The 122,597-nt window shown below is 33.8% G+C and overlaps 10 protein-coding genes and 2 pseudogenes across 14 annotated transcripts; 7 read left to right on the forward strand and 5 right to left on the reverse strand.

Annotated features, from left to right (window-relative positions):
• Nucleotides 1-1,437: 1,437 nt before the first annotated feature.
• Nucleotides 1,438-2,075, forward strand: LOC114714775 (uncharacterized). Its single transcript, XM_028899542.1, has one exon. It carries the CDS (start codon nucleotides 1,494-1,496, stop codon nucleotides 1,968-1,970), a length of 477 nt encoding a protein of 158 aa, XP_028755375.1. The 5' UTR covers nucleotides 1,438-1,493; the 3' UTR covers nucleotides 1,971-2,075.
• A 16,922-nt stretch (nucleotides 2,076-18,997) lies between these two features.
• On the reverse strand, nucleotides 18,998-24,022 carry LOC114714784 (probable phosphoribosylformylglycinamidine synthase, chloroplastic/mitochondrial; annotated as a pseudogene).
• A 2,013-nt stretch (nucleotides 24,023-26,035) lies between these two features.
• On the reverse strand, nucleotides 26,036-28,032 carry LOC114714779 (pentatricopeptide repeat-containing protein At3g14580, mitochondrial). The gene is made up of 2 exons (XM_028899548.1): nucleotides 27,664-28,032; nucleotides 26,036-27,332 (listed from the first exon to the last, which is right to left on the reverse strand). The coding sequence occupies exons 1-2, from the start codon at nucleotides 27,697-27,699 to the stop codon at nucleotides 26,106-26,108; spliced, it is 1,263 nt and encodes a 420-aa protein (XP_028755381.1). The 5' UTR covers nucleotides 27,700-28,032; the 3' UTR covers nucleotides 26,036-26,105.
• Nucleotides 28,033-36,675: 8,643 nt separating this feature from the next.
• Nucleotides 36,676-68,946, forward strand: LOC114714764 (persulfide dioxygenase ETHE1 homolog, mitochondrial). Its single transcript, XM_028899532.1, has 11 exons — nucleotides 36,676-36,694; nucleotides 43,046-43,052; nucleotides 65,364-65,616; nucleotides 65,803-65,931; nucleotides 66,083-66,190; nucleotides 67,099-67,233; nucleotides 67,420-67,461; nucleotides 67,588-67,647; nucleotides 67,732-67,785; nucleotides 68,537-68,561; nucleotides 68,665-68,946. Exons 3-11 carry the CDS (start codon nucleotides 65,380-65,382, stop codon nucleotides 68,745-68,747), a joined length of 873 nt encoding a protein of 290 aa, XP_028755365.1. The 5' UTR covers nucleotides 36,676-36,694; nucleotides 43,046-43,052; nucleotides 65,364-65,379; the 3' UTR covers nucleotides 68,748-68,946.
• On the forward strand, nucleotides 41,450-60,241 carry LOC114714763 (putative callose synthase 8). 3 transcript variants are annotated; one of them, XM_028899529.1, is made up of 41 exons: nucleotides 41,450-41,915; nucleotides 42,462-42,562; nucleotides 42,794-42,912; nucleotides 43,024-43,111; nucleotides 43,215-43,313; nucleotides 43,447-43,566; nucleotides 43,750-43,842; nucleotides 43,924-44,015; nucleotides 44,240-44,366; nucleotides 44,561-44,698; nucleotides 44,782-44,858; nucleotides 44,959-45,115; nucleotides 45,904-46,029; nucleotides 46,124-46,241; nucleotides 47,226-47,554; nucleotides 48,784-48,836; nucleotides 48,935-48,995; nucleotides 50,165-50,246; nucleotides 50,327-50,376; nucleotides 50,888-50,974; nucleotides 51,053-51,181; nucleotides 51,265-51,356; nucleotides 51,442-51,532; nucleotides 51,624-51,784; nucleotides 51,932-52,055; nucleotides 52,157-52,248; nucleotides 52,321-52,462; nucleotides 52,721-52,872; nucleotides 54,063-54,169; nucleotides 54,247-54,369; nucleotides 54,450-54,518; nucleotides 54,676-54,844; nucleotides 54,928-55,039; nucleotides 56,130-56,249; nucleotides 56,322-56,437; nucleotides 56,823-56,906; nucleotides 57,141-57,253; nucleotides 57,365-57,594; nucleotides 57,738-58,586; nucleotides 59,372-59,557; nucleotides 59,722-60,241. In XM_028899529.1, exons 1-41 carry the CDS (start codon nucleotides 41,642-41,644, stop codon nucleotides 59,956-59,958), a joined length of 5,889 nt encoding a protein of 1,962 aa, XP_028755362.1. In that variant the 5' UTR covers nucleotides 41,450-41,641; the 3' UTR covers nucleotides 59,959-60,241. The 3 variants fall into 3 exon arrangements, with proteins under 3 accessions (XP_028755362.1, XP_028755363.1, XP_028755364.1); XM_028899530.1 differs by lacking the exon at nucleotides 54,450-54,518; XM_028899531.1 differs by lacking the exons at nucleotides 41,450-41,915; nucleotides 42,462-42,562; nucleotides 42,794-42,912; ... (2 more) ...; nucleotides 43,447-43,566; nucleotides 43,750-43,842 and having other exon boundaries at nucleotides 43,970-44,015; nucleotides 44,290-44,366.
• A 3,651-nt stretch (nucleotides 68,947-72,597) lies between the features above and the next one.
• Nucleotides 72,598-77,976, forward strand: LOC114714781 (60S ribosomal protein L18a-like protein). The gene is made up of 4 exons (XM_028899552.1): nucleotides 72,598-72,970; nucleotides 74,599-74,674; nucleotides 76,585-76,702; nucleotides 77,618-77,976. Exons 1-4 carry the CDS (start codon nucleotides 72,730-72,732, stop codon nucleotides 77,678-77,680), a joined length of 498 nt encoding a protein of 165 aa, XP_028755385.1. The 5' UTR covers nucleotides 72,598-72,729; the 3' UTR covers nucleotides 77,681-77,976.
• Nucleotides 77,977-78,960: 984 nt separating this feature from the next.
• LOC114714780 (neuroguidin-A-like) lies at nucleotides 78,961-81,807 on the forward strand. 3 transcript variants are annotated; one of them, XM_028899550.1, is made up of 9 exons: nucleotides 78,966-79,167; nucleotides 79,243-79,329; nucleotides 79,514-79,601; nucleotides 79,803-79,982; nucleotides 80,072-80,251; nucleotides 80,344-80,517; nucleotides 80,603-80,754; nucleotides 80,870-80,996; nucleotides 81,416-81,807. In XM_028899550.1, the coding sequence occupies exons 2-9, from the start codon at nucleotides 79,283-79,285 to the stop codon at nucleotides 81,425-81,427; spliced, it is 960 nt and encodes a 319-aa protein (XP_028755383.1). In that variant the 5' UTR covers nucleotides 78,966-79,167; nucleotides 79,243-79,282; the 3' UTR covers nucleotides 81,428-81,807. The 3 variants fall into 3 exon arrangements, with proteins under 3 accessions (XP_028755382.1, XP_028755383.1, XP_028755384.1); XM_028899549.1 differs by lacking the exon at nucleotides 81,416-81,807 and having other exon boundaries at nucleotides 78,961-79,167; nucleotides 80,870-81,394; XM_028899551.1 differs by lacking the exon at nucleotides 81,416-81,807 and having other exon boundaries at nucleotides 79,026-79,167; nucleotides 79,251-79,329; nucleotides 80,870-81,396.
• Nucleotides 81,808-93,909: 12,102 nt separating this feature from the next.
• On the reverse strand, nucleotides 93,910-96,614 carry LOC114714750 (isoleucine N-monooxygenase 1-like; annotated as a pseudogene).
• A 2,447-nt stretch (nucleotides 96,615-99,061) lies between these two features.
• On the reverse strand, nucleotides 99,062-100,919 carry LOC114714751 (F-box protein At1g80960-like). The gene is made up of 3 exons (XM_028899517.1): nucleotides 99,822-100,919; nucleotides 99,537-99,680; nucleotides 99,062-99,427 (listed from the first exon to the last, which is right to left on the reverse strand). Exons 1-3 carry the CDS (start codon nucleotides 100,917-100,919, stop codon nucleotides 99,062-99,064), a joined length of 1,608 nt encoding a protein of 535 aa, XP_028755350.1.
• A 3,717-nt stretch (nucleotides 100,920-104,636) lies between these two features.
• LOC114714736 (major pollen allergen Ole e 10-like) lies at nucleotides 104,637-106,435 on the reverse strand. The gene is made up of 4 exons (XM_028899504.1): nucleotides 106,285-106,435; nucleotides 105,737-105,771; nucleotides 105,199-105,433; nucleotides 104,637-104,915 (listed from the first exon to the last, which is right to left on the reverse strand). Exons 1-4 carry the CDS (start codon nucleotides 106,334-106,336, stop codon nucleotides 104,890-104,892), a joined length of 348 nt encoding a protein of 115 aa, XP_028755337.1. The 5' UTR covers nucleotides 106,337-106,435; the 3' UTR covers nucleotides 104,637-104,889.
• A 1,241-nt stretch (nucleotides 106,436-107,676) lies between these two features.
• LOC114714752 (uncharacterized) lies at nucleotides 107,677-111,926 on the forward strand. The gene is made up of 8 exons (XM_028899518.1): nucleotides 107,677-107,791; nucleotides 108,282-108,365; nucleotides 108,462-108,750; nucleotides 108,850-109,164; nucleotides 109,350-110,020; nucleotides 110,091-110,178; nucleotides 110,264-110,402; nucleotides 110,535-111,926. The coding sequence occupies exons 1-8, from the start codon at nucleotides 107,677-107,679 to the stop codon at nucleotides 111,924-111,926; spliced, it is 3,093 nt and encodes a 1,030-aa protein (XP_028755351.1).
• Nucleotides 111,927-115,734: 3,808 nt separating this feature from the next.
• Nucleotides 115,735-118,004, forward strand: LOC114714753 (aspartic proteinase CDR1-like). Its single transcript, XM_028899519.1, has 3 exons — nucleotides 115,735-116,236; nucleotides 116,308-116,679; nucleotides 117,607-118,004. Exons 1-3 carry the CDS (start codon nucleotides 115,735-115,737, stop codon nucleotides 118,002-118,004), a joined length of 1,272 nt encoding a protein of 423 aa, XP_028755352.1.
• Nucleotides 118,005-122,597: the final 4,593 nt, after the last annotated feature.

Below are 122,597 nucleotides of genomic sequence, written 5' to 3' on the forward strand. Positions count from 1 at the left end.
TTTTTTTTTACGGATTTTCCCTTGTTATATAGCTTCAATCTTGCAGTCTCATATGTGTGTGTGTGTGTGACTCAATTAGTAAATAGTTATTTAATTACAATTCAGATTACGTGAAAATAATTGCATGCTTTTAAAACCAGACAATAAAACTTAATTTCTTAAACATTTTAAAGTTTGGCTTACCATCACCAACGTTATTGACTTCAATGTTCTTAGTTCTTACTTCTTCCTCCTATAGGGCTATCTTCTTGTTTCTCTTCTCTTTTGTTTTCTTTTGGCTATTTGGCTCCTTTTTCGCTGCCAACTAATTTGTTATGCAACATTTTACAGGACCTATCCACAAATGATTTAAAGTATTTTAATCAACTAGAGTATTTATTTGTTCATAACCTAATATCTAATTTAAAAAATAGATATATCTAAATATGACTCAATTTAGGGAATCTTCTACAGTTTAAACTTGCTTCAAAATGGAAGCTTTTATTTAAACCTAACTTTTATGCAACAAAAGAAACAGCCAAGAATTATCATTTCCTTGCACATTCGTGTTGTTGGAACATGACTCTTATAATCAGAGATTTGATGAGACATATACAATATATATAGTTGTCCACTCCACCAAACGAGACAACTGAATTATCACATCACATTGATATGTTATTTTTCAAAAACAAAAGTAATTTCACAATATTACTTAATTAATAATTAATATTGGTCATTAATTAGTTGTCACATTTGGTGTATGCCCCACTGTTTCCAACCATTATTGGATGCTTTGTTGCCCAACTTTCTACTATTTTATATTATGCACACATGCACTTGTGTCCCTTTGTTGCTTGCCAGTTCAACATCTATTGAACATATCTCTATATGTATCATTTTCTTTCTGAAATAATTAAACTCTTAACTCAGTGCATTATTAATTGACGAGACTATATATATGGTGATTGGTGAAGGTTGTGCCGCCGGAGAAAATTAAAAAGCAGATTATTTCCAACTAATAGAATTTTTTTTACTTTAGAATTTTATTTTTGGAGGAAAAAACATAATATATCTATAGAAAAAATTTAGTACCTATTAATTCAACGATCAAGACATTGTTTCATTCTCTACACACAAAAAGCAAAAACAAAAACCACTGTTTTAGTCTAAACAGTTGTAAACTAAATTGATAACAAATATATTTGACAACGAACAATAATTAACATATTGATTAATTTTTGGATCTGATGCAGTTAGTTAATTAAAATATCTACAAATCCCACCTCTTCATTGAGATATATATTAATTAATTAGAACCACATGACAAGTGGGTCTCTGACAGCCAATCTCAACATCATATATGTTTCAGTACCATGTGATTTGCCCATATAAAGAGTGAACTCTCTTCGCCTCTCAAAGCCATTCAGTGTCTTCTGCTTCAGTTCTTCCATTGCCTCTCTCTCTCTCTCTAGAATTTCCAGAAAGACAGATCAAAAGGTACAGTTCACCCCATGTCTGCAACATCATCATCATCTTCTTTTTCTTCAACAACTGAGAGTGTGTGTGAAGGACTTGAGTTCTCAGAGTCCAACAACATCCTTCTCATGGCTTTAATGGAAGAAACTCAGGAAGATCAGTATTATGCAGATGAAAGGCTCATGAGTATGATTCAATCATTGGAGGCGGAGCTCATTTCCACTACTAGCAGTGCTGCCGATCCATACCAGATCTATGAGATAGAGGTGGGACAGATGGACGATCAGGATTGCTCCACATCATCACTATCATTCAGTACTCATGATCATGGGGACGATATGGAAGTTATCTCTGCTAATTCTTCTTCTTCTTCACCATCATGTTCATTTGATGAAGAAATGATGAATGCATGGAACTTTTGTGCTGCTGGTGGGGATGATAATGGTGACTTCTGCTATGGAGTTCTGTTGGAGAATTGCTCTCCCCAGGAAACTAGTGATATAGTGTTCTGACATGTTCATAAGAAATTAGAGAAATTTGAATTTTAATCAATATGTACCAAAAAGAATATGTATTCTTTCTCCTTATATATGTAAATATATACACTTTGAAGCTAATTGGCCGTACAGATTAAACTTTTCACAATTACCCTGGACATGATTACCAACCTCTAAACGTTATTTTTCTCTCTCATAGCTTCAATAATGTTGTGAGTTATGGTCTCACATGAATGAACTGGGAAATAAATGTTTTAAACTATAATTTAGTGTTTGTTGCAATCAAAACTCCTAATTAGGACAAATTCATAATTACTTTTAACTACTAATGTTAGTAGAAATCTTATGTCAAATTAAATAAGGTTAAGTTGTACATAATCCCTTAAAGTTTTTGGCTGTGGAAATAATTTCTCTGCTTTTAAAACCAGACAACAAAACTTCATTAAACATTTTAAGTTTTTGAATGTCACCCACATTGACTTCATTGCTCATACTCCTCTTTGTGGGCTGTCTTCTTTTAATTTCTTTTTGTTCTACCTCCTTTGTTGTTAGTTTGTTATATAACATTTTCCATGACTTTCTACATATGATTTAAAGTTGCGATAAGGTGTTTTTTTTTTTTGGTCCGAAAGTATTCTTGAACAAGCTGTGGGTACTCTAAAAAATTGTGAAACAATATTGCTTATTATAATATTTTAAAACCTGCCCAATTTTGTCATTCTTAACAGTCAAAGTTAAGTCAACCTTGGTTAAAAATACAGAAACTTTTGTTAAAAGTATATTTTTAAAAATTTTATTGTCTAAAAAGATTTGAATCTGAGTAGGTGTAACTCTTCTTCAGCCATATACAATGTAAGTTTAGCTATGTGCACATAATTTTTGTTTTTGAAGATTTTGCATATAACACTCAAAATTTAGGCAGATTTTACGCAATTTAAACTCATTTTAAAATGGAAAGCTTCCAAACCTAATTTTTCCAACAAATAAACAACCACGAATGATCATAAACCATCCTTTGCACATGCACTGTGTTGATGGAACATGATCATGATTCTTACAATAAGATTTGAGACATAGTTGTCCACTACCCCACCAAATGAACAACTGAATTATCACATCGCATTAATATTATTTCCCAAACCACAGTAATTATATTGTCCCACTATTACTTAATCAATAATATTAATAATTATCGGATGCTGTGTGAGCCACCTGGAATTGTTCCCTTTTGTTGCAGCTCAATTCACCATCGATGGGACATATCTCTTATATATCATTTTCTTTATGAAATAATTAAGCTCATAATTTAGTACATTATTAATTAGTCATATTCAACTTTAGTTTTATATGTGTATTAATTAATATACAAAGAAATTGTTGTCTTGAAAAAGAGGCATCTCTTTGACAGAAATGAAAACGATCGTCAGATTCTGCAGTTGAACTGATGGTTATGGAGAATATAAACGAACAAATATTCTTTCCCACTAATAATTCCTTTCATTTAAAATTCTGTTTGTGAACTTACTTTTAGTGACAGAAACAAAACGTATCTACTAATTTAACTAAGGACTAATAATATATGACAGATATATTTGACAATGAAAAATAATTAACCAAATTGATTCGTTTTTAGATCTGTTGTACTTAATTATTAAACATATCTACACAAATCCCACTTCTTCGTTGAGATATATTATCTGGTTAATTAATTAAAGATCATATATATATATATATATATATATATATACATATATATCTGCTAATAATGAATTAGAAACACATGATAGGTGGGCCCATGGAGGCCACTCTAGTCTAATCATATGATACTACTGTATGTAATTTGCCTATATAAAGATTCATCCCCTTCGCCTCTCAAAGCCATTCTGTGCCTTGTTCAGTTCTTCCTTTGCTTTGATCTCTCTCTCTCTCTCTCTCACACTTCAGCTATTCCCCAGAGCAGAGAGAAAAACCAAGAAGGTACAGTTAACTGCTCCATGGCTGCTGCTTCTTCTTCTTCATCTCCTACAATGCCTGAGAGTGTGTGTGAAGGACTTGAGTTCTTTGAGGCCAACAACATCCTTATCAAAGCTTTACTGGAAGAAACACAGGAAGATCAGTACTGTGAAGAAGATAGGCTTATGAATATGATTCAATCACTGGAGGCAGAGATCAATTCTACGAGTAGCTCTGCTGCTCCTTACCAGAGCTACGATATTGAGGTGGGACAGGTGGAGGGTCAGGATTGCTCCACCTCATTGATATCTTCTTGGGAGGATATAGAAGTGGTCTCTGCTAGATCCCCATCATCATCATCAATAATATTCGATGAAGAGATGATGGATGCATGGAGCCTTTGTGCTGCTGAGGGGGATAATAGTGTCCATCATTGTTCATCAGATGAGTTCTATTATGGAGTCCTGTCGGAGAATTACTTGCCACTAGAAGCAAGTGATGTAGTGTTCTAAAATGTTCACACGAGAACCTACCTAATTTAATTATGATGTACGCTTTCATCGAACATGTACGTAATAACGTACTCGTACTCGTATGATCTTATTTATAAATTACTTTTAACATGTTTCATATAAATTAAGAAAAACCTTAAACTTTATTAATTCTTATTTAAAATTCAATAACTTTCTTATTTTATTCCTGTTTAATATACATTATACTTCATCTAAACAAAGTTAACACAATAATAAATGAAAAGAAAAATTGTACATTCATAAAAAAAATTTTCTCAACACCCTATAAATATGACAAAAAATATCTTCTTTCTGTTCTATAAATAGAACCAGAAGTGTATCAATTTAGGTTTTTGATTGCGTTTTTAATTTCCTGCTCTACTGTATGGTTAACAGCTGGATGAAAGAGAATGAATTTGATAAATTGGAAAAAAATTTCAGTTTCATATAAACTAAGTTATTTTCAGCACTGAGCGCATTCTTTAATATTTGTATTCTTACAGAACAATGCATCATTAATAAAAGAAAAAACTACACAGGAAAACAAGTCCAAAGGGAGTTAATACTCCTTCTGTGCTAAACGTAAAACCTATTTTGTAGTGTAAATTACACTATAGAATGTGTTTTATATTTAAGACAAACAAAGTAAATTATAACAGATTAATAATAATCTTAGCCATTCATTCCCTTAAAAACATAATTATCAACAGCTTGATTAAAAAAATCTAAGGTACAAAGTAAAACTACAAAACTCAACTTTTACGCTTAAGCATAGACGTTTTATATCTTTACAATTCATCTAAGAAGTGGACTTTTTTCTTTTTTTAACATCAGTTCCCAAAAATCAAACTAAATTAGTTGAATAGATTCTATAGTCCTTTGACATGCCTTACTTTATACGCCTGGATAATAATATTAGTTGAAATTGCCTCCCTTGTTTCTCTATGTGCCCTTCTCTCCTTACCAATTCTTCTGTTCTTCCTTTCGGCCATGTCCGTATTTTCTACCTTTTGAGTGTGCACTTGAAACTACGGTTGATGAGGTTCATAAATTAAAATTTGTATTTTGATCTTTGAATTAGTATTCTATTTTTTTTCATGGCACTTCAAAGACTTAAGGACTCCTGCTTAATTAGGATTAGTGGCCTATTTAATTCAAACTTATATTTTTGAGCTTTTAGAACCAAAACTCGGCATATAATGCTTACCCTTCCAGCTCTACATTACTTTTAGATCAACTTTAATCACAAATGATTTAGAAAGGTATACTTTTTATATCTTTTGTTTTTATATCAAAACAAGAACCGATTTGAAAAGTCCAAAAGAAAATAGTCTAAAAATATATATTTTCTTCACAGGTAAACAAGACTCAAAAAAATATATTTTCTTCACAGGTAAACAAGACTCAACTTGTACTCAAGTATGAGAAGACGAAATAGGTAAAGATTATAAACCTCTTTTATGTAATTATGAAATTCTACTAGACTGACCTACCCATTATTATTCAGTCCTCACTAGGCTCTTTTTAATGAAACATAACATAATTTAAGATTTCCAACATAGTTTTGGTCTTGAGAGAGAGAGAGAGAGAGAGAGAGAGAATCCACCTAGAAAATCCAACATCACATACTCAAAGTGTGTAAAATCAACAAGTTCTTTAAACAGTCACACTCCCACTCAATAGCAGTGCATATATATTCCTCATCAAATCAAAATCTTATCCAAATCTACTTTCACGAAAATATTAGTCCTTATTTCAGACAAAGTTATGTTCCGACAAGGAATCATAATTAACAAATGAACTCTAATGGAGAAAAGATATAATTTAATGTAAAAGTGCTAATAAACATGCATCTTACTACTATAAATTAATCAACATATTTGATCTGAGTGCTTTGAGGTCAGATGTCCAAAACCATATCGTTTCTTTTATTTTTTTCCCACAAACGACTTTGACTGTTTTAATGACAAGGAATCCAACTAGCAGAGTCTGATGGCATATAATAATATCTCCAAAGAAATAAAGTAGCGGTGCTTGATGTTCGACATATAAACACCACACAAGAGATCCCTCCTTATAATATCTACATAGTACACCCACAATCTATTATATATTTCGAATTTTCAAAACCAGATATATTTCAAATGAGAATATATATGAAGTTACTTGCAGAATATTTTGTGTGTGCGCGCGCACACACGAGAAATCAAATTTAAGAAATTCATAGTCATTTTTATTAATTAAATTTTATTGCGAGATTATTTCATTATTCTGCAAACTTCAAGAAAATTAGGTTAAATTATATTGCATGTAATCCTCTCTCTTTTTCCTTTTTTATCATCACCACAAAAAAAAAAGACTTTAAACGACGACTTTCGACGGCGACACCAAAAAGTCACCGCTGAAAGTATACCTTTGAGCAGAAGATGATGTAATCATTGGGTTCACTTTTAGCGGTGACATTCTATGGTCGCCACTAAAAGTATAATTTCAGCAGCGACTATTAATGTCATTGCTGAAGGTTTGACTTTCAGCGGCGACATTAAAATGTCGCCGCTGAAGGTACACCTTTGAGCGGAAGGTGATGTAATCACTGGGTTCACTTTCAGCGATGACATTTTATGGTCGCCGCTGAAGGTCTGACTTTCAGTGGTGACTTTAAAATGTCACTGCTGAAAGGGTAATATAATAATATATATTTTATTTTACAATAGTAATAAACAAATTCAATCTGGCTCAACGGCAAGAAGATTGGACACGAAAGGAGGTGGTCACGAGTTTGAACCTTGAAGAAGACACATTTAAGGTGAAAATATTTGGACGATGACGTGGCGGGGAGGAGTGATGTGCCAATGATGTGGAGGTCACTAGTGATGACATGGCACCTAGTCGATGATGAGGTAGAGGTGGCTAGTGATGACATGGCGGCCGGTGATGATGACGTGGTGGCCGGTGGTGATAACGTGGCATTAGTAAAACCAATTCTTCTTAGACATCACTTTCAACAACGACAGAAAAGTTGCTGCTAAACATCCCTTTTCGCAGTGACAAATTGTCACTGCTGAAAATTCTTTTAGCGACGACATTCATGTCACCGCTGAAACTTTTAAAAGTCACCACTGAAAGTGTCTTTCAACAGTGACCTTTTTAGTTGCTGCTGAAAGATTTCAGCCACGGCTGATACGACAATGACTTTTCAATAACGACTTTTATACTTTCAGCAACGACTTTTTGTTGCCGTTGAAAGTCAATTTTTTTGTAGTGCATGTGTGAATAATCTGCCTTTTGAGAAACATGTAATAAATTTTCTTAAACTTTGAAATTTGTAATATAACCTCCTTGTAATTAATTAATCTAATTTTTATTTAATCTAAAGTTTTGAGAGTTTATCACACATCTAAACTTTAAAAACAGGTACATGCATTAAAAATAAAATTTAAAAAACACGCCTTATTCTATTTGTGAAAATGTAGAAATAATTAACAGCATGGGATTATACAAATAGGCAATAATTTTTTCAACAAATGAACAATTGAATAATCAAATCATACTTGCCAATCTGTTGGTGGAGTATGATTACAATCAGATCTGAGACATAGTTGTCCTCCCCACCAAATTGTTTAATGAAGATATATATAGATTATAGAGGTGTCACTTCATTAGCATTTTCAGGAAAAAAAACATTATTTATTATTCTTAAATATAATTATTGGTCATTATCTCGCCACAATGGGTCTGTCCCACAATTCCCAACCATTATTGGATGCTGTGTTACCCAACTTTGCACTATTTTTATATTTTACTCGCCTGGACTTGTGCCCTTGTTGCCTCCCAGTTCAACATCAATGGGACACACACATATATTATTTATCCTATTTTCTCCGACATTTTCTTATGAAATAAATTATGGTTATGAAAATTTTAAGTCACATCACATTTATTATCTTATATAGATCTCCTATGCTTAAAAAGATATATATCTAGCTACAAACCCCACTTCTTCTTCGTTGAGAATAATACCGTAATTAAATTAGAACCACATGATTGACAGGTGTATGACAGCAACATGGACATCATGTTACTGTACGATATACATTTGCCTATATAAAGAATGTTCTCTCTGATCACCTTTCAAGCCCATTCTGTGTCTTCTTCTTCTTCAGCTTTTCCTTTCTCTCTCTCTCTAGAATTTCCAAGAACAAGAGAAAAGGGATCGTCTAGTTAAGTTAAACTCCATGGCTTCTACTATTATTTCGTCATCGTCAGTGCCTGAGACTGTGTTTGAAGGACTTGAATTCTCAGAGGCTAACAACATCCTTCTCATGGCTCTAATGGAGCAAACACCGGAAGAGGAGCAAGATCATGATCTGTACCATGCAGATGATGATAGGCTCATGAGTATGATTCAGTCATTGGAGGCAGAGATTAGTAGTAGCAACAGTCACATGCAGAGGTATGATGATGATGATATTGATCATCATCATGTGGGACAGGTGGACGGCCAGGATTTCTCCACGTCGTCAGTCTGTACTACTGATGATTGGATGGATCTGGAAGTGACCTCTGCTACTTACTCCACTTCTTCATTACCACCTTTTGATGAAGACATGATGATGATGAGTGCATGGAGCCCCTGTGCTGCGGGTGGGGACTATGGTAGTGATGTTTATTCAGGGCTCTCTTGTGGAGTTTTGTTGGACAATTATTCTTACTTGCCGCAAGAAACAAGTGATGTAGTGTTCTGATGAGTTGTTGATATAAGACGAGAAAGTAATTTACACTGAATAAAGAATATGTATGATTGATGAAATCATTTCGTTTGTGAAGAACTCCTTAATTATATATATAATTTTGCAAATCATTATGGACATTTAATAGCATCCTTTACCTTCTCATACAAATGATGAGTCTTGGTCCCATTAATTAGTTAATATAAATCTCTTTTAATTACCTCACATTTGTTGAGAAAAATTGTTAATTAGTTACATCCTTAAATTTAACAAAAGATTGCAATAATTTCTGACATTGCCCTTAATATCTCTTTCAGTTCTATGTCATATTGCCTTAAAATTTAAATTGTGATAGTAAATTTTCACTCAAAATTAGATCAACCAGAACTTGTCTATTTCACTAAGTCAAATTTAGGGCTTATTTGAAATAACTTATAACCAGTTTTTTAATTATAATTTACGACATATGAGGGAGGAGATTTTTGTGCAACTTACGTGAAAACGCTGATACAAACAAACCCTTAGTGTAAGACTAAATTAATAATACATAGCCCCTCTAAAGTTTGGATAGTATGCAGAAACTCTCTTAATTACTTTTAAAATTTTATAATAAATCTAGTAAACTTTCAGTACATTTATGAAATTAGCTCCTTTATCACTAATTTGTCTTCTATTTCAAAACAAAACTATAAAATGGCATGGCGCTTATTTGCATATGACATAGTTTAGTGGAGTTATCTGTACATTAATTTAGTGGAGTTATCTATACATAACTCTCAGTTTGAAAGGTTATCTACAGAAAAATATAAAGTGCGAAGAAATATCTGGTGAATGAATAACATATTATGCTACGTTAATGAAATAATTGAATAATTGACGGCAAGGGATTATATACACAAGTTTAAAAGTTTAAAAGGGGTGCTTTATCAAGTTTTAAAAATTAAGAGGGTCATGTACATTTGCACATAAGTCCAGTTTATTGGATATTTTATATAATTTAGCCTTGGTGTAATTAATAAAAATCGATCCTCTTAATTACAAACAAACAAACGAGCGCAAACATGTGGGGGGGGGGGGGGGAAGTAATTGATGCTTGAGGAATCTTGCAAATTTTATACTGCCTCCGCTCCACAGTGATAAATTTTACACTACGTTCATTCCTACATATAAGAGCTAGATAAATAATTATTTTTATCATAAACATAAAACCTCAATCCAAACACAGGTATCTTTTTATTAGAGATAATTTTATTCGAGGTATTGTTAGGCACTAAATGCGTGCATCTCTATCGACATGGATTTGAACCAAACCTCAATGCACTTTAGTTATACAACTCTTATAATAAGTAAGTATAATATAATTATATTCATAGGATTTTGAATTTAGTTTTTTAAAAAGTATTCCTAGTGATTATATATGGTAAAAGATTTTTCATTGAGAAATAGTTACAATGTACTACCTTTAGTCCTTATTGTAAGACCTCATTTGTAATCTAAAAAAAAGATCTTATAATTAGAACTAGAGGTAGTGTATGATTAAAAAAAAACTATAGGAAAACTAATATATATTTGTTACAAACAGCCAACTTAACTAATTTTCTTAAGGTTATAATATACATTTGATCTTTTAACTTTTCATAAGGTTTTAGTTTAGTCTTTTAACTTTAAAAAGTATACTTTTAGTCCTTTAACCCTAAAATTATTGGTTTTAAATAATGAGTTTTTGTAATAATCAAAGTTGTTTTAAAAATTAAACTTAATATGTTAGTATTTGATAATATTTAATTTCACCAATATTCAAAATCTCAATATCATCACTTTTTGCTAATCATTTTAGAGTTAAAAGACTAAAACATTTTTTTTTAAGTTAAGAAAAGCTTTTGTAAAGTGAAAGTGCCAAATATATATTTTATCCTTTTCTTGCTATATATCTATAAATTTAGTTATTTAATTCTTATACTAAATCTTTACTTCCTCCAATCCTATTTATAAGCTTCAAATTCGAAAAAATGAATGGTCTATTTTATAAACTTTAACTTAGGTTTGCCTTAACATTTAATACATTTTTTCACTTTAATTTTTTCCTTAATTATTTAATCTCTCTCTCTTTTGTTATAATCTCTTTAACTATATTTCTCCACACATTGTCTTTCAGCATTTTTCTCATTTATTACAGAGACATATTTAAAAATAAAAATGTATTTCTCACATATTTATTATTTTTAACTAATTTTAACTAATGGTTTGTTATTCACAAAGTAGTTATTTAAAGCTATAATTATATTCATGGGATTTAGAGTTTGGTTTTTGGCTTCTTTCCGTATTTGCGAGTTTTGTCCATCGAATTCCACACCTCCACAGTTCCATGCACTTATTTGAGGTATGGGCAAGTCTCCCGATAAGAAAATATCACACATGTTTATGGACATAGCAAATTATTTGTCTGCTAAGTTGTCCATGACTACATTATTAATAAAAAAGACCGGAAGTGTTAAATTTTTAAAAAAATTAATTCATTTTCTTTAATGGCTACATTATATTATTTGTACACACACTAATGCACCACTTTGTTACCTTGAACCAAAGAATAAAGTAAAATACTTTAGGCCTAAGATAAAAAGTGGAGATGATGGGGTCGGTTCATGAATTTTCTTTCCTTTTGCCGAGGGTTGAAATCATAAAGTCCAATCATAAGCAAAAAATATTTAAAAGAAAAATCGTTAACAAGAGCACCACCATCAATGGTGCAATATAATAAAATTAATGAAAAAACATTTCAAAGATAAGGATTATATATTGTACTATATGTAGTCAGCATAAGCACATTAATTGGTCTCTATTGATCCAAAGGAATAAAAAAATTAGTCAAAGATATCTTTCTTCTTTTTAATGTTAGGCACCATAAATCTTGTTATGATTTTATAATGTAAAGTCCTGTTCAAAGTTTTTTTTTTTGCCAGAAAAATCTTGTCAGGAGTGCTATTAGGCAAATGGGTGTTTGATTCAATTTACTCTGTTTACTTCTTAATAAGGTCATAATTAATTCCTTGCTTTTTTAAATTTTTTTTAAATATAGCTAACTTTTAAATAGTAATACCTTCGAGCCTATTCCTTCAAGAAATAAATTATCTCAATAATTAAGTATTTCTTATAAATAGATTCAAAGAAAGTATTTTTAATGTTAAAGACGAAAACATCTTTTTAATCAAATTAAATTTTAAATTGTTTACATATAAGTTTGAAAATATACAATAAATATTGGAAAAGTAAAACTTACTTGGATTCTGTGACAACTATGTTTAACTATAAGTGAAGTGTAAAGCTTTAATGAATTAAAGAAGAAGAATTCCTCACTTTTTGGGAAGTTTAAATAAATAAAATAAAATTCTGGCCAAAAAATAAATAAATAAATAAATAAAATAAAGTGACAAAAGTAAAACGTTCAACAAATGTGAGATTAAGTTAATGAGAAAAAAAAATTAAAGGATCCAATTAAAAACTTAAATAAAATTAAAAGACACTAGCAAAAACTAAAAAGTTGGCAAAAAAACAAAAACTAAGAAATATCAAGATTCAAAAATATATTTTATCTTTACAAATAGGCTAAAATATGTATAATCTCCCCTCAACTTTACACCAGTTGCAAGTAACTCCCCTCATCTTTAAAAGTCTAAAACTAACACCCATGAATCCCTAATTGGCAAAAGCAATCCAACTAGACAATAGATTCTGCTGAATATGCCATTTCATATCTAAATGCACAAAGCATCCTAATAATATAATATAATTAAAAAAACTAAAAATTAAATTTCAGTAGCTTTAAGGCAAAATGAATTTTTTTGGTCTCTCTCTATTTCAAGTCATCCTTTGCTCTCTCTCTCTCTCTCTCTCTATATATATATATATATATAATGAACGGACAGGATGCCATTGCCTATAAGAACCAATCGATTTTTATCACACGTTGTTGTTCGAATAATAAAGAATAATTTCGATGGTAATACTTCAATGTTGTCCTATGGGAAGAACCATATTTTTAAATTTAATTATTAAATTCTCATTTATGATAAAAGAACATTTAAATTACATTTTTCACAGAATATTTCAATTATAAAAATATAATAAAAACACACACAAAAACGCTGGCAAAAAACATGCAGAAAAGCACAACATAGGCGTTAGTACCTGGATAAAGTTATGACCATATCCTGGGAAAATGAATGGAGTAAAACTTTGATTTTGGCTGTACAAAGAAAATTAAAAGGAAAAATAATAGTGAGGGAAAAAAAAGTAAAGGAGGCGTATGCTTGCGAAATAGAAAAGAATAAGGAATCTCATCCCAAAAAAAAAAGACGGAAGAAAACAATAAGGAAGAACAAAAAAACAACTTTTGTCAGGTGCCCATTCTCACTCTTTCTTCTTTTTAGTCATTGAAAAGTTATTAATTATTTATTAAGAGGTCAATTAAAATATATTTAAGGCAATTTCGAATTTATCTACATGCAGATTGAGTCTGTGGAGAATAAAGTGAAAATATTTTTTGCACAAAGAAAAAATTAAAGGACTACTACTTCCGTTTCTTAATGTAAGAACTAATTTGATATTCGATTTGGTCTTAAATATAATATTCCACTCTACTTTACCTTTTATATTTATCTATTTTTTTAAGACAGTCCTTATAATAGTTGTACATGTTAAAAGTTTCATCAAATGGTAGTTCTAACTAATACATCTTATTAACATGGGTATTTTAGAAAATACAACATTTATTTAATACAAATGACTAACTTAACAAACTTACTTAATCTGCTTAAATTAGTTAACTAACTCCTATATTAAACATAAGAGTTATTACTTCTATTTAGGAATCCTTATTATTGTATCATAAAATTTGGCCGAGATTTTGAAAAGTCCTTTGGCTCCTTACTACAAGCACTTCATATTTCATAATATTATAATATATTTTATTTAAAAAATTAATTTTTTCACCTAATGTCGCTAACCAATAATAAAATGTTCTAATGATTCTAACTAATAACTTTTATTGATTGTAGTATTGATATTTTATAAAAATTAAATAATACTAACAAACTTCATTATTAATTCACATAAAGTTATTATTATGTGTTTATAATAAGGATCGGAGGGAGTAATTCAGAATCTATTTATTATTTCATTTTTATGTTAATTTGAACAACCAAAAATTGTTCCAAATTAATTTTTTAATTTCTAAGAAATAATAGTTCCAAACTATTCAAAATGAGCATGATTGGACAACCATTAAGATTGATCTAACATACGTTATGGAAACCCCCCCCCCCCAAAACAAAAAAGAAAAGAAAAGAACAGAGGGAGAATAATCACATGGATGTGTTGTTAGTTCATCCACCATTCATTTTAAAGTGATATACAATAATCAAAACTAAACCCCACAAACCTATAGTGGTGACATGGTGATTATCAAAATTGTGGGGCATGATAGCCACAACTTAAATATGTGTATTCGGTCAAAATACGTGTATCAATCAATGTCTTTTGTGTGTGGGTGACCAACATGTGAAAGATTATTGGCTTTGCTTGGTCATATAGGGAGACCCACTCAAGGAGGGAGAATTTCACTGTAGATATGCTTAGAGAAATCAATGGCTGTGTCACCCCATATGAGCTGGGTTTTTTTCTCTCTTCAAGATCCTATCATTTCTATTTTTCGGTCAGTTGATGGAGATTGTCCTCTTCCTAACTTGTTGAGTTATGAAATCATTCTTCATAAATACAAGAAGCATATGTCAGAGTATTATTTGCTTTCAAGGATCTTCGGTTCAAGCTTTCCTCTGAAGAAGTAAATATTATAAGGGTCAAATATTTCTCTGAATTTGTTTTCGGGCAGCACTTTTATGGCTGATGAGTTCTGGAACTTTGAAGGAAAATGAGCACAACTCTAACAATTAGTTGTGTCAATAGAAGCTTTATCAAAATACCTCCAAAGCTACCACCTACGGACAATCAAATTTGGAAGGATGGAAGGAGGTTTATTTCTGTTTATCTCGTTTTAAAGAATGTAATTCTAGGGTAATAGTGTCTATTTCTTCGTTTTTAAATTTCACTCAGGATAACTGTTGTTCAATCTGTTTTGAAACCCTGTGACGCTTTTTCATTTTAATGATATCTTGACTTTTTACCCAAAAAAATATAGGGAAACCCACTAAAAAGAGTTTTTAGTCACTTTCTGTGGAATTGACAGTATAATATATTAATGAAAGAGTGCAAGTCATATTGACATTGGCGCATGGTTAAAGTTAAATAGTGTTTGAGTAATGATTGAGTCCTAATATTCTCTATAATATTAAAAAGATCATATTAAGTGGACTAGGACGGTCTTCATTATATGAGTATTTTTAATTATTCCCCTACCATTTCAATAACGCGGACACCAATACTTTTCTTTTTTTACTTATCCACCATAATTATCTGTACTACTTCTGATTTTTAATATAAGAGCTAATTGACTAATTTGAGGAGATTAAAAAAATTAGTTAAGTTAGTTATTTGTAATAAATATGTGTTGTCTTTCCTAAAATACCTTTGCTAATACTACTTTCGGTTCTATTTATAAGAGCTAGTTGACTAATTTGAGAAGATTGAAGAAAGAAGTTAAGTTAGTTATTTGTAATAAATAATTGTTGTCTTTCCTAAAATATCCTTACTAATCAAGTATATTGATTAAAACTATTATTATTAAAAGCACTATCTTGAAAAAAATGCATAAATATGAAAGACAAAGTGGATTGGAGTCTTATATTTAAGATCAAAATAAAAATCAAACAAAGTCTTATATTTAGGACTGGAGGTAGTAATATGTATTAGAATTACCTTTTTCATGAAAACATTTAACATGTGCAATTACTATATAAAAACTACTTTGAAAAAATGTGGATAAATATAGAAGACAAAATGGATTAAAATCTTATATTTAAGATCAAATTGAATATTTAACTAGTTCTTATATTAAGATTTGGAGGTAACATTAAGTATTAATAAGTCATATTTTAGTATTATCAAGTTTAATAGGGATATCACCTTTTATCTTGTCAATAGGGATATCCACTTGACTGAATCGCCATTAGTCCAACATATATTGTTTTTTTTTTAATCTAATGTTGGTTAAAAGTCATAATAAATTTTAAAATCAAATTAAGCAATTTTTAAGAAAAATATTTATTTTGTAATTAACTTCTTATGGTTTAAATAAATTTTACATCCTCTGTGTATATTATTTTCAATGTTGTATCATATATGTACGTTGATTTTTATTTTATTATTTGTATTATTTTTATTATTCCTACCATCATAATTCACAAGTTATCCGGACTCGTCCTGGCCGAGAAGATAAAAAGTTCCTAATATAGTCATCAAGTTTCTAATACAGCGTGAAGATGCGTAGTTAAGGGAGTGAAAATGAAAAGAAGAGAAAAGTGGCGGAATATGATTTTCTCTCCTAGTTTCATATAAACAATAACAACTTTATTATTTTTAGTCAAATATTTATATATAATTAAAACTATTATTTTACCTTATTATTTATATAATTTTAACTATGTATTCCTAAATGAAATAAAAATGTAATTTTAATCTTAATCTTAATCTTAATTTGTAGTTATTTAATTTAATTTATTTGTTTATTTTTAAAATAGGTTGCCTCATCTAGATAAGAATAGAACAAAGTTTAGCATTTGCTATTGCTGGTGAACCCAACCAAGGAATATAACATACCATAATTTGATTTGACAATTGACAATATATTCTTGAAAACCAACAAAGATTAGATCTAATGAAAGCGGCTAATTCTTTACAACGTGAAAAACCTGTGTTCTAATCCTAATTGATAGAAGTACCCATATTTAGTATCTTCCGGTTTTTCCATCCTGTGTCTCGTAATAGGACAAGCACGTCCCATCTTTTTTTGTTTTTGTTATATTTTTTTTTTACTTTTTTAATTTGAAAACTAACTATAAATGAAGTATAAAAACTTATCATAAAAACTATTTGGAGAAAATAGATAAAAAGGAGGAGGCAATGCCAAAGAAAAAAATGTTTTTTTTTGTAATCTTGAGAGATAAAAAATACACAGACTTAAAATGTTCATTACAAAGAATATTAACCCATATAAAACAACTTATAAACAAATAAAAAAAAAGCAATTGATAAATATCATTACTAAAATATTATTACAACGATAAATAAAATAAATTTTTAAAATTAAAAATAAAGATAGGATATTAGGATGAGACCGGGACGGGACACTCCCATCCTATGTCCCTTCCATGTCCCTTTTGTCTTGTTCCGAAAACTCTGAGGATAAGACAGTCTCATCCCAAAATGACTAGGACAGGGACGAGACACTAGGACGGAACATAGTTGAATTGTCTCAAATAGAAAAATACCTATACATAGCCAAAAAAAATACAAGGTATTCTTGAATTGTCACTGCAATACAATATGTTGCAATCACTAAGCTTCAAGGAAAGAAAAACCAAACCAAATTGGACCGGCCGGTTCAACTGAAAAATTGGTGAACCGGTCTGCAATCTGGCCTAGTTTAATTGTTGGACCGGTGGTCTATTGAACCGGTAAAAAACCGGTTTAGCTGGAAAAAAACCGGTATTAAACTAGGTAACCCCAATTCGGTGGGTTATCCGGTTTATATTTTTTTTGCCTGCCAGAAATCTCAAAACAACACCATTTTTTTATTAAAAAAAAAACGCTCCTTCTCTTTTCCCATCAAGTTCCCTCATTTCCCTTCCCTCCCCTGATTCCCTCTAGCTCACACAGTGCCGGCTCCTTCCTCCCTCAAACCCAAGCCAAAATTGTTTCCTCTAAGATCCCTGCTCCCTGGCGTCATTGCCGGCAATGCTCCTTGTTTAGCCATTCCCCAACATCACAATCACATTTGCCTTCACCTTCGCCTCCTCTTGCTTTGCCTTTGTCACTCGCATTCGCAGAAGGCAGAGTTGCAGGTCTCCACCTCACAATCGCATCCCAAGTCTGAGGCTCTTAGCTCACAAGTCTCCCTCAACCTCACCACATCCTGCTTGGCCTTTACTATTGGCATTCACAGAAGGCAGAATTGAAACTCGAAAGTTGTAGGTCTCCCTCAAATCCCACTCAACGTTGTCATTTCGATGCATTGAGTTATGGGTAAGCTCAAAAATTTTTCCTTTCAATTAGGTTGTGTTTTTAGGATCAAAGAGCTACCTTTGTTTCCTCTTTCTCTTTGGCTGTCGAAAGGTTTGGGAAGGGAGGAGATGAAAATTTTCTATTTGATTTCTAAACACTTGAATTGAGGCAAGAGAGGAAATTAGTTGATGGTTTTTTTTTTTGCTGAAATAATATAAATTTTGTTTTCTTTGGAGATTGAATTAAATTGATTTTGGATATATAAAGTATAAACACTCTTAGCTTGAAACCGAAGAACCTCCAAATATGTCTGTTTCAACTTTCAAGTATTGATTAGTAATCTTCTGGTCAAGAAAAAAAATATTGACTAATAATCCATATGATATTTTTAATATTGTGAATTAAATTATATTATTTTAATAAGATCAGTCCCAATCCTTAACTCACTGTCTCGACCAATTTAATTCTCGGTTCGGTTTTTTGTTTCTCGCTAAGCTTACACACTCTAGATAAGTCCAAAAATGAAGAAATTAAAATATGCAGTTACGCACTCTGTACCCCAAAAAAAAAAAAGGATAAAAAAGAAGAAGAAGAAGAGGCTATTTCCCATACCTGCTCAGATATCATTTCGAAAACCCCAGAACTAGAAAAAGAAAAGAAACAAGGCAAGATGTTCTCTCAGATACTTCTGTGACTTGTATGATATTGGAAAACTGTAAAGTTAAATAGTTAAAACACGATTATAACATCATACTAAATATTATTTACCCTTTTTTCTTGTGAACAAAATATCATTTACCCTTGCCACTTGAACAAAACTGAAATATCCAATAATGAGTTGCATCATAAGTAGCAAGAGTCATGATTTCAACTAGTCTACAGTAGATTCTTCAAAACTGAGCAACTTCGATCTTACTTTTCTGCAGCTGAGCAATCTAGCAAAAAGATATTGAAGAGTAACAAGGATTAGTCAACAACAAAGGCAAGCAGAAAAACTGAAAAAACAAGAACCAACCATTTTGAGAACACCAGTCTCTAGCATTTTGGAACATGCGAGCCATGGACTAAGCCCCTTTTTGTCCACATTCCACTCCTTTGGATACCATGGGAACTGCCACATTAAGAAGCAACGGTCTGGATGAGGCATCATGGCAAGATGTCGTCCATCTGGAGAAAAAATAGCTGCAACCCCAAGAGGAGAGCCGTTTACATTGAAAGGATATTTCTCAGTTGGATTGCCACCATCACCACAGTATCTTAGAGTAGCTAACTCAGAATGAACAATACGATCCAGCAGACCTTCATCCGGAAAATATGCTTTTCCCTCACCGTGAGCAGCCCATACCCCAAGTGTACTACCCTCCATGCCTTTAAACATTATAGCCGGTGAGTCCTTTATTGTCACGCTTGTAAAGCGGCACTTGAAACGCCCAGACTCGTTGTGAATGAATCTTGGCCGTGATAGGTCCCCACCAGCACCAAGAACACCTCCAACCTGTAGACCTGGTGCCCATCCCAGCAAAGCTATTAATTGACACCCATTGCAGAGGCCAAGACTGAAGGTATCTGAACGGTTGTAAAATTCTTGAAAGTGCTAGAGGCTCATTAAATCTTATACAAGCAGACCATCCTTTAGCAGAATCGAGCACGTCCGCATAACTAAATCCACCAACAAAAGCAACCCCACGGAACTCCTGCAAAGAGATCACTCCATTACGAAGGTCTGACATTTGTAGCGACCCATGGTTCAAAATCAGCAGCATAAAATGCTGCAGCCATAGAAAGGCTGTCTTTCCCACCGTCAATAGCAATACAAAGTTCAATCATTGCTTCCAACAAAGATAGAGCAGCATCATACATGAAAGCTCCTTCCCCATCAAGCTTGGCAGCATACATCCAATTACCACTTGCCTTAACATCAGAAAGGGAAGTGACCTTTGCCCATACAAGATTTGTGAGTGCTTCTCCAACAGCTAACCTTGCCATTGCTTTAGAGTCTAACAAACCTTTGATTGGTTACTCCCCTATGGCAAATGCACCTCCAGTCATATCAGTAAAAGTCTGAGCAATAACTGCAACATCAGCAAGAGTAATCTGCAGAGGGCCAACAGTTTGCTGTTGTGCCACGAGACCATTAACATACCTATCAACTTTTGTTGTCAAGAAGCGTTTTGAACAAACAGATGCAAACGCAATGCCCTCTTCAAAGAATCCATTACTGTGACTGTTGGGCCTACATCAAATGGACCTTGCCCATAAAAAACCTGGGAAAAGTAAAACACGTCCATCGCCACTAATATTACCAATTACAGCCATTGATACCTTTTCCCTATTGCAGATTAATTGTAAGAGGTTACGACTTTCAGGATTCACCAAGATTGCATCTTGTTCTTGATATTCTGCACCCCAAATTTCTAGAACAGACATAGTATGATCACCAACCACAACTGCTCGGACATCTATTTCAGCACCCTTTGGGTATATAATTTCCTTTACAACATTGCAATTCCCACCAGCTCCCTGATCATGAATGCTACCAATTGGATTTTTCTCTCCCATCTCTGTGCAAGCACGGACAACACGATACAATTTTTGAGCCATCTCAGCATCCCCACGTTGAACAGCATTGAAATCAAGCTCTGCATCATTCTGACCACTAACCATGCTTGAGGCTGCCCCACCTCCCATACCAATACGATATGCAGGGCCTCCAATCTTAACAACTAACATTCCAATCTCAGGCTCTCCCTTGGGTATATGATTATGGTCAATCTGTCCAATGCCTCCACTAAACATTATTGGTTTCAACCACTCCCGCCTTTCCCATTAGGAAGTCTCATTCCAAAACTCCTATAGAACCCTTGAATCAAAGGCTCTCCAAATTTGTTGCCATCGTCAGATGCACCATTACTAGAATCCAAGAGGATTTGCAAAGGTGATGCTAGATCTGAAGGATAAGTAAAGGATGAGTCTTCCCATTGAGCATAAGACCCTAGCATGTTGAGATTTCCAACACAATAACCAGCTGTAGCTGCTTGTATAAAAGAACCCCTTCCTGTGGCATGAGTATCCCTAATGCGACCTCCTGCACCTGTCTCTGCACCAGGATAAGGAGCAACTGCACATGGAAAATTATGAGTCTCAGCTGTAAATAAGACATCTAGATCAACATGCTGTCAAGTTTAATGGACATGATGACCCAGGCTGAACTGGTTGCAACTGCTTCACTAGGAAACCTCTGATTGCACTGGAGTTATCCTTAAAACCAATAACTGAATTATCTGGATTTGCTTGGAAAGTTCTTTTCACAATCTGCATCAGCGACTTATCCATGACTTGCCCAACAATGAAAATTTTTCCAGTTAAAAACCAATGCCTGCTATGCTCACTGTTGGATTGTGCAATATCAAACAATTCAATATTAGTTGGATCGCACTTAATATCCTCTCTGAAAAGTTTACTATAGTATTGTATATCCTGGTCATCAAAAGCTAAGCCCGTTTCTTGATTAATTTCTTCTAATGTCTTTTGTCCCTTCTCCATGACTGGTATAGACTTTTTCAGGAATCACATTGGTCTCAAAGGATGTTAGCTTATGAACGTAAATACATTCAGTCATTCTATCATGCACCATTGCTGCAAATTCATTAATTTGAAGTCACCCTAGGTGTACAATAAGTACCTCCTCAAACATTCCAAACGTGTTACCTCTGTCAATCCACATGCACAGCAAATTGCAACAGCATTAGGAGACCAGGCTGGGGTAAATGATAGCTTAGGGCCAACGTCTATTATAATAGTGCTCAAACCCTCCTCACTTCTTCTCTCAAGAAAGCTCTCAGTTTGCAATGCAGAAGGCTCATATGTTTCTTGAAGAAGCCATTTAAGTACTGACAGTTTTTGTCTTGAAAGTTCTGTTTCAATCCCAATATTGAAACACTGCTCTGTTTGCAAAGCCACTATGTGATCAGAGATTTTGCTTTGAATCTCCTTAAGAAGTTCAGCAGCTGCACTTTCTTGGATCGATGGAACCCGATAAAAATGAAGAATTTTCAACACTGGCTTCACAACCAAGCTAGACTGATCATCTACTGAGCTACTGACAGCCCCAGCAACCACAACTTCGGGATTTGTTTGAGCTTGGCGCCTCAAAGATAATGCTTCTCTAGTCGAACCCCATACTTGACTTGTACTCCAAACTGTACCCCAAAGTAAATTACTCCTCTGCCATTGAGATTTCTTCACTAAAAATAGTCTTTGCCTACATTTACCCCAAAGCCATTGGCACATAAACCAGGGGGGGGGGGGGAGACACAGCAGCATTAAATTATCTAAAGATTAAAAGTATGGCAGAAACAAGACGCATAAAATTCTGTTCAATTCGTCAACCAAAAACACAAAGGAAACCGAAATTTACAACCCATCCACACCAACAATAAAATTTTATCACAACAATAAACTGTTTCAAACGTCCTAACAAAACAAAAATGTACATCATATGATGATATGGAATCCTAGGATTGTGAGAATTCAATTAAAGGAGCAAAAGCAAACCTGAAGGAACCCGGCAGCCCCCATTTCCCCAGCAGCAGCCATGTTCTTAAGAAGAGCAAACTAACAGGTAAAATGTAATTGTATTACTTCTTAGCATGCAGTAGAGAGTCTCCAAAAACTTCAAGAAGAAAAAATATACATTAAGAATTTCAAAACTCATCAAAATCAGATATAGCATATAATAAATATAAAATATATAGAAACTCAAGACCTTTACCTTCACGTCCAAACAAGATGTACAGGAGCAAAACCAATTAGAAAGGTTTAGCAGCGTATTTCAGCAAAATAGGAGAAAACAAACCTGAGATCGTGAGGAGCTACTTTGAACCACCGCCTTCTTCCGTGCGCCTTTTTGCTCTGCTTCAGATCTTCAGTCTTTCAATTGTAACTGGGAGAAGAGAGTCAGGCAAGATGAACAGAATGAAGACCACATGGACATGGTAAAATTTACATACGTCCCACCAATGAAAGATCATAAACAATACCAAGGTAATTTTCTTCAGAACTCAGCTGGAGGCACATTAAAAGTTTACCAGAACTTTTTAGCGAACAACTAAGCGATTAACACACTTTAACGGGGAAGCTTCGAGCTATGCTCTCCCCATTTATGCTACAAGCCTAATGGCTCAATTTTTTTTTCCTAGAATATACTGGGAAATCTTTGGCCAAAAAAAAAACAAAGAGAATATACTGGGAAATCCGGACTAATGTTTGATAGTCATGTTATAGTGTAATGGGAATCGTCAGTTGCAACAAAGGAAGAAGATTTACCTGCTGTTGGACTCGATGAACAGGTGGGCAAAGCATAGGCTTCAAGCAAAGACGTCTTTTACTCAAAAAGAAGGGAGCCCCAATTTGTCAGCGTATTAAACTTCGCAGGGAAAGGAATGAAGGGATAGAGACCGCCGCCGTTATAGCCCCCTCACGGCCTTACCTCCAACAGCAAATGGCGACGGAGAGTGGAGTCTGGAGACGCCTTCGTCATGCGTGGAGAAAGAGGAATGACTAGAGAAGCAACGAGAGCTGAATGCCTGAGCCTCAAGCCGAAAGTGGAAGGGCTGAAGTCAAAGTGAATGAATGCGGTTGAGACAGGGACAGCAGCGTCGCCGGGGAAAGGGAGAGTGAGGTGAGGACTGAGGCGTGACGGAGAGGGAGACGGCCAAACGGGGTCTTGTTTGATTCTGATTTTTTATTTTTATGTTTTAGACTAATTTTATAAAATTATTTTTAACAATTATTCTTTTTTATGAACTTTTTAGATAATTATTCTAAAACATTATATTTGAGAATATAAAATTTTATTTAAAATAGACGGTTTTAAAATCAACTTAAAAAAAAGAATTGTTTATTAACTTATTTTATATAACTCATATTTATATTATTTTTTATAATTACTTAATATCTTTGACTAGAATGACTAATAAATAATATATAAAAAATTTCACTTAGAAAAATAACATGGTCAAAATTTAAATGGAGATTGTCATAAATAGAGCCTTGAAAATAATATCTAATTATATTATATAATCTTTTTCGTTCAAAATATAAATATCAAATCTTTTGAAGATGTTTAGTTTTTTTATAAGCTATAATTTGAATTTTTCTGATCATTTCATATATTCTTTTTTTATTACTAATTAATTATATGTCTCTCTCATCTTTTTTTTTTCTCACTTGTTCTCCCTCTTCTCTTTTTCCCTCTATTCTCTTCCCCACTTACGCCCTTTATAAGTAACTGTGTTTTAAGAAAATAAGTTATATTTTCATATAATCTTCACCAACTTTTTAAGTTGCAAGATTTAATTATTTGATACTTATATTTTAAGTCAGAGGTAACTTCTAATTAGTAGGATTAAAATAAAACAACCACATCCAAACTGAAATTTGATAACAATGTGTTGGCATCTCTATTGCACTTTGATCAGATAATCTTAACAAATTGTTTAGATTATAACTTTATACATGTATAAATATATGTATAGTTATGAGGAAACTAACAATAACTAAGACATAAATATTAATAATTAAGACTTACCCCAAACCCAGAAAAACACATTGGGTTATTTCTGAACCTTATTGGCTCTTGTTTTACAAGCACTTTCTTAAAATTAATGTGAAACTGTTTCGGTAGAATGATGAAAATGATCTAAGCGGGTGTTTGAATGGAAACAAAACCATGATTTCAAAAATAATTTTACAATCTACGAGGTAAATATATGGAAGAGTTTATCTCGATTTATAAAAAAATACTTCTCAGGGTATCCAAACACCTCCTTAACACATAGGAACATTGCATAAATTGGAAGATCCATACGTATCTCTCGATACTCTTCAATTGGAAGATCATGTATTCGAAGAGCTTAACCTTGATCCATTAAGAAAAGCTCCTAACACGAGTTGGATCATCCATTACCCAGTGCCACACCATAATGCTGAAATTTAAAAAAATTATAATAATAAAGTTTAAATATCCAAACGGACTCATTAATCTCAGAACCTTGTGCTTAAATGGATGATTTTCATAGTGATAAATAGGATTCCTTTAACATCAGGTGTTGCTCTGATGTCCATTTTACCATCACAAGGCTCGCCCTAATTCTAAATCATTCTACAAAATAAGTTGCCTCGTGCGGATAGGAATAGCACAAAGTTTAACGTTTGCTATGTTCCATGTTGCTAGTGAACTCAATCCCACGATGCTTTTCTTACAAACTGTTACTTCTATAGCCATGGTTTTCACAAGATCAATATGCAAACAAATAAAGTCTTTGGCATGTCTTTGTCCCTCAGCCAACGGTGAAGAAAGAAATAGAGGTCAAGGCCATGTCAAAACAAATTTAATACATAATCATCACTAGACAGCTTAATTTTAAGTAGAAATTACTGAGTATAATAGCTTTTTGCAAACCAAAATAGAGAGGATTTTATGCTGTATTGGCCCCATACTCCTAGTGTCATCCTCAATAAACTAGATTGTAAGCCTGTACTTTGCACAGACTATGAAATAAACCACATCGTTCATGACTTATAAAGAATATGACTTCTTCTAAATTATATACTCTGTATGATTTGAAAATATAAATTATAAACAGACCTTGTACTTATGTGTTTATAAATATTGAAATTCCAATGCATTAAAAAATATAAATATTAATAATATATAAAATCAAAAATATAAAATTTTATAATGAGTTACAATAATTACAAGTAATAAATGTGATTTGGTTTTAATCTATGAGAAAACTTTCCAGCTGAAAAGGAGGACCTTGGGAAACCACAGCTCTTACAATCAGTTTCCACATCCCCATCTTAGGTACAAAACCTTGCTGCACCATTTGCTTCACAGCCCAATTGACATCACCCAGAAGATTCAACTTGCATAGCCCCTGAATCATCACTCTATATGACACGAAGCTTGGAGTTATGCCCATCAAAACCATGTGATTCATTAAATGTTTAGCCTCAGCAAACCTCTCAGCATCAAGCAATCCATACAAAACCTCTTGATAAGAACTTGCAGTAGGAGCACATCCTTTAAGTTGCATTCTCTCCAATAGCTCTTTCGCTTGTTCAACTCTCCCCTGTTTTCTCAACCCAGAAATCAGTATGTTGAATACTATCGTATCAGGCCAAATACCATCCATCTCCATTCTATCCAACAACAAAAATGCATCATCCAGCTTCCCTTGTTCACACAAAGCATGCATCAATGTAGAGAAAGTTCTCACATTGGGTTCACATTTTATCTTGGGGAATTCATCGAGCACTTGGAATGCAGCCTCCAGCTTCCCACAATTACACAAACCTTTGATGAGTATATTAAGGCAACAAGCATCTATCTCAACACCTAACTTAGGAGCCGACGTATAAACATCATAAGCAACATCGAGCAGCTTGGTAGACACAAGGAGGTTCAGGACGAAATTGAAGGTTTTCGTGCTGGGCCAGCAGGGGAACTTGGGCATGTCGTAGAGGGTCTCGATGGCTTTGTTTATACGACCAGCCATGTTGCCATACACCTTGATAACATTGTAGAAGAAGTCATCAGACAAGCGGCAGTTCCTCTCGAGTTTGATTCTGTGCATGAGGTTGTCAATGGCATCAAACATTTTGGCATGAGCTAACTTGAGGATGATTGAGAGGTAAAAGGGCTCATTGGGTTTGTAGTCCTTGCGCTTGGAATAGAGTTCCAAGACTATAATTGCTGAAGATGGGTCTGTGAGGGAGTTTATGAGAGTCAGCACCTCTTTGGGAGTTAACCAGTCTTTGTGATTTAGCCTTGTCAAAACGGTAGAATCTCTAGTAGATGCTAAAAATGAAGTAGAAGATGAAGAAGACGAAGAAGTGGCAGTGGAGTAAGCAAAAGCAACAGAGTTGAAAATCAAAGGCCGGGGGAACTTGCGAATTGGTGGATATGCTCTGGAAATCATGGCCGATAAACACTTTACAACGAACTGGAGGCACCACTCACATATTAGGAAACAGAGACCCAACAAGAATTTATCAGAACTTATTACCAAACAACCAAGTGACTAACACACTTCAAACGAGAAGTTTCGTGCTATCCCCAGCCTAGTTTATACTACAAGTCAAACAGTTCATTTCTTTCTGATTTGAGAGGAAACTGAACAAACAGACGAATTGCATAAAACTACAAAAGGAAACCCCAGAAAAGAAAAATGGTCCCTAACATACTAAATATAAGGTGCTGGGAAATTCGGAATGATTGATAATCATGCAATAGTGTAATGGGGATCGTCGATTGCAGCAAAGAAGAAGATTTACCTGTTGTCGAACTTGATGAAGAGGTACGCAATGCATAGGCTGAACTAAACACGACTTGTTTTAAAAGAAGGGAGCCCTAATTTGTCAGCGAATTAAACTTCGCAGGGACTGGAATCACGGCCTCTGCAACAACACATGGCAAGGGAGGGTGGAGACAGGAAACGCCATGGTTGTGCGTTGAGAAAGGAGAGAGGCCAGAGAGGCTGAGAATGAGAGCTGAATGCCTAAGCCAAGAGAGCTGAAGGGAAAGCGAATAATGGAGCTAAACCAGAGAAGAGAAGAAAGGGGAGCAACCGAGGCGGTCGCCGCCGCCGTCCATTAGCGAGGAGGAGACGCCGCCAGGGTGGGCCGTGGGCCGTGGGGTTAAAGGCGCCCAACCCGTTTTACCTTTCTCCGGTTATTTGGGGAATAAAAACAATCAACCAAACAATGTCCTGACCAAGATTATAAATTTTTTTCATCCCGAAGTGGAATAGGAAAGTAACAAATAAAATTAATTATAACTATTGGTTCATATATTCATAATTTGTCAATTGTTATTTTTTTTTATAAAAAGGCTATTTAATTTTTTTTGCTAAAGCATAAATATCCTTCTATTAGAGGTAATCATATTCGAGGCACTATCAGGCACTAGATGTGGACACTTCTCCTAGTAGGGATTCGAACCTTGATTCATTATACTGTGAAGGATTAGTCCCTTCTGTTAGACTCAATCCGTTGGTAAAAGACTATTTAATTTAATATAAGTAAAATAATTGCATAAAATGGCTGGCCTATTCGATCCATTTGAACAAAAGCCCAAATAAACTAAAAGGGAAAGTAGCTCTAGAACATCTAAAGCTTGAAAAAAACCGTACAAAACGATAAACAAAAAACAAAAAACTAACAATAGAAAAACAAAAAAACACTGTAGAGCCCAAAACCAGATCACCAATCTGAAAATCAACCAATTAGCTCCAACACCATCAAAACAGACACTTTTAAAGTCCCAAGAAAAGGATTGGATGCTACTCGGCAACATCAAAAGGATAAGGAACATTGGTAAATGTCACTACGAACCATCATCTCATATTGATGACCCACAATGAGCTTGTTTAGCAGGGCTCTTATGGGCTGAAAAGTAGCTTATTTTTGCTACAAGCTCGATTAGAAGATTGCTTGGTGTTTGTTTGGGTTTAGATCCAAAATGAGCTTATCTAATTTAAGGTGTGAAACGTACATTGTGGGAGAAGCTACATTATCTAGCTTATTGGATTATCGATTGGAGCTTATTTACTATTGTGATGTGTCAAGCTTTATTTTTCTCTGAGTTCGGCCATCCCTCATTTGATGTCTTCATTTTTTTTTTCACCTCAGAGCTCTCCACAACTGCAAGCTACCTCCCAACATCCTCCGTCGCGTCCTTGCCAGAACCACCGACACCTGGTTCGCCATGAGCTCCGTCACGTCTCCGTCGTAAGGTCATCGTGTTGGGTGTGGCGTTGAGTGACCGAGAGCCTGCTCCTTCTCGCGACTTCGACCTTCTCCGAGCTGCTGTCAGCGTCTCTAACCCAGGTCACTGCTGTCTACCGGTGCATGTGAGGTGTGCGTCAAGATCTTAGCCTCCCAATGGAACAGGGTGTCCGATCTACCTTTAGCAGGCTTCGGGTGGTCCGATTCGTGACAGGTTGCCCGATTCCTGTTTTTGTGTTGGTTTTTGGTGAATATGGTAGTGATATGTGATTGATCCAAGCATGTGGAGTTGTGTGTGTGTTGATCTGTGTGTGAGCTGATAGAGCATTTGTTTTCATCCCCTGTTGTTGCCTGAAACTGTCATCTTCACTATTGTCCATTAAGGCCACACCACCGTGTTGTCCTCTTTTTTTTTCCCCTTCTAGTTCAGTGCTCTGTTTCCTGAAATGGTCGTCGTCCCTGCTGTTAGTCAAGGCCACTCCCTTCGCAGGTAGAAGCAAGGAAATGTAGTAACCCAATTGACGGAAAATCATTCTCCTTCCTCCTAGAAATACTTCCTATGCAGCACCACCGTGTTGTCCTGTTATTTTTTTTGTCCCTTTTGGTTCAATGCTCCGTTTCAGTAAAATGGTAGTCGTCCCTAGTGTCAGTCAAGGCCACTCCCTTCGCCGTGGTCCCTACTGTAGTTTAATGCTCTGTTCCAGTGGTCTGTTTGTTGTGATTGATTATTTGATTGATTATTTGTGGTTGAATCATCTTCAGGCTTCTATGTACTTCTTTTATAATGTTTATAGAAATTTAATAGAAAGAATTGCTGAGTTCTGCGCTATATGAATTTTGGAGCTTCAGGTTAATGTTGTTGTTCGAATCATAGGGAGTATTTGCGTTTTATAAAGCATGATCTGTATTTAGTACAAAATAGCTATTTTAATAAATCCTGTTGATCATCTAATATGGAAATGGCTTTATTTATAACTTCTTTTTTCCAAATTCATAGTCATTTTAAATCATTTTAAATTTAAGATTAAATTCTATAAAGGCGTTAAAATTAAAATTCGTCATCTAACAAGATAACGAGTGGTTGATGGCAGTGACACGCTTAAACTTATAATTTATTGGCAGATTTTTAATAAGAAAGTGATGGTTCTAGTGATTATTAAGTTCAACAATCATTGAAGATAAGTAAGCCTAAAATCAAGTGACTAGGTGGTAAATATAAGGTTGGAAGAACTATAGGTGAGGAATCCTTTAGAAGAACTATAGGTGAGGGAACATTTGCAATAGAATGAAATAGGAATTATGAAATTCAATAGGAGAGATAGAGATTTTATATAATTTAAATAGATAAAAAGAATTTTAACAATCATAATCAATGTAAATCATCAATTGATATCAATATAAATTTATCAATATCATATATAAAATGAAAACGAAAGTTGATGTTGTATATTTACGGGTATCATTTATTCATTCCAAATTTTTCAATCAACTTTTTTTCACTGAAAAATCTCTTAAAAGGACATTTAAATAACTCAAATTTTTATTTCAATTATTAAATTTATCAAACTCCGACTTAGGTCACATAATTTAAAAAGAGATTTTTAAATTGTTTGAAATGACTTTAATGCTAGTTTCACTAGAAAATAAAATCAAATTTTAAATTCACACTTTTTTGTGTTGGGATTTCTTCTGAATTTTAGGTGAGAAGAATATGCAAATAACATATAGTTTTGTTTGGGTTGAACTTATTTCTTACATAACGTAGCATGAACTTGAACATTTTTGGTGCTTTGCTTGCTTTTGTTAGTCTTATCTCTATTATTTTCCACATAGAAATGGATAATGATAAAGGAAAAGCCACATGGGATCTGTACATGACGAAAATTCTAATCGATATTTGTACCGGACAAATAGTGCACAAGGAATGCCAAAGAACATAATTTACAAGGCTCGGTTGGAGGAAAATTGAAAAGAATTTTCAAGAAAGGAGCAGGAAAATGTATGACAGGAAGCAACTTAAGAACAGATTTGATATTTTGAGAAAAGATTGGAAGTTGTGAGAAAAACTTATGTCTAGGGAGATTGGCATTGGTTATGATGCAGTGACAAATTGGGTGTTAGCCTTCGATGAGTGGTGGTAATGAAAATTAATGGTAACTATTTGCGTTGGTTAAGTTTTAATTTTGAATATCAGTTCAGTCACTGCTTACACTTGCCTAATTACGCTAATATAGGTGGACCCCAATTTCAAGAAATTTAGACATCAGAGATTGATTTTGCATCAGATTTAATAAAAATATTCAAAGATGTTGTGGCTTCAGGAGAGTATATGTACACACCATCAACCTCATAGTGTCAGCCAGCATTTGTTTCACAGCCTGACATAGAAGAGGAGGAGGATGTTTATAGAGTCGGGCTGGACTGACAGGAAGGGTCGAGGGACAGTGAGGATGAAAATTTTGATGTTGACCCAACAGCAATGCAGGGGTCACAGATGACTTCGCCAGTTGCAACTTAAACAACCTCGCGAGTATTGGACCAAGTGGCTCAAGAAGCTATGGAAAGAGGAAGAAGGATGAGACATCTGATGCAAGGAAGAAGAAAAAAGTTGTTGCGTCTATTAAAATTTTTGATAGCCTTAATGTTACAGCAGCTGCTTCTAACACGCAAGCAGCAACAGCATTGGTTGAAGATCCCCAACTAGTTGACAAGATTTTGGCACATCTAGCTAGTCTTAAGGAGCTTAATGATGACAATCAACTATATTATGTATGTGCCAAGATGCTTACATGGTTGAGGTGGGCTAGGCGAACGTATTTGGGATTTATGCATGATAGATGCAAGTTATTAGGGTGGTTGATGCCGGCAGCACAAGACCCAGACACATGGAAGGGACCTGCAGATTAGGATTTAGTTTAGGACTTAGTTGTTTCACTATTGTTATTGCACTTGTTAACTTGAATTGATTGCTGTTTTAACCTGAACTGATATGGGTTGTTGTAGAAACTTTATTAATAACTATATAATATATTTGCGCTAATTTCAACTTATCATGTATGTGTTTGGTTTTTCTGTTTGCAGTATGAAAATTATTTACACGTTGTTTAGTTTAGTCCTTATAATGCTTACACTTTGTTGTCATTACAGTTATAGGGTTAATTCCAATCATGGCTAATTAGAATGATGATTCACCATGGAATGAAGATACTTTGCGGAATTAGAATAACAATTCATTGTGGAATGAAGATGACCATTCAATACGATTATCCATGATTAATGAAGAATTAACACAATATGAAGCAGTAGGTATATTGGTTGGTCATTATTATGAAATGTATATGTCTAAACAACCCTGCAGAACTAGTGAGCTGACAGGAAACTTATGGGAACAAGGCATTATGGAGGGGCATGATGATCGATGTCAAGAAATGTTTAGAGTGGGTAAACATGTTTTTCACCTCTTATGTACTAAATTGAAGGAACATGGTTTACGAAAGTCTAAATACATAGGAATTGAAAAATGGTCGTGATATTTTTAAACACAGTTGCACATGGACAATGCAATAGGATGATCCAAGAACGATTTTAATGTTCAGGGGAAACTGTAAGTAGACACTTTCACAATGTACTGCAAGCTTGCCTTAGCCTATCGAGTGAACTTATTTGACCTATAGATCCTACATTTCGTGGAACTCATAGAAAAATTGAGAACGATCCTTGTTATTATCCATTTTTTAAGGATGCAATCGGAGCAATTGATGGCACTCATATACAGTGTGTTGTCCCTGCTACAAAACGAGACAAATTTATTGGTAGAAAGGGAAATCCATCACAAAATGTCATGGTTGTATGTAATTGGGATATGTGTTTCACTTTTATCTTGGCACGATAGGAGGGATCTGCACATGATGATCGTATATTTGACAGCGCTATTGCAAATTCATCCCTCATCCACCTCCAGGTATATGTTTATATGTCCAATCGTGCATGTTTTTTTAATTATTTTATATTTTTATTTATTTCACAATCTCTCAAATTGTTTCATAAATCATTAGGGAAATATTACTTGGTTGATGCAGGATATCCAACACCAAATGGATATCTAGGTTCATACAGATCTGAGCGCTACCACTTTCTGGACTTCCAACAACAAGTAGGATTCTGAAATAGTAACAAAACCTTCAATTATTATCATTCCAGTTTAAGGTGCATAATAGAAAGAATATTCGGTGTTTGGAAGAATAGATTTCAAATCTTACGAAACATGTGTAGTTACGACTTCCAAATACAAGTGTACATGGTTTGTACAACAATGGCCATTCATTACCTTAAAAGGAGACATTCAAGCTCCAACTTTTTTTTTGAATAAGCTGAAAATGGTAATATAGTTAGCGAATATGATCAGACTAAAACTAGTCAACCATCGTCTTCAAATGTTACATCACAGTCTTCATCGCATATGAATCGCGTTCGTGATGCAATCAAAGACCAAATTATCCATAACTTATCAATTAATGAATTATGTAATATTATTTCGTTTCATTTTGTCGCAATACTGCCAATTGGAGTTCAAAACATTTTTATCCATTCAAATTATGTTTCGCTTTATATTTGCAATTTTTTTTTATTTCTCTGATGTTTTCAAATTTAATTCACTCAATCACTTTCACTTTTTCATATTAAATTAATTTAAATTTATTGTATTATGTCAATTCATTTTTTTTTATCATGTATCACTTTATATTTTAAATATTTCTTATGATTTCTCTAAAGTTTTCAATTTTCATTCACTCTATAAATTTCACTTCTTCATTATATTATCTCAATTCATTCTTTTCCATCTTTCACTTTATATTTAAAATATTTTTTTATGATTTCTTTAAAATTTTAAAATTTAATTCACTTATTAAATTTGACTTCTTCATATTAAATTATTTTAATTTCATTGTATTATGTGAAATGATTTTTTTTATCATGTTTCATTATTTATTAAAACTCATACCCATTTTGGTATTTTACAATTAAACTTACTATTACTCAATCATAATCCGAACAACTTTTTACTAATCTTATTTTTGCAAACTAGTTTTTCTGAATTCCAATCCAAATACCATTCAACTTATCCAATTTAGTTTTTATCCAACTTTACTTATTCGTAAGTTACTTTTTCAATAAGCTAGTTTTCCCATTACTAATCCAAACGGACCCAATATCTATAGTTGTCAAGCTATTAAAAAGGGTCTGAGCACTTGCTTGTTGAGAAGACGACAAACCACACACAAGAAAAATACCAAGAACCTTGGTAGGGCGATGCTGGAGAGAACTGATGGAAAATGCACTAAAAAAGAAACTAAACCTTAAACGTCAATTGTTAACTACTTGTTAGCATAATTTTAAATTTTATTTCTAAAAGAAACTATCTGTTTTTTAAAATATATAAATATATAAATTAATAAATATCCATCATGATAAATAGCATAACGCATTCTTAAGCAATAAGAAAGTAAGGTGTTGTTGATGCGCGCATGAGAAGGCCCCTTTACAGCGTCATTTTAATATTCTCAAATTCACCATGCTTAAGGGTGGAAATAGGCCAGGCGGCCTGTTAGGGACATGTGGCTTGGCCTGTAAATGGTCTGGCCTGGTCTGACCTAGCCTGGCCTATTTAGATATTAGACCAGGCTTAGGCCTATTTACTTTATCAGGCCAAGCTCAGGTCTAATAGTAAGCCTGTTAGGTCTGTTAGGCGGTCTGGACCTGTTATCTTTTTTTCTTTAAGGTCAAAATTGTAAATTGATAGGAGAGATCTACTATTTTGATTGGTTAATTTAGAAAACTCCATTCACATAAACGTGTTATCTAGAGCCTATTGCATGCTTCATTTCATTTCCATTCTCTATATTAAAAATAATTGATGTATGTATAATGACACATATTTGAACAGAAAAAAAAACATAAGTGCATTAAAAAAAAAGCATCATTCATTTATTTGATCCATGCTTTTCATATTAATCTTATATAGAATATATATAGAGAGAGAGAGAGAGAATTGACCTATTATGTTTTAGACTATATATATGTGTGCTCAATCTAATTCTTATTATAATAGTTACTTAATTAATTTAAATAAATAAATAAATTATAATAACTGTAACATTTTTTTTTAAAATAACCATGTGTAACAAGAGGATCAAATATCATTTTGTTAGTAAATTAGTTTGAATAAATGATAAATTTAAAATATAAAAGGGATTAAGGATGTTTCATATTTTAAACTAGATCTAGTCATCGACTAATTTTTATACTAGAGATGGGATGAAGTGATATTTTTATATCAGAGTGAAATTATGCTTTCTAATAATTTTTCATATTAGATTTTTTTTGGGCATAAGGGGACATGTTTTACAAATTGTGTTAATTTGGTAATTTCATATTTTTTATTTGTATTTTAGATCAATTACGTTGAATTATCATAATTTTGAATTGATTTATGTGTGCTTAAAATTTGTTAAAAAAAAGGTCTCTTAACAAGCCACAGGCTAAGCTCAGGCCGATTAAAAGGCCTTTCACAAGCTGCAGGCCAGGTTCAGGCCAACAGGCCTCACCACAGGCTAGGCCTGTTAAGGGTGAGGCCTGGCTTGGTCTGGCCTATTTCCATCCTTAACCATGCCCGCTATCCTCGTAAAGTCGTCCCTGACATATCAACAAACAACAAGTCTCTTATATGTTGGTAGAGCAATACTCTTTTAATTCTTAATATAGGATCTAATTGTTAAATTAATCTTAGTTCTAAATATAAAATCTATTTATTATATTTATTAATTTTTTTTAAAATTACCCATATAAATATTCTCTCAACCATAATCAAATAAGTGAGGGAGGGAGAATATTTATAAAAGTGATTATGATATTTTAGGAAAAACATGTCATATTTCTTATAATTAACTAATTTACCTAACTTTTTTAATCTAATCAAATTAGTTAAATAAGTCTTATATTAAGGATCAGAGGAGTAGTATTTTTCAAAAATAGCTTTTTAATAATACAAGTATGTGAGATGAGTTGTTTTTCGAATTATATGAATAAGTGTTTTTGGATGTCCAATTGTAATTTCAAACAAGCATATAATCGTATGACTCAATTGATATTTAGGACTACCTTCGGTATTGACTAATTTAAGTAAATTAAAAAAATTAGTTAAGTTAGTTATTTGTAATAAATATGTGTCGTATTTTCTAAAATATCTTTACTAATCAAGTGTATTATTGGCTAGAACCACTATTATTACAAGGATTATATTGGGAAGAAATGGATAAATGTAAGAAACAAAGTAGATTGAGATTTTATATTTAATATCAATATAAAAGTCAAACGAACTTTTATATTAAGGTAAGGAGGTAGTACTACCTCGATCTTTAATATAAGAGTTAGATGACTAATTTGAGTAGATTAAGAAAATTAGTTAAATTAGTTATTTGTAATAAATAAGTGTTGTCTTTTTTAAAATATCCTTGTGAATTAAGTGTATTAGTTAGAACAACCATTATTAGAAGAACTATTTTGGAAAAAAATAGATAAATATAAGAGATAAAGTGGATTGAGATTTTATATTTAAAATCAAAATAAAAGTCAAACTAATTTTTATATTAAAAATAAGAAGTTGTATCCCGCTCAGTTTTACTTAAATATGAAATTAAGCGTTTGACGGTTTGACCTTTTATAAATGTGAATCCTGTTTGGTTTGAGGGGAGGGGAGGGGGGAGGTTTCATCCTCACCTTGTTTGGTTTGATTAAAAAGGAGGGGAGGGGAGGGCATTTAATGATCCCTTGTTTGGTTCAAAGAGGGGAGGGGAGGGATAGTAATAATCAATTTACCATTTTACCCTTACATATTAGTTTATGTTTTTTATTGATATATTATATAAATTAATTTACATCTTAATTTAAATTATATAATTTAATAAAAATTCAGTCTTATCATGTTAATGTGTATTAAAAAATTGGTATAGTAATTTTTTATTCTAATTAATATAATAATATATTTAAAATAATCAAATTAACAAATTTTATATGCTATAAGAAAAATGAAATTTTATTTTCTTTAGGCTATCTTTTTTTCCAGCTTTAAAATATATTTAATAAATAATATACTTATAAAAAAAATTAATTTTATAATATTATAATTTTTTATTTAAATATTTTTTATAATATATTTTTAATTATAATAATGTATATATTTTTTATTTTTTACTTAGGATAATATATTTTTTATTTGAAATAAATATTATAATAATATATTTTATGGGTAGAAGTGAAATATTAAAAAAGCCATAAGAGCATAATGGTCCAAAATTTTGGCTCCCTTCCAAAAACCCCCAATTTGGAGTGGAGGGGACATTTTAGCTCCCCTCCCCTCCAAACTTTTTAACCAAATGAGGGGAGGGGCTCCCCTCCCCTCCCCTCCAACCAAACACACCTTAAGGGTCTGTTTGGTTTGAGGGGAGGGGAGGGAGGGGTAGGGGAGGGGAGGGGAGGTTTTATCCTCACCTTGTTTGGTTTGATTAAAAAGGAGGGGAGGGGAGGGTATTTAATGATCCCTTGTTTGGTTCAAGGAGGGGAGGGGAGGGATAGTAATAATCAATTTACCATTTTATCCTTACATATTAGTTTATGTTTTTTATTGATATATTATATAAATTAATTTATATCTTAATTTAAATTATATAATTTAATAAAAATTCAGTCTTATCATGTTAATATGTGTATTAAAAAATTGGTATAGTAATTTTTTATTCTAATTAATATAATAATATATTTAAAATAATCAAATTAACAAATTTTATATGCTCTAAGAAAAATGAAATTTTATTTTCTTTAGGCTATCTTTTTTTCCAACTTTAAAATATATTTAATAAATAATATATTTATAAAAAACAATTAATTTTATATATTATAATTTTTTATTTAAATAATTTTTTATTTTTAAATAATTTTTATAATATATTTTTAATTATAATAATGTATATATTTTTTATTTTTTACTTAGGATAATATATTTTTTATTTGAAATAAATATTATAATAATATATTTTATGGGTAGGAGTGGAATATTAAAAAAACCATAAGGGCATAATGGTCCAAAATTTTGGCTCCCCTCCAAAAACCCCCAATTTGGAGGGGAGCCAAAATGGGGAAGGGGAGGGGAGGGGAGGGGACATTTTAGCTCCCCTCCCCTTCAAAATTTTTAACCAAATGAGGAGAGGGGCTCATTTTCCCTCCCCTCCCCTCCAACTAAACACACCCTAAGGGTATGTTTGGCTCAATGAGAGGAAGGGGAGGGGAGGGATTTTAATGGAGGGAAGGGGAGGGGAGGGGAGTGGAAGGATTTTAATATCACCTTGTTTGGATTTATAAAAAAAGAGGGGAGGGGAGGGAAAAATATTTTAATATGGACAATTTTGCTCTTATTTTATTTAAGGCATGGGCATAATAGTCACAACATGACAAAATATAAACATAATGGTCACAACATGACAAAATATGAACATAATGGTCATAATATGACAAAATATTGCATTTTCCTTCCAAATCCTCCCAATTTTGGAGGGGAGGTTGAGGAGGGGAGGGGAGGGGAAATTTTAAAAAATTTTCCCTCCCCTCCTAAAATTTGTGTGTTGCCAAACAAGGAAAAATGATTAAAATCCCTCCCCTCCCCTCCCCTCCCTTCCAAATCCCTCATACCAAACACACCCTAAATGTGATCGATACACCAGTTCCTTCCACCGAAAGACGACAAAAATTATGGACACTGTGACTGCTTCAATCTCAAGCAACATGGAACTTGTCTTTTGACCCACGCATATACGAAGAAGCGCAACAAGAAGCAACCGTTTAAGGCATCCACATGATCGAACGCACAATATTTCACCACCAACATAGGATACATGCCGCTAAGCTATAACAAGGTAATCAAGTTATTAGAAGCTACAAGACTACGGACCCGTTTGGAACAGTTTATAAACTACTTTTCAATAGTGATTTACGGAATACGAAACAAATATGTGAGAGGAGTTTTGTCTTGACTTACATGAAATTAACTTATAGAGAATTTTAAAATCTCTGCCAAACGGGGCCATTATGTGCGCGTGCGTGATGAGCAAGCGCGTGTTGATATACTTATTTAATTTTTAATATGAAACCTAATTAACTAATTTGAGCATATTAAAAATATTAATTAAATTAATTAATATGATATATTTTTTAAAATATCTTAATTATTTTTTTTAATTTCCTTCCTCTTCCACTTAATAAATGTGGGAAAAAATTTCAATAGGATCAGTTTGGAAAAAAAAGTAAACACGTGAATAGGATATTACATATAGGACTAATATCAACTCTTAAATTATGTTGTAAGTTAAGGACAGGAGGAGCATAAGTTTTTTAAGGCAAATTAAGATCAATGCACCTAGAAAAGATAATTAAAAGATAACATCCTTAAACTAACAAAGCCAACAGCGTCACTTAATTGAGTCAACAAAAAATGTAAAAGAAAAAAGAGGGTTGTGGTTATCAAGATCAATTGAGGTATCTCTGGCCCTTCCTCTTTTATAAATTCTTGCTAAAGATAGGTGTAGTATAAATAATCGATTATTACCTCTTATTTTTAATATAAGAGTTTGTTTAATTTTTATTTTGATTCTAAATATAAGATCCTGATCCACTTTGTCTTTATGTTTATATATGTTTTTTCTAAATAGTCGTTGTAATAAAGATAGTTCTTACTAATACACTTGATTGGTAGGGATATTTTAAAAAATACAAAACCTATTTATTATAAATAACTAATTTAACTAATTTTTTTAATCTATTTAAATTAGTCACCTGTATCTTATATTAAGTGTTGGGGGTAATAATATGATAAGTGGAGGAGTTGCGTACGATGTAATGTCCAATTGTGTAATTTTAATTCATAAGTGGAACCCCACATCCACCTTTTTAATAATTAATGCTGATTCAAAGAATAATTATTCTTGTTTGCATATTCCAAGAAGCATGACTTTGTAAGGGAATAAAACTTAAAAGATACCATCATCAAAGTAATTCCATTTATTCTATTGATGGCACGTTTATAAACAGCTTTTCTTGTTAGGAAAATCTTTTAAAAAAATAACTATTGAATTTTAAAATTTTAAATCAAGAATTACTATAACAATGTGTTGTTATTTGCTTTTCAAACGTAGTCATTTTCTTTATGAGTATAATAATCAATATTGATTTAGAATTTTGAAATTCAACAATAATTTTTTTAGGATTTTTTCCTCAGAAAAAGAACATTTATTACAATGAAATTATATGAGTGTTTGTTGGAGAACTCAGCAATCACAAAAAACTACCATAACCAAATATCACACAATAATTAATTTTTTATATGATAACTAGACCAGATTTAAGTATTATTAGACCCAATTGAGAATAGTTTCCAAAGACATTTTTTTTATATTCATATAGATTTGACCTCAACTATTTGTTTGGGCAGTCAAAATTCCTTTTACGAGGACAGATGTGTGTTGATACAACACGATAATTATTTTTATAGTTATTAATAAATAACTCGTCTTAAAGGGGGCGTCCCCAGCAACAAATAACCCATGATCAAAGAATAAAGGTTCACATAAGAAAGTATCGAGAAAATTAGTTAAAAGTTCCTAATTAGAAAATTAGCTGTGCAAGAAATTTGTTTGAGAATCCGAAGACAACGTATATTCAAGGAAACTCCAATTTTACTGTGCAATTCACACTCAAAAAATTCATCTTGGAAACTGATATGGTGGTTTAACCCCAATTCATTCAATAATCATGTCAATTTTTTTTTTTTCCTTCTTTCACAGGTATGCATAAGAAAATCCTCACTTAAATTTTGCTTCTTCCAGCAAAAACAATTCTGGAACCCCAAGTTCATCATGAAGAAGAAAGAAGAAAAAGAAGGTGGAAAAGCAATAAAGATGGTGAAAGCAAAGACAAAGGGATCAATTATTGCGAGATCAAAAGAATTAGGTTTGATTAAAGAATGATTTCTCTCTCACGTAAACACAATTTTTTTTAATCACTAAAAAGACCGCCATTTGCTCTTTCAAAAGCAGAGCCTCACTCTCTTTCTTTCTGCTTTACCGTGTTCACACTAACACTTGCATTACGGAAACATTCACAGAAGAGAAGAGAGAGATAGAGAGAGTAGGAGAGAGTCGTCTCCCACTCTCTCTCTCTCTATTGGGAAAGAAAGCTAAAATGAAAACCAGATTCAATAAAGCAAAAGCAAAAGACCACATTGATTTGTCTAGCTTTCCAATCAGACGCAAAAAAAGTTGCACTGTGAGAAAGCACACCAAAGCAGACCTCATTAAGCAACAGCATTAGTAGAAAAAGAAATGGGGAAGAAGATCCCACACATATACTCTGCCCTCGTGTCGCCTTCTTCTTGCTGGTCGACGTCGTCGTCGTCGTCCCCTAGATTTTTGAGCTCGCAGCTATGTCAGAGATTGTTCCTGCTGAACCAATCGAGGATGGTGAAGCCCATTTTTATGATAGGCCCTTTTGTGGTAGAACCTATTATGAAGTAGGCGAGACGTCGTCCTCAAGGCCCGATGTCACGTTGGCAATCACCGATGCTCCCAGTCATAATAATGATGTTCCTGAGCCCTTCGACAGTGAAAGGTTGCCGACTGTTTTTGCTTCTGAAATTCAAAGGTTTCTTCGTGTTGCCAATTTGATTGAGAGGGAGGAACCTCGCGTTGCCTATCTTTGTAAGTAATATGTGTTTGTGTGTGTCCTGCTAATTTTGGGTCATGTTGTGAAGTTGTAACTTGATTGTGTCTGAAGAAAAAATTGCTGAGTATCCGTTAATTTCTGTTACTTTTCTAGCAAATATGAAAAGAAAGTTCAGTTTTACCAACTTACCTTAAAGTCTTAAATTCAATCCAACACTATGATTGTGAAAATATACGATCAGGATATAATTAGAAAGAAAAAAGGAAAAGGCGAATATAATTAATAGTAACAGAGTTCTGTTTTCACTATGGAAAAAAGAAAAGTTTTGTTTTTTCTGACAAGCAGGACACAGGAATTTAGTTGGTTGCTATTCGTTTCAGCTGAGATAGTGACGCTTGAATCGAAAGGGTTGGACGATTGATTTTATGACGTTGACAAGGATGGATACTTTCGCAAAATTTAAAACGACCTGTGTTACAGTGGAGTCAAACGTAGTTTCAACTTTGCTTAAATTATATTCGTGGTTGACTAGAATCAATAAATGGTGCGTTTTACAACGTGCTAGTGATTCCAATTTCCAGGCCGTTTTCATGCCTTTGTAATTGCACACAAAAAGGACAAAAATTCTACTGGAAGGGGAGTCAGACAATTCAAAACTGCACTTCTTCAGCGACTCGAACAGGTAAATGAGAATGTTTGGAGCTTTTTTTGTCGAGGACAGAGTCTAATTTAAGTACACTGTCTCCCTTACGTAATACTATTATAATCGAAATGGAATGGGTATACAATAAACATAATTTTAAAAAAGCTGTTTCTTTAATTGTTCCGCAGTTTGGAATTATCAATGTACACAAGGAAAATGAAGTATTATATGAAAAAAAAATATTACCTTCATCTGTGAAATGTGACGCAGGATGAGGAAGCTACCAGAAGAAGGAAGGAGAAGAGTGATAGTCGTGAACTTAAACGTGTTTATCATGCATACAGAGATTATTTTATCAAACACGATAAAACTTTTGATCTAGATCACAGGTAGGTAACTAAGCTTATAATCATTAATGCATCATTTTCCTTTTTAACTAAGAAATTTTAAACTCTTATGTAGCTTACTAAGCTAAATGTTGTGATGTTTTCCCTTAACAGTCACAGAGAAAAATTGATAAATGCACGTGATATAGCTTCTGTTCTGTTTGAGGTGTTAAAAACAGTTATAAATGCAGCTGGTCCTCAGGTTTTTATTTTTATTTTTTCTTTCCTTTCTTTTGTGTATATCTCCTTGACATGAGCATGTTCCTATGTTTTTCTCTTAGCGTTTCTCCTTTTGCTCAAATTAGGCGCTTATTGAAGGAAATGAACTGCACAAAAAATCTGAGTTCAATATTCTACCCCTTGAGCAAGGAGGCATTCGGCTTGCAATTATGCAGCAGCCTGAGGTCTGATGACTCATGCATGATCCCACATTTCCTTTCTTGTTCTCTCTTCTTCTTCCTTTCTGTATATTGTCCACATTTCACCCCATTGGGATTGTTTATAAAATAATGGACTGTGTTTTATAAATTGGTACAGATTAAGGCTGCAATTTCAGCTACTCGTAATACTCGTGGCTTACCCTCACCTCAAGATTTTAAGAAGAATTCACCCTTTGTAGATTTGTTTGATTTTCTTCAGCATTGCTTTGGATTCCAGGTTAGTTATTCTAGTTAACTTTAGATTCCGAGTCTTCCTTCTTGATGCTCAATTATAAGTTTGAGCTGATAACTCATTAAATGTTGTAATTGCGTGTCCAAATGGAAATAATATACTAGTGTGTAGGCAAGATTGCTCAAAGTAGTTGGTCTGGATTTTTGATTATATTGCGTCTACCATTAGATTGCGAATGTGGCCAACCAAAGGGAACATCTGATTCTACTCTTGGCCAACATGCAAACCCGGCAAGCACAAAAGCAGACGTCAATTTTGAAGGTGCATTGGTGATAGTGTCTGCATCTTCTTGCTTTACTTCAACAAATTTGACTCAGTAACAAGTCACTTTTCTCGTATCAGTTAGGTGAAGGATGTGTAGATGAATTGATGAGAAAGTTTTTCAAAAACTATACAAACTGGTGCAAATTTTTGGGGCGAAAAAGCAACATTCGGTATGTTAATTTATGTCGTGTTGCTTTCATATCATAGATTTTTTTTCTTTTCGTTTCCTTCTTTTCTTGGTTTGGCGGCTGGGGGTATCTCTTCTTGTTAACAAGGAAGAGTGGTATTCCTCTGTGTTTCTTCCACTACATTACTCCCTTGTTAGTTTTGTTTGAACTCTTATTCTTTTAACATTCCTTTCGATCCCATAGCAAGTCTGTTACTTGCCTTGCAGCTTGCCTTATGTGAAACAAGAAGCCCAACAGTATAAAATTTTGTATATAGGGCTTTACCTTCTCATTTGGGGGGAGGCTGCAAACCTGCGATTCATGCCGGAATGTCTCTGCTATATCTTTCACCAGGTATGTCAAAACTACCAACCTCTGTTAGATTATTTGATTAGCTTTTGTTTGTTTCTTTTGAGGGCTAGATTTTGTAATTTGTAGCATTTCACCACCTATAAATTTCTGAATTGTCCACATGGATTGAACTCGTTGAAGATCTATTCTATCTGAATCTTCTCTATCTTAATATCCTCCCTCTTCTTTCTTCAAAGATGGCATATGAATTGCATGGTATTTTGAGTGGTGCTATTAACTTGACAACATGGGAAAAGGTCATGCCTGCATATGGAGGAGAACCTGAATCTTTCCTTAAGAATGTTGTCACCCCCATATACCATCTTATTAAAGAGGTACAAGCTCATTTCATCCCTTTTATTCAGAAAACTATTTGAGCTTTTTTCTTCAATATAATTAACTCGCTTTCAAACCAAAGGAAGCTGCAAAAAGCAAGGGAGGGACAGCTGACCATTCTTTGTGGAGAAACTATGATGATTTGAATGAGTATTTCTGGTCATTTCATCCCGAAACTCTATGTTTTCCCCTTTTGCATTTATATGCAGAAGCAATTTTTTCATATCCCTGTGGTCTTACAGCTGTTTTATATTGACAGGTCTCCTGACTGTTTCAGTATTGGTTGGCCTATGCGTCTGGACCATGCTTTCTTCTGTGTACGGCCACCAAAAAAATCCAGCGTCAAGAATGCTATTGCATCACCGGATAAAATAAAAGAAAGGAAGAAGACAGACAATAAGGGTGAAGAATCAGAGGTGATTCTGCCTATAATATTATCACACGCAATTTACTTTAAACATTGCCTTGGTGATATTGAAACAAATTGAAATTAAATCATTGAAATGGCATAGTGACTTTCAACTTATTGTACTCATTGATATAGCATAGCTCTTCTTTCTTTTTATCATGGGCAATTAATTTCAGACATTGTCTCAGCGATATTAAAACAAATTGAAATTGCATAATGACTTTTAACTGATGGCATTCGTTGATATGGCATAGCTTTTCTCTCTTTCCTAGTCAGATCTCTCATTTCACCTAAAGCTATGGATTGGCATCCTCTGCTTAAGTTTGCTTTGCATAAGGTGATGAATATATTGAAGTCTGTATACATCCTATTGGAGTCTCCACGTCTTAAAGCATTATAGTTTGAAGCCTGAGTTCCTTGCGTGTTGAAGACGCCTTACCAAATGGTGTATTAAAACCTTTAATTTCTTTCCTGACACGACATGCATTTTATCAAGTAAACTTCACTATGTGACACTATAATGATTAGAATCTAAAACTATAGATATGATGTTGGGCATGTCCTACTAAATTGCAAGTTAGACCTTGGCGTGATGTCATCTCATTTGTCACTGAGTCATAACAATTTCACTTACAAATTACTAATTTAGGAGCGTCATGCAAATTTTTAAATAAATAAATGTGATGCATTAGCATTTTTTTTTTGTTTTCTTTTGAAGCATGTGTTTTAGGAGACTTCAGGCTTTATTAAGCATTCTTTAAACTAAAAGAATATTTCTATACCCTCCTTTTGCAGGACATATCAGATGAATGTCATGAACCACAATGGCTGGGGAAGACAAATTTTGTAGAGATTCGTTCGTTTTGGCAGATTTTTAGAAGCTTTGACAGAATGTGGAGTTTTTTTATTCTCTCCCTTCAGGCATGCTCTAATTCTAGTGCAGATGCTTTGCAATTTTCTGTTCTTTATGATGAATATCATTGACTTAATACATGTTTATTCTGTCATTTCCTAGGCTATAATAATAGTGGCTTGTCACGACTTGGGATCTCCGCTTCAGTTGTTTGATGCTACAGTATTTGAGGATGTGATCAGCATCTTTATCACATCTGCTTTTCTTAAGCTCATTCAAGGTATGTTTCTCATTATAGCCATTGCTATGTGTTATAGCTAATTTAATTTAATAAACAGCATCAGGGATATACTGAACTTAGTCTAATTCTCTTGAGAGTTTTTTTATTAATCCTTATCAAAAGAATTGAAATTTGTTTGTTTTACATTATATCTCTGCGTGTGCGCGCGCGCGTGTTGTGTTTTACTATTATAATCCTATTATCCTCCTACTTTTAGTAATCCATCAATCCTTTACATTGTGTTTGGATCAGTAGACGGAAGGGGAGGGGAGAGGAGGGATTTTACTGATTCCTTGTTTAGTTCAGGAGAGGAGAGAGAAGAGCTGATTATAAGTTGACTATTATACCCCTATGAGATATAAACTATTTTTTGGTTCATTTTATTTGAGGAAAAAATACATATACTACGGCTTATCAACTTTCACGTTATCTAATAAAATCTATTTTGAATCCATTATTGATAAAATAATATTTGTTCAATTATTTATGATGTAATGTTGGGGGTGGTGACGGTGGCGAGCTGGCTAGGAGAGGCAAGAAAGGCAAGATACACATGAGAAGTAGAGACGACTGAAGCAAGCAGTGAGAGGGATGAGGGCTGTGTGATATTTGAATATGGTAGAAAAGAAATGTCAAAATTTGGACAAGGCTACTTTTGTCAGCACAATTTTTTTTTTTTTTCCCAGCCTCTCCTCTTAAATCCCCCACTTTTGAGGGGAGGATAGGGAGGGGAGGGGTCCTTGAGAGTAACCAATTTCTTTTTTCCAATTTTTTGGGGGGCTAAATATGATCTCAATTTAAATATCCTTTTATGTAAGTTGAAGCAAAAGAGGAATAATTACCATTCTAATTTGAGATTCCATATGCTATTTACAAGTTTTCATACTCATTTTCTAAACATAAGTGATTGTTAGTATGCTCTCCCTCCTTTGTGTTTCAGAATTCAAATAATTCAGATAAAAAAAATTTGTGCCTTTTTTGCAGCAATTATGGACATCGTCTTTACATGGAAAGCCAGACAAACAATGGAACACTCTCAAAAAACGAAACTTCGGGCAAAACTGGTTCTTGCACTGATCTGGACTATTACTCTTCCTGTGTGCTATGCTAATTCCAGAGGAAAATATACTTGCTATTCAACACGATATGGGAGTTTGGTTGAAGAATGGTGTTTCACTTCTTACATGACTGCATCTGCCATCTACTTGATGACTAATGCGGTTGAAATTGTATTGTTTTTTGTCCCTGCTATTGCCAAGCACATTGAGATCTCTAATAATCAGATATGCAGATTTTTGTCTTGGTGGACACAGGTAACTTATCCGTAGTGTTTAGCATGCTTTCCATCAGCATATGAAACTTAGTAGACATTGTTGGATCTATTCCCTGACTGGATTATGATACAAACTTCTTTTATGCCATGAAAATAGGTTGTAATGATCATTAGAGATAATATTTTCCACTTGCAAGCTTTGTTTCTCTGCGAGTACACTTCTATAATTTCTTGGCACGACCATTCTTTTTAGAGGAAAAAAAGTAGCCAATTTGATCAATACGACTAAAGATGAAAGATTTTTCCATCACTTGGAAGTAACGAATTTAAATTATGATTGTTCTTTGGTTTTTGTAGATAATTACAAATTATTTTTAGTATGATGAGTATGATGCACTTTTGAGGGGAGTGCATTCGGGATAAAAAGGCAATAACAAAATATCCCTGATTACTGTTGAAATCAGCAGAAGACATAATGCATCTGGGGACGAACAGAAAAAATTGAATATGCCTAAGCAGGGTATTGGTATATGTTTGTCTTGTTTTGCTGTTCTGTCTCCTTAGACCTGCATTCTGAAGTTTTTTTGAAATGTAATTTAAAAATTTAATTCAACGACCAGTTTAGTCAACACTTGAAATTTGATGCTTTGTCAATCCTATCAAAATTATGAAGTATGTTTATATTTCATATCAATGTCTTATATTATAATGAAGGTGCTTTTATTTTGGTATAAATCATGCTTTGGTTTTTCCTGATTTGGGGCTGCATTCTATTTCTTGCACATTCCTTGTTTGTCAGAATCTATAAAGCATAGATGTTCCTAGATTTAAGCAGTACTTGTACGAGGCACGAGTACTCCATGTTGCCTACCATGCGGTGTTATTAAGAACAGTTATACGATTTAGGCTTAAAGGAAGCATAAGAAACATAAAACTAGCACACACGCTTGTACTACTCTTATAAGCATCTGTGAACTTTGAGATTATATTAAGATAGTTGGATTATTATTTTGGGTCATTATAACTATAGGATGTTCATAATTTAGTTTTATTGTTGTAAGAATTGTCTTATATTATAAAATATTCTTTATATATATATATTATACTCCATACCCATGTCCCTTACCAGTACAACATAGGTCAGCATTAGGGTTCACCAGTGCAATTGTTTTTCCTGTCAATTTATATGTGCCTGTGCCTATGTTACTGTGACATTCTTTCACTGGTTTAAGTGCAGTAACTTGACTGTTACATATAAACTTCTTGCAGCCCAGAATTTATGTTGGACGAGGGATGCAAGAAAACCAAGTTTCAGTGTTGAAGTATATCCTAACACCCTGTTAAGTTTCTAAAGTCTACATTTAACATATTCTTTTGTTAACATATGCTAATCGATATATTTATTTTTCTTCTGATATAGGTATATGTTATTCTGGATATTGGTGCTATCTACTAAGTTTCTGTTCAGCTACTGTTTTGAGGCAAGTACTAACTGGATGGTAATTATGGTGTTTTCCTCGGATAAACAAAAAGAATAATTGAATCCTTATTTATGTGGACAACTATCAGGGTTCACTAGCTCACAATCCATTGGCTTAGAATTAAAGCATATTGGTAAAATCTTTCTATACCAACTTGGTAGGTGAAGTTACTGGTTCTTTGATGAATTACTATATAACCTTGCTGGTCTTATAGCAGTTTGATAAAATTTCCTTCTGAGTTTAGTAGGTACTTTGCAATCACAAATAATTTCTTGTAACTTCTTCGGTTCTTCCATTTCAATCACTTAACTCATCCCATGCGCAGCGTCTCCATCAATTTCACCTCCTTTTGTAAAATCAATCCTAAATGTTTGAACTTTGATTCTTGTGGTATGATATGATCTCCAAATTTTACCACCAAATCATTTCTGACTTCCTCTTGCTAAATTTTTAGCGCATATATTTTGTCTTGCTCTTACTCAAGTGGAAACTCTTTTGACTCCACACTTAGGACTGTCATCTGTGAAGAGCATGCACCAAGGGTTTTCCTCTTGGATGTGCTCAATCAGAATGTCCAAAACTAGGTCTAAAAAATAAGAATAACAGATCATCTCTTATGTAGACCAATCCTTGTAAGTCTTTTTCTTCTTTTTTTTTTTTTTTTTTGGTTGAATGTGCTCAATCACAATTTCCAAAACTAGGTCTCCATACATATATGATATAGCTCTAATATAAGCAGCATGAGCACCTTTCTTTTGCGGAGCTCTTTATAGTACTTCTCTTGATATACAAACGTGTTTTTTTCTAGTCAGTAAAAACCATATGTAAGTCTTTTTTTTTTTTTTTAACATCAATACTTTTCCATCAACCCCTTTAGGAGATAAATAATCTTTGTTGCAGACTGTCCAGGCATAAATCCAAGCTGGTTCTTTGAAATATAAATCTCATGTAAGGAACATGTAATGGTTATGCTATGTTTTATGGCCTTGACGTTATTCATTCTATAAGAAAGGTACCTTAATTAGGCATACTAGTTCAAGAATAAGGAAATTCACGAATGAAATGACTGACTGATGCTTTTCTCCAAAATTCTGACTTCGCTTATAACATGAAACAAACACATGCATGGCAACTGAACTTACTCTTAAAGGCTGATGCAATATATGCAGATAAAACCACTCATAGCACCCACTAGAGAAATTATGAAGATTGGTGTTAGAAAGTATGATTGGCATGAACTTTTCCCAAAAGGTATGCTGAATATGTCAATGTTTTTGGATTGCTTTATAATTAATGATTTATCATCTCTGACAGTTTTTCTTATGCTACAGTCAAAAGTAATGCTGGCGCAATTGTGGCTGTCTGGACTCCTATAATAATTGTGAGTCTGAATCACATATTCAAAACATGCACCACTTTGATTTTAAATAAGATATATATATATTTTTCAAATGTAATTTGAAGTATTTTGTCGTATCTGTTATGAGTGCTAAATAATCACTGGAAATGATATGGTTCCATTTTCCAAGTATAGGTGCTTTATGTACTATAACTTAATGTCGGTATGTAGTTTATGTTGTTCTCTAGTTTATTTGGTTGGGATGGACTGCCTGTATTTTTAAGGTTGTGTCCTGTCTTTGGCCTTAGTTTTTGGAAAGGATTTCTTTTTGGCTATCTGTTTTCCTTTTGTTTATCCACTTAGGAGCATATTATATTCCCATCTCTCCGCCTCTCTTTTCAAAATTTCCTAGTTATAATAATTTGAAGTACCAATGGAAATATGCAATCATCTGTCGTTATAAATTAGATAAATTTCCCAGTGAAATTATTCTTTCTTCCAAACAAGCATTTTGATGGCCTATGTATGCTTATCTAGTCTATTTATATTACAGGTATATTTCGTGGACACACAGATTTGGTATTCTGTTTTCTGTACCATATTTGGTGGACTTTATGGCATCTTGCATCACCTTGGTGAGGTAAGCTATACCTTTCCTTTGCTCTTTCTTTCTCCAAATAAATGCAATAGTTGGCTCATCTCTTTCCATCAAAAACAGATAAGAACGCTTGGAATGCTGAGAAGTAGATTTTACTCCTTGCCTGCGGCATTTAATGTCTGTTTGATCCCACCATCAAGAACTGGTCGAAAGAAAAGAAAAGGCTTCTTAAGCAATATGTTTCAAAAGGTTTGTTCTAAACTAACCATGCTGCTATAAGATATTTCACGAATTTTACATCCTCTTCCATCGGCTATTTTGTTGTGCCGCAGGTGCCCCTTGAAAAGAATGCCATTCCTAAGTTTGTGGCAGTATGGAATCAAATTATAAGCCATCTTCGTCTGGAGGACTTGATTTGTAATAGGTGACGACTTGATTAGTAGTTGGTGATGTTAACATCTCTCTTTCATGGATATCTAATTAAAATCTGACAATGCTTTTTTCAACAGAGAGATGGATTTGATGATGATGCCTATGTCCTCGGAATTATTTTCTAAAAAAATTCGGATTCGCTGGCCAGTTTTTCTCTTAGCAAATAAGGTAATGTAAGCTTAACCTGAACAATATGAATTTCTATTGTAGTATTTATTGACTTCGATTCAATAATAAAATTCTTCTTGCCATGTTCTAGTTTCTTACAGCTTTGAGCCTTGCTAAAGATTTTGAGGGAAAGGATGAGGTTCTTCTTAGAAAGATTAAAAGAGACAAGTACATGTCTTATGCTGTTAGGGAGTGCTATGAGTTATTGAAATATGTCCTTGAAATTCTTGTTGTGGGAAACCTGGAGAAAAGGTAAAACATGTTATCAATAAATGCAGTTATTACACCCTTGATATCAACTACTATTTTATGCTGTAAAGTGCTGTTACTTACTAGATTGCCTTCAACCAACTAACTTTGACATTTGTGTTGATCTGGTGGTCATTTATTCATATTTAGGATCATATGCGGGATACTAAATGAAATTGAAGTAAATATTGATGCATCAACTCTTCTTAAAAACTTCAAGATGGAAATGCTTCCAGCTCTACAAGTAAAAATAGTTGAGCTAGCTGAACTTCTGGTAATTTTTTATCTGATGAAAAGGCTTTGAAATTTATGCTGACACATATTAATAAATGGTAAATTCAAGTTCTAACTACTTTTGATTTAAAACATTTTAAGATTGAGGGAGATAAAAGCCACCAGTGCAAAGCCGTGAAGGCTCTGCAAGATATGTTTGAGCTGGTAACCCATGACATGATGGTTGATTCCAGGTATTGGCGCTAAAGACTGATGTCTTTTCTCACACTACTAAGTTCAGTTTTTAAATTTTTCTATTTGCACAGCAAAATACTGGATATGCTAGATTGTCCTCTACCAAGTGAGAGCGATTTCATCACATTCTCTTTAGATGCTGAACCACTATTATTTGCCAATGAGAATTCTATCCATTTCCCTTTACCAGAAAGTGGTCCCTTAATTGAAAAGGTGAGAATGTTATCTTCTAATACTTGCTTCGTATTTTCCTTTCACTCTGAGATGGTTACAAGAATTTTTCATGGAAGCTAAAGTTAGCATTTCTGAGCATGAAAAACTTTCAGCATGTGTATAAATAGTCACTTGTGCGCCCCTTATTATAAATGAATAAACAGTGGATGTATCATGCATCCACAGGTACATTAAGTATCTAGAAGGTATATGGAATCTACTTGTGTTGAAATGATGTGATCAACTTGTCCATGGCAGATCAAGCGTTTTCATTTGTTGCTTACTGTCAAAGATACAGCAATGGACGTACCAGCAAACTTGGAGGCTCGTAGGCGTATATCATTCTTTGCTACTTCTCTGTTTGCAGACATGCCTGATGCTCCTAAAGTACGCAACATGCTGTCATTCAGGTCAATTATATGTCCATGAATGTTGCGTTTCTTTTTTGAAATCTCTGAAACTTCTTCCTTCATTCTGCCATCATGTTGCATGTATTAATTCTGTTAGTCTTCAACCACAAATGATACTAAAAATAAAAACTAGTTTTGAAAAAAAGAAAAAAAAGGGTTTTCCATTGTGGCAAAGTGATATTTCTGTTGTAGAACTTTGTAATGAAGTTTTACATATCTATGAAAAGAGAGAAACTGAAAATCTAGTAAAACTTCAATTCAACTTTTAATTGATTCTATTTCTTTTCTTTTTAGTGAAATTATATTTCCTTTCTTTATTATCCCTATATTTGAAACAATTCTTCCAATAATATTTTAGTTTTTTGGCAACGTCATTGCTGATGAATGCGTCTCATGAATGTAAAAAAGTGTTTCTGTACAGTATGCATTTAGAGATGGTAAACTTGTCAAAACAAGGTTAAATTATTGATATGCAGAAGAGTTTGAAATTAATATATGGTGCATCTTGTTAGGCACTAGATGAGGTTGCACCAATTGGGAATGAATGACCAAATCTTAAACCCACGTCACTAATAAGAAGGTATTGCAGCGACTGAAGCAGAAAAAAGAAAAACAGATGAAAAGTAAAAAAGTTTTATCCGTAGAAATTTGTTTGGGCTTGTCGGAAATGATTATTATGACCTGAACCACCTTAACCATCCCTATAGATGCTTGTTTGATATTCATATTCTGGCATAATGCACTGGTTGAAAAGTAAAAAACTTAAGAGGATTCTCTTGTAGATGTTTAGTTGCATGCTAATTCTTTTTTGATATTGAACTTTTAGTCTTGTTTCAAAATTATTATTTAGAATTTCAATTCTTGATTTTTTTCCCTTTCTTTCAACTATACGTTCATTCTACTGTCTACAATTATATTCTCTATCTTTAAAAAAAAAAAGAATTGAAATAGAGGGAGTATCAAATGCTAATTTCCTACAACAATATTCTTATTCATAGATCGTTCTCTGATACATAATTGGCACTTCTGGCATTGGTTGACAGAGATAGATACACCAAACTAAGATGGGCAACCTTTCGGATTTTAGAATCATATCAGGATGATTGATATTTAATGTATGAATAAATACATGATTGATATTATTGCAGCACAGTAATTTTATCTTAAACCATCTCAACTTTGGTTCCTAGTGTTATAACGCCTCACTGCATCGAGGATATTAATTTTTCCCTGGAGGAGCTTCATTCAAGTCAGGAAGAGGTCCCCATCATCTTTTACATGCAAAAGATATATCCAGGTTACTATAAAATATGAATTTAATTTTCATACATCGTATTTGTACCAAGCTCTTATCTTGTGCGCCCATTTGATTAGATGAGTGGAAAAACTTTCTGGAACGTATTCGTTGTGAAAATCTTGAAAGTTTAAATGATGATCAAAAGAAAGAGGAACTTAGACAGTGGGCTTCATTCCGGGGACAGACACTGAGTAGAACAGGTAAATATAATGCAATTTTAGTTATTAAATGTTCAGGTGTTGGGAGACATTATGTGATCATTCAATCATGCTTATAACAGCTAGAGGCATGATGTACTACAGAGAGGCCTTAAAATTACAAGCTTTTCTTGACATGGCTGAGGATGAAGGTTTGTAACTGATATCTGTAACATTATTCTATGTATTCGGTTATGGTGCAGTGAGATCCAGCATCTGAGTCTCTCTGCAACCGGTTGATTCCACTTTCACAGAAATGAGAAGATTATATAAAACCAGTTGATAATGCGGCTGATCATGTTAATGCAGATATTCTTGAGGGCTATGAAACTGCTGAAAAAAGTAACAGTGCATTATTTGCTCATCTAGAAGCAGTAGCAGACATGAAATACTCCTATGTCATTTCCTGTCAATCATTTGCATCACAAAGGGCTTATGCAGATCCCCATGCTCAAGATATAATCGACTTGATGATAAAGTAGGTTCTACAAGGAAAGAGATATTGATTAATCTTCTAAACGAATGAACAGTCAATAATCCCTTTGCATGTATTTGTTGCAGGTATCCATCTCTTCGTGTTGCTTATGTTGATGAAGAGGAGGAGATTTTTGAGGGAAGACCTCATAAAGTGTATTCATCGAAACTGGTTAAAGTTGTCAATGGTTATGAACAGGTAATGGATTGTTTCACAGCGTCAAATAGAATTACGAGCAAATCTTATTACCAAATAATCACGTCCGATGCAGCAGTATTTTTATTAAGAATTTTAAATAGTCTTAATCATAGCTTCATAAAATGTTTGAAGGGTCAAATCTTCTTTTTGGCAACATAAATGATTCATAAAGTCTTAAATCAGAAAATCAAAGGGAAAAAAGAGGCCCAAATCAATTTGTCAGGATGTGCCCTCCAAATAAATACTCTTCCTACACTTTTGGGGTACAGAACAAATTCACAAACACTATTCAGATCAAGTTAGGAAAGAAGGGAGCCAAAAATTACCAGAAACATGAAGGCTTAAATTTCTTCAGGGTGAAGGTGAAATTGATAGGGATGTTGCGCATAGAATACAAGATAGGCGGTTAAATTGGAGAAAGGCATTAAGAGTTATAAGTTATCGGAAGGTACCTAATAAGCTTAAAAGTTCTATTCTGCTACTACAAGATTGGTGATGCTATATGGTGATGAGTGTTGGGCATTGAAGGGGAAAACAAGAACAAAGACTTAGGGTAGTCAAGGTGAGGATGTTAAGGTGAATGTGTGGTCATACGAGGGGGAAAAAAGATTCAAAATGACCGTATATGTAGTTAAGCCAAGAACGGCGTATCTATCAAGAAGTTGGGAGAAAATCAAGGTGGTTTGGACACGTAAAAAGAAGGGTGGAGGAGGTGTTAGTAAAGAGGGTCAAACAAATGGCATAGATTCCTATGAAGAGAGGTGGGGGGAGACCCCAAAAAAAAAAAAAAAAGGCCAATGAAGTTATTGAATAGGACCTTTTGATAAATGGTATACCTAAAGAGTGGATTGTTGAGCCAACCCTACCGGGAACCAATTACCATATTGTCTGAGTTGCTAGGGGAAAAGTATTGATGATTTTCCTAATGTTTCAGAAGTCATAATTATGAACTTTAATTATGTATTGTCAAATCAAAAGCCTGATTTTAGCTTTAAGTGTTAATCGATTTTTACATTTCTTTTCACAGATATTATAAATTGGTCCTTAATTACATCATTAATGTTGATGAGCTATAGCATGTGTTTCACAGGTGATATATCGCATAAAGCTTCCTGGTCCACCAGATATTGGAGAAGGGAAGCCGGAAAACCAGAATCATGCCATAATATTCACTCGTGGTGAAGCCCTTCAAACAATTGATATGAACCAAGTAGGCTTCTTGTTTTATCAACGTACAGGTTAATCATTTCCTCCATATTCTTACAAGTATTTTTCTTTGCAGGATAATTACTTAGAAGAAGCACTGAAGATGAGAAATCTCCTCCAAGAGTTCCTTCGGTGCCAAGGGCGGCGCCCTCCTACAATACTTGGTTTAAGAGAACACATATTTACTGGAAGGTCACCCCTCTACGCCCTAGAAACTAAAAATAATCAGCTTATCCCACTTTATAGAGAAACTAAGTAAGGTCTATGCGATTAACAATTAACAATATTATTAGTAATTTAATGACTCAATTATGAGACCTTTAACCATGTTTCTTATGCAGAGTGCATTTGGATTAGCACTTGGTAAAATGCAGTTTATGAAATTGATTTATAAGCATAATTTTGGACAGAATTGATTTAATCAAAACAGGGTGTTTGGATAAATTTGTATGGAAGTACAATTGAAAAGGAAGTAATAGTAACTTACGAGATATACATGGTTCTGAGTTTATAATTGATTTTGGCATTATGCTATTTGGTAGTTTACGAGATTACCATGGTTTTTATTTTTGTGCAGTGTGTCTTCTTTGGCGTGGTTCATGTCATATCAAGAGACTAGCTTTGTTACTATTGGTCAAAGAATTCTGTCCACTCCTCTCAGGTAATAATATTGCATTGTTATTTATTTGGTAAAAAGGTGAATACAGGTCAGAATATTAATCTCTGGTAAATATGTCCACAGAAAGTTTGAAAACCCAAACAAACTGATTTCACACTTTAGTTTACTTGATTATTGATGATTCTTGTTAGTTCTAGAAACTCTATATTTTGTATTTGTTAATTACATATATCAAATGCTTATTTATCATTCCTTGTGTACTAATATCTTGTACAGGGTGAGGTTCCACTATGGCCATCCAGATGTATTTGATAGGATTTTCCATATCACCAGGGGTGGAGTTAGCAAAGCATCAAAGACAATTAACTTGAGTGAGGATGTTTTTGCCGGTAGGTTACATTGAAAACATATATTCTAAATTTCTAATGAAATAAGTGTGCTTAGCAAGTACACGTTTTTGTCCTTGTAAGAGAAAACTACACATTCCTTATTCCTTGCAGGTTTTAATTCTACTTTGCGAAGGGGATGTATTTCCTATCATGAATATTTGCAAGTTGGCAAAGGTCGCGATGTAGGCCTAAACCAGATTTCAAAATTTGAAGCCAAGGTGGCAAATGGAAACAGTGAGCAAACCATAAGCCGTGATGTATTCCGCCTTGGGCGTCAATTCGATTTCTTTCGCATGCTATCATATTATTTCACCACAATTGGGTTTTACTTCAGCAATCTGGTAATGTCATCTAACAATCATCTAGCGATTTGTAGCAAGTTGGTAGTTATTTGGATTTAAGAGGATTTCATCAACCTCTATTTTTTTTCCATTGAAAAAAAAATAAAAAGGTGAATTCACACTCCTGTTGGATTGGTCCACAGATTTCAGTGATAGGAATATACATATTTCTCTACGGGCAGCTATACCTGGTGCTTAGTGGGTTGGAAAGAGCACTTATCATTGAAGCTCGAATCAAGAATGTACAATCCTTGGAAACAGCTCTCGCCTCTCAGTCATTTATACAGCTTGGCCTTCTAACAGGATTACCCATGGTGATGGAAATAGGCCTTGAGAAAGGCTTCTTCACAGCCGCGAAAGATTTTGTCCTCATGCAGTTGCAGTTGGCTGCTGTTTTCTTCACTTTTTCCCTTGGAACAAAAACCCATCATTATGGCCGAGCAATCTTGCATGGGGGTGCAAAGTACAGGCCTACAGGGCGGAAAGTTGTCGTGTTCCATTCTAGCTTCACTGAAAATTATAGATTATATTCAAGAAGCCACTTTGTCAAGGCGTTTGAGTTATTGCTTCTGTTGATTGTTTATAACATGTTCAGGAGGTCTTACCAAAGCAGCATGGCTTATGTGCTGATAACTTATGCCATTTGGTTCATGTCACTGACTTGGTTGTGTGCACCATTTCTCTTTAACCCTGCTGGATTCAGCTGGACCAAGACAGTCGATGACTGGAAAGAATGGAATAAATGGATCAGGCAACAGGGTGGTATAGGAATACACCAGGATAAAAGTTGGCATTCTTGGTGGGATGATGAGCAAGCCCATCTTCGACGGTCCGGTATCCGTTCCCGGCTGATGGAAATACTACTTTCTCTTCGATTTTTCATCTATCAGTATGGCCTGGTCTATCACCTAGACATCTCTCAACATAGCAAGGACTTTCTGGTTTACGTCCTTTCATGGGTTGTAATTCTTGCAGTTTTCCTGTTAGTGAAGGTAATCTCTGTGTATGATTCTTCTGGAGTCATTTTATTATTATTCACCTATATTCAATTATTTTTGATAGGTTATGCGTTGTTGACAAAGGCTTGTCATGATCGGCAAGTTATATTTAATGCATCAGGTCCAATTACTGGGGGAAACATATTTTATGGCTGGCTTAATTATTAACTTATTTTTGTTTTGACCTATGCCAGTGAACTAAATCTTTGTTCGTGGCAATCATTCAATCTTTGATTCTATATCTTTTATGCATATGTTTTCGATGTACATTCATTTCCAACTTCAATTTCTTGTTACTCAGTTTCATCTTGGGTCCATTATTGCTATTAACCTCTTTTTTAATAGTTGAAACTTGAAGCCATAGAAGGTTCAGCCTGTTCTTTGAATGATATCATTGTTAACAAAGATCTACAAGGGCATTGCCTTTGATCAGTCAAGTTACAGTTCACTATAGTAATTCTTCTGGTGCAAAAGGGAAAGGATTGAAATTCAAACACTAGACTCATTCAATGAAACCAAACATTATGTAGCTTACGGTACAATATAGCACTATGACTGATGGATCACAATCTAGGCCGATTCTAACAGTTGCATCTTCTATTTTTGGAATGGAACTCTGTTAGATAATCTACCTTTAACTTTGTAAAATAAAAGTGAGTGCTTTTTAGCTAGGGACATTCTGCTTTTTGGAATAGGAACAAGACTTTGTTAAATAATTCGTTTATCTTATTGTAAGTGCTGTTTCATCACCTCTTAATCACATGTTACCATCTATGCAGGCTGTGAACATGGGAAGGCAACTATTCAGTGCTAATTATCAGCTTGGGTTCAGATTTTTCAAAGCATTCCTGTTCATCGGTGTTGTTTCCGTTATTATAACACTTTCCATTATATGTGAACTGTCTCTGACAGACTTATTCGTTTGCTGCTTGGCTTTCCTGCCAACTGCATGGGGCTTGATTCTGGTAATTTCTGAGTATCCTGACTAAAAATAAAACACTTGAGACGTAAAGTGACTACACTCCACAACCCAGTCTTTGAAGATTGTTACTTGTTCAAGTTTTATCCCTCAAAACTCAAATCAATGATATCATTTAACACAAATTAACTGATACTTTTGTTGGTTCAGATTGCCCAAGCTGTGAGGCCCAAGATTGAACACACAGGCATGTGGGACTTCACTCGTGCACTTGCTAGAGCTTATGATTATGGAATGGGTGTTGTTCTCTTCACTCCTATTGCCATTTTGGCATGGCTACCTATTATTAAAGCCTTCCATAATCGTATCCTTTTCAATGAAGCATTCAAAAGGCACTTGCAGATACAACCAATTCTTGCAGGGAGAAAGAAGCAATCCAAATCTTGAAAAATGATGGTAGCTCTCGTGCCGATCTTGTACAGTCAACTGATGCCCTTACATTTCTATAGGATAAGGAATATTTTGGGAACTAGATATACTATTCATATTGAATTCTTGTAAGTATAACGAAATGAAGGAAAACATGCTCACTGGTTTTGCATTACTTGGTTGAGTAAGTTGAAAGAAACTGGATTGTAAGGTCATTTTCACTTAATAATAACGGCGACACAGGTTACATTATAATGTCGAGGCTTGTCCATGAACGTCAATGACGCCCCTTCTGAGGGAAGATCTTGTCCATCTAGCTTGTACTTGGCTATTTGCTCGTCTTCATGTTACTAAACCATTCAGTTTTGCATGAAGATTAATGTGGGTCTCATGTATTGTATGGGATCTCAAAAATGAGCTATACTATAGTCTTCTAACCGACATAATTAAAAGTGGGTAGTTTAGAAAAACAAATACAAATTTGTTACAAATAACTAATTTAACTAATTTTTTTAATATTTATAAATTAGTTATCTAATTCTTATATTAAAAATATGATGTAGTATTATTTATGGCTCATGAATAGTGACTTATTAAATATTTGTTTATCATGTATGGATATATAAATGATAATACTATTTTCGGTCCGTAACATAAGACCAAGTTGACTAATTTGAGAAGATTAAGAAAATTAAGTTAGTTATTTGTAATAAATAAATATTGTCTTTTCTAAAATATTATTATTAATCATGTATGTTTGAATTACCCATTGATAGTAACTTTTAAAATATGCAAGTACCATAAGATTATTTGAAAACAAAATGAATAAATATAAACGACAAAGTGGATTAGGATTTTATATTTAAAATCAAATTAGAAGTTAAATTAATTTTTATATTAAGAATCAAATGCACGCTTGATTTGATGGCTTTCTATCCCTCAGTGAAATCTTGTAATTATAAAGCAGAAATCTTGAAATTGCCTTGCTATCTTTCTCCGATCTTGCAAGAAAATATGGATCTTGCATTTATCTCAATACAAAGTTAGAATCTTTTACTTCGATTCGAAAGCTCCCTCAGCCTTGGATTTTGCATGCTTCATTTCCCCCCTCGTCGTCATCTTCATCTTCATCTTCTATAAATATAGCGTCCAACAGAGATTCTAACACCAGCCTAAATATCAACTCCCAAGGAGGGGTCGATGTTTTGCTACATCGCCTCCATCTGACAAAATCTAATCTTTATAAAGTCTATGACATGCCTCTACCATGGCCGAGCTGGCCGGCCCACTCCAAGTGGAGAGTTGACTCATGGGAGCTGAGCGAAAGCTTGAGCCTCCTGGGTCCTCAACCAATTACTGACATGAAGCTATGTGTGGTCCAACATGATTTTGAAAGCCAGAGAGATATGACCCTTGATGCCAGAATGCATCATATGATAAAATTGGCTTGTTTGGCTTTTTTGAGTTCATGGCTCAGGTTCATAAAGTAAAACGGAAAATCAAATCCGTTATTTTCATGGAATCGGCTCTTCTCGCTGCATGATCACTGGACTCATTTTAGTTTATTGTTTAGCATTCTACAGTTGCTGCGAATGAAAGCTTTTGTCCAAGACTAGAATTGTACTGACTCTTTTCTCATGAGCCATCATCGTGTATATAAAATAGGAATGAAATTAAAAAATTCTTAAATGTTAAATAAGAGTTAATAAAATTTAAAATTTTTATAAAAACATGTCAAAAGCGATTGAGGAGGTATTTGGATAGAAACCAAATCATAATTTTAAAAGCATTTTTATAATATACGAAGTAAATATATGAAAGAGTTTGTCTCGTTTTACAGAAAAAACACTTTGCTAGCTTCTCAAACACCTCCTAATTCAAATGGACTCAAGGCTTCTGGTTTGAAATTGAGACAGTAGTATTTAAAAATAGGTTTTTAATTATAACTTCCGATACACAGAATAAATATACAAGTGCTCAAATGCAAACAAGCCTCAGTACAATTTATTTTAAGTACTTTTGCTCGTGTTGATACAATTTTTTTTTTGATACCAGAGAAATAAATAAAGCAAGATAACGGCCCCTAAGCAATATGACCAGTCGCGATCAGCTCTGAGAGGATGTCAGTTCTGTAAATTTGCAGACCCACTGGGCAGCAGAGAACCCGTGTGCTCAAGTTAACTTGTCTCTTATTAGATGGTCACCAAAGGGATCTAGGTCTAAGTATGTAAACAGGATCCTTAATTAAAATTTTCTTAGCTTTGAAGTTAACTTTTCATGGCCGAAAAAGAAATCTTGATCTAACTTTCAAATTATGATTTTAGATTCTTCATTCTCCTTATAAAAAAGATATTATACATTTATTTATTTTTTATATTTAGACACTTCTACCGGAGAAAATTTAAATCTTGATTAGTTATACTGTGAAAAATTATAGACTGAAATACTTATTTTTTCAGATTGAAATAGAAGTTTAAATTCTTTGCAGGTTTTACTTGTGGCATTGTGTTTCTCTTATAATATAATGGAAACTTTGACAAAGGAAAATTGATAAACTCTTAATAGAGTTTATGCTTGGACATTTTTAGAGCATTGTTTCAACTTGATCGCTTTTTCCTTTTGTTTTATATTCTTGTATTTCTATTTTTCCTCCTCTAACAATTACTTAATATTTTTTTGACTTCTGTTTAAGGTGATTGGTATTAGCAGAGATTTACTAAGAGATAAGATTGTATTGCTCCTTTCCTTTCCCTTCATATTTTCTCCTATTTATCCAACTCGCCATCTCTCCGTCTTCCTTCTCCTTTTGAAATTTTTCTTTCTTGAGTCATATCTTTTGAAGTCCCCATATTTCATTTGCGTCACTAGAGTTATGTTATCTATAAATTATAGATATTAGGCTTATTTATTACATCTTGTATACAAATAATAAAAAGGGAAAAATATTTTCAATAATAAATAAGAAAGGGTCTAATTCTTTTCATTAAAGAGGATCACATCCATATCATCTCACATCATGTTCCATTATTATTATTATTATTATTATTATTATTATTATTATTATTTGGACATTAAGCAAGAGAACATGTTTTCGAATTCTAATTTAGTCAATGTTTGGATAGAAATAAAACTATAATTTTAAAAGTGCTTTTAAAATATACAGAATAAATATGTAAAAAAATTTGTTTCAATTTGTAAAAAAGTCTTTTTAAAAGCATTTCTTCAATAATCCAAACGCCTTTTTACACTTTGTTTAGCTCGGCAGAAAAAAGAGGAGGAGAGGGACTTCAATAGAGTAAAAAGGAGGGCATGGGAAGGGAGGAGAGATATAGAGGGGAGGGGAAGGAAGAGGAGGGGAGGGGAGAAATTTTAATAATATTTTATTTAGATTGATTGGAAGAGAAAAAAGAGGAGGCATTTTAATGATACTTTATTTGACATAAGAGGGGTAGGGACGGGAGTTATTCAAAAATGAGCTATTTTACTTTTATAAAATTTAAATAAAGTTTTTTATTTTTTTTATTTTATCAATATGTATGAGGCAATTTATCAATTTGAAAAAAAAAAAAAACTAGGTTGTGCTTTTGCCTTGAGAAAAACAAACAAAAAAATTGAAATAAAATTTCTTTCCACAATGTTATTCGTTGATTCTGTTGGATTCGAAAGAAAAATTACATTTTTACAATTTTTTATCTTTTATTTCCTTATTTTTTTAATTTTTAACTAATTAAAAGATTAAAAGATGCTTATTATCTAGCTTAAGTTAATATTACTGTAGATTGACTTTTTTTAAAATATTATAATTCTTCATCGTTTCTTTTTTTTTGTCCCAATGATTTTTATCATTTCATTTTTTTAACAAAATTTTAAGTAGTTTGATTTTTCTAGTTGAATATAAAAAGAAAATGAAGTTGAGTTGCTTAGAATTACTAAAATTATAAGATTGAGAGAGAAATATAGAATGAAAGGGCCAAAGAGAGGTCAACAGAGAAATTATATTATTTTACTAAGACTAGTTATGAAATTAAATATTTTTCTCTCATTTTCACTTTCAAAAACCCTACTTTTTAAAGGGAAGCCAGAGAAAAAAGGAGAGAATGGGAACCCCTCCCTTCCTTAAAAATTGTTCTAGCCAAACGAGGAAAGGGAGTCACTTCCCTCCCCTTCTCTTTGAAAAGCCCGTACCAAACACAATGTTAGTATGTTGGACTACTGGCACACTAAGAAGAAAAAGTGGAAACAGGCCAGGCCTTGCTTTTAACAGACCAGGCCCATTTTGTAGCCTATTAGTTTAAGTCTGGCCTGTAACCTATTACAAGCCGTCTAGCTTGTTTCCATCTCTATTAGGAAGATAGTTTTAAGACAACAACATTTGCATGATTGCATCACATCAAATAGCAATGTAAAAATGAACCTTAAATTGGGGGTAATATTATACTACTATGGATATTTAATATAAGATTTTACTCAACTAATTTAAATAAATTAAGTAAAATAGTTAAATTAATTGTTTGTCAAAAAAGTATGTGTTGATTTCTTTTAAAAATATTCTTTTAAATCATTTGGATTGAAAATAACATTTGATGCAAACTCCCTAACACAACACAATAGGGGTTAGTTTGGATAAATAAAGAGAACAAAATTGATTAGAATATTATATTTATGACCAAATTTAACTCCTATAGACTCATATTAAGAATGACAGATGGTATATTAGTTTTTCTCTTTTTTGTAAGATTTATTTTTTAGTCTTTCTAAATATTAAATACATTTTTATTAATTTTACTGCTTAATTTTGCAAGTAGAGGCCCTATCAACTGTTGGGTATTAAGAATGAAAAACTTTCTAAATAGGGATTCCAACCTAACTCTGTTAGTTCTAGTTCTTTAATTCTATAAAGTATTTTTTTTTCATTTTTTATTTTAATGCCACGAATTAAATATGTTGAAATTAAGATTTTAAAAAGGAAAAATGTATTTTTTAAATTAAAAAAATAATAAAAGTTTATTTAGAGTTAGAGGGAGAGAGAATGTATTGCCACAGATAGAGGGAGAGGGAGTCTATTCGGTAGTATTATAGCGTGTGTATATCATCTCCCCCGTCTGGGCCATTGCCAGAAAGGCAGAAGCTGCTCAGTCGTCCTGCAATCTCTGTATTATAGTGTGTGTATTTCATCTCCCCCGTCGGGCCCATTGCCAGAAAGGCGGAAGTTGCTCAGTCATCCTGCAATCTCTGGTTGAGTCATCATCTTTTTTAAATAAGATAGTATATGTGACAAAACTGTCACTACCAAGCGCCTGACTTCCAATTGTCTTCTTCAAACGGCGGTTTTAGCTAATGCTAATCTGATCGAAACCCACGTCCTCCCATTGCTGTTTTTCGCAACCAACAATACCCACGTGCTTTATCTACGTTTTTTCCAAGTTATTTTTGGTCCCGATGCTGTGTCTTCAGCTTGTCAGAGTCTCTCTCTCTGCTTCCAAATTCTCCACCGCTTTGCCTCTAGCTCCAATTTCTAGAGTAGTTCCCGGAACTTCAAGGCTCAGATCATCAATGGCTGCTTACTCGACTTTGTCTCAGTCGTCTAAGCTTTTGTTCCGTCAGCTTTTCGAGAAAGAATCCTCAACCTACACTTATCTCCTCGCTGATGTTTTACACCCCAATAAACCAGCTGTGGTAAGTTCTCGATCATATAGGATTCTTTTATCTTGATTATAATCTGGTTCTTCATCATTTTGTGCTGTAAATTGGGTTACTGGAGTTTCTAAGAAATTGTTTCTGGGGTTTATGTTGTTAAGGGATTGGGGATTTCCTGGCATATTTGTTGTGTGATTGATGGAGACTTTTCTTTTTAATGTTCAGTTGATTGACCCAGTAGATAAGACAGTGGATAGAGATTTATCACTCATTCAACAATTAGGACTAAGTCTTGTGTATGCCATGAACACCCATGTACACGCTGATCATGTCACAGGGACAGGCCTCATTAAGGTGTGCTGTTTCTAATTTTTGATTTTCCACATTAAAATTTTCTATGTGATCTGCTTCTGGATTCTTTTTTTTTTCGCAATAGTTTATTAAATTTGAAAAGCTCCTTTGAGTAAACATTTGTAATTACTTGATGTTTAAATTTTTTGTATAGAGCAAAGCTCCAGATGTAAAATCTGTCATTTCAAGAGCAAGTGGTGCAACAGCTGATCTGTATGTAGAGCATGGCGATAAAGTCAGTTTTGGTGATCTCTTTCTGGAGGTAGTATTTACAGTGTCTTGCTTGGTTTTGTGTGTTCATATTAGATATGGCCTGGTAAATTTTCTTAGGTTTTTGCCATAGGTTCTTTCAGTACAAACTTTTTTTGCGCTTTTTTTTTTTTTTTTTTTTTTGTGATAGGAGCCAATTACAATTTACAACCACGCACGCACCCTCCTTAATCCTTCCCCATAGGGAGGAAACGCTTACCCACACACACACTCCATGCCCACCTAAGGGGTTTGAACCTGCATAGCATAGGTGGATCTTTTTGGAACTAATCATGATGATATTGAGTGTTTTTAAAAAGCTGGTCCGTGTTCCATAAATCTATTAAAGAACTTTGCAGAAGCATCTAAAAACTGAATTGAAGTTTTCCCCTTTCATATATTGCACTGAATGATAAATCTTCAGCAAACATCCATCTGTGCAGCTCAATTTTTGGTGGTGTAAACGTATGTGTTTGTAAAGAGAAGTATTATTCTACTGACTGGAAATTATTACCAATCATTTTCCCTCGATGTTAATTATGTTAAACCAGACATGCTTTCCCATACATTGCACGGAGCATGAAGAATGAGTTATCTTGTTCATGGCTGTTAACTAGTGTGACTTGCTATACATACATATTACTAATAGATAATAGATTGATTTATCGACTACTAGGTGAGCCTTCTATGCATTGCACCACATTTAAGGAATAGGGCACCTGTTCACATTTGTAAACAATGTGACTTGATATATATTTATATTTTATATTGATTTTGGCATAAATGTAAAAGGATCTGCTTTTTTTCCTAATGTTTGTTGGGCAAAAGGTTCTTGTTCTCTTTTACACTATGTTGTGGGTGACATGTAATCATATATTACTCCCTAATGTGTAAGATTTATTGCTGTCTTTATTGTTCTAGGTTCGTGCTACTCCTGGCCATACAGTGGGCTGTGTGACCTATGTGACAGGAGATGCTTCTGATCAGCCTCAACCTAGGATGGCATTCACAGGAGATGCCCTGTTGATTCGTGGATGTGGAAGGACAGACTTTCAGGTATACGCTATGCTCCAGTTTTCTTGAAAGATACTACATCCGGTCCTTAATATAGATCCACCTTAATGAAGAAATTGAACTACAAAGTGGATTTTATATTAAGGACCCAAGGTAGTAGTTTCTTATTTAATTCCTGAAGCATTGAAGAATGTTGACATTATGTCCTTCCAATGCGTTACTGCACAGGGTGGAAGTTCAGAGCAGCTATACAAGTCAGTGCATTCACAGGCAAGAGCTTGAGCGTACATTAAACTGACAATTAGAAATGTAGAGTTGTAGACTAGAAGGTTTAATATGGTATTTCTTCTTCAATGAGTTTGTGTATAATCTCATTTTCCATCTTTTTGGAACCAGATTTTTACATTGCCCAAGGATACGTTACTCTATCCAGCTCATGATTACAAAGGATTCGCGGTAAGGAGGAAACCCATAGCTTTTTCATTACTTAAATTTTAGAAAGTTGCTCAAACTGCAATTTACTCAAACTGCTGATTTCAGGTAAGCACTGTAGGGGAGGAGTTGCAATACAATCCCCGCCTCACAAAGGATGAGGTAATTTTCACATGAATTTTTGGAAAAGCGAAATTAAAGAAGTGATTTTGATAATAGAAAATAACCCTCTTGCTCATCCTTTAAAACAGGAGGTAAAATATATAAAAATTAAGTAATGATTACAAATACCTGAGGGATATTGCAGAATGAGGAAGGAAAGGAAATCTCCTCCGTCTCTCGATACCAAACAGGGATGTGTTTTCAGCATTGTTAGACACTCAGAAATCAAGCGAGCTAGTATTCTGTCATCAATTGTTTACTAGGAGATGCTGTTTGGTTAAATAGGATGATGAGTTGTGAATGTTGATTTCTACCCGTTTTATGTTAAAAAAACGAAAGTTCTTATGAGGTTATTCGAGTAGATCTTGTAATACCGATGAGTATACTGGTGACAAATAAAGAAACTCAAACATAATGAAAATTTAATTGTATTTTACTTTTCGTTTATGAAGCAAATGCACTTCTAACATGAAGCCTAATACTGCCTAGTACATATTTAAAACACTGGTATTATACCTGCTTGAGACTCTGCAAAAAAGAATTTTTGCATTTTACAAAACTCTCCTCACTTATTTATCTCATAGAACGCAAAAATGTCTTCCCCCCCCCCCGGCAAAAGCTGATCCAAACTAGCATTGATATTCTAATATGTAATGGATCTAGTCATGCTAGCATCAGTGTTTCTTAGGTTTTGGTTAGCCTCAATTGCAGCAGTGTCTCAATATTGATACTGTTTATGCTTCTTTTGCAGGAAACTTTCAAGAATATAATGGCAAGTAAGTGCTAGATGAATATATCTGTACAGAGTATTCTGAAAAAATAGAGCATATTTTCTCTATTCAAGTGAAGTACTAATGGCGCATTTGATTTTTGCGACAGATCTTAATCTTCCATATCCGAAAATGATTGACATGGCTGTCCCCGCAAATATGGTTTGTGGAATTCAATCAAAACCAACCTGAGCATTTGGGAACTTCATTTGGCTGTCTCCATGTGACGTATGGTAAGTTATGAAACAAAAATAAAACGACGCTTGTGGGTCTTGAAAGTGTTTGCTGCAGTCTGTAAAATTAAACTGCAAAGGATAATCTGAGCTTAGTGATATTACTTATTGTTCTGTGATATAAGTAATGATAACTGGTTAGATTTCTTTCTTTCTTACTCTCTGGGTCTTTTCTGATATAAACCAAGCTTCACAATTAATGGGCCGAACACGTAGATATTTAGAAAGGATGGACTGATAGTACTCCCCCTTTCTTATGGTAAGACCCGTTCCTCTGATCCTTAATTAAAAACTCTGTTTAAAATATTAATTTTCCCTCCAAAAGCTTTAATATTTCTCAACCAATTGAACTATCTGTTTTAATTAATGAACTTTATTGAGGATAATTTTAAAATCTTAGAAGCATTAACTAATTTTAGTTGAATTTCTTGTCTTGAATACATTCCACCAAGAGTCATTGGGCTTATTTAGAATATCTTACAAGTATCTTTTTAAATGTCATTTACAGAATACAAGATAAGTATGTGAGAGGAGATAAGGAGTTTTATCTCAGTTTTTATGAAAGTGTTTATAAGTACTTGTGCGATGTTAATCCAAATAAGCCCATTATTGGATTATCACAAGCTACATTATTGCCTTGATTAATTACAAATTAGTAAGATTGAAAACTTAACAGTGTTTCTTTGATTGATTAATCGCGAACGGGTTAAGGGAATTACACTCATAAGGAGCAACTTGATTGATGCCGATGAGGAACTAAAATATTTCAAAATAGTACCTAAGGGTCTTTAAATGATCATAATGCCCAAGTTAATTCCTAAAATATTTTTCCAATGTTTTATGATAAAATTTATAAAATAATATACGAATGAAGAAAGTATCAAAGATTGGACTAATAATTGAACTGATCAATACATAATACTCCTCCGGTCCTTAATATAGGATTTAATTGGTTTTGGTCTTAAATATAAGACTCATTTCTCATATTTATCAATTTTCTCTAAATTACCCCTATAGATATTCCCTAAACCATAATCAAGTAGAAGAGGGAGAAATGTATTAAGAAAGATGATCATGGTAGGAAAACATGTCACATTTCTTATAATTAACTAACTTACTTAACTTTTTTAATCTAATCAAATTAGTCAAATGGGTCTTATATTAAGGACCGGATGCAAGAGTCAGTGGCCGAATTGGGTTGAACCAAAATCCAATAAGCCAAAATTAAAATAATATAATATAATTGAAATAGAAAATATATTCATATTTGATTATGATTTCTAGCACACAATGTATAAATCCTAATTATTGAGTTGATTTTGGTTCTAAATATAAAACATATTTTTCACATTTATTAGTTTTTCCTAAATTAACCTTATAGATACTTTCTCAACCATGATCAAGTAAAAGAATGAAGAATAATATTATAAAAGATGATTATGGTGTTTTAGGAAAAATATGTTATATTTTTTACAATTAATTAATTACCTAACTTTCTTAATCTAATTAAATTAGTTAAATCGGTCTTATATTAAGGATCGAAGTAATATCATTTTACATCATTATTGGAGCATGCCAATCTTTAAAGGGAAAATTTCAGTTAAGGACCACAGAAAACAATTTATATCAGTCAAGGACCAAAACTTTCTGAAATTTCACTGCAGGACCAAGAGACTAAATTGAAATTAAAATTTAGAGTAAGATTATAATAATACCCCTATCTTTTTATTTTATTAAAAAATAAATATTAACGGAAGCTACTGTTCCGACCACCAATGCTCAGGTGGCTGCCGTCGGGGGTTGGACCTCTGGTGGCCGGAACAGTAACTCCGGTAGCCGAAATTTTTTTTGTTTAAAACAAAGTAACCAATGAAGGGTTTGAACCCATGACTCCTTGGCACACCAAAAAACTTGTAACCACCAAGCCAAGTAATCCATTTAATCATATAATGCAAATAAAAATATATATAACAAAACAAACGCAACTGTCCAAATATAAGTGAATAAGTGAAATTCGATGATTTACAAGTGGAATTCAGCATTTATAATAAAAATTAAGCAATTTACAAATAACATAATAGAATTCATAATCCCAAATGCAAGTGTTTAAGTGCAAATGAACAAGTGAAATTTGAAGATTCACAACAAAAGTTTATGGATCTACAATCCAAATTTGGCAAACACAAGAGAATTCACAACTCAAAATGTAAATGTTTGAGTGTAAGTGAACAAGTGAAATTCGACGATTTACAAATGAGATTCAGCAATTTATAACAAAAATTAGACAATTTACAAATAATATAATGAAATTCACAACTACAAATGCAAGTGTTTAAGTGTAAATAAACAAGTGAAATTTAAAGATTTACAACCAAAGTTTATAGATTTGCAAGTGAATTTAGACAATTTACAACAAAAATTTAAAAATTTACAAATAATATAATGGAACTCACAATCCCAAATATAAGTACTTAAGTGTAAATGAGCAAATGAAATTTGAAGATTTACAATAAAAGTTTATAGATTTGCAAGTGAAATTCGACAATTTCACCTGTTCATTTACACTTAAACACTTACATTTAGGGTTATGACTTCTATTATGTTATTTGTAAATTGGCTAATGTTTGTTGTAAATTGCTGCATTTTATTTGTAAATCGTTGAATTTCACTTGTTCATTTACACTCAAACACTTATATTTTGGATTGTGAATTCTCTTGTGTTTGCCAAATTTGGATTGTAAATCCATAAATTTTTATTGTAAATCTTCAAATTTCACTTGCTCATTTGTATTTAAACACTTGCATTTAGGATTATGAATTCTATTATATTATTTGTAAATTACCTAATTTTTGTTGTAAATTGCTAAATTCCACTTGTAAATCGTCGAATTTCACTTGTTCATTTATATTTGGACAGTTGCGTTTGTTTTGTTATATATATTTTTATTTGCATCATATGATTAAATGGGTTGTTTGGCTTTGTGGTTATAAGCTTTTTGGTGTGCTAAGGGGTCATGGTTTCAAACCCTTCCTTAGCCATCTTGTTTTAAACAAAAAAAATTCTGGCTACCGGAAGTCCAACCCCCGGCGGCGGCTGTGCCAGTGGCCGGACCTCCGACCTCCGGTGGCCGAAACAGTAGTTCCGGTTAATATTTATTTTTTAATAAAATAAAAAGAGAGGGGTATTATTATAATCTTACTCTAAATTTTAATTTCAATTTGGTTCTTTAGTCCTGTAATGAAATTTCAGAAAGTTTTGGTCCTTGACTGATTTAAATTGTCTTCTGCAGTCCTCAATCGAAATTTTCCCATCTCTAAATTTTGTCATTTAGTAAACGCTTCACTTTTGCACATGCTAATCCAAATTCCAAATCTACACGGTCTTAGGTACTCTATGATCTATGGTTCCAAAAAATAAAAAAACGTTACGATTATTTTATTTCACTACTAAAATTTTGTTGTCCGTCCTTTTTAATAAAATCAATCTTATTTAATACATGATGAAGGCCATATTTGATATAATTTTTTTATATTTTTTATTTTTATATATGATTAGTTTTTTTTAATATTGCATGAACTTTATTATATGTATGATTACAGCCTGTTTAAGGATAGTAATTGGAGCTTTCAAAAATTTTTCTATCTTCATTACGACATAAGCATGTTAGTGAGTTTTATTTTCACTTATATGAAAAATAGTTATAAATACTTAATAAAATAATAATAATAATAATAATAATAATAGACGGACCTGATTTCTGAGAAACTCCACTGGATTTGACTAGGAAGGGTTACTTCCCACGAACGTAATCGCCTCCCATTGACGTTGACTTCGGTGAGCTGCGGGCGATGCCCTTACTCCGTTGTCGATTTCCCCATAAATTAAAGCATTTAATGAAAGCCGAAAACTTTCGCTGACCAATCGGAGTCACAGACACGAAATGAAGATGAACAGAGACGACAACGTCAAAGCCGTTTCCGGCGACCCCCAGCATCCCTATCCTCCGCCGCCGCAGCAGCAGCCGTACCCACCACCTCAGTATGGCACCTTCCAAGGCGTCTCCAACTATCCGCCGCCTCCTCAGCCCGCGATCGGCTTCCCTCAGCCGGTCCCACCTCCTGGCGTCAGCAACCCGTCAGCTCCTCAGTATTATCCTCATGGCTACCAAGCGTCTCCACCGGGTATGTTTCTAGGTGTCCGCTCTCCCTTTTTGTTTTGACTGATTTGTTGTCTTTGTGGGTTAGGTTGGTGCTTGCGGATCAATATTATTGATTTAATGCTAGAATGAGTGATTTGAAATGGTTTTGGTTGTATTCGATCCAGTTTGTTGCTACGAAATGTCTTCAACTCGGTTAGTTGGGCTTATTTGATTTGGTTTGCTTAATGTAGAACTGTTTATCTTTCCTCACTTTAGTTGAAAGTTGAAACTGATACTTCATTTCTGTAAGGAATAATCTAAATATATTGATAACTTGGTGTTGAAGGCTAAATGGTTTTAGAGACGCTGTTGCTTTATAATTTACGGTGATCGATCTTTCATTAATGATTTTGCTTTGCCATCATGATCTTCAACTCTAATAGTTGAAGATACTTCGTTTAGAAATTTTTATCATGCTCTGAGTCATGCATATAAATTGTTGGCTCAGCATTCATATTCTAATACCAGGATTCAGTTGCTATGCAAATGATGTATGCCTGGTCTTTTATTTTTACTTCCCTTCAACAGGAGGCGTTGTGACTTAGAAGTCCCTACGGTCAAGGGATGATTTGTCTGATGGTTCTTGGATGGGTTCGTTTGAGCTGATGGAGTTCCTTGTCTGACGGAAGGCATACACTAATTAGTTGGTCATTTTGTTTGTGTTTCAATGCTGAGTCTCATGTTTAGGAATGATCTCACATGAAGTAGAACTAGAGAAAATGTTGTTGAGACTTAATACTTGATTGCTTGAGCTTTGAGGTCCATTATGTATGTATTTGGATTAAATTTGCTCTTGATTTCTTGGATCATCCCATGGTATTGATATGCCAATGGTGTCTATGGATATGATGATGCCACTCTGAAATGATAGCAGCTTTCAGTGCTGCTGCATTTGTTGACTAATTTTATACAACTTAGGACAGTGATGTTAGTTGGCTTGGATATGAGTATAGATGATTAATTAGCGGTAGTTGTTTATTTGAATTTAGAGTCACAGATAAAACGTAGTTCTTTGCACTTCATGTCTGAACAAAAATTTACTGAGGCAAACTCTGTAGATTAGTAGTATTATCTGTGGCTTAAAAGTCATATTTGGACTCTGGATTCTTATTTTTTGTATATACTTGGTTATCCATTTTCCTTTCTGTATTTTAATGAATCCTCTTCGCAATAAATCTGAGCTGTTGATTAATACCTCCTTATATTATGTGCTAAAAGTATCATCTAAAGGTAAATAGCTTTTTTTATCTCAGTTGTCAAAAAGATTTATGAAATGGCATTTAAACAGGATCAACTAAAGAAGAAAAAGAAGTTTTACATAATTTCAAAGACTCTTTATAATATAGGTGCATGTTCATCAATCAGTCTTTTTATAATCTAGCATATACTTTATTAAAATACCTTGGTGAATGAAATAGGCATTATATTTTGATATTCATAACTGTGAATGGCCTTAAGATCTCCTCTTGCGAATGTCTAAATGAAGCTTAGTTACATAGAGATTTACTATGCATGGTTTGACTTTTATTTACTTGATTTTGATTTTTTTTTTCTTGTGTAACGAATATGCTGCTTGCTTTTGATAAATTTCCCTTTGTGTTATTATTTCAGGTTATGCAGTTGTTGAAGGAATGCCTGTGAGAGAGCGTCGGCTTCCCTGTTGTGGTATTGGCTTTGGCTGGTTCTTGTAAGTGATAATTTACATTTCACAGCATTAACTTATAGGCGTATGATTTACCCAAAAAACTTGTAGGTGTATTATAATCATATATAAGTTTTGTTATATATTTGTTTGGTTAGTTTTGAATGTTTTGATCACCATATATTTTAGCCTCAGATTCTGCTAGAGTCTGATTGCCTTTAACTATTTTTTACTACCTGATATGTTCTTTTGCTGAAATTTCCTTTGCTTTTTCTTTTTTGTTTTGTGAATTCAAATCTCAATTTATGCTATTGATTATAAGGAAAATACTTTGATTTTCTATCTATTTTTAGGGATAGGTTTCTGTGAGATTACAACATGCATAAAAACCACAGTGGAATTAAAATGTTATCCTTATTTTGTATTACGGTAGTGGGCTACCTGATTGAGCTCAACAGTGAAATTAGCAAATGATTGTGATAACTGATATGTCATTGCCAGCAAATTTTTCTCATGCTCTTCGCGGATGATATAGTTCTTATGGCGGAATCAAAAGAAGAGATTAACACTAGTTTAGAGTTATGGAGAAGGACTTTGGAGTCGAAAGGTTTCCGTTTGAGCAGGAACAAAACAAAATATATGCATTGTGATTTTGGAGGGAGGCAAGGTAATGGGGATTTGGAGGTGAGGATGGGAGAGCAAATTATTTCTCAAGTTTCAAAGTTTAAATACGTAGGATCCATTATACAGGAGGATGGGGAAATTGATGGAGACATTTCTCATAGAATTCAAGCTGGCTGGTTAAAGTGGAGGAAAGCTACCGGAGTTATTTGCGATAAGAAGGTATCTGAGAAACTTAAAGGAAAATTTTATCGGACTGCTATAAAACCAGCTATGATGTATGGTAGTGAATGTTGGGCAATAAAGGGAAAACAAGAGCACAAAGTCGGAGTAGCATAAATGAGGATGTTGAGATGGATGTGTGGTCATACAAGAAAAGATAGGATTCGAAATGAAAATATCAGGACAAGAGTCGGTGTGACACCTATCCAAGAGAAAATGGTTGAAAATCGCTTAAGATGGTTTGGACATGTGCAGAGAAGGCCTTTGGAGGCCCCGGTGAGGAGGGTGGATCAAATAAGATGGAGTCCCATAAAAAGAGGCAGGGGAAGACTGAGAAGAACGTTGAATGAGATCATTGAACGAGACCTCCTAGTCAATAACATATCTAAGGATTGGGTTGTTGACAGAGCATGATGGCGTCGTGTGATTCATGTAGCCGACCCCACCTAGTGGGATAAAGCTTGTTGTTGTTGTATGGTTGGTTTTAAAGGATTGGACTTTACAGTTCATTTTACTCTGGAAGGGGGGAGATGGAAACGGCATGAAATTTGGTCCTTTCATGAGACCCTTCCTGAACATCAACCAAGTTGGTCCCCTTCGAGGCAAGCTGCTCTGAGTTTCAGTAGTTTGTATCTATCGGTACCGACAATTTTTTTTTCCTATTACTGCACCCATCCTCTCCGCCCCTCAAAGGAGAAGGGAAAGATGATGGAGCCAGTATTTTGATTAGGATCGTGATATTGATTGGTACGGTTGGCATTTTTTTATTTCTAAGTTGGAGCCATTATTATATGATTCATGATCTTGTCCTGTGCATTAACTGGAGGAATTTTTCTTGGGAGTACTAAGTTAGTTGTAGGTAGTTAAATGGTTTCAGGTTGAGTTACCTGATTATGCAGGCACGATAAGAATAAATTTATCCTGCTACTAGATTTTTCCACGCTTCTTATGTAGTTTCATGAACATGCCGGAACTGTTAAGATTTTTGTTTTACATTATATTACATGTTTGATTCTCTAATTCCTCTCTTTTGCTGTCTGGTTATACCATGCTAACCACTTTTTGTTGTTTATATTGAGTTGTTGATTCCAAACGTTTCTTCTCCCGTGAAGGTTTATAATAGGTTTCTTCCTTGGTGCACTCCCTTGGTATGTCGGGGTAATGATTCTAGTCTGTTCCAGCAGACTAGACCACCGAGAGAAACCTGGATATATTGCATGTACAATTGCTGTAAGTGATTCCCTCTACCTTCCACTTTTGAATTGAAGCAAGTTTCAGCTTCATGTTCTGTATACATTTCCGTAGTGCCATTGCCATATTCAGATTTCATCTTGCCTCCCCAGAGGGTAGCACCGAACAATCTTGTACTCCCTAGTCCCTATTATAAGGCACTTTGGACTGATTCTCATCAAGGAATAACAGTTAACTCATTAAATCCATCTTAAATTGATAAAAAATTTCAATTTTATCCTTATTAATGAGGTTCTGAAAGAGTGAGAAAAATACGAAGAACCGCATTTAAGCATTAATTACGGTGGCAAATTTGACAAATAAGCATTAATAACTCTCTAAGGGTATGTTTGGATTAGCGGTGGAGAAGTAACTTTTTTTTCAATCTGACTTTTACAGAAGTCAGATTGGATAAAAACAGCTTCTTTGAGCTTATTGTATAAGTCCGTTTCAGTCACAGAAGTCAGATTGCAAAAATGTGATTCCAAACACATCCCAAATAAAAAAAGCTCCTTTTGCCAGTAGAGAAGTCAGTTTGAAGCTCCAGATGTGATTCCAAACACACCCTAAGTAATTTATATCAAAGACCAAAAAAAAAAAAAAAAAATCCTTTTAGAAGACGTCCTATAATAGGGACTGGGTGAAGCACTACTTTATCCGACTTGATTCTTTTCTGCTTTGAAGCCTCTTACGTACCCGAGCCTTTTAAGCATTATGCCCCTTTCCCAAAGTTCTTGAAATGATACAAAGTTATAAAGCTCTACAACAATCAAAAAGATGTCTAGGTTGGGGTTCAAGTCTCTCTCTCTGTTGAACTATATTGCAGCGTTTTCCCCATCAAACCGTTCCATGATTCATGAGAAGGGCCTCTGTCTATCTGATTAGATGGCTGATCTTGTGAGACTAATTTTGCAGGCTGTTCTTGCTACAATTGCAATTATTATTGGTGCAACAAGGGGACCACATGACTGGGATTGACTGGAAATTTTCAAATGGAGAGTTATACAGTCTTTTTACTTGGCATTGCATCAAAGTGGGACTTGTTACTGGAATCTGCACTTAAGTTTATGTACTGTGCTTAAAAGCCATGTTCATTGTTGCTGATAATCCCCTTCATATGCAATTTCTCCTGTTTGATTTGTCACAATTCGCTTGCTGGTACGTGGTTATTGTAATTATGATTTTAAGGGAAATCGTGTGCTTGTAATAACATATGAAGATGATATTATGTTCTTTATTAACATTTTGTATAAATGTTATTTTTTTCCCGCAAATATTATGAGAAAAACGCTTTGCAGTCATTCTGTGTGGGTAATCTGGCGCGTGGCCGATGTGGGAACAATAATCTGATTAGACTCGTTTTGATATGTTGTATAATCTCAGACATAAAAAACAACACTAGAGAAAATGGGTAAAGATAAGAAATAAAAACATAAATTTACGAGTCAATGAATTATAAGAACAAAAAGATTAAAAAATTATATAATAAAATAAATGAAAGAAATATAAACATAACGTAAAGAAAATATATTATTTATAAAAAAATTTAAAAAGCTACCCTATGGTACGAATGGAAATGGAAGATTCAGGAGGAAACAAGATGAAAAATTTTAACGAGATCAATTTAAAAAATTTTAAAATGACATTATAAGATTTGAATAAAATGAGAGCGTAAGATAAAAGTGTAAGAAAAATTGATTAAAAATTATTAGCCAAACTTTTTAAATTTCTTAAAATGTTCTATTTTTCTGAGTTGAATATAGATTCTAAGAAATAATTAATTAAAAACAAATTATTTGTTAATATTTATAATAATTTTATAAAATATTAAATTTAAAATATTGATTTTTTTTTCGTTGAACTTAAAGTATTGAAAAGCCAGACTAATTTTCTAAGAGTCTGTTTGGTACAGGAAAAACAGAAAGGCCCGGAGGAAAAATTTTAATAAGTTTGATTTAAAAAATTAAAAAAATAAGATTAAAAGATTTTAATTATTTCTTATTACTCTTTTATATTACATTTTTTTAATTAAAATTTTAAAACCTTATTTTTTAATTTTTTAAATTGAACTCATCGAAATTTTTTCTTCCTTTCTCTCCTTTTCATTTCTTTCGTACCAAACAAGCCCGAAGGGATTCGGTGAGTGTTAACTGTCGCCTCATTGTTTCTAATCATAAAACATTGATTCTTTTTTTTTTTTGTTTTTGGTGAATGTGAGATTACGAGGGAAAAAATTAGAAAGAAATAGAGAACCCCAGTCCGCGCCCGCTGCGGCTCAGCAGCTCTCGGTCTTGCTCGAGTCTAGACTCTCGTCTCACTCTCATGGTTAGAGTCTCACTCCTTTCGCTGCAACTCGCAGTCGCATCTTGCCTCTCAGCTCTCAGCCTCGTCGTCGTCTCTCATTTTTTGGCTCTCAGACTCGCAATCGAATCTCGGATCATCTGAATTTGACTCACCACTCTCAGGTACCAATGTTTTTATCCCTCTCTCTGTTCGCTCTATTTCCGGATTGATATTTAATAAAACTTATGTGTCTCCAGAATTACAGGTTACGAGGCAATTCTAGTTGTTTCATCAACCATGGAGGAGACTGCTAACCACTCAAATAATGGTGATGTCAAGAAAGAGTAAGTTTGTCTGTGTTGTTGCGCATTGAAAGCTAAATGTTATGAGTACTTCAATTTTTTGGTACTCAGACGCCCATAGGGACATGGTTGGAACTTTGTCAGGTTTATTTTCTAATTTCTTCACATAGGGACATGGTTGGAACTTTGTCAGGTTTATTTTCTAATTTCTTCACTTTGTTTACAGTGATGCGCCTCAGCTCTCTGCATTATTGAAAGAAATGAAAGAAGGACTTGATTCTATAAGAAGTAAAATTCAGTCTTTAACTGTCAAGGTACTGAAGCATCTCTATTAAGAAATGAAGTTTATTACTTTTTAGCGCTGCTTGCTTTTTCCTTGACTATCACAAAATTTATAATGCTATCATTTTGAATTTAACGCATTGGTTCTTACTTAAACTATTTTCTCGATACTTCTTTCTACCGTTGCCCCTTTAGCATGTCTAAAATAATTTGTTCCGTGTCTCTGAAATCAGGTCAAACAAGATGAGTACCCTACCGCGGAGGGATTTAGCTATCTTGAAGCTAAAAATTTGCTGCTCCTGAACTATTGTCAGTCCCTTGTCTATTATTTGCTCCGAAAGGCTAAAGGGTTATCAATAGAAGGACATCCTGTTGTGCGAAGTATTGTGGAGATTAGATTATTTTTGGAAAAGGTCAGGTTCAGTTCTCTGTCTTACCCTTGAAGATCATTTAGAAATATATATTCTGGGTTTAACAAATTCCACTTCCTCATCTACTGCAGATTCGGCCAATTGACAAAAAACAACAATACCAAATACAAAAATTAACAAAGGCTAGTGAGAATGTGAAGGGAAATGTTATTCCAAATGAGGAGCCAGTTGCACCCAATAAGAGTGAGGATCTATCAAAATATCGTCCGAATCCTGACATGCTTGTTAGCAAGTTAGATAACCAATCTCAGGTGAGTGATTAATAATATAGAATTCAGTAATGGTGGCATTATGAAGCTAGACATCTTGATTTTTCCTCTGACATAATTTCTTCATATTTTAGGATGGTGATGCTGTGTATCGTCCTGTAAAAATTGCTCCTACTTCTATGGAGTTAGATAAAACATCAAAGCAGGAAAGAAATGCGTTGAGAAGAGAGAAAGAGATTCTAAGGCAAGCTAAGCAGAGTGATTATATCAGGTCATTGATGAATGACATGGAGGATCGGCCTGAAGAGGTAACCTATTGTTTTATTTTGAGGCTTGAATGATAATGATTCAATGAGTTTAGTTGTTATATTATTTTGGCTGCATATGACACAGGTCAGGGATTTCATGGGAACCAGCAGGGAAGTTGAAAAACATGTTGCCAAGATGGAGGACCGTGCCCGGCAAGAAGAGGAGCTCTTCACTCGAGTCCCACTTTCAAAGATGGAAAGGAAGAGAGATAAATACTTGAAGAAATCAAGAAACGGGTATGAAAATTGCCTGGATTGTTATCTTATTATTTTAGCAAACATAACAAAGTGTTTGAGTTTGTGAAGATATTTTATACACACATCTTCCCCCTCGTTGTTAATTTTTTTCCAGGTTGCAAGGTCTGACAGAGAGTTTCTTTGACGAAATCAAAACATTACCCTTTGGGGATAAAAGTGGAGAGGAAATGGTGGGCTCTAGTAACAATGGTAGCAGGAAAGGAGGACTGAAAAAGCGAAAGGCATGCAACTTATACTTACCTTCTAAAACACAATTATCGTGTTACTTGAGCTACGGCTCGTGCTTTATATTTGTTTGTTCATCCAGTATCGCATCTGAATGGGATTTAACAATGCTATTACCTATCCCCCCCCTTCTCCCTGTTTTGCCTGAACAATGTTGTTGCCTATTTATTCGCCATATGTTTTTATAACATTTTTGTTCTCTAGATGCAAGGGTGAGTGGATTGTCTCCCCTTGCTGTCCTTTAAAATATTATGTATGGAAACCCATTAACCTTGGTCAAAATCACGTTTTAACTAGAGTGAGTTACATAGGAGTAGTTTTGTCTCGAAAGTTACTAAAATCCGTTTCCAACATGGAAACTTGATGAAACCATATCAATGGAGTTTTGGAATTGACATTTTTGTCTTATTTGCAGAGGAGACATTGAAGCTGACATTGAAGCTTGTTTTCACCTTAGAGAGTGGATGAAGTTGCTATTCAGAACTCGGTTATTGTGGCTCCGGGAGGAAGGTGTAGGGATGTAGGGAGGGCCTATCTTGCCCAAATTTTTCGTTTGACCATTTTGGATCTTTTTGTTTCGAAGATAAATTACTTGGTCATCTTTAGTCCTTATATCAAATCGTCAATCTAATGTCTTATTGTAATTTTTTATTGGGAGAATAGGTTTGTCAGTCCTTTAGTTTTATTAGATTTTGAATTAGGTCCCTCTAGTTTTTTTTTTTTTTTAATTATTGAATCCTTATACTTTGTTCTGTTAAAACCATAGGTCCTTCTGTTAATAAATTCTCAAAACACTGTTAGTTGGTCTCTCTCTCCTGTTAAAAGCGGGTGGCTCTCTGTCATCAGCCATAACCACTTCAATGATGACGCTGAGAAGGAGAGCTCTTTCTTCAACTGGTTCTGCTTCTCCATCAATATCGGCGTGTCGCTTCTATGTTGTTGTGGATGTTGATGCTAATCGATGAAGGTTATGTGCAATCCAGCACATTTGTACAGGACTCTAACTTGACTATAAGAAAGCCCAGCAGCTCGCATTAGGCTCTTCTATCTAGTTGTAATTTATTATTTAATACTCTTCCAGTCCTTAATATAAGATTCATTTAACTAATTTGATTGGATTAAGAAAGTTAGTAAAGTTAGTTAATTACAAGAAATGTGATATGTTTTTTCTAAAATATCATAATCATCTTTTTTAATATCCCTTCTCTTTCTTCTATTTAATTATAATTGAAAGAGTGTTCATAATGATAATTTAAAAAAAATTGATAAATGTGAGAAATAGGTCTTATATTTAGGATTAAAATCAACTCAATAATTGAGTTTTATATTAAGAATCAAAAGAGTATCTTGTTTGGTTACTATCTCTGCACGCTATTTCATGAAAGCTTTTTTTCTTGACGACGTTAGAGGAGGTTGATAGTTTCTTTCTTTTTTTTGGCCTTGAAGTTTGATAGTTTCTTTCAAGCTTTTGTTTTGATTTGATAGTTTCTTTCAAGCTTTTGTTTTGAGACCCTTGCATTATTCCATGAAAGAGTATTGATTTTTTAGTTTCAAGTGCTCATGACCTTCGGCAATATTAATTTATGATTTTAGATTGATCAATGCCAAAAAAGTAATCATAGTTATTAGAGTTTTAGGGATGAGGCTGTTTGGAGTGCCTAGAGGCTAAGGATGATGGTCACCTAGTCTGCAAGAGCTAGATACCCACTATTCCCACGTACCTTGTTCCTCAAAGACCCTGTCTTCATGAGTTGGAACCCACTAGTAGGATCCCACATGTGCTAGCCCCACCTCCTTCCCTCTTGGCAGAAGGCTCACTACTGGAGTAGTAGCATGGAAGCGGCACGCCGATATTGATGGAGAAGAACCAGTTAAAGAAGGAGCTCTTCTTCTCCTTCTTGGTGTCATGATGAAACTGGTCATGGTTGATGAGAGAGAGAACCACCGGCTTTTAATGGGGGAGAAAGAGCAACTAACGGTGTTTTGAGAATTTATTAATGGAAGGACCTATGACTTTAACAGAACAAAGTATTAGGATTCAATAAAAAGAAATAAAATTAGAGGGACCTAATTCAAAATCCAATGAAACTATAAGCATTGACAAATCTATTTTCTTTTTATTGACCATTGATAATAAGAGTTAATCCAATGCTTCTGAGCTTGTCATTGCTTTCCCTAATTTTGCCAATTGGGCATTGATTCCGCTTGGTCATTGAGATTGAACAAGTTTGTTTTGATGTTTTGAAAATGAAACCTGTCATTCTGCCTGACTACGTCGCTCTTATTTAAACTCAACAAATACTCAAATCTGATCTAATATCAAACACTGCAGATCAAACATTACCTTTAGTCATAAATATAAAATGTAAAGCAACAATAATTTATTTAATTAAGATATTTAGATACACACAAAAAGCTAGGCAAAGTTGGAACAAGCGAAACAACCGCACATATCGTTGGTGACACAATATCCACGTGCATAACCTTTGACGCGAGTACAAAAGTGCGAGCAATCTTTGTCTTTGCAGTTAGGTGTTTGGAATGCGCCACGAGGACAGTTCCGAGTTTGTTGTTCACTTGCTGCCTGCGCCTCAAGACCTGGTCAAAAATTGTTATCATAAAAAAATGCCTCATTTTAATAGTCTGCAAAAAATTTGGAATCTCTAAATAATACTTTCTCAGATTCAAAATATAAGTCCCTCTTGTTTGAAGCAATTCTATTCAAGGTATTGTTGATTACTAAATGTGGCTCCTTCCAACAGATATTCAAATATTAGCCCATCATATTCTAAGAGATTAGTTTTTTTTTGCTAGATTCAACCCCATTAGTTAGTTACTTATTTTTTGTTCCTATGTAGTGGGTGAAAGTGACTTATATTTTGGACAAAAGGACAAGCTAGGTTATCAGAATCATGAGTTTATGAGTAAAATTATGACAAAAATTTAGACTCAGATTGTAAATATATATATTTAATAGTTGAAAAACAAAAAATATCTCGGAATCTATTCTTACCGGTAATGAATAAGAGAAGCATAAGAACGACAATGACCTTGCTGCTTTTTGTAGAATTCATATTTAGAGAATATGATTTGGAGTGAAAATATGAAATGTGATCAGATCAAGCGGGATGCAAACTGTTTCTTTATATACAGCTTGGAGAGATTGCTTGACATTTAATTTCTCGGGTTTTCTTCCAAAAGCAGTTGATTATAAATCATTAAATTTCTTGGATTTTCTTCCAAAAGTAGTTTATTAATTATACAAATATGTAATTTTTTTCCTTACGAGAAGTTGATGAGATATATATATATATATATGTATCTGATAAATTGCATATTATTTATTTTAGGATTTTCTTCCAAAACTAGCAGGTTATGAGGTTTAGTTTAACAAAAAAGAAACAGATAGTAAATCACTATCAATGAATCATCAATCGATAAACTTTATTCCTAAAATTTTGTAATAGCCAGTTGAATTAAAAGTGGGTCGGTAGGGTTTAGCAATAAATATCAATAAATACTTTCAATGCCACACGTTAAAAACCAATATTAAAAAATTAAATGAATACCTTCAATGCCATTCCAGTGGTCAGTTATTAGCAGAGAGAGAATGGCTATAAAATTAAATGCATAATAATAGCTATTAATTGAAATATTTATCATTCTTATATTATTTATAGATACTTGTATCCCAAGTCCACAAACTAAAAAATGCATTAAATTGATACTTCTTTGATTCTATTTATAAGACACTTCCAGGATATTTCACACAGACCAAAAAAAGCCTTAAAATGCATTAACTCTCCATTAAAATATAACAATTTTCCAACTTTACCCCTATTTAATATATATATATCTTTCAAAAAAGATAACTATCTACATTATAATAAATGAAGGATGAAATATTACATTCACATTAAAAATTTAATGAAGTGACTTATAAATAGGACCCAAAAAAAACTTCTCTCTCTGCCTTATAAATAAGACTAGAGGAGTAAATTCTTTCACATTTATCCTCATTAAAAAATGATATGAAAATTATATTATATATTTTCTCTCACCTATTTACTTGATATCTCTATGCATTTATCAAGTTAACAGGGGTAAAAACTGGAAAAAAAACTCATTAATTACTCTACAAGTGACTTATATTTAGGAATAAACTTTTTTTTATAAATAACTTATAAATAAGAGCAAAATAGAGTATCTGAATAACTTACATTGTATATATTAATAAAATCATATTGTCAAATATGATTATTTGAAAAAAATACATCAGCATAAATGAACGGAAAATACGGAATCATCTCCATAAGCAACCAATTAGAATAAATTCATTACTCTTTAATTGCATTAGAGATTTTTAAAAATTATAAAAAAAAAGAAGTTATTGGGATATTAGTACCCAATAACTTATACTGTGTATATTAATAAAATCAGATTGTGAAATATGATTATTTGGAGTGGGGAAAATGCAGCCTTTGTTAATGAAGTTTACATCTTACAGAAACAGTGGCTGCATTGTATTACAATTGAAATTGTTGGTATGCCCTGATTTTTGCTATCTCTTGACCTTTTGTTATTGTTGGCAAATTAACGTTTACATTTGAACTTTCAACAACACGAGTCCTTCGTTAAACTTTTTATATTGGGCTTAGGCTAAAATGTTTCTTAAAAAAATCAAAAATTGAATTGTCCAAAGCCATGGATGTAATTGAAGAATTGTATGCTACCTAGCTAGAGAAACTTTCTTAGCTATGGTTTGTCAATAAACACATGGGAATCATCTTAGCCAGGATTTAATTAATTTCAAGATTCTTAGTTTTAATGCGACTCTACACATATCTAGTTGATAATTTGGCTCTGAAAATAGATTTCATTTGTAAATACTAAATAGGTAAAATTAAAAATTTCTTGAATCCCCAATGAGAGAGGTTATCACATTTATTGTCAGATAGTGTCTTGAACAAGATTATTTCCAATAAAAGTAAGCATGTGCTTATTAAAAAAAAAACTTATTCTTATTTATAAAAAGAATAAGTAAGAGAAACAATAAGTGAGAAAAATGATGAAATAGAATGTATGGAGAAGGATGATAAAAAAGTATGGCGAAGAACATAAGTAAAATTAGAAAAAAAATATTAAATAATCTGACAAATGTAGTTATTAAAAAAGATCTAATCTTTCAAAAGTTTGATCCTTATATTTTGAACCGGAAAAGGCAATTAAACACGACTATAATGCCGTAGTTAAATTAAAAATAACCATTGACTTGGGAGAAGGGGTGTGAAATGTATTTTTCCACACCGAATAATGAAAAGAATGGTATAGCGATTTAAAATTCTAAGAACAGAAGGGGAAAACAAAAGATCTTTCAAAAAGCATATGGCCATGAAAGGATAATGAAACTTGTTATGACAGAAACTAATTTATAATTTGTTTTTGGCTTTTTGCAAACTGAAAAACATATGGCCATGAAACTTTTCCATGGACGTAATCGCTTCCCATTGACTTCGCTGACCTGTGCTGCTGCTACGTATACCCCCGGGGGGAGGGGGTTCCTTGCATCCCGCTTAATCTCCTCTTGACGATGAAAGTTGTCCCCCATCGTCTCACTGGCCAGCCTTGACCCTATTATGTTGAGGTCATCTCTAGTATTTAGAGTTTGCCTCCATCTGGTATCACTCTTGCGGCCCGCACTAGGGACGAAAGTCAGCCTTAGTGATCTGATAGATCTCTAAGTAACTAAGCTTCATTTATCCATTTGCAAGCTATATTATTTGATTTTGATGATCTTTTTTTTTTCTTTTGTTGGTGTAACTAATTAGTATTGCTACTTGCTTTTGATAAATTTTCCTTTGTGTTATTATTTCAGGTTATGCAGTTGCTGATGGAGTGCCTGTAAGAGAGCCTCCACTTCCTTGTGGTATTGGCTACGGCTGGTTCTTGTAAGTAATTAATAATTTACATTATTTCACATCATTAACTTGTAGGCGTATGATAATCATATTTAAGTTTTGTTATCTATTCGCTGTTTGGTTAGTTTTGAATGTTTTTCTCCTTTTAATTTATAAGTTGGAGCCATTATTAATTATCACAACTAAGTGATTTAAGGAATTTTTCTTTGGAGTGACAAGTAATTAAGTTGGAGGTAGTCGAATAGTTTCAGATTGAGTTACCTAGCTAATTATGCAGGCACCGGCCATAAGAATATATTTAGCCTTCTAGCACGTTTTCACTTTTCTTATGTATAGTTTCATAAACATGCTGTAAGTGTTAAGGTTTTTGTTTCTTTTATTATCTGGTTATATTCCCTCCGGGCCTAAATATAAAAGCCAGATAACTAACTTACAGATATTAAAAAAATTAGTTAAGTTAGATATTTGTAACAAACATGTATTGTTTTTCTTAAATACTACCATCTGACCATCACCCCATTGATGGAAACTCCTTTTTATATATGCAATCAATAAAATTACAAAATCAGAAACAAAATGAACTGTGGCCTTATATATATATATATATATATATATATATAGAAGACTTAACTATACACCTGACTAGCTTTTATATTGAGTTTGTTGATTCCGAAGGTTTCTTCTCTTGTGAAGGTTTCTATTAGGTCTCTTGCTTGGCGCAATTCCTTCGTATGTTGGGGCAATACTTCTTTGCTTTTCCAATATAGACCCCAGAGAGAAACCTGGATGTATTGCTTGTGCAGCTGCTGTAAGTGATTCACTTTAATTTACTCTAACCTCCCATTTTGTTTTTGAATTAAAGCAAGTTTTAAATGGGTTAAAGAACAAAAATACCCACAAAATTTTCTCTTACGGGCACACATCTAGCATCCTAAAGTTTTTAAAGGGACAAAAATACCCACAATATTGTTTAATGGCCTAGGGGATTCTGCCCCTTTTATTGGAACTTCATATATATGTATATATGTCCCTTTAGAAGGCTTAATTAGGATGCGAAATTTTGTAGATATTTTTGTCCCTAACCCTATTCAAATTTCATATTGTTTCAGAAAAGGGAAGTACCAAACAATGTTGGATTATTTCATTCGATCGACTTGATTATTTGTCCCTTTAGAAGGCTTAATAATAATGCAGCATTTTCCCCATCAAACTATTCAAGTACCTCAGTTTATACTAGATGACTACTGGTCTTGTGACATTGATTTTGCAGGCTGTTGTTGTTACAATTGCAATTGTTATTATTGCAATAATGCATTAATGGAAGCACATCACTGAGATGACTTGTAATATAATTTTCAGAGAAGTGCCTCTGTTTCATATTATACTGAACCCACGGGTTTTATATATATATATATATATATATATATATATTAATGGGAGGTTGAACGTGTTTCTTTAATATTGACTTATGAAAGGCATATGATACACATGGGTTACATGTGTGTTTTTATATTATATATCCTACTCGAGACCTGCATTTTACCACACTTGTGTGTCCTTGAATTGAACTGACGGTTAGTTACCAAGACATTCCATCCTCTACTTCTATACTACCTCCGATATCCTTGATATAATACCTAAATAACTAATTTATGAATATTAAGAAATTTACTTATTTATAATGAACGAATGTTGTCTTTTCTAAATGTCTTTGTTAATCATGTGTATTGGAATTACTTCTTAATGAAAACTCCTTAATTAACATGTGTAATATCCCCGTAATGATTACTTGAGAGCAAAATAGATAAATATTAGAAACAAAATAGATTGATATCTTATATTTAGAACTAAATTAAATCTCCAACAAGCTATTATATTAAATACCAAAGGTGATAAATCTTTTTCTTGGGATTGCATCAAATTAAAAGTAGACTCGTTACTGGAATCTGCACTGGAGTGTACATATACTGTGCTGTGTTTAAAGCTGATTACCTTCTTAGATTCCTCTGGAAGGCTTGAACTCCTCTTTCCTGCTCTCATTATCTTATAATTAGGACCAGAGGTAGTATAATATACTAGTCGCCGCCATAATGCAGTTCTTCACAAGATTGATAACGTTAGAAGGCAAGTCATTCTCTTCCAACACTCTCACCAGAAAACCCAGCTCATCGTGTCATATATCCCTTTTTTAGATCAATTTCAATTATTATATATAAACCCCTTTCTACCTCGTGTCTTTCCCATAATGTGAATCACCTCCTTAGGGATGGCTATGTTATCCTAGATATTACGCTCAGGAATAAAGCTGGATTGAAATCGGGACATAATTTTATCCGTTATTGGTTGAAGTCTTTGCACCAATAGCTTTGAGATCCCCTTTTAGAGAAAATTACATAATGAAATTGGTCGAACTTGAGTCACCCTTCCACTTTAGGAACCAAAACCAACAAAGTTTTATTTAATTTTGCAGGTCACTACGGGCTTCGCCAAGGCCACCACATCGTTTCCTATAATCTCCCAATTTTTTTCATAGAAGATTGCTAAGAAATCGTCATCCTCTTCATAGAAAAGTTTTTGAAAAATTAAATTCTTTTTAACAAACCACAAAGATAGATGGACGACAAGAATGTGCAATAAATAAAAAGGAGATGATTTAACCAATTTTTAAAAGTTTCTCATTTAACCCCTGCAATTTATTTATTTAATCTCTTGATGCTACCAAATATTAAGAGACACCGCAAGTGTATCAGCCGTAAAAATAGACAGTAGTAAATCAAGGTCGATCCCACAGAGAACTCAATTAATCAGTAATTAGACAATAAAAATCTTCTTTTCGTTTAAGTTGAGTAAATCAAAATTGAGTAAAATTGAGTTAAAAAAAATTTTAAATAAACAAAACAAAACTTTCTTAAATTAACTAGACAAATATTAAAAAGAACAACCTAGAGTTACTAATCTCTTGTTAGCTTCTTAAATCTTGTTTCACTGAATTGATGAACTTTAATGTCAATTTTGTTAATCTAGAATTCAATTAGTTACAAGTGCCTGTCGCTCTATTCATAACCCTCTTTTAAATTAATTATGTAATCTCTCACATAATTATCTAAGAGGCTAAACAAATCAGTCTCACTTATTAACAATTATACAGGGTAATTAGGTATATTTCTATTATAATCACAAATTAAATTATCATCCAATCCTATATTACTTAATCTAAGAGCTTAATTAAAATCTCCTTTATCAAGGAAAACTTGAATTTTCAAATTCACGATTAATGGTGGCCAGTCATCAAATGGACAATAAAGAACAAGATTAAGTAACCAAAATCTAACATTAAGCATCCTCACTTCAACAAAGCTCAATCCACTAACAAGTTCACAGCTCCCTAGGCTGTAAAGAGAAAATTAGCTACACATGAATTTAATCAGTCTCCGCTCTAAAGCAACAATCTCACATTCAAAAACCATAGCGAAATGCAGGAGTAAAGGAAGGAGGAACCAAAACAGGGAAACAGGGAATCAAAATATTGGTCAGGTATAGCTCGAGTGTTTCCAGATTGAAGATGATGAACAGTTGCTCTTCTTGCTCATCCGGTAACCGAGAGCGCCTCTCTCTTTTCAGATCAGAAAATCACCGTGCCCAGTCTCTCCTCTCCAGCTCCGTCGAACTCGTCCTCCTCAGAACCATTCTCTGCAACTGCGTCCCTCTAGTCCAGAACCAGCATTGGCGACCTCCTCTTGTCTTTGACCTCCTCTGCTGAACCTGTAGACCAGAGCCCCCAAACCGCAACCTCCAGTGTTCGCCTCTCTCGCCCCCTGAACCAATCGAACCAAAGGGAGGGCAAGATGATACCCGGACAGTCCGGCCTCCAAGACGATCATGAACAGTCTACCTAGGTCTCCCCGGATTCAAAAATTCTTCTCCAAAACGTTGTCGTCTCCAGCTCTATAATCAGCACGTGCTCCTCATGATCCCATTCAAGAATTCCCCAAACGCTGCGTTGATGCGTGCTGAAGGAAGGAGAAGAAAATAAAACAAATAAAAGGAAAAGCTCAAATGAAAAGGCAAGTAAAATAAAAGGAAAGGAAATAAACTATGAGGCGGTTGAAAGTGAATTACATTTTGGATAAAGGGCAAGCTAGGCTATCAGAATCATGAGTTTATAAGTAAACTTATGACAAAAATTTAGACTCAGATTGTAAATATATAAATTTAATAGTTGAAAAACAAAAAATAACTCAGAATCTATTCTTACCGGTAATGAAAAAGAGAAGCATGAGAATGACAATGATCTTGCTGCTCTTTGTAGAATCCATAATTGGGGAATATGACTTGGGGTAAAAATATGAAATATGATGAGATCAAGCGGGACGCAAACTGTTTCTTTATATACAGCTTGGAGAGATTGCATGACATTTAATTTATCATATTTTCTTCCAAAACCACTTGATTATAAATCACTAAATTTGTTGGATTTTCTTCCAAAAGTAGTTTATTAAATAATATGTATTTTTTCCCTCTGAGAAGTTGATGATATATATGTGTGTGTGTGTGTGTCTGATAAATTGCATATTATTAATTTCACGATGGCTCCAGTTCAACATGCAGAATAACTTGGGTATGGTGAGTGATGATTGGCGCTCCCTGTTCATTACTATTTGCTGGCTACTGTGGAAAGCACGAAACGACTTGGTTCATCCGAACAAAATCACCGACCTCCATTCTATCCCAAAGAGAGCCGATGCAATCCTAAAATGCATGATGAACTCGGCCAAGAAACTCCAGGGGGTTAGAATGAACGCCCCTCAACAGAACTCAACGAAGCTCACCCAGGATACGCCTTCGGATGCTTGTGTGGTGGAAGTCGATGGTGCATTCTCAGCCGTCACCCACACCGTGGCCTGTGGTGGCATCATCAAGCAGAACAATATGGGAGTTCGTGAGGGCTTCATGATGAAACTAGACAAAGGCGACCATGTTATAGCCGAAATCTGGGCTTGTTTATTGGGTATGAAGCGTGCATGGGACTTGGGATATCAAAATGTGATCTTACGTTGCGACTCCTCAGAAGTCATCGAGACGTTCAAGAAGGATGACAACAGTTTGCATGAAGACTGGCAAAGCATCCACAAAGTCCAGGAGATAATGCAGTGGAATTGGCAGATTAACTTCCAAGTGATAAGCAAAAATGAAAACAATACAGCCGACTACCTCGCCAAAACTGCCCTCAACGGAGCCTTGGGCCTGCAAATCCTGAGCAGCGAATCCATTGCTGCCATTTTAGGCCATCACGTTGTACCTTAATCTGTGTTTTGTTGTTCTAGCCTATAAAAAAAAGGGGTTTAGTTTAACAAAAAGGAAACAGACAGTAAATCAATATCAATGAATCATCAATCAATAAACTTTATTCTTAAAGTTTTGTAATAGCCAGTTGAATTAAAAATGGGTCGGTAGGGTTTAGCAATAAATATCAATAAATACTTTCAACGCCGCACATTAAAAACCAATATTAAAAAAAAATTAAATGAATACCTTCAATGCCATTCAAGTGGTCAATTATTAGCAGAGGGAGAATGGCTGTAAAATTAAATGCGTAATAATAGCTATTAATTGAAATATTTATCATTCTGTTACTATTTATAATTACTTGTGTCCCAAGTCTACAGACCAAGAAATGCAGTAAATTGATAAGTTCTTTCACATTTATCCTTATTAAAAAATGGTATTGAAATACTCTTTTGGTCCTATTTATAGGGCGGAGAGAGAACGTATTTTTTTATTCTATTTATAGGGTACTGAAAGAAATTTTTTGTATGAATGTATAATTTTACCCATCATTTATTATTTTGTTGACTTTGTTTATATGAGGTATAATATATATTAAATAAAGATAAAGTTGAAAAGTCATTAAATTTTAAATGAGAATTAATGAAATTTAAGGTTTTCCTTGCTCTGTGTAAAACAGGCTTGAAGTGCCTTATAAATGGACCAAAGGGGCTATTTTATATTTTCTCTCACCTATTTACTTGATATCTCTATGCATTTATCAAGTTAACCGGGTAATACTGGAAAAAAGACTCATTAAATACTCTACAAGTGACTTATATTTAGGAATAAACTTTTTTCTTATAAATGATTTATAAATAAGAGCAAAACAGAGTATCCATATAACTTACATTGAATATATTAATAAAATCATATTGTCAAATATGATTATTTGAAAAAAAAATACATCAGCAGAAATGAATTGAAAATACCGAATCATCCCCATAAGCAACCAATTGGAATAAATTCATTACTTTTTAATTGCATTAGAGGTTTTTAAAAATTAAAAAAAAAAGTTATTGGGATATCAATACCCAATAACTTATACTGTGTATATTAACAAAATCAGATTGTGAAATATGATTACCTGGGGGGGGGGGGGAATGCAGCCTTTGTTGATGAAGTTTACATCTTACAGAAACAGTGGCTGCATTGTATTACAATTGAAATTGTTGGTATGCCCTGATTTTTGTTATCTCTTGACCTTTGTGTTATTGTTGGCAAATTAACGTACATTTGAACTTCCAACAACCTGAGCCCTTCGTTCGGCTTTTTATATCGGGCTTAGGCTAAAATGTTTCTTAAGAAATCAAAAAGAAAATTAACTTCCAAAGCCACCTTCCACTTTAGGAACCAAAACCAACAAAGTTTTATTTAATTTTGCAAGTCACTACGGGCTTCGCCAACGCGACCACATCGTTTCCTACATCTCCCAATTTTTTTGATAGAAGATTGCTAGGAAATCATCATCCTCTTCATAGACGAGTTTTTGGAAAATTACATTCTTTTTAACAAACCACGAAGATGGACGACAAGAATGTGCAATAAATAAAAAGGAGATGATTTAACCAATTATTAAACGTTTCTCATTTAACCCCTGCAATTTATTCATTTAATGTCTACTCCCTTCATTCACAGAGAGAAGTACTTCAGCCGCCCACCTTGGCTAAAGGAAGAGATCATCCCTAGACTCACTAAGATGGATTCCGGACATCTTACATGGCACACTCCAAGTGAAACACTGCAACAACCTTGCAAAAAGCATTAGGGTTATGGGAGATCCAAATGTAACTCCTGGACATCCTCGTCTTCCTATGCTGAATGATATGGATCTTAAATCTGGCTCTGTCAAACTCAAACAGACATCATCATCATCATGTGTCCGTTTTTTAAGGTGGCGATCTGGTTTGAACTGGTCAGGATCTTCTTCCCAGACTCTAGGGTTTCGACCTAACCTTGTTCTGCTTAGGATCACGTGACTGCCTTTGGGGATGATGAAGTGATCGCCGACCACCGTGTCGGCCATGCACAGGTGAGGAGGAATGAATGGTGCTACTGGGTGAAGACGAAAGGCTTCTCTTGCACAAGCTTTGATGTAGTTGAGTTTTTGTAGGTCTGATTCTTGTACTAATCTGTGTTTTCCAACAACATCGTCTAGTTCTTGAGTTGCTCTTTCTAATAACTCAGGCTTGTTTGGCATTTCTGCTATTGCCCATTCAAGTGCGTTTGATGGATTATCTACTGTTGCATTCATCACATCCTGCACCAACAACAAGACAAAGCAAAAATTAATTCACTTAGTCACATTGATTGTACATTTGCATAGAGATGTACACCCTCAGCTGTAAAATATAAGTCACTTTTAAGTTTTAACCACCTCACTGGATTAAGGAAGATCCTTTTAGAAGGTGACTTATATTTTGAATTGAAGTGAGTATATGCGAATTAAAGACATGGATGGGGGAAAAAAAAGAAATACATGTATAAATTAATTGCTATAATAAGGACCCCACTTGGTGACTACTAATAAGGATCATCTATATCTTTTTAAAGGTGTCTTAGATAATAAAGATATAGAAAGGGAGTATATCACTCGTATTAATTAATGAGAATAAAGACTAAACAAGTTTTGTCCGCCCAATCTATATATGTTTTTTTTCCCCTTGGCAAAATGACAATTTAATATCTTACAAGAAAATTAAAGTAAAATGAAGACTTTTAATTAAATTATAAATATGAAAATTTTTTCAGTAATTCTATGTAGAAGTTGAAGTAACATGTATAAGATGTATATGTGAATTAAAGATATGGCTAGAGATGACAATTAAAGAAAATCAGGGTATAAAATTAATTGCTATAATTGTAGCTTTGATTTCTTCTGGTGTTAGCAACAGGTGGCGATCAGCATCTTTCAGAGAAATAAGAACATCAAGCAGGTCCTCTTTTTCCCATCCTTCCATTGTTGGATTCTGTCGTCAATAATGGGATCATGATATTTCTTAATTTTCTCAAGAGCATTGGTCAACCTTTTCTCGTGCCCATCAAAGTCAAACACTCTAAAACATGGCATATAATCAGAAACACAAAAAGCATACAGAAACCATAATAGTGTGAAGATGGCCCCCACATGTTCTTCTTCCTCAAATCCAGGTCCTCCATCTTTCCCTCCTTCCCCAAAATACCTCTTATTGAATCCCTAATCACATTGCCACGATATTGCTGCGACACTAACCTCAGATTCACCGGACCTTCTTTCTTGTCGTCGTTATTGCACAGGCTATACACGTACCTGACCAGGTTGTCTGCTTCTTGAGCTCTTCTGTCATGAAGCCATCGAAGTCTCATTGGAGAAATCAGTTCAGTGCTTATCACTTTCTTCATCTTCTTCCATTGTTTCCCAAAGGGTACTAAAGTGGTCGTCAAATATCCTCCTGAGATTAGTTCGGCAGCCGTACTTAGGGGTCTTGAAGCAAAATTTGCGTCCTGCTTCTTTAAGAATTCACAAGCGATTCTAGGGCACGACACCGGCACAACGTGAACGTTACCTAAGAAAAAAATTATACTATTTCAGTTCCAGAAGCGGGTTTGGGGTGATGAGCACTGAAATCTAAACCGTGAAAATCTAATCTGATTGGTTTAGATATAACTTTTTATTTTTATTTTAAAAAAATATTTTAATGTGGGTACAAGATGTGATATAAAGATAGTATCATAAATGTCCGTTTTTTCCACAAAAAAAAAATTGATGGTGCGGATTTTACCATTATGATGAACATTTGCAGCAAGCACTGAAACTAGTTCTATTGGAGAGGGAGCGGTGATACTGGCAAAACAATAGATGCTCAAGATTGAAGTTCAAAGTAATTATCAAGACGTATGCATAAAATACCAGTGTTGAGGTCAGTCATTAATTTGTCTATCCACCTGAAAACGGGCTTGTTTGCGACCATTTCTGGAAGGCTTCCAACAAGAGTCCGTGGTTGAGGGCCAGGAGGGAGTTTGGGTGTCCCAGGTTTTTCAGTTATGTTGTGTTTGCTTGGGAATTTTAAGGTTAGGCATAAGAATCAGTTTCAGTGCTCATCTCTTTGATGAGCACCATAAGCTTATTAGATCTGAACTATCTATATCTCATTTGAACAGTCCAAATTTAAAATCTTTAATTAATTATTTTTAAATAGAATAAACTATTTTTTGAAAGAATGATAGTTAAGAGATCATCATTATTTTAGATTCTATACATATTAAAATAATTATTTTAAATTAAAAAAAAATCAAATCTGAACCACCCAAATGAAATATGAACGGTTCAGATCTGATTAGCTTATAATGCTCATCAAATGGATGAGCACCGAAACTGGTTCCGTTAGGCATGATGTCAAACTAGCTAGCATGAGAAACAAAGCATACGAAAACCATCCTTGTATTGAAAGAAAAAGGTTAAAGGAAAACTCCATAGTTGGGAAAAGAAGCTTTATGGGTTCAAAGAGGAGCACACTGGAATCTAATTCTTCTCTATTCATTATACCTCTGTAGGTTCATATATATACAAATAAAATAGGAGAGGTTATGTATAGGCTTAATATAGGTTATGTATAGGCTTAATATGTGTAGTACTCCTTCTGTTGTTCCATTATTATATATTAGTTCGATTATACACAAGTTAGAAATGCAATAAATATATGATGCAATTTATCAAATTTGCCCCTCGTTTTATTTCTAACAGTACTTCAATGCCTCTAAAAACATCGTTTTACTCTAAGGGTAAAATGGGAAATATGATATATATTAAATATTGGTGGAATTGAGAAGGGACTTGATGATCTAATATCAAACAAAATTTTCAATTTCCCCCAAAAAGAACAAATACAAGGAAGTGGAGGGAGTAAATGAGATGAAGGCAACCTCCCCAAACAAAGTGTAACTAATTGTACTCTCATTTAATTACAAGAACAATTAATGTACCACTTTGGTTCTAAGTATAAGTCGCTTGTAATATATTTAATATTTATTTTCTAATTTTATTTTTATTTAATTTTTACTGGAAAAAGAGAAAGAATAGAGATATATGAGAATAATTTGGGTGTGTATATATAGAGATTTTTAATAAGGATAAGATTAGAAAAGTTTGTTAATTTAATGCATTTCTTAGTATATGAGTATATATTATAAGTTTTTTATATTGAGGACTTGAGTACTAACTCATTTATTCATTGAGCCTGTATAATTCCTCCAATTCTTTTTATAAGCTTCAATTATTTAATAAGTTTGGTTCTTTTTATAAGTTACATATTAAATATGTCAAACATTTAATGCACTTCTTTTATTTTTACTACTATGATCTTATTTATAGGATAAAGAGATCAGAAAATTTTTGGTTTTATTTATAGGATAGAAAGAGAAATTTTTCATATGAATATGCATATGAATATACAATCTTATCTTCTATTTATTATTTTGTTGACTTTGTTTTCATGTAGTATATTATACATTGGATAGGGATAAAATAGAAAAGTTGTTGAATTTTAAATAAGAATTAATAGAGTTTAATATTTTTATTTGTCTGTATAAAATATGTTAGAAGTAACAAACACTATTTCTTTGCCTTGCAAATAGGATTAGGGGAGCATACCTATAAAACTGAAAACCTGTGGGCATGATATAATAAATGAGATGAAGTCAATCTTGTCAAATAAAATTCACCTAATAAATCTCATGTAACTAGAGTACAACAATCAATTTAAATCACATATATTCATTGAACTTGCGCAGGTTCATGAACAGATAAAATAGGAGACCCTATATGTAGGCCCATTAATAAATGAAAAATTGAGTCAATCTCCCCACATGTATTGTAATTAAATTTCATTTAATTGCATTAACTATAGCCCCAAATAACAATCTCAATATTGAGGTGCGCTCATAAAATCATTAAATGCATTTATTATAAATGGTTGCCCGGCCCGCATGTATTAGGACTTTGGTCATCCTGCTTTTGCTTTCAATATGAGAATGAAGTTGTTTGGGGATGTTATGAGGAAGGGAGAGAGAGTATTAATTTCAAATATAACATTTAGTAGCTTGAAGAGTTGAATTTCCTTTGTTTAAAACAAATTGGAGGATAAAATGATAGAAAACAAAGAATTTTTTTATTCGTTCTCTTCTTTAATTTTCCCATGCATTTCTTTGGCTTGTATCCCCATTAGCACCTAACTAAGTGTGGGCCGGGGGAGCATCCTGAAGTTTAGCCTGGATTTATAGCAATAGGATCGGATAGATATAAGTGAACTCGACCTCATATCTTAATTCAGAATATTAACATTGAGTACATGGGCCATTTTAAATTATATATCTATCTTCTAGCCCAATTTTATTTAATATATGATTTTTCTCCATGCCAATTAGCCAAATTCATCATGTACACTACTTGACATTTCAATAATATAATTTCCCCTTCTAGTGTGAGTCATCACCATTGATCATACAAACATGCCAAGTGTAAATTCATTATCCACATCGTAATCCATCTCACTCATATCGTATGAACCAAACCCAAAAGGTTAAACCATACTTTGAAGGAGAGAAAAAAAAACAACACTCCAAAGATTCACTAATGATGTTTGATATGAAATGTTATTTTTCCCAATAATCAAGTTATAAGATATGTAGACATAAGCAAACTCGGCCATATATGAATTATGAACGTCCTTGCAAAATAAATTAGTCAACATCAATGCTAAGCATATAAGCAGATAAAAATAAAAAATTGCATAACTATTCACATGACGAACACCACTACTTATTCTTGTAAATATTCCAGTTCAATTCTTGATGAAGAAGCAATTTCTAGACTTGTTCTTGTAAAGTTCATTGAGCTCAATGAGGGCACTTTTGTTTCTTGCAACCTTGACCATGATGGAGAGATTAGCCGAAGCTCTCTGATCTTCCAGAGGCACCAGAAAGCTTACGTCTTTCTTTGAGCTCTTACAAACGATAGTGATTTTCTCCATATTAGAAGCTCTGGTTATGAGGTGCTTCACAAAATCTGCCTCAAGTTGGTTTCCTGCAAATCCCATGATGGACACAAACTTGAGGGTTTGATGAACACAATGGCAAACATCACTTCTCTCCCAAAGCATCGGATAGTGCAGATCACCATTAAAGTCGAGCTTTGAACTTCTGTAAACCTATGGATATATATAATCACTGTTCTTAAGTATCGTGAAAAATTAAGAAATAATTAAACGGGCCCTTTGCCAAAATAAAATAGATAAAAATTAGTGTAATGTCACTTACCGGAGTAATAATTTTCAGAGTTTCCAAATTAACACAGCATCTCAATATGAATGAAAGTGTCTTGTTGGCTCTTTTAATTTTCAAATCCAAGTCAACCATCAAGGATAATAGGGAAGCCCCAAAAACGTAGCTCGTTGGTGTTCCCTAATAAGTAACCCAACGAACAAAAAAAAAAAAAAAAGAAGTCATAATATCATTGTAATAAATATTTATAGATTCAAATTAAACATGAACCAATAGATTCATCATCACAACCCCCAAGAGGTTTTCCTGAAAACAACTTACAGGAGGAATAATAGCTAAAGTCTCCAGAAACTCATGAGTTTTCCGAGCAAAATTTCCTCTGCGAATAACAAGTCCCTCGTGGGATATTGGTTTGTTGTGAGATTGAAACACCCGAAGCCTAGGAGCAATAATCACCAAGCTTGATGATTTTGGACAAGCCAAAGAAGAAAGATCTAAAACGTCGAGACTTGAAGCAGAAACAATAATCTGATATACACACAAAGCCCTAAGCTCCAAGAACTTGAGTTTCACATGGACAATCTTCATGTTCTTGAGCTTAGAACACCCCACAAGGCTAAGACTTTCCAAGTTGTAACACCTTCTAAGAATTGCATCTAGTGTCTCATCTCCCACAAAGACCATCTTCAGTTTCAAGGTTCTGAGATTTAAACAACCCCCAAAAGGTATTGAAGATTCTAGGTAGTAGTTCTCAACCTCAAGTGAAGACAAAGAGGAAAAGATCCCATAAGAACCTAACCCTAGAAAGCGTTGAATCTTTTCTCCTTTCAAGGGTTTACATTCAAGGCTTAGTTCATCGATCGTTGTCTGTCTTTCAAATAAAACAGCCAAGTTAATCTGGATGTCCTTCTGTGGAAAATGCGTGAACTTGCAGCTTTTGAGACCACCTAGGTGCTTATGCAAGAGCAAGAAGACAATTATGTTGTACCTGCGGATTCCTTCATATTTGGGAAGATTAAGGACGTAATGTAATTGAGCAGCAGGTGATGAAATTCGAAGCTGGGTTAAGGGCTTGATCATGTGCTTCACGTTGAAATCAAGATGTGGTGTGTTTTTCCACAGTGATACCCACCTCTTTGAAAGGATACTGCTTCTCACTGCCTCGTCAACTGGAAGAAGAGAGAGGATGGTCAATAGGATATCGTCAGGGAGATTACTGATAAAATCAGAATCTTTGAACTTGGCCTTCTTTTTTGATCCTAACATTTTCTTTTCTCTTCTCTTCTTTTCTTTCCTCTTCACTGTAAAATTAGGGTTGGAGAGAAAACTTATAGAGGAAGGGATTGGAGAGATGCATGTGAGGGAGAGAGGGAAGTTGGTGAGATTCCTGAGCGAGAAATAGCATAGAATGCATTCCATTATCATCCGCTCCAATTGTATGTGCCAACTTCAAACCTTTCCATTCTTACAGAACCATATTTAGAACTTTTATTTTCTTAAACCATGTCGGATTGTATCGTGTACATTCATATATCTTATCATGAAACACTGCGATCCTTTGGTTCAGAAGAATTTGAAATTTTGAATACATTAGTTAAAAACATTAAGAATTAAAATCTAACTAATGGAGTACTACTTTATGGGGAGAGTTGTGGCTGTTTGTTTGGATTCATGAATTGGTGATACTGATCATCAACGACCCGTATACGTATGCGTATGTGTTTGATTGGCCTATTAGAAAAATAATTGTCAAATATCACCAATTCTCTAGTACAGTACAGTGATGATAAACTATGAACTTATGATTGCAACTTTCGGTCCTATGGAGATTCATTGGGAAGCAGGGGCGTTCACGGGGCGAGCCCATTTCAATTAATAGGGAGGGGATGGAATTTTCTTCCCGTCCAATTTTTTTTTTTTTAAGTTTTTTTAAGGGAAAATTATTGTAGAGTTTCACAGAAAACATTTTACTACTAAAAGGTCCCATGAAATAACAAAACAAATCTAAAGTCCCTAGGGACCTAAGTGTGAATAATCTGAAATAATCAATTATGAATTTGCCCTTGATGACTAAAGGAAAAAAATTCACCCATTTGTTTGAATCCCACCCTCCTCTTTTGGCCCTCATCTCCTACTTCGTTGGAATCCTGCAACATGGCTTCTCCACTGTTTTCACCAAGAGTCACGGTCGTCTTGGTCCTCTCATGACAATCAAGGTTTTCCTCAAGAAGCTATTCTCAAGGCTATTTCGGGTTTTTTATTTTATTGTTTTTTGTTGCAATTATTTAATTCATCAGATAGCAATTGATGCTCTGTTTTTCATGAAAATGATAGGTTTTTACTGTCATAACCCCCGTAATGTGATGGTTAAATTTACACTTTATCTATAAGGTTCACAAATATACACTTTAACTATCGTATTACAGGAGTTATGATAGTAAAAACCTGTCATTTTCATTCATTTTCATCAGAAACAGAGCATCAATTGCTATCTGATGAATTGAATAATTGCAACCAAAAACAATAAAATAAAAAAACTTGAAATGGTTTTAAGAACAACTTCTTGAGGAAGACCTTGATTGTCATGAGTGGACCAAGACGATCGCGACTCTTGGTGAGAACAGTAGAGAGGTCATGTTGCAGGATGCTGACGGAATAGGAGATGAGGGCCAAAGGAGGAGGGTGGGATTCAAACATATGGGTGATTTTTTTTTCTTTTTAGTCATTAAAGGCAAATTCATAATTAATCGTTTCAGATTATTCACACTTAGGTCCCTAAGGACTTCAGATTTGTTTTGTTATTTCATGGGACTTTTTAGTAGTAATTAAAATGTTTTTGTGAGACTCTATAGTAATTCTCCCTTTTTTTAACCATCGGACAATTTTTATGTCTTTTTTTATGTTGTAACAAAATTTTCTCCAGTTAAATACAGAGGCAACAAATTAACCTTGAAAATTAAGCCATAACAAAATAGAACCTACAAAGAAAAAACAAGACGACCAGAAATTCGCCCAAATCTTTCAAAAACACTCAAGGATCTTGCAAGATCATCAAGTCGCTGCTCACATCATGAGCCTTTCGCGCGGGATAATATCAACAGAAAGCTATGGTTCCCTCTGAGATAGTGTATAATCTCTAGATCCCAACTGGACAAAACAAAAGATCGTAAATCGGCCATCTCATTTCTCAATTATCTGCTGGCAGAAGATGAAGAATATTCAAAAGAATCTGTATAAATCTTAATACTACCTCCATTCCTAATTATAAAATCTTATTTGTAGATTACAAAAAAAATCTTATAATTAGGACTGGATATAGTATTTTGAAGTTACATTGGAAACCAATCACCCAAACTCCATTATCATCTCTAATTGGGTCTCCACAAGTAACAAAATTTCTAATAGTGGGCTTTGTTCTTTTCTTCTTCTTTTTTTCCTGTCATTCTGGGCAAAGTATAAGTATCATCTTATTAAAGGTAATATTATTTAAGACATTATCACAAATTAAATGTGAGTATTTCTTTTAGTAAAAATTTTAACTGTAATTTGTCACATTGTGATGGAATAGTTTTTTTTTATTAGACTCAATTTTTCCATGGACAATGGTTTTGTTCTTAGAATGATGAAAGTGGACATATCATATAACCCACCAGAAGCCCAAGACCAGGGGACAAAAACAACCCACTTGGTTATCTTTTTTCTTTTTCCTTTTTTTCTAGGTGAGGAGGAGGAGTTCTGTTTCTTAATATAAAAATTAGATAACTAATTTTATAATATTAAGATAGTTAGTTAAGTTAGTTATTTGTAATAAATAGATATTTTTTTTAAAATACCCTTATTAATCATGTGTATTGAAATAATTATTATAATCACCAGAGTTAGTTAGGGAAAAATAGATAAATATTAGATTATGTCCTTAGACTTTTATATTTAAAACTAAATTGAATTTCTAATTAGCTCTTATTAAGAACAAAAGGTAGTACTAGACAACAATACTTCAAAAAGATAAACACACGCTACTTATTATGATTTTTTCCGACGAAATATTTTTATATTAATTCAATTTTTTTTTAAAGAGAAAACTTAATATATTACCTGATTGCTGCAAATGCCTTTATATTACTTTGAAAACACAACCCATATCGGTAACTGTGTCCTAAAATTGTGAAAATTGATGTATCCACTGTTTTTTTTCCCATAGATGTACCCACCGTATTATACTATACCGTATCCGATATACATACCTCACGGTGCTTCTTAGAATTGGAATTCTTTATGCCACGTTTCAACCGGAAAAGAAAAAAGAAAAAAAAAAAACCTTCATATGTTTGTTCATTGTTGCTTTGTGAATTATTCAGCATATGTCTCTTTTGCCACACTTTCTTTTGTAGTCTTTTCATGTGTTCCTCTCTTGCATTTGGATTCTCTCCTAGGCTTCCTCTCCAATCCTTTTTAAATCTCAAGCAAAGTACTGTGCTTTATGAAAACAGTTTTTGAAATTTGAGCCTAAAATATACAAGTGTAGCACAAAAATGTTAAGGGAAAATGAAATTGAAAGGGCCTAATATTATAAACATTTCTCATAAAAAAAGATTATTTATAGTTAAAAACGATAATTTTTAGATCTCTGAAGGGGGAAAAAAAGATCCTTAATTGAAATTAAAAATTTTAACTTTATTTTTTAAGCGCCTTACAATTTTTTTTAGTACTCATCTTTCTATTGCAGTCACAACTTTCAATGAGAGAAATGACACAAGAAACTGAATGGACCCCTTTCCCCTTTTTAATGGTACCCAAACAGGTGCTCCTCCTTGGTGGTTTTTTTTTTTTTTTTTTTTACTACTTATAATTTTAGTTGCATAAACCATTCAACACAGCTTTACGCTGGAGATCTTTGAAAAGAGATAGAGGGAGGCAAGAAAGAACTTAGGATAGGATCATGTGATCCTTGGTTATTGTAATTGTATTAATTTTAATTTAATTGCAAATTTTATTTTTCTTTTGCATTTTTTGTGGATTCCTCCTGCATTATTCTGTTCTTTAATATAAGTTACTTGTAACATATTCTCGCATATCTCTCTCTATTTACAAATTATTGTCATGTCTCTTTTTTTTCCAATAAAAATTAAATAAGAATAAAATTAAAAAGTAATTATTAAATATATTACAATTAGTTACATTTTCAGAGCCAAAATCAGCAAACCTTCAGAGAAACTAGTATATTATTGACAAAGAAAGAAAAGTGCTAAACTTGATTGGATAAGCTATGGGAAATTGAAATATGAACAGGCAGACGCTCGTGATAAAACTCAGTTGAGTACATATTTATAACTATAGCATATGGTAACAACTAAACGCTTAAGCTTGCACTTGTTTGTGATCCCACCTTCTATGCATAAATGCAGTTACCATAACCTGCAATTCCAAGATAACAATGAAAGGCATTAAAATCCCATTTCACAGATATATCCATCCTCCATAAAATCAAGCTAAAGAGATATAAACAGAGTGATGAAACCCAGGCAGGCCTCACCACCCTTGCAATCACTCTCAACAAAATACCCATTGAAACCTAAATGGATCTGGATTCTCCCAACATAAATAGTCATTTAAAGGGATAATGTTGCAATGTATATACATACATACAGAAAGAATTTATATCCAAATCTGAGGAAATGTGTAGGAGCATATAACTTACTTGGATCAGTGATGACCATGAGGCCAGAGCCTCTGAAGTCACAATTCCAGTGGTTTCTTCCCCTGGACTGAAAGTAGAGGTTCATGGCTATGGAGGCACGGTTGATGAGAGTATCAGGTGTGGAACAGGGACACCCTTTTTGCATAATCCGGCAATCAACTTGAGAGCAGGCATAATTGATATTCGCAAGAAGAGTAGCTTGGTCTGATGAAGGCCTTGCCACGCACCAAGTTCTCTGTTATTCCATCATACACACAACACAATCCTCAGCATTACTTACAATAGCATCCTGACTTGGAAAATAGACCCACTTCATCCGGAATTGTGATGAGATCAAGTATCTTTTCTCAACAGAATCCAGCTCTAATGGAAGGAATCGGAAGAAGGACAGAAGAAGGACCTTCTCCCCAACTCAGTTCACATGATCTTTCACAATTCATGTTACGAGATCCAAGATAATTTTTTCTTTTTTTTAAAAAAAAATTGTTTCAATTTTCAGGCAACTTTGTATTTTAATTACAATTAGTCAATTACTTACCAGTCCATTGGCATTGGATGTCATCAGATTCCCCCCTGCAAGTGTGAAAAGAAAAATGACAAATGAGATCAGTCCATGGAAATGTAATAAGACAAGATGAATTCCCAGAATGATTTTAGGACCACTGTAAGGAGCGAAAAAGGAAAAGATCAGTTCTTCGCTTTTTATGGGAAGTCATGATATAATTAAGATGATACAACTCGATGCGATTTCACATATAAACGCAGAATTCGGGAAAAGAATTTCAATTTTGGGATTTAGAATCTGTGAGAATTATGAGATGCCAGCCAGCGTTAGATCCGACAACAAACACTAAATTGAAATCATTTTTGAGCAATGAAGCTCCTCAATTGAAGCAACCTAAACATGTTTTTAAGAAAATGGACTGGCAAAACTAAAGTCAAAAGGGCGAAATTCTGAAGAAAAGTGATCCAATTATTACAACAAACGCATCACAGACTCACAATACACGAACTGATTTCGAAGCCAAGTGGAAAAAAGTAAAGGTACATTGAAAGGCATAAAGGAGTTAACAAAAAGAGTCGAACCTGAGGTGAGAAACAAAAGCAGAATGTAAAAGAGAACGCCGACTTTAGCCATGGTTGAGCTGAATCGACGCAAGTACTGATACTGATGAGTGTTTGATGATTAAAGAGGAGAATGATGAAGAGAGAGAAGAAGTGAGCTAGAGGGGTTGATTGGGGAAAGAGAGAGAGATGGGGAGGATTATAAAGGAATGGAGGAGGAGCTGAAGTTGAAGGGGTCAACATAACGGCTACAATAACAGTAAAAGGAAAACAGAGACGTTGGGGAGGTACGGGATCTCGGGGAAGAAGAAGCAATAAACAAAACGTTCCTGTGAAAAATGGGCCCACGGGAGGAGGCGCGCACGTGATGTGACGTGGGGATCAGTGACGGCGTCGTTTTGCTCCTCTCTTACCCGGTTTCGACTTTTGGTGGTCATCTTGGGCCTTATAATGGGCTTCTGGTGGGTTAAATCAAGACGTGAACCTTTAATAAAAGAGGTGTCTACATTTAGTACTCGACAGTGTCTTAAATAGGATTGTCTTTAATAAGAGAATACTTATGTTTTAGGAAAAAAATTTCATCCTTCTATTTTATAAAAAAAAAAAAAAATTCATCATTCTAAGCACAGCCCACATAACTTGTGAATAACTAATTTTATCATACTCCTCTTATAAAGACTAACTTTGTAGTGAAATTTACACTATAAAGTTAGTCTTGTATTTAGGATCGGAATATCAATATCATCAGTCATTATTTATTCAATATATAAATAAAATACCAATGAGGTTAGGTCTAACAAAAGAACTATCCATAAATCAAGTTTCAAATCCTTATATTTGGGCATTTAGCATTTAGTTCCTGACAATGGATGGAAAGTGCAAGTCAGAAGCTATTTGCTGAAGCATACTCTTTGACAATGGAAACTGAGTAGTCCTCTTAGCATATTTTACAACCTGTCCATCCACGACCAGCAGTGCGGTGCCATGTTAGTCTGCACATTCTGACTTTGCACCTTCATGGACCCCTTCTTGCACTTCATCTTCAACCTTAAGACCCACCTTGCTTTCCCCATTGAGTTGACCTACTAGTGGACATGAGTTCGAGAAGATCGATTTCATGCCTTGATCAGTCACCGTCGTCTTACACGTTGTTCTGATTGGTCACCCGCTCTTGTCGCTGAAAAGTAAAATCCTGATTGCAAATTTCAACGTCTGCTTGTTTCATATGAGTATGCCCTGAATTTTCTTACAATCAGAACAAGCTCTCACTTACCACCCCAATAATAATATTCCTTCATTGTTATCTTGACACAGTCAACGATAGAAACTGTAAATCAGGTATTATTCCTAAACCATCTGATGATCAATCTAGAGGGGGAGAAATTGATTTTCTAGAGAGTTGGTTTGCCTTTAATGGGAATAATAGAAGTTGTGATTCTACTGATATGGCTAAAGGTTCCGGTGGCTGTCCTAAATCAGCCACCCAAGGGCCATGAGTATACTCGCTTGGAACTACCAAGGGCTGGGGGTACCTTTGGCAGTTAAAAGCCTCAAAGAAGAGGTAAAGAAAAATAAACCTCAGATAGTTTTCTTAATGGAAACTAAGAAAAAAGAAAAATATTTGGAGCCTATTAGAAGAGAATGTCACTTTGATGAAAATTGGTATGTCCCCCCCATTGGTAAATCTGGAGGGCTGGCCCTCTGGTGGATTGACTCAGTTGTAATTAACATTTTGAGTAGTTCTAAAAATATAATCCATACTTCTATCTGCTCTACTAAGTGTGATTTACCGAAGCATGTTTCTTTTATTTATAGGCCACCAAAAGAATGTGACCGGCTAAGAGTATGGGACAAGGTGCATAATATAGTGGGAGGTATTACAAACTCTTGGCTCCACTTAGGCGACTTCAATGATCTTCTATCTCAACAGGAGAAACAAGGAGGTAACCTACACACTATCAGAAGAGTGCTTAATTTTCAACAATTTGTCTCTGACTATGAGCTAATGGGTATTGAAGCTAAAGGTGCAAGATTCACTTGGTGTAATCAAAGAATTGGCGGTAACCATGTTAAAGAAAGATTAGATCGTGCTCTCTGTAATGGTGAGTTTAAAGAAGCTTTTCCAAAAGCCCTTGCTTTTCACCTAGAACCTGTTGCCTCTGATCATCATATGCTTCTAGTGGTTCTTTGATATGTAGATATTAGGACTCCAAAAGCCTTCAAATTTGAGGCTGTCTGGGCTTCTCATCCAGAGTTCGTGGATATAATAAAAGATTGTTGGCAGATAGAAGATGTTGAGGGATCTAATGGGGTGGTATCTTTTATTAACTGTCTTAACAGTTGCAGAGTTAAACTTATTAAATGGAGCAAAGAGAAGTTTCCAAACAATAGGAAACTTATTGCCAATTTGATAGCAAAAATTGAAGATCTAAAGGCTGAAGTTTATACAGCTGAATCAAAGTGTAATATTGAGCGTTTGACCTCTGAGTTAGAATCAGTGTGGCAAAGGGAAGAAGTTTATTGGTGGCAAAGAAGTAGATCTAATTGGCTGTAAGCTGGTGATTCAAACACTAAATTCTTCCATAGAACTACTGTGGTTCGAAGGCAATGGAATTTAATTGTTAAGCTGAAAGACAATCTGGATAACTGGATTGAGAAAGAAGATGGAATAGAGAGTTTAATTGCATATTTCTACTCTTCTCTCTTTACCAGCAGCCCCCAAGGCCACTTTGATACAGTCATCTATTACATTCAACCAAGAATCTCAGATTTCCAGAATCAATTGCTAACTCAGCCTATCTCAAAAATAGAGGTGAAAGAGGCTACTTTCCAGCTTGGAGCTTTTAAGGCACCGGCCCTGATGGATTCAATGGTCACTTTTACCATGTTTTCTGGAATGAGGTTAGAGTTTCTCTTCTCAAAATGGCTAGAAGTTTCTTTTAAAATGGTGATTTTGTGGGTCCTTTAAATGAAACAAACTTGATCTTAATACCCAAAGTTGATGTTCCTAAAATGGTCTCTCAATTTAGACCAATTAGCTTATGTAATTTTGCTTATAAAATCATTGCTAAAGTTCTGGCTAATAGACTGAGAGTGGTTTTGGATAGTTGTATTTCTGAGCACCAAAGGGCTTTTGTCCCTAATAGACTTATCCAAGATAACAGTATAATTGTCCATGAAGCATTCTATTATCTGAAAAATAAGAATTTCGGAGATAAATTTGAATTGGCTTTGAAGATGGACATGAATAAAGCCTATGATAGGTTGGAATGGAATTTTATTGAAGAGGTTATGCTAAAGAGGAATTTCTGCTCTAAATGGGTTAACTGGATCATGAATTGTGTTCGTAGTGTAAAGTTTAATATCCAAATGTCAGGGAGAAAGATTGCTTCTGTTATTCCTCAGAGGGGTCTTAGACAGGGAGATCCTCTCTCTCCTTATCTGTTCATTTTGGCTTCTAAAGCTCTTTTCTCTATGATATCCTTCCATTCTAGCCATGGCAACTTATCTGGAATCAACATTACTAAAGGTGGCCCGATGATCACTCATAGTTTGTTTGATGATGATACTATCATCTTTCTAAAGGCTAACTTAGATAATTGTAGCCTATTTATGAAATTGTTGCAGGATTATTGTAATGTTTCGGGACAGAGGGTGAATTATGATAAATCTAGCCTTTTCTTCTCAAAGAACACTCCGAATGAAGTGAGGACTGATATTGTGGAATGTTTGAATATTGCTGAGGTGGACAACCCAGGTAAATACCTAGGTTTACCTATCCTTTGGGGTAAATCTAAAAATGCTGCTTTAGCCTATGTCTGTGATAGGATGGGTAGGAAAGTGCAAGGATGGAGGAAGAAATGCTTATCTTTTGCTGGCCGTGGTAATAAGTGCTATTCCTATACCCAATGTCCTGTTTCAAATTTCCAAAAAAATCTTGTAATGCTTTGGATAGTTTGGTGTCTAATTTCTTTTGGGGTGATGTGGACGGTACTGGTAGAATCCACTGGACATCCTGGAAAGCTTTAACCAAATCTAAAAAGGAAGGAGGATTGGGCTTTAAAGACTTTATGGGTTTCAATAATGCTTTACTTGCCAAAACTGCATGGCGTATTTTGCATAATCCTGACAGTCTCTGGGTTAGATTACTGAAGAGCATTTATTTTCCCAACTCCTCATTCATGAAAGCAATGAAAGGATCCAAGGCCTCATGGGTCTGGGATAGTATTCTTGTAGGGTGTGAATTCTTAAAAGAAAATCTGTGTTGGCAGGTTGGTACTAGGCATTATATTGATGTTTGGAAAGACCCTTGGATTCCTGGTATGAAAAAATTTAAAATGCCACTGGATAATGCTCCTTCTATCAATGAAGATATGGTGGTTGCTCAGCTGATTCAAGATAGACAATGGAATCTTCATGCTATCTCCAATCTAGTGGAAGAATCTGTTCTTAAATGTATTCGTGAGATTCCCCTATCTAGTACCCCTCGAGATGATTCTTTATTATGGGCCCCTGCTAAGAATGGAATTTACAATGTCAGGGCTGGTTACAGATTGAGCCATGCTGCTACTAATGGCAGAATTATGGCTACTCGAGCTTCTGTCTCCAGGAAAGTAGAGCCAAGTATATGGTCAGCTGTATGGAAACTGAAAGTCATTCCAAAAATCAGAAGCTTTATCTGGAGAATCCTTAATAATGCTTTGGCCTCTAAGGATGCTTTATTCAAACGGAAATGTGCCACAAACCCAGTCTGTCCAGTTTGTGGAGATGATACTGAGACTTTAGAACACTTGTTTCTGCTTTGTGAATGGGTTAAAGTTGCTTGGCTTGGTAGTGTTATGGGCCTCAATATTTCCCCTCTGAACATCCAGAATATCTCTTTCTGGCTTGAGCAGTTTCTATTGATGATCGATACTGAGTTAGACTATGGTAAAGCATATATAAGCACTATGCTGTGGTCTATTTGGAAATTACGTTGTAAATGGATTTTTGAACAGGTTCTCCCAAAACCAGAAGAAACCATCGAGATGACTAATCGAACTATGCAAGAATACTGGAATGCAAACTCCCTGCTCCCTAAAGTACCTAGCTATGTGATGCCCAAAGCTTCCTTTAAGTGGAGGAAACCACAAGCTAACTCATTCAAGATAAATTGTGATGGTGCTTTTAATAATTCTAATGGAAGAGCTGGTATAGGAGTTGTTTGTAGAAATTCTGAGGGGTTATTCATTAAAGGCTGGGCTGAGAAAGTAAGTGCTCAATCGGCATTCCAAGCAGAACTCTTAGCTGCTCTAAAGGCTGTCTCTCTAGCAACTCAATGGCAACACTTCCCGGTGATTATTGAAATGGATTGTAAGGATCTTTTCTCTGCTATTACTCAAAAATATTTGCTTCTTTGTCTGTGGCTACTCCAAGGCTTGCTTGCTAAGTTGTTTGCAATGGTGAATGATCGAAGTTCTATTTGCTTCTCTCTCATTCCTCGTGAGGGAAATGCTGCTGCCGATTTCCTGGCTGCTATAGCTTCAAAGGAGTTGGGACCTAACAGTCTAATCTTGGTATCTCCACCTCCTCTAGCTGATATCATTTTTTGTGAAGCCACTGTTGCTAATGAATTCAGTTTTGACCAGCACGTTGAAGAGAATGACAGGGAAGGGACCAGTTGATTTGCTTTTGACCTGTTAGCTTGTCATTTGGTTTCTTTTCCCTTTATCTTTTGTAGTGAACTATTTCTCCTGGCTCGTTTCAGTTAATGTGATTCCTTTGCTGGTAAAAAAAAAAGTCAACGATAGAAACTAGAAGAGATTATACTTAGAAGAAGCAAAATTATACACATATATATTATGTGTGTATTTGTATTTATCACCTCTGTATTGCTTGCATAAACATATATAATATTTTAATTGATTTGGCACCTAGATCATTTTAAGGTAAACGTCAAAATTTATATCCCTGATCCTCTACATTTATGCCTTTGTGTACGTACATACGCACAAGAATTTGATTGTGAATGAGGTCTATACATTTTATCATAACACCTTTAGTTATATTTAAATACACAATATATATATACATTCATTCTTATTTAAATACACCTTTAGGTATATACATTCATTCATGAATGTTAATTAATTAGTTAGGATATTAATTGGATAAAAAACTTTGGTGGTTCTAACTTTTTAGTCATTGAGCAAATAATAACTGGAGTCACACACACACACACACACACACACACACACACACACATACATATATATGCAGTAAGTGACTGAATGGACCATTTGAATGAGGGTACGTGAACATCAAAGGTGAATTTGAATTGAGTTTTCACACAATTAAGTATGCTATATAACAAGAGGAAAAATTGATCTGCAAGTTTTTATAATTTTATCCGGGTTATAATCACGCCTCTATCATTTTTTTCTTTCTTTATATCATGTATTGTTAATTTCATTTGACTTTAATTTTAATCTGGCCTCTATAGTAAAAATCAGGTGAAGCAATAAGAATATGACACAAAAAGAAGTACGAAAACCTGATTAAAATCCTATAGAACTATGTGGACTTGCAGATTGACTCTCTTTTAAGAAAAATCTCTCTCTCTCTCTCTCTCACACACACACACACATACCGGTGACGAAGATTAATGAACATCTTAATGTCTGAAATTGAATCCAAATCTATATAAACCAACTACCTGCTAAATTAATCTCACCAAAATGGCCCCATCTGCTAAACTTAATTATATTCTCCCTTTCAGAATCTTCATCCTTTCAAGTTCTTTCACAATATTCCTCGCCAAGGCAACAAAACTTGGTTTCACAGTCGACCTCATGCACCGTGATTCCCCACTATCTCCATTGTTCGATAAATCCACAACACCATGCCGGAAAATTCACAATGCTCTGCGTCGATCTGCCCAGAGCCTGAGCTACTTCTTCCCCAACAACAACAGTAATATTACTGATGCAGAAACAAACGAAGAAGATGATCCTGAATCTGACAGTGCTGTATTTTGAATAGAATACTTAACGACGTATTCATTGGAAACCCCAGAATTCGAAACTCGTGGGTTTGTTGATTCAGGCAGTGACCTTGTTTGGTTACAGTGTTTGCCATGTGAATCTTGTTACCCACAAGACATTGATAACTTTGATCCATTAAATTCATCTTCTCATGTAAACGTTAGATGTCCTTCCCAACGATGAGAATCTGCGGTACTTTCGGTGTCCAATATCACTTGTGACTCTGATTTTTGCAAATACAAACAAACATATATCGTGATCGGATTTCAGTTTCGATGGGAAGCATTGGTTATAATACACTCACACTCGGGTCTTACAGTGGTGGGAAAGTGAGATTTCCGAGGTTTATGTTTGGATGTGGGTATAACAATAAGGGGAGATTTTCTCGTCAGACTTCTGGCATCGTTGGACTTGGAAGAGGTCTATTACCATTAGTCTCACAGCTCAATTCTTCCATTGAAAGCCGATTCTCGCACTGTTTAGTTCCTTCGCATGAGGCTTATTCTGGCAAACTGAGATTTAGTTAGAAGGCTGTGGCTTCTGGAAATGAAGTTGTTTCTACCCCTTTGCTACCGGGATTTCCCCCAAATCTCGATTACCTTACGTTGGAAGCAATGAGTGTGGGAGACAAAAGAATAGGGTTGACAACAGATGATGATTTAATTCAACATTGAAAAAAATTAACACATAGCTACTTATAATTTTACCTGACTTTTAACCAAAATTTTAAAGTTTGTTTTCCTTCTCTTACTGACTTTTTATGGTTTCTTCAAAGGTATCAGTCCCTTTGTTTATTATATGTTAATTATGGCTGATGTGGATATTGATTAAAGGACATGTAAGTTGCCACAAAATACAAAATAAAAAAGAGATTTTTTAACCCATTGTACCATAAGTTTAGAAGTCAAAGGGTTGTTACTCTCACTAAAAGGAAGGTACTCGATTCCTGAGATGGTCGCAGCACTTTGAAAGACATATCCACAACCAGACAAAGCATATAATTTGGAGCTAATTCCAATGTGGTTAATGCTCTACCGCAGCCAATGACCCAAATGGGTAGTGTGTGATCGACAGGTGACTGCGTTGTGTGTGATTGGCTAGTTTTCCTGCCCTTATTAGCTTATGACTGAGCCCAGTCTCTTGCCTAAAATTTTATCACCAAAAAAGAGATTTTTAAAAAAAATAAAATGATGGAAAAATTATTTATTATCCACAGAATAAGAAATTTATTATGCCCATAATAATATCATTGCACTGTTACATAATCTTTAATTTAGTTATTTGTGATTTTATATAGAAATATGTGACAATTAATCCAGTCGTATGTTGAGAGTCACCTCATTAACTACAAATGTGTTTCTCTTACAAAGGAACAAATCAGATAAAACTACAAGAACTGATCTACAGATTACTTTCCCTTAATATTATTCTTAGGTTTAATAATTTGATAGTGTAGTTTTCCTTGCTGCAGGTTTAGTACTTTAATTTCAAGCTCAGTTCTTTACAACATTAATGTTCATACTAACTACTATATTTTGCTATATGTATATATGGAGTGAAGCAAGGGAATATATTCATAGATTCAGCTGGAACAACAATGACTTTCTTGCCACTAGGTTTGTACGTTGAACTGGAAGCAGAGGTCAAGTGTTGGGCTTGAGATTAAACCGGGCTCAGGACCCGTCCGGTTTTCTAGAGCTGTGCTATGAAGCTAACCGGGTTGAGGATGTCGGAGCTCCGGCCATTACGGTCCATTTTAGAGATGCGGATCTGAAGTTAGAGGCGCCAAGCACGTTCGCAATGACCTTCACCAGAGTCTTGCGTCCTTCAAACCAGCAGATTGTACCAAGCTGATCTGATATCCATATCATAAAGACTTGATTTATCATTAATTACTTATCCTTCTTTATGCCTATTTAGTACTCATTATAATAACCAGCTCGCTCATTGTTGTAATAAAATCTAGACAATTCAAAATCTAATTTGTAAAGTTCAAATTTAAAATTTTTCATATGTGGTTTTTCAATAATAATTTTTTTTGAAAGAAATATGAGTTATAAGATTATTCTTATTTTAAATTCTGCATACCTTAAAATAAAAATTGTTTATTACAAAAATAAATTGAATTCGGTCATTCAAAATTAATATAAATAGTTTAGGTTAAGATGAGCATTTTACACTCATCTTTTGTTCTTTTTAAAAAAAATTATTTTTTTTTCATTTAACCACTAATTGAAAATTTTGAATCAGGATCCTTGAAATCGTATTTGGATGATATATAGCAGCATTTCATTACAGCAACGAACACTATCAGTGCCATAAGCATCGAAAACTGTATCTTCAGTCTTAATTTGAATTTATTCCATAGTTTCTATATAAAACAAAACACCTTGGGGATGTATATATATAGATTATCCTCCCCTCTCAACTATCTCGAAAAGTCGCCACAATGGCCTTATCATCCAAACCCTATACTCTCTCTTTCACAATCTTTATCATCTTCTTTATATTTTACGCCAAGGCAACCAAACTTGGTTTCACAGTGGACCTCATTCACCGTGATTCCCCACTTTCTCCTTTGTTCGATAACTCCACAACACGATTCCAGAAAATTCACAACGCTTTACGTCGATCCACCAAGCGTTTGAATCATTTCTTCCCCGGTAATAACAATAATCCTACTGCACAAACCAACCAAGAAGACGATCCTGTATCTGAACTTACTACCAGTGAAGGTGAATACTTAATGGCATATTCACTAGGAAACCCAGAATTTCAAACTCGGGCTTTCATTGACACAGGCAGTGATCTTCTCTGGTTACAGTGTTTTCCCTGTAAATCTTGTTACCCACAGAACACTCCTAAATTGGAACCCTTACTTTCTTCCACTCATATAAACGTGGATTGCAATTCACAAAGATGCAAATCTGCCGGCGAATCAGTGACCAGACGTTCCTGACTTCCTGTGATGGCTCTAATATGTGCCAATATGAACAAATATATGGAGGTGGGTCTTTTTCAGCGGGAAGTATCAGATCTGACACACTCACACTTGGATCTTCAAGTGGTGGGAAAGTGAAGTTTCCTAGGTTCATATTTGGATGTGGGCATAATAATAGTAAGTTTTCTCGTGGGACTTCTGGTGTTGTTGGTCTTGGAAGAGGTCCGTTATCGTTAGCCTCACAGTTAAGTAATTCCATTGAAGGAAGATTCTCGTACTGTTTGGTTCCTTCGTTTGAGGCTTCTCCTGGTAAACTGAAATTTGGTGAGAATGCTGTCGTTTCTGGATCTGATGTTGTCTCTACTCCTATGGTCTCAAAATCGCCACCAAATTACTATTACCTCACGTTGGAAGCAATGAGCGTGGGAAACAAGAGAATAGGGTTGACACCAGGTAATGATTTAATTTAATATTCTTGCGTTTTGTCTAATGCTAATTTTCATCTTGAATGGGCAAAATTGCATTTGTCCAACTTTAGATTTTACATAAGGATTCATTTTGGTCCTTTTAATTTTAGGAAGTGTTTTTTCTTTCAGATCTTTAATCTTAATATGTTTAGTTTCATTTTATTGACATTAAAATTTCACATCAAGTTTTATTTTAATCTTTTAAATTTAAAAAGTGTATTTTCAATCTATGAATTGTAACGTCATTAATTTTATTTGATAAAAATGTCAATTTAGTATATTCAAATGATGATTCTATAAATAAATGTTGACAAATCATGCTCTAAATTAATTCTTTAATTAATATAATCATTTTTATATATTAAAATTTAAAATTTTTTTAAAGAATAAGATATCTTATTATAAAAATGATTATATTAAAAAATTAAAATTTAGATCATTCTTTATCAACATTCAATTCTAGAGAAACCATTTTCAATTTGTTGTGTTGGCAATTTTTTAGATACTTGGATGAGACTAATGGTACTAAATTATAGGACTAAAAATACATTTTATATACTTAAGGGCTAAATTAAAACTTGTCATAAACTTGGGGAATAAAAAGTATATTATTTTGGAAAAATTTCAATTGTTGACATATTAATATATATAAATGCTAGCAAATCAAATTTAATTTTTTAAAATAACAATGACAACTTTGGCGAGAAAATCATTCTTTGAGACTAATAGCATTAAGGTCAGAGAATTTAAAAGATACTCTATAAAATTTAAGAATCAAACTGAAATATTGTATAAACCTTTTTTTTGAGCTGAGAAATATTGTATAAAGCTAAAAGATGAAATGTAGACTTTTGTCAGTTTAATGCGCTAAATCACTAATGTTTATACTTTGTTGATATATTATACGATGCAGTGGTGGAGGGCAATGTAATCATAGATTCTGGGACAACATTGACATTCTTGCCACAATATTTCTACAACAAATTGGAAGCAGAGGTTTCAGCAGTGATGGACCGGACAGCAAAGCGTGTTAAGGACCCATTTGGTAAGTTAAAGCTTTGTTATGAGACACGAGGGGCTGAGGACATTGGAGCTCCCGCCATTACTGTTCATTTCAAGGGTGCAGATGTGAAGTTATTTGAACTCAACGCATTCATTTTGGTGGAAGAGGAAGTGGAATGCTTTGCTTTTATGGGTGCTTCTTCAGGACCATTTGTTTTTGGGAACTTGGCTCAGTTGAATTGGTTGGTGGGTTATGATCTTGAGGAGGCTCTTGTTTCCTTCAAGCCTGCAGATTGTACCAAGCTCTAATTAAGGATTAGTTATATTATATATTTACCCTTTGAATGAAGGTTTCATATAATCTTGAGAGTCATTAGGAAATGATGAATATGAGAGGAAACCAATTTCGATGTTCATCATAGTGATATAAACACTATGAAACGATGAATATGAGAGGAAACCAATTTCGATGTTCATTGTAGTGATATAAACACTACGATGCTCATTATTGTGGTAAGGTCTGCGCAGTTCTAATTATAGTTGCAATTGTTTATATTTAACATTTTTCATCCAATAGTTCATAAATAGATATTTTTTTAAAAAAAATTGACAGTTACGAAATAATTTTTACTTCAAATTCTGGACATATTAAAATATTAAAAATATAAAAATAAAATTATGTTAAATTTGGATCATCTAATTTTTTTATGAATTGTCTAGATTTAATGATCATCATCATGATGAGTACCCAAATTAAATCCTGGAAAAGAACTAGTCTTGGCTGATTCTAAATCTGCGACTCAAGAACGGCTCAAGTTTTCTTTCTTTCTTTTTTTTTTTTGTGAGAAGCAGAGTCAAGCATTCATTTTAGGAGGATGACAAAAAAAAAAAAAAAGAACTTAGAAATTGCATAATCCCAAATGAGAAATTTCTACAAAAATATGTTATTATTTCTAAGCCACGTGGTGTTAAAACCTAATTCTTACAAAAATTTGTTGTTATTTTTCAGTGAAGTGTTATCAAAACTTATTAAAATATACTTAATTTAAGAATTAGTAATTTTCAGGTTTCTTTTTGGTCATTTTCCTTTCGTTTTTCCCTGGTAAAAAGTTTTTTTTTTTTTTGTGACAACCATCAGCTAGATGATACTGCCAATACTAATTCAGATCTAATCACTACAACAAGAAGTTTTATTTTTCAAAATAAGGTGAACTATGCGAATCACCCAATGTTATTGTATTTTATTTAAATTATATCCAATTATTTGTCCCTAATTTTTTCTTGACATCACCCCCAGCGATTATTAGCCAATTATTAATTATACGCACAACTAATGAAATTAAGTCATGCACCAAGTGTTGCCGAAAACTATGCAGAAGCTCTTGCCTTAAATTTTCAAAGTCCAAATCCTTGCATTATTATTGCAGGCCAAAAAAAAAAATCCTCGCATTATTATTACAGGCCGAAAACAAATATATCGTCATTAATTCATAATTAAATTCTTTCATAATTATTTATTCTGTTTGGTCAAATGTTTAATTTAAAGGAAAGATTGCAAGGTGTTTTTCATTCATCCTATGCTAACAAAGACCAGATTTCAAACTTCAGTACACATGCGTGAATGTAAGTTACGCTCATGAAAAGAAGTTTATAAGGCACCAATGGGGTTAGGTCTAACAGGAAGAACTAGTTACTTATAACTTAGCAAACTAAGATGTTTCCATTGAGTAAAATATCTACATTTAATACTGGATACTCTTCCGATTCTAAATATAAAATCTATTTTATAATGTAATTTATATTACAAAATAGGTCTTGAGGACCGGAAGAGTAGTACATTTAACATGCTAACAAAATTACAAAAAGAATGCACCATATTCCAGCGATATACATTCATTACAATGATGTTATATTTGAAATTATTTGATATAATTGGAAACAACTATGCTAACGTGATTTTATTCTATATATCCGTCGATAAGGTCCGAATCCTTAATTTTTCTTAGGGAAAATCAAGTTGCAACGCGAATTTTGGTTATTCCACTCCATTGAATATTTGATTATTTGCATATGTTTGATAAAAGCAGTAATAAAAATATTCAATTTTAATTTATTTAATACAAATATACTCATACTTCATTCTATTCTTATCAATCACTTGAACTAATCTCGAATGGTACATTGGCATTTCTGAATAGACAACGGACCCTGAGCTTAAATTCACTTCCTTTTTATTGATCTCTCTGGTTCGTTTCCGCTTCTTAATTATGGCAAGTTGAGTTATATAGCTCGAGCCATGCGTAGTGTTGGTTTCATGCGTGTTCTATATTAATCTGGACAGGTAATTAATGCCTTGAGAACAGACCATCCTTAAGTACTCCTCTGGTCCTTAATATAAGACCTAATTAATTGTTGAGTTAGTTTTGATCTTAAATATAAGACACATTTCTCATATTTATCAATTTTCTCTAAATTATCCATGTTGATACTCTCTTAACCATAATCAAGTAGAAGAGAAAGAGGAGGTATTAAGAAAGATGATTATGGTATTTTAGAAAAAACATGTCACATTTCTTATAATTAACTAACTTACCTAACTTCCTTAATCTAATCAAATTAATTAAATGGGTCTTATATTAAGGACTGGAGGAGTATATAGATAATATATTTCAAATAATTATAAATTCTTTTATCCATATATTCCCACCCTATTCAGTCCTGCCTATAATTGCGTGGGCTTTTAGTGGACAAGATTAGGTAGTGGTTTTGCAACCTGTTCATCTTTCAAGCTGTGTATCAAGAAAGAGTCTTGCCTTGTCTAGCCCTGCCAAAAATCAATCTATACCTCACAGATTTTGGAATCTATCTGCAATTAAACATCATTCATTCGGATCTTACATAGTATTAAAATGTTCTACCGGTAACATTAGTGAACTAGTGTATCGGTCTCCCGACCGGTCTAGTCAAGGGTTTTGGGCAAACCAATCAAGTTGGATTATACATATATATATATATTATTGTAAATTTTAATTATATTATCTTAAACCAAAAGGCCTTGAATTTACATTGTATATTACATGTGTATGATTGACAACTATATATATATATATATATGGATATTATCCTTCTCTCATTATAGTATCCACCTCTCGCAAAACAAATGGCATCATCTTCTTTATTCTATCTTCTCTCTGCTTCCACAATCTTTATCATCATTTACACTTTTATCACATCCCTCATTACTGATGCAACCAACCTAGCAGGTTTCTCTCTTGAAATCATACACAGATTCTCCAAATTCTCCATTCTACGATAAATCCACAACACCTTGTCAGAAATCACTCAATGCTTTTCGTCGATCTATGAAGCAAGCGACTCATTTCTTCCCAGAAATTAAATCTTTCTTTGATGATCCTGAAGCCGAAATGATCCCTCAGCTTGGTGATTACATCATGGCCTATTCCTTAGGAACTAGCCCTTCTTTTAGTGCTGCTGGCACCCTTGACACAGTCAGTGACCTTATTTGGTTAAAATGTGATTCTTTTTTATGAATGTTTCGATCCATTATATGTCCCTTCGTTCAAATCCTACAACTCCAAAACTCACGAAACCTATTTTTGTGCTTCTGAACAGTGTAAATCTGCAACTTCTTCTGTCAGAACCACTTGGGATGTTTTTTTTCCAACTGCAAAATTGAGGCAGAATATTTAGATGGTTCGGGCGAATGGTTTTATAGCACAAGACACGTTGGTCCTTGGTTCTGTAAGTAGTAACAAAGTGGCATATCCTAGGATTTTGGTTGGTTGTGCTCATGAAACTTTTGGTCGGTTTCCTTCTGATAGTTCTGGCATTATTATTGGACTCGGACAAGGTTCCATATCGTTAATCTCACAAATAAGTTCTTCTGTTCGAGGCAAATTCTCGTACTGCTTCCCTCAATTTCCTTCTAACGTTAACAGTATATTGCATTTCGGAGAAAACGCTGTTGTTTCTGGAGAGGGGCTGTTTCTACTTCCCTTGTGACTAATAAAGACCCAAAAAGTGGAAAACAAAAAAACAAAAACACTGATTGCTTCCAACGAAACGTAATAAAAACTTTCATTATTGGAAGCAATCAGTGTGGAAGACAAAAGAATAGAGTTCTGAACAGGGGATGATTATTCAACCCTAGTCGCTTTCATTATTGTGCAATCAACAAAAAATAAATAAATAAATCTGCTATATTTATCATCTTTTGATTGATGCGAATATTTATGTCATGAATATATATAGGGAAAATGGTAAAAAAAGACCGTCAAAATAAAAAAATTATAAATATGGACCCATGATAATATTAATATAGGTTTTGACAACAATAATATGGATTTTAGCAACAATTTTTATAAAGCAATCCCTGTGTGTAATTTTTCTATTTTGATGGTTTTTTTTGTCATTTTCCCATATGTATATTATATGTCAAAATAATATGTGCAGTACATTCGAAAAGACAGCAATAGCAAAAAGAATATTATATTAATTTGTGTTTGTATATGTTTTTGTTTCTTTGGGCATTATCTTCGATCCATGTTTCTTTTCTTGGTTTTTTTAATCCTTCAAACAAAATCATTCCTTTGATTGATGCTTACTATATTTATAATTCCCATTATTAATATTGACGTTAATTCATTAGACTCTGTTTATTACACCAACACAAATAGGAAAACAATATACCTTAACATAAGTGTTAGTTAGGAGATTTATTTTGACCCTAAATATAATATATCAATTCATTATGTCTCTTAAATTTGTAATTTATTTTTTTCAAGTCATCCTTACTACACACATTAAAAGAGTTTTCATTAAGGAATAGTTTTAATGAAAATGATTAAAAAAGATATTTGAATATAATCAACAACACGTTTT

This window comes from Neltuma alba, unplaced genomic scaffold (genome assembly GCF_004799145.2).
Source record: "Neltuma alba isolate B1F8T4 unplaced genomic scaffold, ASM479914v2 tig00011541_pilon, whole genome shotgun sequence".
NCBI lineage: Eukaryota > Viridiplantae > Streptophyta > Magnoliopsida > Fabales > Fabaceae > Neltuma > Neltuma alba.

Excerpts from the sequence above, each read along its gene's own strand:
- LOC114714753 (XM_028899519.1), top strand. The coding sequence starts at position 115,735 with ATGGCCTTATCATCCAAACCCTATACTCTCTCTTTCACAATCTTTATC. Across the intron at positions 116,237-116,307 it reads CGGCGAATCAGTGACCAGAC|CGGGAAGTATCAGATCTGAC; the intron begins GTTCCTGACTTC and ends GGTCTTTTTCAG. Across the intron at positions 116,680-117,606 it reads GAGAATAGGGTTGACACCAG|TGGTGGAGGGCAATGTAATC; the intron begins GTAATGATTTAA and ends TATACGATGCAG.
- LOC114714751 (XM_028899517.1), bottom strand. The coding sequence starts at position 100,919 with ATGGAATGCATTCTATGCTATTTCTCGCTCAGGAATCTCACCAACTTC. Across the intron at positions 99,681-99,821 it reads CTTTAGCTATTATTCCTCCT|GGAACACCAACGAGCTACGT; the intron begins GTAAGTTGTTTT and ends GTTACTTATTAG. Across the intron at positions 99,428-99,536 it reads CTCTGAAAATTATTACTCCG|GTTTACAGAAGTTCAAAGCT; the intron begins GTAAGTGACATT and ends ATATATCCATAG.
- LOC114714775 (XM_028899542.1), top strand. The coding sequence starts at position 1,494 with ATGTCTGCAACATCATCATCATCTTCTTTTTCTTCAACAACTGAGAGT.
- LOC114714736 (XM_028899504.1), bottom strand. The coding sequence starts at position 106,336 with ATGGCTAAAGTCGGCGTTCTCTTTTACATTCTGCTTTTGTTTCTCACC. Across the intron at positions 105,772-106,284 it reads GCTTTTGTTTCTCACCTCAG|GGGGGAATCTGATGACATCC; the intron begins GTTCGACTCTTT and ends TCACACTTGCAG. Across the intron at positions 105,434-105,736 it reads CATCCAATGCCAATGGACTG|AGAACTTGGTGCGTGGCAAG; the intron begins GTAAGTAATTGA and ends ATGGAATAACAG.
- LOC114714752 (XM_028899518.1), top strand. The coding sequence starts at position 107,677 with ATGGGAATAATAGAAGTTGTGATTCTACTGATATGGCTAAAGGTTCCG. Across the intron at positions 107,792-108,281 it reads GGAACTACCAAGGGCTGGGG|CTAAAGGTGCAAGATTCACT; the intron begins GTACCTTTGGCA and ends TGGGTATTGAAG. Across the intron at positions 108,366-108,461 it reads AGATCGTGCTCTCTGTAATG|ATATTAGGACTCCAAAAGCC; the intron begins GTGAGTTTAAAG and ends TTTGATATGTAG.
- LOC114714781 (XM_028899552.1), top strand. The coding sequence starts at position 72,730 with ATGAAGATGAACAGAGACGACAACGTCAAAGCCGTTTCCGGCGACCCC. Across the intron at positions 72,971-74,598 it reads CTACCAAGCGTCTCCACCGG|GTTATGCAGTTGTTGAAGGA; the intron begins GTATGTTTCTAG and ends TTATTATTTCAG. Across the intron at positions 74,675-76,584 it reads ATTGGCTTTGGCTGGTTCTT|GTTTATAATAGGTTTCTTCC; the intron begins GTAAGTGATAAT and ends TCTCCCGTGAAG.
- LOC114714780 (XM_028899549.1), top strand. The coding sequence starts at position 79,283 with ATGGAGGAGACTGCTAACCACTCAAATAATGGTGATGTCAAGAAAGA. Across the intron at positions 79,983-80,071 it reads TTAGATTATTTTTGGAAAAG|ATTCGGCCAATTGACAAAAA; the intron begins GTCAGGTTCAGT and ends CATCTACTGCAG. Across the intron at positions 80,252-80,343 it reads AGTTAGATAACCAATCTCAG|GATGGTGATGCTGTGTATCG; the intron begins GTGAGTGATTAA and ends TTCATATTTTAG.
- LOC114714779 (XM_028899548.1), bottom strand. The coding sequence starts at position 27,699 with ATGCATTGCGTACCTCTTCATCAAGTTCGACAACAG. Across the intron at positions 27,333-27,663 it reads TTCATCAAGTTCGACAACAG|TTCGTTGTAAAGTGTTTATC; the intron begins GTAAATCTTCTT and ends TGGTGCCTCCAG.
- LOC114714763 (XM_028899529.1), top strand. The coding sequence starts at position 41,642 with ATGTCAGAGATTGTTCCTGCTGAACCAATCGAGGATGGTGAAGCCCAT. Across the intron at positions 44,016-44,239 it reads GGGCGAAAAAGCAACATTCG|CTTGCCTTATGTGAAACAAG; the intron begins GTATGTTAATTT and ends CTTGCCTTGCAG. Across the intron at positions 51,533-51,623 it reads TTTTTCTCTTAGCAAATAAG|TTTCTTACAGCTTTGAGCCT; the intron begins GTAATGTAAGCT and ends GCCATGTTCTAG.
- LOC114714764 (XM_028899532.1), top strand. The coding sequence starts at position 65,380 with ATGCTGTGTCTTCAGCTTGTCAGAGTCTCTCTCTCTGCTTCCAAATTC. Across the intron at positions 65,617-65,802 it reads ACCCCAATAAACCAGCTGTG|TTGATTGACCCAGTAGATAA; the intron begins GTAAGTTCTCGA and ends TTTAATGTTCAG. Across the intron at positions 68,562-68,664 it reads TTTCAAGAATATAATGGCAA|ATCTTAATCTTCCATATCCG; the intron begins GTAAGTGCTAGA and ends TTTTTGCGACAG.